Here is a 144,179-nt window from a genome sequence, read left to right as displayed (position 1 = left end):
CCAGAGGAGAAGAGAGAAGGAACAGAGTCCCTGAGAAGTTGGCACATGCCTGTCTCATGCAAATTTGTACCCCCAGAACTCCTAGCTTCAATGAGCTGGGTCCCTCAAGCCCTGAACTTAGTTGATGAAATCTGGACAGGAAATGCCTGCAAGGTGTCTGGCCTGATCAAACCACAAAGCCTCTTGACCCGAGGCCATTGGAAGCCACCAGAAATAATTTTCCTAAGGCGTCTACCAGCCTGGAGTTCATGAAACCACTGGAAGGCAAGACGTGATGAAAAATAACCTGCTGAGGGGCTTCTCTGGTGGCTCAGTGGTAAAGAATCTGCCTGCCAATGCAGGATGCACGGGTTTGATCCCTGGTCCAGGAAGATCCCACATGCCATGGAACAGCCCATATGCCACAGCTATTGAGCCTGAGCTTTAGAGTCCTTGAGCCCCAACTACTGGAGCCCGTGGGCCCTCGAGTCCATGCTCCACAACAAGAGAGGCCACAGCAGTGAGAAGTCTGAGAAGCATAACTAGAGAGTAGCCCCCGTTTGCTGCAACTAGAGAGGAGCCCTCGCAGCAGCAAAGACCCAGCATAGCCAAAAGCAAATAAGTAAAATAACTTTTGTTTTAATTTTAAAAGAGAAAGAAATGGCCAGACCTGAGTACCACCATGTGCTCAGTCATGGGCCAGTGGCCACCCCAAAAATCCTAAGTGCAGTTCAGATACTGAGAAGGACCCCAGAGGACCCAGCAGCAGGAGGCTATCAGCTAACCTCCCTCCTCACAGGTGGTCAGAGCCCCTTCCATGCCTGTCACAGACATTGTAAGAAGTGAGAACACCAGTCAGAGAAGGGACAAATATTTGCATTATATATATATATAACCAAGCACTTGTGTCCAGAATTGAAAGAAACTTCTGTAAATCAATAAGAAAAAAGGAGACAACCCAATTTAGAAAAATGGTTAAATGGAAGAAGCACCTCATCACAGAGGAAATCCCAAAGGCTATACTATCTTTTTTAGAGAAGTATATGTATGTGTGTGTTAAGTCACTTCAGTCGTGTCCGATTCTGTGTGACCCTATGGACTGTAGCCTGACAGGCTCCTCTGTTCATGGGGATTCTCCAGGCAAGAACACTGGAGTGGGTTGCCATGCCCGCCTCCAGAGGATCTTCCCAACTAAGGGATCGAACCCAGGTCTCTTATGTCCCCTGCCTTGACAAGCATGTTCTTTATCACTAGAGCCACCTGGGAAGCCCAGGAAGGTGTATATAGGCAGTTACACTATTAAAATGCAAGGGAGTGACTAATGTGGAAATCAAAATAGTGGATACCTCTGAAAGTCTGTGGAGGGTGTTGTGGTTGAGCCATATTTTAGTCCATTTGGGTTGTGATAACAAAAATATCATAGACTAGTGGCTTAAACAACAAACATTTATTTTTCACAGTTCTGGAGACTGAGAAGTCCAAGAGCAAGGCACCAGCAGATTTGATGTCGAGAGAGGGCCTGCTTCCTGGTTCATAGACAACCATTTTTACACTCTGTCCTCACAAGGTAGAAGAGACAAGGGAGCTCTTTGGGGTCTCTCTTATAAGGGCACTGATCTCATTCATGAGGGCTTCACCCTCATGACATAATCATGTCCAAAGGCCCAACTCCCAACACCATCACATTGGGAATGAGGCTTCAACGATATGAATTCTGGGGGGACACAAATATTCAGTGTATAGCAGGCCATTCTATCTCATGAGTGGAGTGGTGGGTACATGGTGTTCACCCTATAATAATATATATTTTATATAATTGCATATTTATATTTTTATGTGCTTTTCTGTATGTCAATTCTATCTCACAATAAGAAAGCCAAAAAATTTAAAACACAGCTAAGACCATAGAAGAAAATATCTTAAATGAGAAATAAGCAACATGAATAAAATCTTAGGCCTATCCAACACTTTTAACTCTGATATTTTTCCTCCATAATATTTATTACCTTCTGACACATCATGTATTTTATTAAATGACTTTGCTTGTTTGTTTCTCTTACCATTCTCTAGAATTTATGTTCCATGAAGACAGAGTTTTTTTTTCTAATTTTCTGATTAAGTCTGTTTCTTAAGTCATATTATGTAGGAGTGTGTAGCATGTGGTAGATGCTGAATATATATGTGTAGAATAAATGAATGAATCACATTCTAAGAATTTACCTTTAGCTGCAAAAGACTGTTCTGGTGGTTTGGGGATGGCCATTTTTGAATGCTGCTTTATGAATAATGTGGCGATTGGTCACTGGAGTGTTCAGTTTCCCAGAGTCTGGTCTGAAGGAGGGCTCAGTTGCCATTTTATCTCCTAGGAGTTACCTCCAGAGTCACTTTTTTCTTCTTCCAAATTCTCCTTAAAGGTTGAGGTAAAGTGAAGAAAGTTTAACAGAAATGATCAGAAGTCAGAAAGCAATTCTGGACATAATTCCTGCGTATTATAGTCATGCTATTATAAACTCATGACACTGGTTTCCTTCTACTATGGCCATTGTGATGTCAGTAGAGAATGCTATTGAGATTTTTAAGAAAGGTCTACACTGAACAATTTATGGTGCTTTCCTAGTGTGTGAAGAGGACCATACTTTTCCTAGTATGGAATAGGAGACTTCCCCTTTTTAAAATTTATTTCTAAAGATTTATTTTTATTTATTTTATTTGGCTGCACCAGGTCTTAATTGCAGCATGCAGGATCTTTGATCTTTGTTGCAGCATGTGGGATCTTTAGCTGTGGTATGTGGGATCAAGTTCCCTGACCAGGGGTTGAACCCAGGCTCCCTGCATGAGGAGTGTGAGGCCTTACCCACTGGACCACCAGGAAAGTCCCTTCCCTTTTACTGTATATACATTTACATTGTTTGACTTTTTAAAAGGTTTTGTAAGAATTGCAGCTAATAGATAACAAATAGAAAGCAAATCTCAATTTGCAAGAATCTTGAGGGAAAATAAAATACATTTCTAAAACAGCAGAGGAAAACTAAGGGGAACGAGGATGACATGGTTAAGCTTTTGGGCTCTCTGCCTGGGTTTGACATACAATAATTAGTTGTGTGCTGTTCGTCTAGTTGTTTGTTTGCATTGTTCCCTCATCTAGAAAATAATAACAGTCCTCACCTCTTAAGAGTTGTGAGGGTTAAACAAATTGCTTAGAACAAGGGTGTCACAGAGTAACTGCTCAATAAATATTAACTATTATCTTTTAGTAGATAGGGAAAATAGTCATGATAAGGTGTGTGTGTGTGTGTGTGTGTGTGTGTGCTCAGTCATATCCGACTCTTTTGTGAATCTATGGGTGACAGCCCGACAGGCTTCTCTGTCCATGGGATTTTCCAGGCAAGGATACTGGAGTGTGTTACCATTTCCAACTCCAGGGAATCTTCCCAAGCCAGGATCGCACCCAGGTCTCCTGCATTGCAGGCAGATTCTTTACTGTCTGAGCCACCAGGGAAGCCCTTGCATGTCCTTAAAAAGAAGGAGCCAGAATTTGGATTTAAGTCTGTTTTGTGTGTGCTTTGAGCGCTCAGTCGCTCAGTTGTGTCAGATTCTTGCAAGTCCATGGGCTGTAGCCCGCCAGGCTCTTCTGTCCATGGGATTTCCCAGGCAAGAATACTGGAGTGGGTTGTCATTTCCTCCTACAGGGGATCATCCCTACCTAAGGATCAAAGCCATGTCTTCTGCATCTCCTCCTGCATTGGCAGGCAGGTTCTTTACCACTCAGCCCCCTGGGAAGGCAAACTGCCCGAGAGGTTCAATATCAAGTGTTGATCCTCTGGTTTATAAAATGTTGCTCTTATAAGGTGATCAGTAGACAATAATAATAATAATATTGAGATGTTATTGTATATCCGCGTTAAGTGCTTTATATGCTTTGTCATACATTATCACGTTGAATTCTCATCAATATCCTTAAAATTAGTTAATACTATTTAACTCTGACTAGATAATTTATTGAGTGTTTTTCTGCTGGTTTTTTCCTTTTAATGCTTGACTGGGTGGGGTGCAAGGGGCAAAGATAAATGCTTCTAAAGACAGTGAGTTAGGAAATAAAGGGCCCAGAGCCCCAAGTCTCCACCAGAGGGAAGGCTCAGGTTCTTCTCTCTGCAAAAACCCCAGGTGGGAATTTCAGAGGCCTTGTGGGTGGGCAGGAGTGGGGAGGGGCAGATGGAGTGGTGCTCATGGAGGCTGATCCTAGGACTAGAATCTTCCCCAGAAGAGACAAGCTCTCTGAATCCCTAGAAGGGGCTCAGAGGTGTTGAGTGATTTGCCCAAAGTCTAAGAGCAAGACACAGGTTTGAGTATGTCAGACTCCAGAGCCAATGCTCTGAACCACACTTCTTAGCACGACTGAGTCTCTTCAGATCACAATTAACTGTTGTCCTTCCATATGCATTTCTGGGGCCCAAAGCTGGGTGACGTACACATTCAGAAGTGTTAGCAAGAAATGGTGGTGGGGGAGTAGAAGGTCATGTCCAATTGAGCCACATGCCCTGAAGTTATACTGGGTGAACTTTGATTCCATATTCTAGTCTTTGATGTAGGCTTGCTTCCTAGATATGTGGCTCATTTTCTTTTCTTTACAACTTTTTGTTTTGTATTGGAGTATAGCCAATTAACAATATTGTAACAGTTTGAGGTAGACAGCAAAAGGACTCAGACCTACATATACCTGTATTGTTTCTCCCCCAAATTCCCCTCCCATCCAGGCTGGAAATGTGGTTAATTTTCATTCAATAAAGTTTCCGTGATGAATATTTGCAGATATATGTATTTGTAAGCCTTTATTTTCTACTTCAGTAACCTCTGCCATTAATATTTATGATTAATCCGTAAAGTATACGAAATCATTCCTAAGTAGGTGACCCTAAATTAGCAAACTCCCATCCCATCAATCACAGAAGATTTATCCATTCTAGGATTAATTTATTTTTTCATCACTGATTCTCTGGGGAGATTTCAGAGCTTCTTTTCATCATCATTCCTTCTCAGATAACTGGCAAAATAGCCTGAGAAGCCTTTGAAAGTGCTGGATGTTTGATAAATGTCTAGCTAGAACTTTCATTTCAAGTTAAGGACAGAAGGTGATCCTTCCTCTGTGAATAATAATACCAGAAAAGAAAAGAATGTCTTGATATAGTTGTAATAAAAAGAGCCCTTGTTATCTTAGTGTAATAAACAGATTTCTTACCCACCTGTTCTAGGAATTGACAGGCATAGAAATAATAAACTAAAATGTCTCTGTAAATTTCATAAATGTACTAGATAAAAGAAAAGGCATCTTTTATAAAATCTTTTTAAAAATTGGAATTTAAAAGTCAGAGAAACAAGCTACTGTGTCTTAAAACTTTTATAAAGCCCCATTTTAAACACAGGGGAGTCGGGTTAGGGGCAGAAGGAAGGGGAAAGAGGCAAATGAAAAAACCTACAAGCAAACCAACCAACCTGGGAACTCAGTGTGGCCAGTAGATTTAAAAGATAAGTCATTACTGAAAAGTCCTGATTAGCTAACCCTGTGGATTCAGGACAATAAGATAGACGTGGAGCTGACTCAGATGCTCTTAGATCAACAGACTCCCCAGCCTACTCACAGCCCTGTGAGCACAATCACTGTTGATTGTATGCAACAGATTTTGTTTCATCAATTACATGCTAATAACTGGCCAATACAATAGCTGTGTCTGTTGGGCTATTTTTTTTACAATGGAAAGCTGACATAAGCAAATATACAGTGATCCCAGAAACCCTTTGGATCAAATATAAGAGAATGGAGACCCCCAAAATTTCAACCTTTCCTCTTTAGAAGCCCAAAGCCAGCTGAAAGTAATCCTGCAGGGCCTGGAGAGCTTGCTGGGGAATCAGTGCTTTAGAGGTATGATGGTGGATCCAGGAGAGAGTCCGTGGAAGGAAGACATTCAGTTACTCTCCCCTGTGATCTTGACTGCTGGAGACGCAACATCATGTTACCGCAGCCAGCACCAGGCTTTTAGGCTTGTCGCCTCTACTCTCAGATCTTCTCACTGTTTTGTCCGTTAGGTGAGTTTGTCCTTATAAACTGTTCATAAGTAGCTCTTCTGGTTTTAGCGGGTTTAACTGAAGTTCTCTTTGTTCAAGTTTTCTAGTCAAATCATCATATTCGGTACAAAAGGTCAAAGGGATAAACTTTGGTTTTTGCTACTTTTACTGCTTTTTGGCATCATTCCTTTAACAGTCCTTTCTCTAAACTGCCAAATTAAAATTTCTGTCTCCTATACTTAAGATATTGAATAAGTGTTTAATTTCCTTTTAATAGTTGAGCTTGGTGGGAAGTTTGGGCGAGTTTTAGTTCCCAGTGTTCACATAGCATGCAGTCTCCTGGGTATAAAGTAAGTGCATTTGTTTAAGCCACACTTTTTGATTCATCCAAGCTCACTTTCCAGTATGCTTACCTTGTGACTTAATCTCTGCTTATATGTTTTATACTTGTTAATAAGTTAAAAGAAGTTTTTGGAGTTTGTAGAGGGTGAAGGGCAGTGTGTGTGTGCTTTCAGGCCTGATTGAATTAAGTGCTCTGTTCTTAATTTACTACTGAATCCTCCTTTGGCTTTTTATTTCATAAAAGCTTTCTTAGAAAATATTTTATGTTCTTGAGGTAGAAAGTATAACACATTTCTTCCCATCCCATAGGTTACACCTTGACTAATGTTTTTATGCCTGATCATTACACTTACTATTATTTCTTTTAGGGTATGTAGTATATAGACTGTATTAACAAGGGTTGGTGAGGTTTATCAGGGTTTCTCAATGATATAATAGGCTCCTCTGGAAGGGTATGAAACACTGTCAAGTCCTTTGAGTTTTAGGCTATCACCAGTAGTACTCTGGTAAATAATTCTGTTGTTAGAATCATTTGGGTTTAGGGCTAAACAGAGTGGGATATCTAACCCCAGTTTGGGTCTTAGCTGTTGTGTAATCAGAAATGTTAAGGTCAGTTTTACAACTTATTTTTATTTTATTATTTTATTTATATTTTATATTTTATTTTATTAATTATTTTTATTTGGCTTATGGTAGCATAGCTAGGACTTTATTTTGAGGTACTCTTTGACACGCTTTATAGTGGATTTCTATTAATTTGGGTAAATTGTCTGACTGCGGTGGCCGGCCTAAATTTACCAACCCTGTTTAGTTCAGTTCAGTTCAGTCACTCAGTCAGGTCCGACTCTTTGCAACCCCATGAACTGCAGCATGCCAGGCCTCTCTGTCCATCACCAACTCCCGGAGTCCACCCAAACCCATGTCCATTGAGTCTGTGATGCCATCCAACCATCTCATCCTCTGTCGTCCTCTTCTCCTCTTTCCCTCAATCTTCCCAGCATCAAGGTCTTTTCAAATGAGTCAGCTCTTTGCATCAGGTGGCCAGAGTATTGGAGTTTCAGCTTCAACATCAGTCCTTCCAATGAACACCCAGGGCTGATCTCCTTTAGGATGGACTGGTTGGATCTCCTGGCAGTCCAAGGGACTCTCAAGAGTCTTCTCCAACACCACAGTTCAAAAGCATCAATTCTTCAGTGCTCAGCTTTCTTCACAGTCCAACTCTCACATCCATACATGACCACTGGAAAAACCATAGCCTTGACTAGACAGACCTTTGTTGGCAAAGTAATGTCTCTGCTTTTTAATATGCTGTCTAGGTTGGTCATAACTTTTCTTCCAAGGAATAAGCGTCTTTTAATTTCATGGCCGCAATCACCATCTGCAGTGATTTTGGAGCCCAGAAAAATAAAGTCAGCCACTGTTTCCCCATCTATTTGCCATGAAGTGATGGGACTGGATGCCATGATCTTAGTTTTCTGAATGTTGAGTTTTAAGCCAACTTTTTCACTCTCCTCTTTCACTTTCATCAAGAGGCTCTTTAGTTCTTCTTCACTTTCTGCCATAAGGGTGGTGTCATCTGCATACCTGAGGTTATTGCAGATGACAAGATTTCTCCTGGCAATCTTGATTCCAGCTTGTGCTTCTTCCAGCCCAGCCTTTCTCATGATATACTCTGCATATAAGTTAAATAAGCAGGGTGACAATATACAGCCTTGATGTACTCCTTTTCCTATTTGGAACCAGTCTGTTGTTCCATGTCCAGTTCTAACTGTTGCTTCCTGACCTGCATACAGGTTTCTCAAGAGGTGGTCTGGTATGCCCATCTCTTTTAGAATTTTCTGCAGTTTATTGTGATCCACACAGTCAAAGGCTTTGGCATAGTCAGTAAAGCAGAAATAGATGTTTTTCTGGAACTCTCTTGCTTTTTTGATGATCCAGAGGATGTTGGCAATTTGAACTCTGGTTCCTCTGCCTTTTCTAAAACCAGCTTGAACATCTGGAAGTTCATGATTCATGTATTGCTGAAGCCTGGCTTGGAGAATTTTAAGCATCACTTTAGTAGCCTGTGAGTTGAGTGCAATAGTGCTGTTTAGTTAACGTAGCTTAAACTTTGGGTTACAAGCTTACTTTTTAGCACTGCTGTTTCCTGTGGAGTATGGATAAGCAAGATGTTGTGAGCCACTTTTTAGTGTGCTTGATGCCTGCTCCTTTTGATCTTTTATTATTTAGAGGGCATTCTCACTGGGCTGCAGGTACTTGTATATGTAATTTTACCTGAAATTAATAGAAAGGCTGGAGCTAAACCTTATGTGTTTTCAGAGTTAGTAAACTCATCTAAGTATTTTTCAGTGCCTTGATTTTTTTTAATTTTAAAAAATTATTTATTGCCTTGTTGGTTGGTCTTCTTTGCTGCATGGACTTTTCTTTAGTTGTGGGAAATGGGGGCTACTCTCTAGCTGTGTGTGGGCTTCTCATCGCCGTGCTTTCTCTTGTTGCAGCGCACAGCCTCTAGACTCTCGGACTTCAGTAGTTCTGGCTCGCAGTCTGCACAGTGGGGCCTGCTTGAGGGCTTAGTTGCTCCGTGGCATGCAGAATCTTCCCAGACCAGGGATCAAGCCAAGTCCATGTCTCCTACATTGGCAGGCGGATTCTTATCCACTGGACCACCAGAGAAGTTCAGTGCCTTGCTTTAATTATTAAGCAACATTAACAAGTTGAGTTGGATTTTATATGTATAAGAATTATGTATTTAAGTGATAATATTGGTATTTGGTATTGTAGCTTGGCTTGTGTTAAAATTAGTATTGAAAGTTTTTTTCTTTTGGAGATTATTAAAATGTACTTTCATTTTGATTTTGTTGGCAGTAAATGGCAGATTGAGGGAGTTGTCTGTCTTTATGAACTTTACATACCTAAGTAATGCATAGATATAGTTAGGAGTCTAGTTTGGGGTAATTATTAACTTTAGTCTCATGAAATAAAGGTAATGTTTGTTAGGTATCTACTTAAGTGTTGTATATTTTATATAGTTTGCCTTGTTTTGAGGGTACAGCAGGGCAACAATAGGTATATAAAGTATGAAATTTTGCAGGGAATAGGGGGGTGTTTTACTAGGCAAACTACTTACTTGATACACTGTGTGTGTGACACTAGATGAAGAACAGCAGATCAAACAGTAGTTGCACTTAGATAATGTTGACTGAAATACAACCGCACAACATGGGCGCTGTGAGTTTGAGTTTTATTTGGGGACTTGCTGGGACTATAGCTCAGGAGACAGCCTCTCAGCTCTGGGGAACTATTCCAAAGAGGAGTATTTTGTGATTATGCTGGTTTTATAGAAGGGTTACATGCTATCATGGCACGTCTTGGTAGAAGGTGTCACGAGGAACAGACCTCTTAGTTAATGGTTTTAGTGCTTTTCTAAATATGGGAAGATGTAGGAAACTGGTGTCAAAAACACATATCTGAAGGCCTGTTCTGCCAGTTTTCCCAGCTCACAGAGTGCCTCATCCCAGATTTCTGCCCTGAATGCCTTTCAGGGGGTGCTGAAGGTCAGTGACTGCAGTAGTTGACAATCCTTGTAGAGCTAGATGGTGAGTGACATTCTTTAGTTGGCAGTCACAATGCACTGATTCTACATAAATGCAGGTAAATCCCTGAGATATTATAGTAGGAAATAGTAGGAAATCCTCCCAGAAGTTTTCAAGTCATTCATAGTTAAAACAATGAAACCGGGAATTCCCTGGTGGTCCAGTCATTAAGACTTTGTGCTTCCAATGCAGGGGGTTTGGGTTCAATCCCTGACCAGGGAATTAAGATCCCACATGCTGTTCAGTTTGGCCAAAAAGTACAAAATCCAAAAAAAAAAAAAAAAACATGTGTGGCAGTGTTTCAGTGTTTTTCCCCTGTTGGGTCACAGCTCCCTATATCCATGCCCCTGAGTGAGCCTCTTGTACAATGACTATGGGCTTGACTGCATGACTTGTATTGTCCAGTGAGGTGAAAGTAAATAAAGTGCAAGCATAAAAGCTTGAAAAGTGATAGCCCTTTGGGATTCACCTCTCGTTCTTCTTTGGAGCCCTGAGACCTCTGTGGAAAGAAGCCAGGCTTGCCCCCTGGAAGCTGAGATCACGTGGAACCAGTCACTAGGTCATCTCAGCTGAAGGCCCTTAGTCAGTTAAACTTCCAGCTGACTGCACTCACCAGCCTGAGTGCAGAGGCCCGCAGGAGGGGAACAACCCACATGAGCATAGCACCAATTGCCGAACCTCAAAACTGTGAGTAAATAAATGATTGTTGTTTTAAGCCATTACATTTTGGAAGTGGTTTATGTCACAGTAGAAACTAGTGGATACATCTTGTGGGTGACCTCGTGGATGGCCTCTGCAATTCTTACTCAAAAGGAAGTGTCTTGTTCCTAACAAGTTGGTAATGTGATACTGTGATTTATAATAATGTGTATATTTGGTCTTCAGCTCTGTTTCCGGCACAGAGCTCCTGAAACCTTGGAATTGCATGCGATGAAAGTAGTATTAATAATAAGGTGTCTTTTGTTATGTTAATAAGGTCATTTGGAAAGCATCTAAGCTTGGGGTGGGGCTGGTTGCAGGTAATAAGAGGGTGGGATTTTCAGTCCTACCCACTCCCCTGCAGATTGTTGGGGGAGAGGGCCACGGGTGGTTGAGTTCTATCACCAATGGCCAATGTAATGAAGCCTCCAGAAAAACCCAAAGGGATGGGGTTCAGAGCTTTTCCAGGCTGGTGAGCGATGAGAAGAGCGGCACGCCTAGAGAAGGCATGGCAGCTCTGCAGTCCTTTCCACATGCCCCGCGCCTATCTTCTCTCCCACTGTTCCCGAGTTGTGGCCTTCCCTCATATCCCCATACTCTAGTAAGTCACGTGTTTCTCTGAGTTTTGTGAGCTGTTCAAATGAGTTAATCAGACCTGAGGGGAGGGAGTCATGATTTGATCTATAGCTGGTGGGTCAGAAGCACAGATAACAACCCTGATTTGTGATTGGTGTCTGAAAGGGGCCCTTAACCTGTGGGATCTTATGCATCTCCAGGTAGATGGCATCAGAATTGAGTTGCCTTAAGAGGGTGGTGGTGAGGGGTAAAAAAAAAAAAAACACAGTTTAGAATTAAAAACACAGAATTGGGTGTAGGTTAGAGGTAGAAAGCTTACTAAAGGTATTATTGAGCCATTGATCTTGGAGTCAGCTTTGATAACCCCTTCTCTCTAAGCCTGTGCACACCCATCACAGAGTCTGTTGTTTGTACCTCCTATAAATCCACAGTCCATCTCCTTTTCTCCACTGACTCTGGCACCACCATAGTCAAGGCTCCCTCCTGGACTACTCAACAGGGATTTCTCCTCCTCATCTCCCTGCCCCTACACCAGTGTCTTCTCCAACATAACAAACAGAGCAGTCACTTTAGAAACAAATCTGACCGTGTCCCCCTGCCAGTTAAAACCTTCCATCACTGTCACTTATCTTAAGATAAAAGCCCATGTAGTTACTGTGGCTGACAGCCCTTCATAGTGTTACCAAATGCGAGTGTGTGTGCCCATGCCCAGCTGAAGCCAAACTCATCAAACCGACAAAGTTTAGAGCACAGAAGGGTTTATTGCAGGGCCAAACAAGGAGAAAGGGAGCCTTGGGCTAAAAAAAACCTGGTGGTTTGGGGGAAGAAATGTTTTTAGGCAGTATTTGGGGTCAGGGCTGCAGGTGGTGTGACTTTGTTCTGACTGCTGGGTGATGAGTTAACAGGGAGGTACTCCAAGACTCTTGTGCTCAGCCTGAAGTTCCCATCTTCCACCTGGGTCGGGGCCTTAATGTAGAAGAGCTCAAAAGTGTTAAGTATTTTCCTTGAGAAGGAACCAGGACACTGCCCCATCTCTGTACTATAGTTACTTTTTTTTTTTTCAGGCAAGGCTTTATTGGGATTCACAGAGGGAGAACAAGTAACAGGTGGCTTGCTCACTCCGTGAGGAGGACAGGGCTGGTGAGTTGGTTCCTTATTTGGGGTGGGTGAGGTTTGGAGGGGAGGGGATGGGGCATGAAATGATGACGCATAGGACATTTGGGGGGTGATGGAAGTTTTCTCTATAATACCGTAAGGTCATGCATTTGTCACTAGTGATTGCTCCTCTGTTTCTGTGGGGCTTCCCAGGTGGCGCTAGTGGTAGAGAACCCACCTGCCACTGCAGGAGACATAAGAGATGCGGGTTCGATCCCTGGGTCAGGAAGGACCCCCTGGAAGAGGGCATGGCCACCCACTCCAGTATTCTTGCCTAGAGAATCCCCATGGACAGAGGAGCCTGGCGGGCTACAGTCCATGGCGTCGCAGAGTCGGACACCACTGAGGCAAGTTAGCACGCACACTTTCTGCATCCCTTCCATTCCCTGACTAGTACTTGTTTGCCTCTGACCCTTGGAACTCAGAAGGTCTAGGGGGCTCAAGCCCTTTTCCTGCCAATAAGAAATGGGAGAAACAGAGAAGCTTTTGTACCCAGAAAGGTCCTACTCAGTTTCAACAGCATCAGTCATCCCCCATCCCCCACCTCCAGCCTCATTCTCATACCTTTCTGCCTCCACCTCCCTCCCCTCCCCTCCTTCCTTCAGTTCTGGGCTGGGGCTTTTGCCATGGATTCTTCTCTGGTTGCCCCGCTGGCTTCTCCCAGACCTCTCATCTCACCTCAGGCATCAGTTAGGGAATTTGTAGCTCCCTAGTGCAGGCTGTTCTTTTCCTTTGTTGTACTTTTATCTCATTTTGTGATTGAATATACTCATGTTTGTGTGATTTTTTTTTTCTGATTGTCTGTATTTCCAAGTTCACTGTAAACCACAGAAGGAAAAGCCTGCCGAATTTAGCTCACCCTTGGAGCTGTGCCTGGTATAGTACCTACCACATAACGGACACTCAGTACATAGGTGTGGACTAGAATGTATGAGTTTGCTATGCAGAGTTGTCATTGCACTTGGCCTAAAATATACTCAGTCTATATTTGCTGAACAAATAAATGAATGAATTAGTTTGGGATAGGGAGGGGAGAGCAAATAGGAAAACAATATCTTCCATGGCATTGTGTTTCTTGCACATAACAAGCTAAATACTATTTTTGGAATGAATGAATCATCCAATTAGAGCATTTTCAAGAGATAAAAATAGTGACCAAAAGAACAAGAATTCTTTTTTATACTTGAAACAGTTGATTAAGTGGTGTCCTTTGTGTAAATAGAGAACTAACTTGTAAATAAAAAAAATAAATGGAAATGGCTACTTCTCTGAATGTAGATCTACAGGCAGTGGTGAGGTTCTAGGGGATAACATGCCCATGACCATAACGTGGTCATGGTTACTTAATATTTCTATAAAGTTGGCAGGATAAATTCTCTTGGTTTGTAAAACACTAGACTAGTCTGTTTTTTAAAAAAAGTATACATTGAAGTCGACTTAAACATAAATGGAAATGAAAAGAGAACATACATACTTTCCTGTCCCCTGATTATCCTCCTCATCCTGGAGAATTCCATGGAGAGAGGAGCTTGGCAGGCTACAGTCCATGGGGTTGCAAAGAGTCAGACATGACTGAGCAACTAACAAAGCCTCATTGTCTCTCATATGTCAAAAGAAAAAAGTCACCAGGGTGGTAGAAAATCCAGCCACAAGTTTTGAGGAAAGTCACAGGTGAAATGATGAGCCCCTCTGCAGGAAATGACTGCACTGCTGGTCCCCCGTTTGTTGCCACCTCCCTTTAACCCAGCAGAAACTAGCTCCCAGTCTTGAGGCTCAAACAGTTTTCTAAACAGGAACCTAAGGTGTTACTGCACTACTGAAGAGCCTTTAAGATTCAGTACTGGCCCTGAAGAAGGAACCATCAATCGGGGGTCAGGGGCTGGATGAGGAGGCCTCTGAGAAGTCAGGATTCATTCAAGTTTGGTCAGATCTCTGTGTATATGTGTGTGTGAGTGGGTCAGGAAATGCTCAGTGTTGATGAAGTGACATCTGTTTCTGAAGAATCTAATATAGGGCAACTTTTTATCTTATTTTGAAAAGTCGAGGAGACTCTCAAATACAGAAACAAAGAGTGGGGATTTTTTGCCATCCAAGACACTGAGTTCTAAGTCTTGGGCAAGGTGAGATGTTGACAGTCATTTCTGTCCTTGTTGAATTTCTTTTCGCTGTATCCTCAGCATCTTAATGCAGCTCTCTTGTTAAGATGCAACCCCCTTCACATTGTTAAACAGTGATAAATAGGTCCAGATGCTTTGCTTTAAAAGGACATTTCAGTTAATGTTCCTTGAGGAGAAGGAGTAGTAACCAGTGTTGCCCATTGGTCTGGTTATGCCAGGCTCCAGATGGCCTCATCACTGCTTGTGGATACAGAAGTGTTTTATTGAGCTGGAAGATTCAACATTATGTGCTGAGCCACTTCTACCACTTTGGGAGGGGTTTTAAATGTAAACCTCTAGCATTTCTAGTAAAATATACACCAAGTGTGACAAAGTCATCAGAACTGCTGTCTTCTGCAACAGAATGTGTGAGCCATTATTGTTTGCCACAGCAGCAGTTTCTAAAACTTTCCCTCCTTGCCTACTAGTAGAAAAGCACTTAGGAATATTATGGACTAAATTTACAAAGGAAGTAGTTTCAGGATGCAGCATATATGTATACACACAATGTGAGTCTCCAAGATCATTAAGTAGCCCATCTAAAGTCTTTGAAAGTGGGATTACCCATTTTTTAAGGGTTAAAATGCCAGCAGGAAATTGGTTTGTAGTCACTGTTGGTTTATCAACTTAATGTATTTCTTGTAAAGTTTTCCTGATTAGCTGTGTGATCATTGTGCCAATGAGATATGATTATAAAAACATTATATTAACAGTTTAAAAATTAAAACTATGGAATTCCCTAGCAGTCCAGTGGTTAGGACTCCATGTTTTCACTGCTGAGGGCCTGGGTTCACTCCCTGGTCAGGGAACTAAGATCCCACAAGCCATGTGATGTGGCCAAAAAAAAAAATTAAAAGTTTTCATCAGTGGCTCATTACAAGCTATAGGAAATCAGTTTAAGCAAACTGTGGTGGATTGCAGACCTGGCCGTAATTGTTTTTCTCTCTTCACAAGGGGATAGTCTATCTGCCTCTTGAATCTGGGATGATCATGTGACTTGCTTTGGCCGGGGGAGCTGAAAAGGTCTGAGGCCATCAGGGGTTTGAAGAGTGCTTGCAGCTGGACGAGATCAACCCAGGCTGCCCAGCATCAGCCAGCTGACTCACAGTATCATAAGCTCAATTAATGTTGGTTCTAAGCCAGAGTTTTGCAGTAGTTTGTCAAGCAGTAAAAGCTAACTACTATATAGCTTCAGCCAAAGAAAGAGTCATTGGAAGCCCCCTGCATGTTTTGAGGCTGAACCAAGTGGAGCAAAGGGCAGGATAAACTTGAGCCTCAGAACAACCAGTACTGGGGACTTGAACATCAGCACAAAATTTATTGTTCTGTCACTCAGTCGTGTCCGACTCTTTTTGACCCTGTGGACTGCAGTACGCCAGCCTTCTCTTTCCTTCACCATCTCCCAGAGTTTGCTCAAACTCATGACTAGGGATTTGAACATCAGCACAAAATGACTCACCATCATGTAGGGTGAAGGTATTTTGAAAGCAGATAAACAATAGAAACTCCAATGTCGACCCCCAAAGAACTCCCTATCCACTCTGAAATATTCCCTGCATGACTAGAGCGAAAGAAACAATCTGTTTTGATGGGCCCCTCAAATTTTCCCTGCCCGTATTCACCGGTGCAAGTACTACTTGAGAATACTAAGCAAGCAGTTTCAGCCTTCAGCTGGGGTCCTGGTGCAGGTTTGGTTTTTCATGAAAGGCAAATATATACTAGCTACAGAAGCTGTTACCCAGCAGACTGTTTCCTTTGAATCTTCTCCATTAGTAAACATGAGTCACTGCAGGGCCCACACAGACTTTTTAAAAAATGTATTATGCTTTCAAGGACTGCCTTTGAATGCAAAAATAAAATTTACATGAATTATGTATACTAATGAGTATATGCAAATATTTCAAAAAGTGTAGACTTCTATAGTTTCTTAATGTTAAAAATTTATTATTGAAATGATTGACACAACCTGGGCTCAAAAAGTAAAGAATCTGCCTGCAATGCCAGAGACCTGGGTTCCATCCCTGGCTTGGGAAGATCACTTGGAGGGGAGGGTATGGCAGTCCACTCCAGTATTCTTGCCTGGAGAACCCCCATGGACAGAGGAGCCTGGCAGGCTATAGTCCATGGGGTTGCAAAGAGTCAGCACACATGTATAAGTTTAAGATTTATGTGTTTACATAATACATTTACATATAATGTGATATTAACACCATAGTGTTAGCTAACACCTCTATTATTATCACCTAGTTCTTTTTTTGTGGTGGGAACAGTTAAGCACTGAACTCTCAGCAACTTTGAGATTTATAATACAGTATTGTTGGCTGTATTACTATGCTGTGTGTTAGATCTCCAAAACTTATTTTTCTATGCTTTTTGCAAGTCTCTACCCTTAAACAACATCTCCCTAATTCCCCTGCTCCCCAGCCTCTGGTAACCACCATTCTACTATCCGATTTTACAAGTTTGGCTTTTTTTTTGGCCATGCTGTGCAGCTTGTGGGATCTTATTTCCTCAACCAGGGATTGATCCTGGGCCCTCAGCAGTGAAAGTCTGGAATCCAAACCACCGAAGTGCCAGGGAGTTCCCTTAGATTTTCAATATAAATGATATTATATACTATTTTTATTTGATTCTTCTGCACATGGTTATCCAGTTTACCCAACCCCATTGTTAAATAAATACACTATGCTTACCCATTGAGTGTATTTGGCTCCTTGGTCGAATACTACTTGACTGTAAATGCAAGAGTTTATTTCTGGGGGTTATTCTGTTCCAGTGCTCAAAATGGCTGTTTTTATACTAGTACCATACTGTTTAAGTTACTATAGCGTTATGGTATGGTTTGAAACCAAGAAGTGTGATGCTTCCATTGTTGACCTTTTGGTTATTCAGGGCGTTCTGTAGTTCTATACAAATTTTAGAATTTTTTCTATTTCTATGAAAAATCCCATTGGAATTTTAATAGGAAATGCATTGAATCTATAGATGGCTTTGAATAGTATGGACATTCTAATAATAATTCTTCTGATGTATGAACTGAGAATATTTTCCTTTGTTTGTCTTCAATGTCTTTGATCAAAGTCATAGTTTTCAATATACAGATCTTTTATCTCCTGGATTAAATCTATTCCTAAGCACTGTTTCTGATTGTATTATGAGTGGGATACTTTCATTTCTCTTTCAGATGTTTTACTGTTAGTGTATAAAAACTGATTTCTGTGTATTTTTTTATCCTGCAACTTTATTGAGTCAGTTTATTCCAGCCATTATTTTGGTTGAGTCTTGAGGATTTTCTGTTATATCATCTGCAAATCATGACAGTTGACTTCTTCCTTTCTGATTTAGATGCCTTTTACTTTTTTGTCTTGCCTAATTTCTCTGATTCCAGTACTACATTCAATAAGAGTGGTGAAAATGAGCTCCCTTGTTATGTTGCTGGTCTTACAGGAAAGTTTGTAGTTTTGCACCCTTGAATTACAATGTTAGCTGCAGTGTTGTTTCATATGATTTTTATTATATTGACATACATTCTTTATATGGAGAAGGAAATGGCAACCCACTCCAGTATTCTTGCCTGGAGAATCCCATGGACAGAGTTACCTGGCAGGCTACAGTTCATAGGGTCACAAAAGTTGGCCATGACTTAGTGACTAAATACCACCACCACGTTCTTTATATACCCAGTTTCTTTCTTTAATCATGAAAGGATGTTACATTTTATCAGATGCTTTTTCTGCATCTAAATGAAATGATCATATGATTTTTACCTTTCATTCTATTAAAGTGGTATATGATATTAATTGATTTGTATATGTTGAACTAGCCTTGCATCCCAGGGATAAACTCTACTTGTTTGGGTTATATAATCCTTATTTATGTGTTATAAATTTTGGTTTGCTGTTACAGAGGTTTTGCATCTGTATTTATCAGGATATTGATCTGCAGTTTTGTTGTAGTGCCTTTACCTGACTTTGCTATCAGGATAATGCTGGCCTGATGAAATAATTTTGGAAGTATTCCCTCTTCCTTGGCTTTTATGGAAGAGTTTGAGAAAGATTGATATTAATTTTTCTCTCAAATTTTGGTAGAACTCACCAGTAAAGCCATCTGATCCTGAGGTTTTCTGTGTTGGAAAGTTTTTGATTACTGATTCAATCTCCTTACTTGGTGTGTTCAATTTACCTATTTCTTCATGATCCAGTCTTGGTATAAGATTGTGTGTTTCTAGGAATTTATCCATTTCTTCTTCTAGGCTATGTAATCTCCCAGCATATAATTATTCAGAGGAGTCTCATAATTCTTTGTATTTCTATAGTATCAGTTGTAATGTCTCCTCTTTGATTTCTGATGTTATTCTTTAATACTATTTTATTGTAGTTGATTTACAGTGTTTGTTGATTTCTACTGTACAGCAAAGTGAATCAGTTACACATATATACTTTTTTTCACCTTCTTTCCCGTTATGGTTTATCACAGAATACTGAATATAGTGCCCTGTGCTGTACAGTAGGACCTTGTTGTTTCTCCATTCTAACTGTGATAGTTTGCATCCACTAACCCCAGACTCCCAGTCCACGCCTCCCCCTCCACACTGGCAGCCACAGCTCTGTTCTCTATGTCAGTCTGTTTCTGTTTGTAGATAAGTTCATTTGTGTCATAGTTTAGATTTCTGATGTTGTCTTACTTTCTTAGTCTACTTAAAGATTCATCAATTCCACTTATTTTTTCAAATAATCCATTCTTAGTTTTTTTTTTCTATTTTTCTGGTCTCTTTCCATTTGCAAATTTGTTACTTTCTTCCTTCTGCTCATTTTGGGCTGAGTTTTTCTTTTTCTAGTTCCTTGAGGTGTAAAGTTGTTCATTTGTAATCTGTTTTTGTAATATATGTATTTATCACTATAAGCGTCAAGACTGCTTTTTTTTTAGCATCCTATAGGTTTTGATATGCTATATTTCTGTTTTCATTTGAGAGATTTTTAAAAATTGCTTTTTGACCCAAGGTTGTTGAGCTGCTGCTGCTAAGTCACTTCAGTCGTGTCCGACTCTGTGCGACCCCATAGACGGCAGCCCACCAGGCTCCCCCGTCCCTGGGATTCTCCAGGCAAGAACACTGGAGTGGGTTGCCATTTCCTTCTCCAGTGCATGAAAGTGAAAAGTGAAAGTGAAGTTGCTCAGTCGCGTCCGACTCTCCACGACCCTATGGACTGCAGCCCACCAGGCTCCTCCATCCATGGGATTCTCCAGGCAAGAGTACTGGAGTGGGGTGCTGTTGCCTTCTCGCAGTTGTTGTTAAATTTCCACATATTCCTAGATTTTCCAGCTTTCTTCTTGTGACTTCTAGTTTCATATAGTTGTGGTTGGAAAGATACTTGGTGTGATTTCAGTCTTCTTAAATTTGCTATACTGTTTTGAGTACTCTCACTTGATCACTTCTGGAAACTGTTCCATGTGCATTTGAAAACAAATGGAAAAATGGATGGGATATTTTACGAACGTCTGTTAAGTCCATTTGGTCTAATGTATGGTTCAAGTCCAGTGTTTCCTTTTTGGGTTTCTTTCTGGATGCCCTATTCATTGCTGAAAGTTGGATACTGAAATCCCCTACTATTATATTATTTATTTATCCATTCAGATTTGTTAGTATTTTCTTAATATATTTATGTGATCTGTTATATACGTAGATATTTATGACTGTTATATTTTCTTGAATGGGCTTCCCTGGTGGCTCAGAGGTTAAAGTATCTGCCTGGAATGCAGGAGACCCGGGTTTGATCCCTGGGTCAGGAAGATCCCCTGGAGAAGGAAATGGCAACCCACTCCAGTACTGTTGCCTGGAGAAACCCATGGAGGGAGGAGCCTGGTAGGCTACAGTCCATGGGGTCGCAAAGAGTCAGACACCCCTTGAAAAGGACTTATGCCAGCATATCAATTTGGACTTCAAGTAGTCCAAATTGATAAAAGTGTAACTACCTCTGCTTTCTTCGTTTTCCACTTACGAAATATATTTTTTTCTATCCCTTCACTTTGAGCCTGTGTGTGTGTCCTTAAAGTTGAAGTGAGTTTCTTGTAGGCAGCATTTGGTTGGGTCTTGATTTTTTTTAAATGCATTCAGTCACTGTGCATTTTGTTTGCTGAATTCAGTCCACTTGCCTTTAGAGTCAGTGTTGACATCTAAGAACTTACTAATGCCGTCTTTCTGTTTTCTGTTTTGTGTTTCCATTGATTCTTTTCCCCTCTGTTTATATGTATCTTTGTAAGTAGGTGATTTTTCTGTGGCTCTATTTCTGATTATCTTTTGTGCATCTATTTTAGATTTTTACTTTGTAGTAACCATGAGGCTTATGTTAGACATCTCATTAAAAAAAACGGTCCATTTTAAGGTGACAGCAACTTAACTTCAATTGTCTACAAAAACTTCACCCTTTTACTCCCCCCTTTTCTATTTCTGATGCCATTATTTACCTCTTTTTATATTGTATATTCATTAACAAATTGCAGTAGCTATAGTTATTGTTTTCCTTTTATCTCTGTACTGTAGTTAAGTGGTTAACACACTGTTGCATTATATAATTAGAGTTTTTCATCTGACTGCTTATTGTTCTTCACCAGTGCGCTGTGTACTTTCATATGTTTTCATGTCACTGATTAGTGTCGTTTCATTTCCGCTTGAGGAACTACTTTCAACATTTCTTACAAGATAGAGCTAGTGGTGATGAACTCTCTCAGCCTTTGTTTGTCTTGGAAAGTCTTCATTTCTCTTTCAAAATTCAGGATGGAATATACTTGGCTGGTGATTTTTTTTCATTAAACTCTTCAGATGTGTCATTTCACTTAATCTGGACCTGTAGAGTATTTGCTGAGAAACCCATTGATAGCCTAATGGGGCTTCCTTTTGTAGATTATAATTTCTTTTCCATGGCTGCTTTTAGGATTCTCTTTATTTTTGAGTTTTGACAGTTTCATATTAATGTCTTGGAGAAGATCTTTTTGCATTGAGATAATAATCTATTAGCTTCATGAATTTGGATGTCTAACTCACATCCCAGGTTTGAGTACTTTGAGCTGTTTTTTTTTTTTTTTTTTTTTAGATAAGCTATCTGCCCCCTTCTCCCTTTCTTCTTTTTGTAAAACCCTGAATATTCTAATATTTACTTCTTTGCTGGACTCCTACAAATCACATACACTTTCTTCTCTTTTTCATTCTTTTTTCTTTGTTCTTTTCTGACTGGGTTATTTCAAAATTCCTATCATCTCATTTATTCTGTCTTTTGTTTGCTCTGCTTTATTCCAGGTGCTTTCTATTGCATTTTTCATGTCATTCATTGATTTTTTTTTTAGCTCCAGAAATTTTGCTTAGTTCTTTTAAATGACTTTTATCTCTTCAGTAAAGATCTCATTTTGAACATTTATTTTTTACTTGATCTAAAACATAATTTAATGTTTGTGTACACTACAAAGGGATCCCCACCATAACTCGAGTTACCGTCCATCACCATACAAATTGACCCTATTTACCTATTTGGCCTCAACTCTCTTCTCTGGTAACCACCAATCTGTTCTCAGTATCTGTGAGATGTTTTTTCCTTTTTCTATATTCCACACAAAGTGAAATCATACAGTATTTGTTTTTCTCTGACTTATTTCACTTAGTACAATACCGTCAAGGTCCAGCTATGCTGTCCCAACAGGCACAGTTTTCTTTTTATGAATGAATAGTATTCATACACACACACCTCTCATCTTTATCCATTTATACATTGATGAACAGTTAGGTTTTTCCATAACCTAGCTATTGTAAATAATGCTGCAATGAACATAGGGGTACATACATGGTTTTGAATAAGTTTACATATTCTTCGGATAATTATCCAGAAGTGAAATGGCTGGGCTATATGATAGTTCTATCTTTAATTTTCTGAGAAACTGCCATACTATTTTCCATAGTGGCTGTACCTATTTACATTCCCACCAACAGTGGACAGGGGTTCCCTTTTCTCCACATCCTTGCCAACACTTACTTCTTGTCTTTTGTAGAAAATAACTATTCTAACAGGTTGTGTGTGAGGTGATATCTCATTGTGGTTTTGATTTGCATTTACCTGATGATTAGTGATGTTGAACATCTTTCTGTAAATATCTGTAGGTCTTCTTTGGAAAAATACCTACAATTGACCCTTGAACAAGGCAGGGGTTTGGGATGCCAACCCTTTGACAGTTACATTTGCAAATAACTATTTAGTCAGCTCTCTGTATCCCTGGTTCTGCATCTGTGGGATTCAACAAATCGTGGATCGTGTAATAATATGATAGCACATACTTAGAGAAACTTGTATACTAGTGGACCTTACAGTTCAAATGCATGTTATTCAAGGGTCAACTGTGTTTGGATCTTCTGTCCATTTAAAAAAATCCGATTGTTTGCTTTTTTACTCATAAGTTCTTCATATATTTTGGATATTAGCCTCCTTCAGGATATATAACCTGCAAATGTTTTCTCCCATTCAATAGATTGCCTTTTTATTTTGTTGATGATTTCCTTTGCCATGATAATCATGATTGTGTGTGTGTGAGAGAGATTTCAATGAATTGTCTTTCTGTGATATTTTTTGTAGCTTGTTGAGTTTCTTCAAAACAGCTATTTTGAATTCTTTATCAGCTAGCTCACAGAATTTTGTACATTCCAGCTTAATTGTTGAAGAAGTATCTTTTGTTGATGACATGATTTCTTGATTTAGTCTTTCATATTGCTGGTAGTTTTGTACTACTTGCTTTCACATTTGAACTAGCAGATACATCTTTAAATCAATGCTAGAAGGCAAGGGCACCCCACTCCAGTACTCTTGCCTGGAGAATCCCATGGACGGAGAAGCCTGGTGGGCTGCAGTCCATAGGGTCGTGGAGAGTCGGACGTGACTGAGCAACTTCCTTTTCACTTTTCACTTTCATGCATTGGAGAAGGAAATGGCAACCCACTCCAGTGTTCTTGCCTGGAGAATCCCAGGGACGGGGGAGCCTGGTGGGCTGCCGTCTATGGGGTCGCACAGAGTCGGACATGACTGAAGCGACTCAGCAGCAGCAGTGTATGAGAGTCCTTAAAAGAGTCCTTATTCTTATATAAGGAAATGCGAAGATTCAGTCAGGGAGAGATTTGAAGATGCTGTGCTGCTTGAAGATAAATCCATGAACCAGAGAAGGCAGTGAATTCTGGCACACTCTAGAAGCTGAAAGAAGCAAAGAACAGATTCTCTCCTAGAACCTCCAGAAAGAAGCAGACCTGCTGACACCTTGACCTTAGCCCAGTGAGACCGATTTTGGACTTCTGGTCCCCAAAAATGTAAGAGAGTAAGTTTGTGTTGTCTTAAGTCTCTAAGTCTATGCTTGTTTATGACAATAGCAATAGGGTACTAATAGAATTTCTAATTTCAAACTACTATGGAAGGATTAAGGGTTCCCAGGTGGTACTAATGGTAAGGAATCCACCTGCTAGTGCAGGAGATATAAGAGACACAGATTTGATCCCTGGGTTGGGAAGATCCCCTGGTGAAGGGCATGGCAACCCACTCCAGTATTCTTGCCTGAGTGACTTCCCTGATGGCTCAGATGGCAAAGATGCAATGTGGGAGTCCTGGGTTTGATCCGTGGGTTGGGAAGAAGCCATTGGGCTTCCCTGGTGGCTCAGACAGTAAAGAATCTGCCTGTAATGTGGGAGACCTGGGTTTGATCCCTGGATTGGGAAGATCTCTTGGAGGAGGGCATGGCGACCCACTCCAGTATTCTTGCCTGGAGAATCCCCATGGACAGAGGAGCCTGGTGGGCTGCCGTCTATGGGGTCGCACAGAGTCGGACACGACTGAAGCGACTTAGCAGCAGCAGCAGCAGTTGCTTTCAAATAGAGTATTCCGGTTGTTAGTGCTTTTATCTGTGGTTTTCTCCGCGTTTGTATGGGTACACCTGCTCCACTCTCTTGCTCCCTCTTGTGGCCGAATCCTTGAACGTTTATGTCTTGTTCTTACAACTCATCAGGCTGGCTGCTGGACACCTCATTTCCAGAAGGTGGCACTATAGCTCACGTTTCTGACGTCTTCCTTGCCAATAGACCCTGGCCTGTTTTCTGAACTCACCGTCTAGAGCTAGCTGTCACTGCTGTGCTGGGCAGTGTGCACAGGCAACCAGCTGCAGCATGGCGGGTGGTGTGTCTCTAGCATTCAGGAAATTGAGGGTGCCCAGGGACCTGGTAGGTAGGTAGGTCCCCAGGTGTGCTACTCCCAGAGGCTTGTGGGTAGATTTCCTGCCGAGTGAATCCAGTAGGAACCATGTCCCTTTAATGCCCTTTGATACGGTATTCTTGTCTGCCTTTTTGCTTGTTGTCTTTGCTCCTGCCAGCCGTGGAGGTCCGATCTCTGTACTCTGGGTGCTGCTAGAGAAAAATGGGTTTCTCCAGCTGCATTGGGTACAACTGGAGAAGTCAGCACTCATTTCCCGCTCTAGTTCTTTGCTACTAGAGAGGTGGAGGCCCACTGCTTGTTCATTCCCTTGAGGGATGACGGACAGCACAGGTAAAGTTCTTACTGTCGCCCCTGTGTCCAAACCCCTTCACATATTACCTATAGTTACATGTTGCAAAAATGCATGCGGTATATTTTTACTCCAATGGCATGCTAGAATCTCCCGTTGGGAAGCCTCCTGCTGCTGCTGCTGCTGTTAAGTCGCTTCAGTCGTGTCCAGCTCTGTGCAACCCCATAGACGGCAGCCCACCAGGCTCCCCCGTCCCTGGGATTCTCCAGGCAAGAACACTGGAGTGGGTTGCCATCTTCTGCAATTTCTGTCTTGTCTGTGGGTACCTGCCCAGTTTCAGCACTTTGCAAGTTTTTTCTTGACTGTCATGAGATGATATGGGACGGGTTGCTGTTCTACCAGTTCAACAGCGTGTACTGGTCTTTCTGCCTGCTGTCTGATGCACAGGTTGGCAAGTCCCTTGGTGTGTCATGCTGGATCCCACAACTCCTGCAAAGGTGCTTTGGTTCATGGAATGAGTGAAGTCACTCAGTCATGTCCGACTCGTTGCAACCCCATGGACTGTAGCCTACCAGGCTCCTCCATCCATGGGATTTTCCAGGCAAGAGTACTGGAGTGGGTTGCCATTGCCTTCTCCAGATGATCTTCCCGACCCAGGGATCCAACCTGGGTCTCCCGCATTGTAGGCAGATGCTTTACCGTCTGAGCCACCAGGGAAGTTTATGGATAGATGCCCAATTCTTGGTTCATGGATAGATGTCCAATTCTTTATTGAAAGGGAGGGACAAAGAAGAGGAACATCTTGTGTCATGGCGATGCTCTTAGGATTTCTTAATAAAACATAAGTCTTATTGGGAAAAATGTACATGTATCTGTTTTCATGGTTTTGAGATATAGATGTTTAGCTTAGGTTGAGATTTCGAGAACCATTAAAAGCAGAAGCTCTGGAGTCTGACAGATAGGGTCAAGATCACCTGTGCTGCTATCTAGTCCTGTGACACTGGACATTATACTTAACTAAGCCACACTTCCTTTAACTCTACAGTGTTTAGCATAATGCCTAAAATGCTAAATACTTTGACACATTGAGTTACTGTTCTAATTAGGGCATCAGTAAAGAAAGCTTTAGTTTCTGAGATTGAGGGGAAAAAACTCATCATGTACAAGAGCATGTGGTAAGAGAATTTAGAAGAGAAGGTATCTACATCAGCATATGCTTTATTTCCTTTGAATTGAGATGGCACAAGCCTGAACCTAAGGAAGCAGTTCATTTTACCTAGTAAGGAGGCACTTGGATTAAACAGTATTGATTCAGTAGTAAAGCTTTTGTTTCTGAACAACAGAAACTAGCTTCAGCCAAAGGAAAAAAAAAAGGCATTTATTGGCTGGACCTTCAGGTTTATCTTGGACCCCAAAGATAGGAAGGTTTGTCAGCCTCAGGGTTATGTTATAACTAAGAGCTAGATCACCATCAGGTCCTTGCCACTTGGTCGTCTCTCTGCAGGCAAAGAGTATTCTTCTGTCACTGCTTCTAATTCACAGGGTACAAATTGATCTAAGTCACAGGGTACTAATTGAGATGCCCACAGCTGCCTGAGTTTTAGATGTTACAATGCTTGGGCTTTCCAGGTGGCTCAGTGGTAAAGAGTCTGCCTGCCAATGCAGGAGCCACAGGTTCAGTCCCTGGGTCGGGAAGATCCCCTGGAGGAGGAAATGGCAACCCACTCCAGTATTCTTGCCTGCAGAATCCCAGGGAGAGAGGAGCCTGGTGGGCTGCAGTCCATGGGGTCTCAAAGAGTCAGACACAGTTGCACATGGAGGCACCATTAAATGGCCAGTGGTAGACACCACAACTCTTCTCCTGCTGCTGCGGTGATTGTAGATCCAAGGGCCTACCTCAGTAAGATGACCATTTTGAGCAGAGGCTAAAAATAAGCTTTTGTTTTGTTTAGCCACTGAGATTGGAGGTTTGTTATCACAGCATAACCTAACCTATCTTGGCAAATGTGAATATTGTTGATTTTCACAGCCTTTTTTGTTCTTTCAAATATTTATTATTCACTTATTTGGCTGGGGTGGGCCTTAGTTGTGGCATGCGGGATCTTTACTTGCAGCATGTGGGATGTAGTTCCTTGACCAGGGATTGAACCCAGCCCCCCTGCACTGGGAGCACAGAATCTTAGCCACTAGACTACCAGGGAAGTCCCCACAGCCTTTGATGGTTTTCTCTTTATCCTTCCATGACAGAAATACATGGGCAATTTTGGAAAAGGGAACTTAAGCTAAAAAATAATTGGTGTCCTCTATACTAAAATTTGCTTTCTTAGTGATCTTAATGCTATGAATGGCAATTCACAAGTGGGGTTAGCTAGAAGCTGCTAACTGATCTCTTCTAGGAAATGAGCGTGCTTGTTAGTTACAGAATATTACTTTTAGGGCATATTCTTACCCAATAGTATGAACCATAGTATTTGAAAGCTGCACACACACACACACACTCAAGTCACTGTCAAAAGTTTGATTCATTTCACACAACGAAGATTTGAATAACATGTCAGGTATTGCTTTAAATAAATATTTATTACATAAAGTGAGTGTGTGTGTGTATATATATATATATGTATCAGTGTTTTCTGTTTATGTAATATTACTCCTACAGCAAAAACTGAATGGAAGAAAGTGACCATGTTTAGAAGCACTCTAGGTCTTGCATTTGACTTAAGCAATATTTTAGAAAAGGCAGAGGAACCAGAGATCAAATTGCCAACATCCGCTGGATCATTGAAAAAGCAAGAGAGTTCCAGAAAAACATCTATTTCTGCTTTATTGACTATGCCAAAGCCTTTGACTGTGTGGATCACAATAAACTGTGGAAAATTCTGAAAGAGATGGGAATACCAGACCACCTGACCTGCCTCTTGAGAAATCTGTATGCAGGTCAGGAGGCAGCAGTTAGAACTTAACATGGAACAACAGGCTGGTTCCAAATAGGAAAAGGAGTACGTCAAGGCTATATATTGTCACCCTGCTTATTTAACTTATATGCAGAGTATATCATGAGAAACGCTGGACTGGAAGAGAAACACAAGCTGGAATCAAGATTGCTGGGAGAAATCTCAATAACCTCAGATATGCAGATGACACCACCCTTATGGCAGAAAGTGAAGAGGAGCTAAAAAGCCTCTTGATGAAAGTGAAAGAGGAGAGCGAAAAAGTTGGCTTAAAGCTCAACATTCAGAAAACGAAGATCATGGCATCTGGTCCCATCACTTCATGGGAAATAGACGGGGAAACAGTGTCAGACTTTATTTTGGGGGGCTCCAAAATCACTGCAGATGGTGACTGCAGCCATGAAATTAAAAGACACTTACTCCTTGGAAGAAAAGTTATGAGCAACCTAGATAGTATATTCAAAAGCAGAGACATTACTTTGCTGACTAAGGTCCATCTAGTCAAGGCTATGGTTTTTCCTGTGGTCATGTATGGATGTGAGAGTTGGACTGTGAAGAAGACTGAGCACCGAAGAATTGATGCGTTTGAACTGTGGTGTTGGAGAAGACTCTTGAGAGTCCCTTGGACTGCAAGGAGATCCAACCAGTCCATTCTAAAGGAGATCAACCCTGGGATTTCTTTGGAAGGAATGATGCTAAAGCTGAAACTCCAGTACTTTGGCCACCTCATGCAAAGAGTTGACTCATTGGAAAAGACTCTGATGCTGGGAGGGATTGGGGGCAGGAGGAGAAAGGGACGACCTAGGATGAGATGGCTGGATGGCATCACGGACTCGATGGACGTGAGTCTGAGTGAACTCTGGGAGATGGTGATGGACAGGGAGGCCTGGTGTGCTGCAATTCATGGGGTCGCAAAGAGTCAGACACCACTGAGTGACTGAACTGAACTGAACTGAAAGCAATATTCCAGTATAGGTCTAGTTCAGCAACCTGCTTCTCTTTATCTCATTTCTCTTTCTTTGAGATAAAATAGAAGACAGGGAGATAAAGGGCAGGCAGAATGTGATTATAAGCAAGAATCATTAAGATATCCAAACTGAGTTAATGAACATGCTTTTTTCAATCAGAAATTTACCAAGAAGTTTTGTGTATTTCCTTCAGTAAATTATTCTTGAATTAAATATTGCATGCTGGAGAGATAAATATAATTACTAAAAAACATGGCATATTGAGTTTATTTAATGTGCTGAATAGGTTTTGCATAAAGTAGGATTTGATTACGTAATATTTATGTTGTGAGAAGTATCTGTGACAATTGAATATAGCTTAAAATTAGTGATTCTGATCTTACTCAATAGATTTGTCCTTTTTGAAACACGCAATTTGGTTTCAAAGGGCATTTTCATGATCATTTTTTGCATATGCTAAAAATAATTTATGTTACCAGTAAATTAAACTTTGGCCTTTTTTTGATTAGTTTGTTTATGTAAAACCCTGTTTCATATCAAGACTGTAGTGCTTCCAGACTTCACTTTTCTATTTTTGTGTGGCTTTTGTGTTTATAAATGACATAATTGCTTTACCACCTACATAAAATCATAATTATTATTTTTAAAATTAGTTCTATCTTTCTGATTAAATCAATATGTTTTCCTTCAAGTCATTGCCTGGTATAGTCCAAAAGTACAAATTATGTGCACTCACGTATTCAGGTATATTAAGCATTTAAATTTTTTTTTGCACATTTTTATTTATTTACGTTTGCTTTTGGCTCTGCTGGGTCTTTGCGCAGGCCTGTGCAGGCCTTTCTCTAGTCGCAGTGATGTGGTGAGCAGGGGGTATTTTCTAGTTGCAGTAAGGGGAGTGGGGTGGGGCGGGCAGGGTCTCATTGCAGTGACTTCTCTTGTTGCCGAGCAGTGGCTCCAGGGTGTGCAGGCTTCAGTAGTTGCAGCGCCCAGGCTCTAGAGCACAGGCTCAGTAGTTGTTGCATGTGGGTTTAGTTGCTCTGCAGCACGTGGGGTCCTCCTGGACCAGGGGTTGAACCTGTATCTCCTGCATTGGCAGGTGGACTCCCTACCACTGAGCCTCCAGGGAAGCTCTACATATTTTAATGATTTTTAAAAATATTTATTTATTTATTTGGCTGTGCTGGGTCTTAGTTGCAGCATGCAGGATTTTTTTTTTCCAGTTATGGCATGAGAGATTTTACTTGGAGCATGCAGGATCTAGTTCCCTGACCAGGGATCAAACCTGGGCCCCCTGCACAGGGGAGTGGGGAGTCTTAACCACTGGACCACCAGGGAAGTCTCTTGAAGATTTTATCACTGCATTCCTGTAAGTGTGAATACTTTTATTATTAAACAGAAAAGCACTCCTTTCCTTCCTATGAAGTTTTAGAACTTATGATGAAGATGGCTATTGGTTACGACACTCTTCTCTGGCCAGAATTTCATAGTACCCTTTTAAAGGACTTCATGAAGATGTTCATCCATTGCAACAGACACATAGACTGCCTTGTGGGGAAAGGGTGAAGTAGGAATTTACCATCTCATGTCAGCCCCCAGCGCGTGTGCACACACAGACACAATATGTTAAAGTAGAAATTTACCATCTCACGTAAGCCCCCAGCATGCGCGCATGCACACACGCGCATACACACACACACACACACACACACACAATGTTATCTCTGCTGCTCTCTCACTGCTGGTATCATTCTCTTCCATGGCAGAGAGATTTTTCCAGAGAGAGTACTTCACCTGGAAATCCTGGGCACCCATCTCAGTAGTTTTCTGACTACTGAAGAAGGAAAACTTTCTGTCTAGCTAATGATCCAGAAAAGTCTGGGGAAGAACTTTGGCCCAGCTGGGGCCATTTGCTTACTTCTCAGACTACATACTGTGGACAAGGGGACAGAGAGACTATGGTCGGCAGTTCCAGAAATTGGATGAAGTGAGGAAGGAGTATGTCCTTAAAGAAGGTCATTGTTCTGATGAGATAGATGATAAATGTACTCTAAATCAAGTCTATAATACAGCTGTGAACCAAGAGATCTAGACAGAGCACAGAATACAATTACACTGCAAAGAACCTCTGTGAAGACTCTCTTTTGGGGGCTGCGCTGGGTCTTCATGCTGCACACGAGCTTTCTGTAGTTGCAGTGAGTGGGGATTACTCTCCAGTTGCTGTGTGCAGGCTTCTCATTGTGGTGGCTTCTCTTGTGGAGCACAGGCTCTAGAATGTGAGGGATTCATTAGTTGTGCACTGGTTTAGTTGCCTCTTGGCATGTGGGAGCTTCCCAAGCCAGGGACTGAACCAGTGTCCCTTGAATTGCAAGGTGGATTCCTAACCAATGGACCATGAGGTAAGCCTCAAAGACGTTTTTTTTTTTTTTTCCTACCCTCCTTTAAAATTTTTTTCCAAAGACTTTTAAAAATGATTATTATGATAAAAGTTTCAATATGCCAGGAAGTCAAAAGAACTAAAAATATTATGCACTTAATACAGACTGCAAATATATAGTCAAAATTGATAGAAATACAAGGATAAGTAGACAAATCCACAATCATAGTGGAAAATATTAATGTACTCTTCTGATTTACTATATCATAAAGATAAAAACCATTAAGGCCACAGACAGTTTGAAGTACACAATCCCATTTGACCTGATAGAAACACTGCACCCAATAGTGGCAGAATTACATATTCTTTTCAAACACACAGTTTGGGAAAATTGGTCCATGAAACAGGTATCAACACAGGCCAAAGAATCAGTACCATACCGGTCATGTTCTCTGAGCTAAATGTGATTCACCTGGAATTCCACTTCCTGTGTGGCCAAGGAGGCTCCTAATAAACTGACTCAGCAAAGAGAACTAACAACTCAAACAAAATATGAAATAACTGCTTAAAGGGTCCAGAGAGTGAAACAAAGCAGGCACATTTGGGATGGGAGTAAACCTTGGGGGAAGGGATTAGCCTCGAGTGACTTCACCATTTTGATAGGGTTTCACTTGAAACTACCTTTTGAAAAGGAAGTGATGCAGAACAACTTTTGGCCATGTGTATGCGCTTAGTCACTCAGTGGCAACTGTGACCCCAGGGACTGCAGCCCGCCAGGCTCCTCTGCCCATGGGGATTCTCCAGGCAAGAATACTGGAGTGGGTTGCCGTTTCCTTCTCCAGGGGACCTTCCCGACCCAGGGATCGAACCTGTATCTCCTGCATTGCGGGCAGATTCTTGACCCTCTAAGCCACCAGGGAAGCCCCAGCTTTTGATGGTGCTCCTCATTTATTCACTGATTGCTTGATGGGTGAGATCAATTAACTTCAGATAGAGATTTGGTCACTACTCAACAGATGTCTTGGTGAAAGCATATGCCCAGCCTAAATAATCTATATGGTTGGCCAAAAACTTTTTTTTCCAACTCCTCTAAAATCAATTATTTGAACTTACCTCTTAGGCTATCTGAACTCCCTCAACCCATTCAACCATGATCGTGATTTTGAAACCGAGTAGTCCTAAAGCTTACTTGGTTACCTTTGAAAATTCATTCCAAAAAGATGCGTATTGACATAGACATGGAAAGATGACTTAATTCTTAACAATAGCGAAATTAGACATTATTTACTAGTCCTTCCTCCTTTCCTCCTCCCTTCCTCCCTTCCAGCATATTGGTAATAAATGTAATGCCTCTGAAATCGTCCTTGTTAGATTAGTAGCAGGTCACTAAGTCAATGATGGGTTTGTAATTAGGGTAAAGTTCTTTCTATTTGCCCATATTACTTTTTTAACCATGCATAAAGTCTCACTAATGAAGTGGAAATCTGATAAATTGAGACAGTTTAAACTGCATTCAGGAGGCTCATGTGTATTTGCAACAGTTATGAATGGGAAAGACCCCAAGGACATACCAATACACTTGCTAAAAGTTCAGTGAAATTGATCGGGGCTGCCAAGAGATGAATAAGGAACACAAAAAACCAGGAACTGACGAAAGATTAGACAATAGTAGCCTATGTGAAAAACAAAAAACTTTTCAAAGGTGGAGCTGCTTTTTCACTCTTGCATGGAGAAGATACTCTTGGCAGAAGGCGCCTGTGATGAGTCAAGTAAAGGAAATGATTTTGATTATGACGAATTCTTTTAAAGAAGGAAAATAGGGCATATTTATAACTTGTCAGTTATTGTAAGTTTTATGGCTGTGACTTCTTCTTAGCTGCCAAACAAGCAAGTGAATGTTTTTCTGTCTCCTGGCAATCTCTCAGCCACCATTCTTGATGCCTTATTAACAAAAATTATATGGTATGTCAGTAAGTTGGCTTTTATTTCGACACACAAATGTTTTTAATAAGTTTTAAAAGTGGAAATAATTAAACCCGTTTTCTCTTTTCAGAAGATGTTTCAACTTTGCTTGTAAGCTGTTAATAAGCTTGAAATCCAAATTTTAATAATCCATAGAAAACAAGGTTAAAGAGGAATCTGATAGGATGTTAAGAGTGGTTCTCTTATGAATGGGATTTTAGTTAATTTTACTTTCCTCTGTACTTTCCTCTATTTTTCTAAAGATACACTTCTAAATCAGGAGGAAAAAAGTCATTAAAGTGGAAAACATCTCTGACAAAGACCATATTACAACTAGTCCATTTCTCAAGGCAATCATTTCATTTATATAAATAGCAGATATTTACTGACGCCCTTTGTTTTTCTTTAGTTTTCCTTAGTTCCTAGCAAGGTCATATAACAATGGGTTTATGTGTAAGGCACAATATATGTAAGAAATTAAAAAGTATTCATCTTTACAGGGATCTTATGAATGGTGTCTGCTTTGTACACATTTGAGAAACAGTGTCAGTGAGGTAAGTGCTATGTCAAGTGTCACATAAGCAGGAAGTGACTGGGCTAATTGTTACAGTAATGCTCCCCCCACCCCAAGAAAAACCTCTTTATACACGTACTCTTTTATCCAGACTGACTCTAGGCCATGTAACTTGTTACATCCAATCAGACATAAACAAAGACACAAGCAGGTATGTTAAATATACTGCAATAAGAAAAAGACACAAACAGAGACTCGAAAAGTGCTGGCTCACTGGAACTTTTCTTCTGCTCTTTGGGACCCCAAGTCCACCATTGGAAGATGCTTGGGCTGGCCCATTGGAAGGTGAGACACCAGGTGGAGCAGAGATGGGCTTGGAGAGGAAAACAGATCATGATTGAATTGATCAAAATGTAGCATAGCAAACTAAGAATGGAGTTTTATTTTGTTGTAAATGTAGATTGCTAAGCAAAATTGTAGTAAGATGGCTCAAAAAGCATGCAATCAGAGCAAGGAAGAAGAGATGGGAGATAATTGCAGCCATTTAGAGGAAAAGCTTCCCAGGTGGCCCTAGTTGTAAAGAATCAGCCTGCCAATGCAGAAAATGCGGGTTTGAACTTCGTCAGGAAGATCCCCTGGAAGACGGCATGGCAACCCACTCCAGTATTCTTGCCTAGAGAAACCCATGGACAGAGGAGCCTGGCAGGCTACAGTCCATAGGGTCTCAAAGAGATGGACACGACTGAAGCGAGTTAGCACATACACAGGGAAGAAGCAAGGTGATAGCTTCGTTTTTGGAAAAGATTTGAAGCCTGAAGCAGAAGCTGAATTCTTGAGATTTAAAGCCTAATGTTTTGAGAAGTGTGTGGAAGGAGAAGTCATTTTTTTTTTATATCTGCTGTGTGCCAAGCACTTTATACTCAATGTCTCCTTTAATTTTCACACCAATCCTAAGTGAGGTGAATACAATTCTCTCCATTGCACAAAAAAGAAAACTGAAGCTTGAGACAATTTGAAAAGTGGGCCCAAATTCCAAGAGTGGTGAAGTCAGAATGAGAACCCCAGCCTGTGGAACATCTGGTTAGGTGGGGGATACTATAAACAGTGTGGAGAGAAGGGCTGAGTTGAACTTGAAACCTGTATCTGAGACACGGACAAGCATTTAGGTGTGGATATTCAGCCACCAGAGAAAGGGAAACTTCCAGGTGTCTTGGCCGATGCCAGGAAACAAACTGGAGTCAGCTGAATATGACTTGCCTCACACAATATACTTACATATGCGCTGATAAATTCAAGTTCTCGAAAAATGTCATTTAAGCCAACCAAATCAAATCTTCATCATCTTGAACAGAGTGAATAACTGCTCTCTGAAACAAAAATAACTCATCTGCTAACTGAAGCATTCTTTGAATGTTTTCAAAGTAGCAGTGGCACAAGTAATCAAAGTCTTATATTACTGATGTTGATGTCCAATCTGCTGAATTGGTAGGAAGCCAAAAACCAGAGAGTCAAATGTCAGTAAAACATTTGGAGGACATGATGAGATAAACAAGAGCCATCTATTATTTTATATAAACATTCTTCCTTTCCCCTTTAAAGGGATTGGCAAACATTTTCTGTAAAGGGCCAGATAGTAAATATTTTAGACTTTGCAATCTATGGTTTCCATCTCAACTATTCGATTCTGTTGCAACTGCTCAGCTATGCCACTGTATTAGGAAGGCAGTCATAGAATAAATGTATATGGCTATGTTCCAGTAAAACTTCATTTATATCCAAACAGTAGGCTGGATTTGGTCCACAGGCTACAGTTTGTTAACCCCTGCCTTAGATAGTATTGTAAGCTAGTAGCAATATTTTCTGATTTATATGTACCTTCTAAACCTTTTCTCAGAATGGATAATTGATTCACTTTATTGCTTTAAAATTATAATTGTTATCTACGAATGTAAAATATTAACATCATTCAGATTTTGAGGGAAGAAACTATTATCTTTTGATCTCCTCTACTTCACTCATTATTTGGAATATATTAAGTGCTCAATTGATGCCCATTTATACATTTCTGAATTAATTGCTTCTAGTCAACCCCCTTATCTCACAGCTGAAGATATGATACCTTTTTTAAAAATAAATAATAACTTATTTTTAAATAAGGGCTTCCCTGGTGGCTCAGAGGGTAAAGCATCTGCCAGCAATGTGGGAGACCCAGGTTCAATCCCTGGGTCAGGAAGATCCCCTGGAGAAGGAAATGGCAACCCACTCCAATACTCTTGCCTGGAAAATCCCATGGACTGTAGCCTACCAGGCTTCTCCATCCATGGGTCGGTCACAAAGAGTTGGACGCAACTGAGTGACTTCACTTTCACTATTTTCAAATTATTTTTATATTTGGCTGCACTGGATCCTTGTTGCTTTGCTCAGGCTTTCTCTAGTTGTGATGAGTGGGGCCTTCTCACTGTGGTGACTTCTTTTGTTGTGGCTTACTGGTTCTAGGCACGTAGGCTCAATAGCTGTGGTACATGGGCTTAGTTGCTCCGTGAAACATAGGATCTTCCTGGACCAGAGGTCGAATGTGTGTCCCCTGCCTTGGCATGCAAATTCTTAGCCACTGGACCGTGAGGGAAGTCCCAGTATGGTACCTTTGAAGAAGCACTGTGGCTACTAGGGGATGCTCAGAACTGCACAATGAGAAGGTATAAGTTCTAGTTTTGATTCTGGCCCTAACTAAATTGCTGCAAGTCACTTCTCTGGACTCCTCTTCATCATCATTAAAACCAGTGAGCTGACTTGTGGCAGACTGTCGACTGCCTGGTCGACAGCCATTCCCAGTCTTCTTCCTTGCCTGTCTCCATATAGAGGTTGAAAACACCCAGTCTTCACTATCTAGCCAACTTTGCAGTCAGAATTGGCCATGTGGCTCAATTGTGGCCAATGAGATAAAAGGGAAATTATCGGAAGCTTCTGGGAAAGATTCCCTTCCACCCATCCCCACCATGAAAGGAACAGGGCATGTAAGGAGAACTTCTTTCCCACATGTACACCCTGTCATGCATAAGCTGTGGCATTCATATCACAGCCATAAGGCCATAACTCTTTATGAAATCATAGGCACCTCTAGTTTGGTACCTTTATTTTCCAGCTATATTCATTTCAACCGGTATGATGAACTTTACAGTACCTTTTTGATCTGTGACTAAAGTTACATATGCAGTTAATCAAGGAACTAAGCCTTGAACTCAGTTACCTAAAACATATGCTTTTACTAGTATATGAATCTGTTTTAGTGTTCCATTTTCTATTTCATTCATCCATTAACTACATTTAACCATATAAAGGTTAAAATAGGCAAAACTAGTCTATGATGATACATTAAAATAATGGTTACCCTTTGGGGACAATCAACGTGGAGAGGACACCAAAAAAACCTTCTAGGTGCTGAAAATATTCCATACTATGATGTGGTTGGTGGTTACATGAGACTCTACATACCCAGACTGTGCTCTTAAAATTTATGTACTTTCACATACTATTAATAACTTAAGGAAACAGTCCCTTATCCTCTCTCATTAAAATAATTCTTTTCTTGACATCTGTGACATTATGATTTATAATGAGAAATGTATATTTAGTCTTTATCCCATTGCTGGTGCAGAGCTAAAATGCTTGGAATTTCCTTAGTAATGAGGGTGATAAAGATGCCTTTGTTATGTTAAGGATAGTTCTTGGAAAACTTCTGTCTCCAAAAATGGGGGTTGGTTGCCAGGGGAATCCACAGGGTGATGAGGTGATGAGAGGGTTGAACCTTTTAGTCCCATCCTCAGGTCTCCTGGAGAGGAGAGGGGCTGGGAATTTAGTTCAGTTACCAGTGGCCAATGATTTAATCAATCATGCTTCCATAAAGACTCAAAAGGACAGAGTTTGTAGAGCTTCCAGGTTGGTGAACATTGGAAGATTTGAGGGGAGAGGCTCACCTAGAGAGAGCATGAAAGCTCCGCCCCCCTTTCCCTATGCCTTGCCCTACTCATCTCTTCCATCTTGCTGTTCCTGAATTTTGTCCTTCTATCATATTGTTGTTCAGTCACTCAGTCGTGTCCGACTCTTTGCGACCCCATGGACTGCAGCACACCAGGCTCCCCTGTCCTTCACTATCTCCCAGAGTTTCCTTAAACATGTCCATTGAATCGGTGATGCCATCCAACCATCTCATCCATGATCCATTAGTAGACATTTCTCTGAGTTCTGTGAGCTACTCTAGGAAATTAATAGAGCCTGAGGAGGGAGTTGTTGGAACCTCTGACCTATGACAGGTGGGTCAGAGCAAGTGACAACCTGGATTTGAGACTGGCATCTAAAGTGTGTGTGTATATGTTGGGGAGGAGCAGTCTTGTAGGCCTGAGCCCTTAACTGATGTAATCTCATGCTATCTTCAGGTTGATAGTATCAAGACTGAGTTGAATTGTGGGACATTGCTCATTGTCCACTGAAAACTGGGGTGGTGTTACAAAGAAACAGACACCGGCCTTTCTCTTTTCCACTTGATCTCATGTTCCCCTTGGTCTCTTGCGTCCATGTTTATTTACACATGTATTTTTTCCCCCAAATTTCTCTTGTACATTCCTCTCTAGCTTTGCATTATAGAATATTAGTAAAATCCCTGGTCTGGTACTGTGGTCGGGATTCTGGAGTAAACTGGAATAATGTGGAGAATTAAAATTTTTCATTAAATAACAGAAACTGTTGCTGGCCAAAATCTTGGCCTTCTCTGTCCACTGAAGCTGAATGAAATACACGGAGAGAGAGTCTGGGGGAAATAGAAAGCGGGCTTTTGTTCTCAGCCAGTGGAGAGAGGAACAGAGTAGGCTCATGCCTCAAGCACTGCGCCGCCTCTCCATGCGGAGTCTAGGGGCTTATATAGGCAAGGGCTCGGAGTCAGGAGTTGGTAACGAGGAAGAAAGGTAATAGGATCTTGATTTCTTCCTCTTGCATCGTTTCAAAGACACCCATAAACTGAAATCAATAACCCAGTTATTGAGTCTAGCAGTTCAGTGGCCCTGCGGCCTACTTTCTGATATGTAACTACAAGGGGAAGCGTTGTTTTAAGGGTAAAACACCAGATAGGGGGTGCATTTAACATAGAACCAATAGGAGAAAATGAATTATACCTCTTGCAGAGTTAGGGGGCAAAAAAGCAGACTTAGTCACAGACATGCAGACTTAGGAGCAATTAAAGTGAAAAACTAGGAATGTTCAGGCCTGCTCAGTGTTCTCTTTATCTTCTTTGTTCTCAGAAAAGGGAAAAAGAAAAGCTCATTCGTCTTTTTTCATTTTCATAACAACAAAACCCGCATATATACCACAAACAGAAGCCATGTACTTATATGCTAAAAACCAGAACTTGGGGGGTTCTAGAACTAAGAGGAAGATGAGGAAAAGGAATCCTGTGGCACAGTTAGGAGGCTGTATTGACCAAGTGTTTCTGAGGATCCCAAGCCTCTTTATATGTGTCCACAGTTCTGGTAAAGAAGGCCGTCCTGGCTAGAGGAGCTGGTGTCTCAGCAACAAACCGTGCCTCTGGAGCTACAGCCCTCAGCTGTGCCGTCTTGTTCATTCCTAATGATGTAAAACTTTCACCACCAGTTATGTTCCTAAAAAGGAAGGGCATAGGACCCTCTGGTGTTTTTCTTAGAAAGAGGAGGGTCCCAGAGAAGGGTCCTGGGGAATGTTTATAGTTAGTTTATAGTTAGTTCAGCTCATGCCTGCAGGCTTTGTTCTCAGGGCAAGGCACCCCTTCTTGGAAGTTTAGGCCAGTGTGGCTCTGGCACCACCACACAAGTGTTGTTGTCACCGTAGGGTCAAAATCATCACTTCCTTTCAACCCTCAGCTGAGACTGGCTTGCTGTACCAAGCTTCTGTTTACCCTATGACAAAATCTCTCTCAGTGGTCCCATTGTTTGCTGCTATTGGTGTAGTTAATTTATTTTTGGCTGTGCTGGGTCTTCGTTGCTGCATGTTGGCTTTTTCTAGTTGTGGGGAGTGGGGGCTACTCTCTAGTTGTGGTGTGCAGGCTTCTCATTATGGTGGCTTCTCTTGTTGTGAAGCACAGGCTGTAAGGCTTCAGTAGTTTGGGGCACAGGATTTGTTGTCCTGCAGCATGTGGGATCTTCCTGGACCAGGGACTGAACCTATGTCCCCTGCATTGGCAGGTGGATTTTTAACCACTAGACCACCAGGGAAGTCGGCCATTGTTCATTCATAAAATATGACTATATTCAGTTGCCCATCCTGTCTCCCAGCAGCCCCCTCTGCTCATTGACTCAAGTATCCCATACATTCATTCAACCAAGTCTTTATTAAGCATTTATTATTAATGTTTATGAGGGAATTTGGACACTTCATATGTATATACAAAACATCAGTAGGGATGTAGGTTGACTTGCTTTTGCCCTGAGTTGTCCTTTAGCAGCACATCTGTCAGAGGATGGACTTAGGTGGTAAGAAGGTGTTGCTCAAATCTACTTACTGGAAGAAGAATCAAGTCCTAGCCCAAAGTCAGCCAAAATGCTCAGTTATATTTTCTTATAACTGAGACAGAGAATTTAGACTATTCCACATGGGAAGCCTGTCCACTACTCAAAGTAAATGTGTTAAAAATAAAAAAGTAATTCAATGTGAGAGTTGCAAGTTAAGTTTTATTTGAGGGAAAACAAGGACTGAAGCCCCAGCGGCAGCATTTCAGATAGCTCTGAGAAACTTCCCAGGAGGTAAGGGGAGAAGCCAGGTTATATAGAAGTTTTGCAACAAAGGGCAGGTATTCAGGAACATCAAAAGATTGTTGTTATTCAGTTGCTTAGCCATGTCCAACTCTTTGCAACCCCATGGACTGCAGCATGCCAGGCTTCCCTGTCCTTCACCATCTCCCGGAGCTTGCTCAAACTTATGTCCATTGAGGCGGTGAAGCCATCCAACCATCTCTTCCTCTGTCACCCCCTTCTCCTGCCTTCAGTCTTTCCCAGCATCAGGGTCTTTTCCAGTGACTTGGTTCCTCACATCAGGTGGCCAAAGTATTGGAACTTCAGCTTCAGCATCACTCCTCCTAATGAATATTCAGGATTGATTTCCTTTAGGATGGACTGGTTTGATCTCCTTGCAGTCCAAGGGATTCTCACGAGTATTCTCCAACACCACAGCTCAAAACCATCAATTCTTCGGGATTCAGCCTTCTTTATGGTCCAACTCTCACATCCATACGTGACTACTGGAAAAAACATAGCTTTGACTAGAGGGAACTTTTGTTGGCTAAGTAATGTCTCTGCTTTTTAGTACACTGTCTAGGTTGGTCATAGCTTTTCTTCCAAGGAGCAAGCCTCTTTTAATTTTGTGGCAGTGACTTTGGAGCCCAAGAAAATAAGGTCTGTCACTGTTTCCATTGTTTCCCCATCTATTTGCCATGAAGTAATAGGACCAGATGCCATGATCTTATTTTTTTGAATGTTGAGTTTTAAGCCAACTTTTTCACTCTCCTCTTTCACTTTCGTCAAGAGGCTCTTTAGTTCTTCTTCACTTTCTGCCGTAAGGGTGGTGTCATCTGCATATCTGAAGTTATTGATATTTCTCCCAGCAATCTTGATTCCAGCTTGTGCTTCATCCAGCCCAGCATTTTGCATGATATACTCTGCATATAAGTTAAATAAGAAGGGTGACAATATACAGCCTTGACGTACTCCTTTCCCAATTTAGAACTGGTCTGTTGTTTCATGTCTGGTTTTAGCTGTTGCTTCTTGACCTGCATACAGATTTCTTAGGACGCAAGTAAGGTGGTCTGGTATTCCCATCTCTTTAAGGATTTTCCACACTTTATTGTGATCCACATAGTGAAAAGCTTTAGAGTAGTGAATGCAGAAGAAGTAGACGTTTTTCTGGAATTCTCTTGCTTTTTCTATGATCCAAGAGATGTTGGCAATTTGATCTCTGGTTCCTCCACAATCCAGCTTGCATAGCAGCAAAAGGTTATCATTAGTTAAAATCAGATATCTCAAGGAATATAGCACTTTTCTATGTGTGGGAAGATTCAAGAGTCTGGGCTCACAGAATCCATTCCTTTGATATGCACCTCAACTATCTGGGGTCAGGATCCTGTGTTATCACATCCTGAGTTCCCTCAGGGCTCATCATGGGGAGTGGCTGCAGTCTGATAGCTGGTAGATGGTTCTTTTCCTTCCTAAGTGTCCTCAGGGCTTGCCTGCTCACATTTGAGGACTGCAGTCTTTAATGACTGTGAAATCCTTTGTTTACTGATATGGCCAGAAATATTCCATCTCTCATGTTTATAGTATTCCGATAACTAGTTATCAGAAAACAACTGAGAAAAGTAAGCCTGTGGGGGTGGAGTGGGTGGGTGGGGGGTTGTGTATGCATGTATGTAAATGTTTAAATGAGAGAGAGTTCTTTCAATTTGACTTTTGCCAAAAACAGCAGCACAAAATTTGTCAGTTTAAAAAGAGTTAATGATGTAAGCGTGTGTGTGCGTGTGTGTGCGCGCACGCTCAGTTGTGTCTGACTCTTTGCAAACCCATGGACTGTAGCCCTCCAGGCTCCTCTGTCCATGGGATTTCCCAGTCAAGAATACTGGAGCAGCTTGCCATTTCCTTCTCCAGGGGATCTTCCCGGGCCAGGTTTTAAACCCACGTATCTTGCGTCTCCTGCATTGGCAGGCAATTCTTTACCACTGTGCCCCAATGTAAGGGTACTTCAAGCCAAATATACTTTGATGAGCATGTGATTGAACCAAATCTATGACTCACTTCCAATGAGGATGCGCTCAGAAGTCTCACAGGGAAAGAGCCCCACTCCCACAAGATTGGCAAAGTTAAATTGTTGACACACTTGCTTCATGCACACAGTATCTCAGGTATTTTACTGAAGTATGTGGTATGTCAGGAGGACAAAATCCTAGTGCTTGGACATTTTAAAGAGGCTGGTCTAGTCCAGTGGTTCTAATCCTTGGCTAGAGATTGCCATTGCCCAGGGAACTTTGTTAAAATACTGATTCTGTTCTGATTCAGGTGGACTAGGGCGAGGTCTGACTGAGATCTAACCCTGTAGAGCAGCACTGTGTCTTAGAAGGTTGGGAAATAAATTTTTGTCAACCACATTGGTCTAAAAAGATAATAAAGGGACTAAAATGACAAGCCATCCATCAACTGAAATTCCATAACTCCAGCAATCTTAGGGGAACCAATCATCAGGTATCATCCTCCAAGCAAATGTCCTTAAAGACCGAACCAAGGACAAAGGTCATCTGCTCAAAGCTGGGGGTATAAAACTTAATCTCATTGAGTTTCTAAGATAGAGATGGGCTAGTTCCATCTTGTTGGAGATGAGACATAGGGTTCTCTCAGAGGAGACCTAGAGATCAGAAATGAGATCAGCAGGTGCTTTTGTTTAAAAAAAAAAAAAAAAAGCAAAACTCATTTGTGAGGTACATCACACTAAGGAACATAAAAAAGCAGTCCTTTGAAGAGTCCTAACTTCTTTACATCTTGTGAAGTCATCTGCTGCCAAAGTTTGCCTAATCCTCCTTCTGTGAAAAACTCATGATATTTAGCTTGGTTTTGAAACTGTGAGCTTTAGTTACAATTTTGTAAATCTTTTTATTTTTTATTTTTTTGGTGTGTGAAACAATTCAAAAGCATTAAAAAGTAGACACATTTTAAGTGATAGCATTTTGAGACACATATACACTTTTACACCTACAATACACGTGGCTTCATTTATTTCATTTCAGCTCCCTGGGGGAAAGAATATGTGGAATTAATTTCCAGTAGGGAAGTAAGGCATATGTGTAAGAAGTTGTCTTTAGGACACAAATAGTAATTCTGGGGGAAAGTAGAAATGTAAGCAGATAGGGTACATCTTTTTGGTGTCCTGTGTTTCTCTATGAATGGAACAAAGTTGCACATTCCCAAGAGCACCTGCATGTGTGCTAAGCTGTTTCAGTCCTGTCTGACTCTGTGAAAGCCTATGGACTATAGCCCGCCAGGCTCCTTTGTCCATGGGAATCTGCAGGCAAGAATAATTTAATGGATTGCCATGCCCTCCTTCAGGGGATCTTCCTGACCCAGGGATCCAACTCGAGTCTCTTATATCTCCTGCCTTGGCAGGAGAGTTCTTTACCACTAGTGCCACCTGGGAAGCCCTGAGAGCACAAGGTCATGTAATTTTTAAAACTGAAACAAAATTGGCATACAATATTACATTAATTTCAGGGGTACAACACAGCAATTTGATGTTTGTGTATGTTGCAGAAGGATCTCTATGATAAGTCTAGGTAACATTCATCACCATACAGAGTTAGAGGAATTTTTTCCTTGTGATTAGCACTTTTAAGATTGACCTGCTTAGCAACATCCAAATACACAATACAGTACTATTAACTATAGTCACCATATATTACATCCCTATGATTTATGTTATAATGGGAAGTTTGTACCTTTTGACTTCCTTCATCCATTTGGCCCACCCCTATTGCCTCTAGCCCTGTCGCTGGCAACCACCAATATGTTCTCTGTAACTATGAACTTGGTTTGCTTTTGTTTTAATTCTGCAGATGTGTAAGATCATACAATATCATCTTTCTCTGACTTCATTTAGCATAATACCCTCGAGGTCCATCCCTGTTGTTGTAAGTGACAGAATTTCCTTGTTTGTGGTTTAGTATTGTTTATGCCACATCTTTACTCATTTCACCCAACAAAGGACACATAGGTGTTTTCATATCTTGCTGTTGTAAATATTACTACAATGAACATAGGGGTGCATATAGTTTTTCAAAGTAGCATTTTATATTCTTCAGATAAATACCCAGAATTGGAATATCTGGGTCAGAAGGTAGTTCTGATTTTAATTTTTTAATTCTATAATGTTTTCCATAGTGGCTATACAAATTTATATTCCCACTACCATTGCACAAGGGTTCCCTTTTCTCCACATTTTCACCACACTTGTTATCTAAAGTCTTTTTGATAATAGCCATTCTAACGGGTATGAGGTGGCGTCTCATTGTGGTTTTAATTTGCACTTCCCTGATGATTAATGATATTGAGCATCTTTTCATGTACCAGTTGGCCATCTGTAGGTTGTTACTGGAAAAATGTCTAGTGAGATCTGCCAATTTTTAAATTGGATTGTTCTTTGGGGTGGGCGTTGGGGGTGTTGCTAGTTATATTTATGAGTTCTTTATATATTTTGGATATTACCCCCTTATCAGGTATATGATTTTCAAATATTTTCTCCCATTCAGTAGGTTGCCTGTTCATTTTTTAAAATAATTTTATTTATTTGTGGCTGTGCTGAGTCTTCATCGCTGCGTGGCCTTTTCTGTGGTTGTGGTGAGCAGGGCCTGCAACTCAGTTGTGGTGTTCCGGCTTCTCACTGTGGTGGCTTCTCTTGTTGTGGAGCATGGGCTCTAGGTCATGTGGGCTCAGTGGTTGCAGCATGTGGGCTCTAGAGCACAGGCTCGATGATGGTGGCACATGGACTTAGATGGTCTGCAGCGTGTGGGATCTTCTTGGATCAGGGTTCGAACCTGTGTCTCCTACATTGCAAGGTGAATTCTTAACTACTGGACTCCAGGGAAGCCCCTGCCTTATAATGTTATTGATGGTTCCTTTGCTGTGCAGAAGCTTTTTGTTTGTTTGATGTAGTCTGATTTATTTTTGCCTTGGCTTTTGGTGTCAAATCCCCCAAAATTATCACCAAGATCAATGTCCAGAAGCTTGCCAATTTTGCCTTCTTTTAGGAATCAAATGGTTTCAGGTCTTAATATTCAAGTGTTTAATCCATTTTGAGAAAATCCTGTGTACAGAGTAGGACAGTGTTCCCATTTCATTTGCATATGGCTGTCCAGTTTTCTCTATACCAGTATAGAGATTGTCAGTGAGTATAAGAGATTGTTCTTTCCCCATTGTATATTCTTGGCTCCTTTGTCATAAGTTAATTGATCATGTATGCATGGGTTACTTTCTGCTCTTTGTCTTCTGTTGCAGTGATCTGTGTTTTGTTTTTCTGTCAGTACCATACTGTTTTGATTAACATAGAATTTTTCTTTTATTTATTTATTTTTGAAGTACCACTGGCTTGAATGCAAGGGTTACTTAGAAACAAGAGTGACCTTTTTCGGTAATTTTATTTACTTGGCCATGTCGGATCTTAGTTGCAGCATGCAGGCCCTTAGTTGCAGCACGTGGGATCTAGTTCCCTGACCAGGGATCCATCCCAGGCCCCCTGCATTGGGAGTGCAGAGTCTTAGCCACTGGATCACCAGGAAAATCTATACTATAGATTTTTAAAATAGTTTGAAGTCAGGATGTGACAAAGACATATCCCCAACAGAAAAACTACATGCAAATTTTAATGCTGTAGATTTTAAAAATGAATTAAGCAGTGTTTCTCTTATTTTTTGAAAAATATTTTATTTACTTTTATTAAAATATATTTTATATGTGATGTGCCCATTTAAGGGATACAGCATGTAAGTTTGATAAATTTATGGATATATATAGTAATATGATTGCCATTTTAGCACTAACTAGCACCCCTATCATGTTATATAATTATCCCTTCCTTTTGTGGTTGGAATAATGCCACTGTTTTTGTTTTTGCATTTGTTAAGTTATCAGGTAAGCTTTAGGAATTTTTTTCAGGTGAGTTTTTAATATTCAAGTGTAGTTGTTTTAGAATGTTGGGTTAGTTTCAGGTGTACAGCATAGTGATTCAGTTATGCAACACACATTGTTTTTCAGATTCTTTTCCCTTACAGGTTATTACAAAATACTAAGTATATTCCCTGTGCTGTGCAGTAGGTCCTTGTTGGTTATCTATTTTACATATATAGTAATGTGTATCTGTTAATTATCCCTTCTCCCACTCTCCTTTCCCTTTGGTAAGCATAAATTTGTTTTCTACATCTGTGACTGTCTATTTCATAAATAAGTTCATTTGTATCATTTTTTTATCTTCCACAAATAAGTGATATCATATAACATTTTGTCTTACTCTGCTTTGCTTACTTTGCTTAGTATAATCATCTCTGGGTCTGTTCATGTTGCTGCACATGGTATTATTTCATTCTTTTTTATTGAGTAATATTCCACTGGATGTAAACCACACGTTCTTTATCCATTCATCTCTTGATGGATGTTTAGGCTGTTTCCTTGTCTTGGCTATTAAAATAGTGCTGCAATGAATGATAGGGTGTATCATTATGGTTATGGTTATGCTTATCTCTGGATATATGCCCAGGAATGGGATTGCTGGGTCATATATTAGCTCTACTTTTAGTTTACAGAACCTCCATACTGTTCTCCATAGTGACTGTGAGAATTACATTCCCACCAATAGTGTAAGAGAGTTCCTTTTTCTCCACACCCTCTCCAGCATTTATTATTTGTAGACTTTTTGATGATGGCTGTTCTGATTGGCCTGAAAAAACCTTATTGTAGTTTTGATTTGCATTTCTTTAATATTTAGTGATGTTCAACATCTTTTCATGGGACTTTGGGCCATCTGTATGTCTTACTTTTGTTCTGAGCTTTTTCTCTTTTGTTACAGTTATTTTTTCTTTTTCGAAAAAAGTTTAAATTGGAGTTCAGTTGATTTACCATGTTGTGTTAATTTCAGGGGTGCAGTAAAGTAGTTCAGTTATATGTATACATGTATCTATTCTTTTTCAGATTATCTTCCCATTTAGGTTATTATAGAATATTGAGTAGTGTTCCCTGTGTGATAAAGTAGGTCCTTGTTGATTACCAATTTTACATATAGTAGTGTGTATATATTAATTCCAAATGCCTAGTTTATCCCTCCTCTTATGTTTTCCTCTTGGTATCATACGTTGGTTTTCTATTTCTGCTTTGTAAATCAGGTCACTTGTATCATTTTTTACATTCCACATAAAAGTGATATCATATGATACTTGTCTTTCTCTGTCTGACTTACTTCACATAGGATGATAATCTCTAGGTCTATCCATGGTGCTGCAAATGGTATTATTTCATTCTTTTATGGCTGTGTAATATTACACACACACACACACACACACACAGATACATACACACATCATTTTTATGTATTGATCCACTTGTGAGCATTTAGGTTGCTTCCATGTCTTGGCTGTTGTTAATAGAGCTACTGTGAACATTGGGCTGCATGTATCTTTTTGAAGTTTTTGTTTACTCTAGATCGTACGGTAACTTTAGTTTTTTAAGGGACCTCCATATTGTTTTCAATAGCCCCTGAACCAATTTACATTCCTATCAACAGTGTAGGAGAGTTCCTTTCCTCCACAGCCTCACAACACAGTGTTGAAGGGTTCCCCTTTCTCCACACCCTTTCCAGCATTTCTTATTTGTAGGCTTTTTTTTTTTTTTTGATGATGGCCATTCTGACCAGTGTAAGGTGATACCTCACTGTAGTTTTGAGTTGCATTTCTGTAATAGTAATGTTGGACATATTTGTATGTGTGTTATGGCCATCCCTATGTCTTTTTTTTTTAAGTATTTTTCTCTTTTGTTGGTTTCTTTTTCTTGTATTAAATATTTTTTTTTCAAAATTTCATTGTAGTTGACTGACTATGTGTTAGTTTCCCTTGTACAGCAAAGTGATTCAGTTATACATATACACATATGCACTCATTTTTATTTTCATTTCCCACTTAGGTCATTACAGAGTATTGAGTAGACTTTCTTGCACTATACAGTAGGTACTTATTAGTTATCTATTTTATTTATAGTAGTGCATATATGCAGAGAAGGCAATGGCAACCCACTCCAGTACTCTTGCCTGGTAAATCCCAAGGATGGAGGAGCCTGGTGGGCTGCAGTCCATGGGGTCACAAAGAGTCGGACATGACTGAGCGACTTCCCTTTCACTTTTTACTTTCATGCACTGGAGAAGGAAATGGCAACCCACTCCAGTGTTCTTGCCTGGAGAATCCCAGGGACAGAGGAGCCTGGTGGGCTGCCATCTATGGGGTCACACAGAGTCGGACACGACTGAAGTGACTTAGCAGCAGTGCATAATATGTCAATCCCAATCTCCCAATGTATCCCTTTAGTAGTCATAAGTTTGTTTTCTACACCTCCAACTGTAGTTCTGTTTTGAAGAGCAGTTCATTTGTAGGAATTTTTAAGATTTCACATATAAGTGATACCATATGATAGTTGTCTTTGTCTGATGTACTTCACTCGGTATGACAATCTCTAGGACCATCCATGTTGCTACAAATGGCATTATTTCATTTTTTATGGCTGAATAATATATCACATCTTCATTCATCTGTTGATGGACATTTAGATTGTGTCCACCTCTTGCTATTGAAAATAGGGCTGCAAAAAATACTGGGGTGTCAAATTATGTTGTCAATTTATGGTTTTCTCTGGACATATGCCCAGGAGTGGCATTGCTGGATCATATGGTAGTTCTGTTTAGTTTTTCAAGGAAAGTTCATAGTGACTGTACCCAAATTTACATTTCCAGCAACAGTGTGTTCCCTTTTCTCCACATCCTCTCCAGCTTGTATTGTTGGTTCACTTTTTGATGATGGCTGTTCTCATTACTGTGAGGTGATACCTCATTGTAGTTTTGATGTGCATTTTTATAGTAAATAGCAAAGTTGAGCATGTTTTCATGTGCCTTTTGGCCATCTATGTGTCTCTCTTTTTTCTGAGTTTTTTTCCCCTTTCTCAGTATTTTTTCCCTTTAAGAAACTTTTTCAGATTCTTTTCCCATACAGGCTATCACAGAATATTGAGCAGAGTTCCCTGTGTTATATAGCAGGTCCTTGTTGATTTGCATACAGTATATGTGTATATGTTAATCCCACTCCTCTCCCCTTTAGTATCATAAATTTCTTTTCTAAATCCATGTTTCTGTTTTGTAAATCAGTTCATTTATATCATTTTTCAGACTCCACATATAAATGATGTCATGATATTTGTCTTTGACTTACTTAGGATAATCTCTCAGTCCATCCATATTACTGTAAATGACATTGTATCATGCTTTTTTATGGCTGAGTAATATTCTACTGTATGCGTATGTGCTACCACATACCACACCTTTATATATTCCTCTGTTGATGAACATTTAGGTTGCTTCCATGTCTTGTCTATTGTAATTAGGCTGCAGTGAACATTGGGGTTCATGTATGTTTTTGAATTATGGTTATCTCAGGATATATGCCCTGTAGTGGCTTGGAGGATCATATGATACGTCTACATTTAGGTTTTTAAGGAACCTCCATAGTGGCTTTATGAATTTACATTCCCATTAATAGTGTAGGAGGGTTCTACACATCTGCTCTAGTATTTATTATTTGTAGACTTTTTGATGATAGCCATTCTGACTGGTGTGAGGTGATAGTTTATTGTAGTGTGGATAGATTGGCATTTCTCTAATAATTAGTGATATTGAGCATATTTCATGTGCATTTTGGACATCTGTATGTCCTCATTGTATTTTTTGAGTTTTTTCCTTTGTCAGTTGTTTCTTTTTTTAAGAAATTTTTTATTCTATATTGGAGTACATTGATTCAGCATGTGTTAGTTTCAGGTATATAGCAAAGTGATTCACTTATATATATACATGTATCTATTCTTTTTCAGATTATTTTCCCATTTAGATTATTGCAGAATATTGAGTAGAGTTCCCTGTGCTATACACTAGGTCCTTGGTTTATTATCTATTTTACATATAGTAGTCTGTATGTGTTCATGAACCCAGATGCCTAGTTTATCCTTCCCCTCACCTTTCCCATTTGGTATCATAAGTTTGTGAATCTGTGAATCTGTTTTGTAAATCCATTCATTTGTATCATTTTTTAGATTCCACATATAAGTAATATCATGTGATATTTTTCTTTCTCTTTCTGACTTTACTTTCCTTAGGATGGTCATCTCTAGGTCCATCTATGTTGCTGCAAAAGGCATTTTTTCATTCTTTATATGACTGAGTCATATTCCATTGTGTGTGTGTGTGTGTATACACCACATCTTTATCCATTCATCTGTTGATAATTAGGTTGCTTACATGTCTTGGCTATTGTAAATACATTTGCTGTGAACATTGGAGTACATGTGTCTCTTTGAATTACTACTTTTGTGTTTTCTGGATGTATGCCCAGGAGTGGGATTGTGGATCACATGATAAGTCTAGTTTTAGTTTTTAAAGTGGCCTCCATATTATTTTCCATAGCAGCTACATCAATTTACACTCCCACCAACAGTGTAGGAGGGTTCTTTTTTCTCCATATCCCTTCCCACATGTAATGTTTGCAGGCTTTCTGATGATGGGTATTCTGACTGATGTGAGATAGTTTTGATTTGCACTTGCTAATAATTAGCAATGTTGAGCGTCTTTTCATGTGCGTTTTAACCATCTGTATCTCTTCTTTGAAAAAGTGTCCATTTAGATATCCTGCCCAATTTGTGGTTGCTTTGTTTGTGGTTTTTTTTTATATTGAGCTATATGTGCTATTTGTTTGTTTTGGGGGGATTTATCCCTTGTCGATTGCATTGTATTACACATATTTTCTCCCATTCTCTAGGTTTTACTTTCATTTTATTTCTGGTTTTCTCTGCTATGCAAACACTTAAGTTTAACTGGGTCTCATTTGTTTATTTTTGTTCTTACTTTGATTACTCTAGGAGGTGAGTCCAAAAAGATATTGCAGTGAGGCAGGTCAAAGAGTATTGTTCCTATGTTCCTCAAGGAATTTTATAGTATCTGGTCTTACATTTAGGTCCTTAATCTACTTTGAGTTGACTTTTGTACATGGTGCTAGAGAATGTTCTAATTTTATTATTTTACATGTGACTCTCCAGTTTTCCCAACACCACTTACTGAAGAGATCGTCTTTTCTCCATTGTATATTGTTGCTTCCTTCATCATAGATTAGTTAACCATAGATGTGTGGGTCCATTTCTGAACTTTGAATCCTGTTCCATTGATCTATATTTCTGGTTTGCACCAATACATACTGTTTTCATTACTGTAGCTTAGTAGTGTAGTCTGAAGTCAGGTAGCCTGATTGTTCTGGTTATTTTTCTCAACATTTTTTGGCTATTTGGGGTCTTTTGTGTCTCTATACAAATTTAAATTTTTTTGTTCTAGTTCTGTGAAAAATGTCGTTGGTATTTTGATAGGGCTTGCATTGAATGCCTTTAGTATAGAATTTAGACAATATTGAGTCTTCCAATCCAAGAACATGGGCTATCTTTCCATCTGTTTCATCTTCAGTTTCTTTCATTAGTGTTTTACAAGTTTCAGAGTACAGGTCTTTTGCTTCTTTAGGTAGATTAATTTCTAGGTATTTTCTCCTTTTTGATGCAGTGATAAATGAGACTGTTTCCTTAATTTCTCCTTTTGATCTTTTGTTGTTAGTGTGTAGAAATGCAATAGATTTCTGTGTATTCTGTATCTTGCAACTTCACCAAATTGATAAATGAGCTCTAGTAGTTATCTGGTAATGTCTTTAGGATTCTCTACATAGAGTATTGATGCTTTTGAACTATGGTGTTGGAGAAGCCTCTTGAGAGTCCCTCAGACAGCAAGCAGATTCAACCAGTCCATCCTAAAGGAAATCAGTCCTGAATATTCATTGGAAGAACTGATACTGAAGCTGAAACTAATACTTTGGCCACCTGATGCGAAGAACTGACTCATTTGAAGACCCTGATGCTGGGAAATATTGAAGGCAGGAGGAGAAGGGGATGACAGAGGCTGAGATGGCTGGATGGCATTACCAACTCAAAGGACATGAGTTTGAGTAAGCTCTGGGAGTTGGTGATGGACAGGGAAGCCTGGCGTGCTGCAGTCCATGGGGTTGCAAAGAGCCAGACACAACTCTGAGACTGAACTGACTGACTGATGTACAGTATCATGTCATCTGCAGTGACATTTTTACATTTTTTTCCAATTTGGGTTCCTTTATTATGTTTTCTCTTCTTTGATTGCTATGGCTAGGACTTCCAAAACTGTGTTGAATAAAAATACTTAGAGTGGACCTTGTCTTATTCCTCCTTTCAGCTTTGCACTGTTGAGTATGACGTTAGCTATGGGCTTGTCATATTTGGCTTTTATTATGTTGAGGTGGGTTCCTCCTATGCCCATTTTCTGGAGAGTTTTTATCATAAATGGATGCTGAATTTTATCAAAACTTTTTTTGCATCTATTTTGTTGAACATATGCTTTTTATTCTTAAAGTTGTTAATGTGGTATATCACACTGACTTGAGAATATGGAAAAATATGGAAAAATCCTTGCATCCATGGGATAAATCCCAGTTGTTCATGGTATATGATCCTTTTTATGATTTGTTGGATTTTGTTTGCTGGTATTTTATTAAGGATTTTTGCATATATATGTTCATCAGTGATAGTGGCATGTAATTTTCTTCTTTTTTTGGTAACTTTGTCTAGTTTTAGTATCAGGATGATTGTGGTCTCATGGAATGTGTTTGGAAGTGTTCCTTCCTCTGCAGTTTTTTTGAAATAGTTTCAGAAGAATAGGTGTTAACCCTTTGATAGATGTTTGATAGAATTCACCCATGATGCCATGTGACCCTGGACTTTTGTTTGTTGAAAGTTTTTAAATTACAGTTTCAGTTCTTGTAATTGATCTGTTCATATTTTCTATTTCTTTCTGGTTCATTCTTGGGAGATTTTTTTCTAAGAATCTGTTTCTTCTAGGTTTTCCATCTTATTGGCATATAGTTGTTGGTAGTAGTGTCTATGAATGATCCTTTGTTTTTTTATAGTGTATGTTGTACCTAATCCTTTCTGATTTCTAAGTTTATTGATATGAGTCCTTGCCCCTTGTTTCTTGATGAGTCTGGCTAAAGATTTATCAATTTTCATTATCTCCCAGCTTTTAGATTCACTGATCTTTTTATTCTTGTTTTTAAGTCTCTTTCATGTATTGATACTCTGATCGTTATGATTTCTTTCCTTCTACTAACTTTGGGTTTTGTTTTTCTTTCTCAAGTTGCTTTAGGTGTAAGTCTAGGTTGTTTATTTGAGACTGTTCTTGTTTCCTGAGGTAAGCTTGTATTGCTACAAATTTGTTTCTTAAACCTGTGTTTGCCTTGTGCCATAGGTTTTGGATCATTGTGGTTTTGTTTTCATTTGTCTCCAGGTTTTTTTATTTTTATTTTCTCTTTGAATTCTTCAGTGATCCATTGGTTGGTTAGTAGTATATTGTTTAACCTTCACATATTTGTGTTTTTGCAGTTGTTTTTCTTGTGCTGTGTTTAGTCACTCAGTTATGTCCAACTCTTTGTGACCCCATGGACTATAGCTTGCCAGGCTCCTCTGTCCATGGAAATTCTCCAGGCAAGAATACAGGTTGCCATTCCCTCCTCCAGGGGATTTTCCCAACCCAGGGATTGAACCCAGGTCTCCCATCTTGCAGGCAGATTCTGTACCATTTGAGCCACCAGGGAAGCCCTGTTTTTCTTGTAGTTTATTTCTAGTCTCCTACTCACGCCAGTGTTTTTGCCTGGAGAATCCCAGGGATGGGGGAGCCTGGTGGGCTGCCGTCTATGGGATTGCACAGAGTCGGACACAATTGAAGTGACTTAGCAGCAGCAGCAGCAGCGTTGGATATACCAAAGAAAGGCAATGCCAAAGAATGCTCAAACTACCACACAATTGCACTCATGTCACACACTAATAAAGTAATGCTCAAAATTCTCCAAGCCAGGCTTCAACAATATGTGAACCGTGAACTTCCAGATGTTCAATCTGGTTTTACAAAAGGCAGAGGAACCAGAGATCAAATTGCCAACATCTGCTGAATCACTGAAAAAGCAAGAGTTCCAGAAAAAACATTTCTGCTTTATTGACTATGCCAAAGCCTTTGACTGTGTGGATCACAAGAAACTGGAAAATTCTGAAAGAGATGGGAATACCAGACCAGCTCACCTGCCTCTTGAGAACACTATATGCAGGTCAGGAAGCAACAGTGAGAACTGGACATGGAACAACAGACTGGTTCCAAATAGGAAAAGGAGTACGTCTAGGCTGTATATTGTCACCCTGCTTATTTAACTTCTATGCAGAATACATCATGAGAAACGCTGGGCTGGAGGAAGCACAAGCTGAAATCAAGATTGCCAGGAGAAATATCAATAACCTCAGATATGCAGATGACACCACCCTTAAGGCAGAAAGTGAAGAACTAAAGAGCCTCTTGAAAATGAAAGAGGAGAGTGAAAAAGTTGGCTTAAAGCTCAACATTCAGAAACCTAAGATCATGGCATCCAGTCCCGTCACTTCATGGCAAATAGACGGGGAAACAGTGGAAACAGTTGACTTTATTTTTCTGGGCTCCAAAATCATTGCAGATGGTGATTGCAGCCATGAAATTAAAAGATGCTTACTCAGGAAAGTTATGACCAATTTAGACAGCATATTAAAAGCAAATAGATGGGGAAACAGTGGAAACAGTGACAGACTGTTTTCTTGGGCTCCAAAATCACTGCAGATGGTGACTGCAGCCATGAAATTAAGACACTTGGTCCTTGGAAGAAAAGCTATGACCAACCTAGATAGCATATTAAAAAGCAGAGACATTACTTTGCCAACAAAGGTCCATCTAGTCAAGGCTATGGTTTTTCCAGTGGTCATGTGTGGATGTGAGAGTTGGACTATAAAGAAAACTGAGCACCAAAGAATTGATGCTTTTGAACTATGGTGTTGGAGAAGACTCTTGAGAGTCCCTTGGACTGCAAGGAGATCCAACCAGTCCATCCTAAAGGAGATCAGTCCTGAATGTTCATTGGAAGGACTGATGCTGAAGCTGAAACTCCAATACTTTGGCCACCTGATGCGAAGAGCTGACTCATTGGAAATGACCCTGATACTGGGAAAGATTGAAGGCAGGAGGAGAAGGGGATGACAGAGGATGAGATGGCTGGATGGCATCACTGACTCAATGGACATGAGTTTGAGTAAACTCCAGGAGTTGGTGATGGACAGGGAGGCCTGGCATGGTGCAGTTCATGGGGTCACAAAGAGTTGGACACAACTGAGTGACTCAACTGAGCATTGGATAGGACTATGTCTAGGGGCATCTGTGGGCTCAAGGGGTCTTCCAGCAGCCTGTCTGTTAGTGGGTAGGGCTTTGTGGTCACCTGGCTAGTTGACTGTACTGAGGTTTCTCAATACTGGTGCCTACAGGCTAATAGGCGAGGGTAGGGCAGAGTCCTGAGGCTCATAAGGTAAATGAGGGGATTCCAAAATAGCACTTGCCAGCACCAGTGTCCACATGATAGAACAAGCTCCCCTAAATGGCTGCCACCAGTGTTTATGACCCCAGGTTGAGTGCCACTGGCCTCCTGCCTCTCTGGGAGACTCGCCAAAATCAGCAGGTAAGTCTGACCCAGTCTTCTTTAAAATTACTGTTTCTGCCTTGGGTCTCAGAGTGTATGCATTTTTTGGTCTTTTAAGAATGGAGTCTCTATTTCTTACAGCCCTTTGGGACTCCCATAGGTAAGCCTTTCTGGCATTCAAAGCCAAGTGTTCTAGAGTTTGATATTACTGGTGCAGCACCCTCAGGCCGGGGAGCCTGATGTGGGGCTTTGACCCCTCAGTCCTTGGAGAAAACGTCTGCAATTGTAATTATCCTCTGATTTGTGGGTCAGCCACCTGGAGTTAGGGTCTTGACTATACTATGGCTCCACTTCTCCTACCCATCTTGTGGTTTCTTCTTTCCATCTTTAGTTGTAGAAGGTCTTTGCTAGTAGGTTCTACTCTTTCTTGTTGTTAGGTGTTCTTAGATATAATTTTGGTGTGCCTGTGTGAAGAAATGAATTCAAGGTCTTCCTACTCTGCCATCTTGGCCAATTTCCTTTCCTTAGACCTTCTGATACTTGTGATTACAAAATTATTACATGCCCAGGTTTCCCTGGTGGCTCAGCTGGTAAAGAATCCGCCTGCAATGTGGGAGACATGGATTCGATCCCTGGGTTGGGAAGATCCCCTGGAGAAGGGAACATCTACCCACTCCAGTATTCTGACCTGGAGAATTCCATGGATTGCATACTCCATGGGGTTGCAAAGAGTTGGACATGACTGAGGGACTTTCACTGTCACTTTGCATCATAAAATAAGAACAGTTCAATGTTTGTTTTTTTTTTTAACTTGCCAGAACTGGACCCACATTCAGTTTTTAATTATTTGTTTTGGGTTGCAGTGGGTCTTTCTTGCTACATGTGAGCTTTCTCTAGTTGCGTTGAGCAGGGGCTACTCTTTGTTGTGGTGTGTGGGCTTCTCATTCTGGTGGCTTCTCTTGCTGGGGAGCGCAGTTTCTAGGCTCTCAGGGTTAGTAGTTGTGGCTTGAGGGCTCTAGACTGCAGGTTAGTAGTTGTGGTGCACAGGCTTAGCTGATCCTTGGCATGTGGGATCTTTCCAGATCAAGAATCAAACCTGTGTCTCCTGCCCTGGCCGGCAGATTGTTTACACTGAGCCACCAGGGAAGTTGATGGACCCAAATTTAGACTTAATTTAAATGTTGCCAAACTGATGTCTAGAAGTGTGGGAAGGCCCCCAAGTTCTGGGTATTACATTTTTCATGTATCTACTGTAGTATTTGTTCAAATAGATTACTGTTGAATTCAAGCTATATTAGATTGATTCTTTTGACCTGGACCTCTAAACAGAGAAAATTACAATTAAAGAAATCACCACCAGTAGAAAATAACACTAACTTTAGTACAGGTGTTGCTTAAAACTAGGAAATAAATAAACCACAGGTAATGCTGGGCAGAAATAATACTGTCACTGGTGGTTTGGTCAGCAGTATAGGAACTGAATTTGTGGAACTGATTACTTAATGAAGAAAGATCAAGCAGTGAAATAAATCAGTGCAAGATCAAAGAATAAAGGGGAAGGGTAATAATTAACACTGGACAGTCCTACATTTTGAAAATATCCATTAAGCAAGAAAAGGGCCCTTTGAAACTATAATAACCAAATGCTATGTTTCAATACATGAAAAATTTTAAATGTACAGCTTAGACACTCTAAAATAAATTTGCCTTCTAGTAGCTCAAATATGATAATTAATTTCTCAGTCTTTATAGAAGATAATGCATCTGATTCAGAAAACAAGGGATTTCCAATTATGCATTGTTTAGATTTTACTATGCATTTAAAAAAATGTGTAACAAGTACACCAAGGGATTCTCAAAAAATTTCAAAACTCAGTATATTTTCCTTATCTTCATCAAATTGATCTATTAAAAATGAAACAAGTTGAATTTTGAAATTGTCTTTGGCAACATAAAAACACCAGATAGTTATTTAAAATTAATTTTGAAAATGTCTCAAACCAAAACCAGTGTCTTTGAATTTTCTCTGTAATACTGAGTTCTGTACAAGCATATCCATTATACTTCAACAAAACAATGTTAAAGCTTATATACTGTCTTGCTTTTTTATGAGAAACTTTTATACTCTAGTTGAATATGTTAAAAATAGCCCAAATATCTTAGAAGTGTGAAATTTCATTTTTTCTCCATTGGTTACATATTGGTCTATTGAGCTTACAAACAACAACACTCTTGGGCTGATATTGTTAAGAATTTTGCTTACATTTTGAGGAGAGAAAAAAATTTCCTAGGTCAAAAATGAATCATGAATAGATTATATGTTGATACCACTAAGATAGATTCTACTTAAACAAATGAAAGGCAATAGTGAATGCAAAATAAAAATGGAATGAAGGCAGCTTGAAAATTAACAAATTAAAAAGCAAAATAGCACTCTATTCAGATGTATTGCCATAGTCATTCATTCCTTAAAAAGCTGTGTGTATAACTAGACTTCAAAAGCAAAACATCGAAACAAGCATTGCACACTGAAGATGCAGAAAGTATTACCAGAGATACTTTTGTTTCTTAACACCTATCAGAGACACACAAGCAACTTACTTTTGTTCACAAAGTCAGTTAACTGTGGCCACCACCCTCTCCAAATTAACTCTTATTCTAGCTAACCAAATAAGTATCTGATGAAAGAGACTGATTATCATCTGGTTAAGTCATTTTAGAAAGCCTCCCAGCTATAGTTTTTTTTTTTTTTTTTTCAAAAAGCCTCCCAGCTATAGTTTCCAATACTGGGTGTTTCCATAGGGAATCTAGCACTGGAATATAGAGTTCTGCCTTGACTGGACTTGGATTTTATGATTCTTTCCATTTTAATAGCTTTGTGTTTCTACATAACAAATGGCCTTAATCATGAGATCGAAAGATTTTTTGTGCTGAAGTGTTCCCACAGACAACTGCCTATTAGGGTTTTCCCCTGTGCACTTGGAGAGTGTTGGATAGGAGAGCTAGAGAGCACAGGTCTCCTTGAGGCCTGGAAGGCTTTCCCTCAGTAAGCCTGTGACTGTGAGAGGTCAGTGTTCTGGGCTAGGTCAATCTTTGTCCACTCCTATCTTAGACTTAGGCTTCTCTCCACTATCTGTCCACATGTGAATCTTGAAATTGCAGAAGCTATAACTTGTCAATCACATAAATCACACTTAAAGGGTTTTTTCTTCACCACAATGAATGATGAGTAATCTGGCATTTTTGAGCAAAGCCTCTATCAAATAATTCTTTCATATTGTTTTTCACCAGTATGAGTTTTCGGCTGGTTACACTGGGTGAATCTCTTCCCACACATGTAGCAGAGGTAGAGTTTGAGCCCTTTGTGTATACTCATGTGCCTTCTCAAGCTGCTGGCTTCTAAAACCACTTCTCCATACATGTTGCACATCAGCTTGCCCTTGGAAAACCTCCAATCCAGTTCTTTTCTGGAGCTTTCCAGCTCCTAAGGATTCTTAACACTGGCTGTATTAGGTGCAGTGTGTATTTTCTCCTGGAGTATAGTTGAACTGACTTTGCACATTTTGGTTTCACAAAGACATCTAATCCTGGAAATGTATTTCATCAACTCAAGTTCTGAATTATTTCTTTGTGCAGCTTGTTCTGTTACAAGTGTGGATGATGTATTTGCATCTAGAAATATTTCAGTAGATGCATTTTCTAAAACGTCACGGAGATACCACACTTTTTAATCTGCCATTTTCTGGGAGTTCAAAGCTTGCTTTCAACATAATATCTTTGCCAAAGCCTCTTGTTGAGGATTTGCTTGCACTAAATCTTTGTTTTCAATTCTAGTTTTTGGATGAAGAGCTTTAGCTTTTTTTTTTTTCTTTTATGTTGTTGTTGTTTAGTTAGTCATGTCCAACTCTTTGAGACCCCATGGACTGTAGCCCACCAGGCTCCTCTCTCCATGGGATTTCCCAGGCAAGCGTACTGGAGTAGGCTGCCATGCCCTCTCCTCCAGGGGATCTTTCTGACCCAGAGGTCGAACCTGGGTCTCCCGCATTGCAGGCAGATTTTTTTTTTTTACCATCTGAGCCACAGAATTGACTCAAATTAATGTCCATTGAGTGGCTTGATTTGATTAAGTAAACTTTAAAGCTTTAATGTCTTACAATCAGAAAAATGTGGCCTGTATAATTATTGTAAAAATTGAGGTTTTCTTGATAAATCTTTTTGTAAATGGTGAATTGAAAAAACATTTAGTTCACATGAGATAGAAAATTTGATAATATGGAGATGTAATTATACTGATTATAATATGTACTAGTCTGTTCTGCATGTCAAAATTAGATATGTTCAAGTTTTACAAATTTAGAATTCTGATGTCACCTTTGTTTATTGTTTATCTTGATAGGTAATATTTTAAAACCCTCTCATCCCCATGTTTCTTCTGTATTTCTTGACTCTCCTCTGTTGTGTTCGTTCCTTCTGGCATGCCTTATTGTATTTCCTGCATCTAGAAATCACATTTTTTTGTGTGTTAGCTCTGAATTCTAGAATAGTTTCTTTCTTGACTCAGTTCTGTGAAGTCTCACTACCTACATTTTTGGTTTAGAACTTCAGGAAAAATTTTATTCAAAAACAACCATTCCTGTTTTTGAGAGATATGACATAGCAGTAAATTTTGTTTTGAATTGAAATCAGAAATCAAAGTTTGCTCTTCTGCTCTGATTCTGGTTAGAATGAAGTCCCTTTTCCAGGAGACTAAATGTTTTCATCTGTTGACTGATTTTTAAGGAATGTTTAAAAAGATAATGTGGTCATACTGCTTAAATCTTCTAATCCTAAATGACAAAGAGAACATTAAGTTTTCTACTTTTTTCTGTAGCTTCCTCTCAGAAATTACTTGGTTACAGAGTATAGGAAAGACGCGTGCATGCTAAGTCGCCTCACTCATGTCCTACTCTTGGTGACCCCATAGACTGTAGCCCACCAAGCCCCTCTGTCCATGGGATTTCCCAGGCAGGAATACAGGAGTGGGTTGCCATTTCCTCCTCCAGGGATCTTCCCCATCCAGGGATCGAACTTGAGTCTCTAATGTCTTCTGCATTGTCAGGCAGGTTCTTTACCACTAGCACCACCTGACGTACAATGTTGTGCTAAGCATTTGCTTCTAGCTAGTCAATAAGCAAATGCCAATGGGTGCTGATTTTAGGTGTTTACTGCAGGGTTGAAGCTTGCTCCTTGCAACGTTGAGCTAGGCTAAGATTTTCCTCCATATTCATATGGCAGCTTGAAGTGACTGAGTGCCTCAGGCTCCTTAAGAACGGGACCAAACAAGTTGCACTAAGTAAACCTTTCTTAGTCAGTCAGCTGTGGTGCAAGTGAGACAGAAGGCAGTTGCCACCATCTCCCCACTTTCTGCTCAGCACAGATCCATGTGCTACTCAGAATCTAGGGCTCTTTATAGCCTCCATTTGGGAGCCCCAAAGACTTGATTTATAGGTTAACCTTCAGTGGCAGCTGGCACTGTGTGCTGCTTGACACTGGTTGCTAGCACCCTCAGTACACCCCCCATCTGCTTCCTTTGGCCACCTGATGCAAAGAGTTGACTCATTGGAGAAGACCCTGATGCTGGGAAAGATTGAGGGCAGGAGGAAGGGAGCGACAGAGGATGCGATGGTTGGATGGCATCATTGACTCAATGGGCGTGAGTTTGAGCAAACTCTAGGAGATGGTGGACAGGGAGGCCTAGCGTGCTGCAGGTCATCGGGTCGCAGAGTTGGACATGACTGAGTAACTGAACATCTGCATCTTGTCATTTCCTACCCTAAGTGCAGCCTGCCCTGTTCTCCAACCCTTAAAAATGTTATCATTAGTTATTTCAGTAGAATTTGGGAAGAGAAACTCAAATGAGACTCTCAAAATTGGAGTACCCCTGCTAGCTGTGACCATTTGATTCATTGTGACAGTGTACAGAGAATTTATTTCATTATGCTAATCCAATTTTCTCCTCCCCAAACCTCAAGTGCCTTTCAAATAAAGACCTTTTTTTGAGTCATATACACCCAGAGCAGACTATTTTTACTGACTTAAAAGAAATCATAACTGGGGGATAGGATTTAGAAACAGCTGTTAGTGGTGCGACCCCATGGACTGTAGCCTACCAGGCTCCTCTGTCCATGGGATTTTCCAGGCAATAGTACTAGAGTGGATTGTCATTTCCTTCTCCAGGGGACCTTCCTAAACCAGGGCTGAACCCGGGTCTCCCACACTGTAGACAGAAGCTTTACTGTCTGAGCCACCAGGGAAGCCCTAAGGGAACAGGAGGTTCCCTCAAATCAGGTTCAGTCTCCAAGTGAAAAGTTAGTATTTTAATTGTTCCCAAACCACTGTATGAAACCAAGTAACCTAGGCTGCATCACCTGATGTTCCCACATTCTCTTTCTTACCACTAGAATGTCAGGAGAGGCTGGCTAAATGTATACCCATTGCTTTTCTGAAGGCAGGACAAGTGAGATGGTTTGAACACTCTGAGTCTGAAACTGGCGAACCCAAATCCCACCCATACATTATATATCATATTAAAACCTTTGGAAGCTCCTTTTACATACCACTTGGACAGTGTCTTAGGAAAAGGCCTCTTGGTCCAAGTGAAGTCAGGAAGTCTTTGGAAGAATCGGAGTGGGAGACACATGCCACACCCAGCAGTCTCCCCACACTTGTGTGGGAAATGGAACTGGTGAGTACCTGAAGGGAAATCACTATATGGGTAGTGGGATTACAGATAGATGGTGGAGGTCTCACAGATGCCTAAGTAGCAGAGTGAGCAACATAAGGAAATCACTATTATGGTATTGAGATTTGAAGTAAGTTTCTATTTCAAAACAGATTGTTTAAAAGGGACAACACAGGATGTGGGAAATGATGAGAAGAGGGGAAAAAAAAACCAAACCTCACATACTATGTTTAAAGTTATCTTTGATGTTCTATGTGTTACTTTACACTAAGATGTGGTAGAGGGTAACCAAATACTTGATGAGGTAGTTTCCTTATAACTTCTGAGAGGGAGCGAAGGTATACATGCAGGTTAAAGATGTACGGTACAGAATAATCAATTTCAAGTATTCTCAATATTGAGACCCCAGTTTAGACATGCTTATAAAAAATGGTGAAACCATTAGGGAAATTTCACACTGGGTATTATCTTGTAAGATGTGATAACATGCTTATGTTCAAGTTTATTTACAGAGGAGTTGCTACAATGTCTAGGGTTTGTTTTAAAATAATGGGGATGGTGGTGGATGAGAATGTAGATAAAATGATTGCCTATATATGGATAATTTTGGAAGTGGGGAAATGAGTAAGTGGGGATAATAGAATCCTTCTGTACTTGCGTTATCTTTTTGCCTTTTCATACTGTTCATGGGGTTCTCAAGGCAAGAATACTGAAGTGATTTGCCATTCCCTTCTCCAGTGGACCATGGTTTGTCAGCACTCTCCACCATGACCCATTTGTCTTGAGCCCTACACTGCATGGCTCATAGCTTGAGTTAAACAAGGCTGTGGTCCATGTGATCAGATTGGTTAGTTTTGTGATTGTGGTTTTATGCCAAAGCCTTTGACTGTGTGGATCACAATAAACTGTGGAAACTTCAAGAGATGGGAATAACCAGACCACCTGATCTGCCTCTTGAGAAATCTGTATCCAGGTCAGGAAGCAACAGTTAGAATTGAACATGGAACAATAGACTGGTTCCAAATAGGAAAAGGAGTACATCAAGGCTGTATATTGTCACCCTGCTTATTTACCTTACATGCAGAGTACATCATGAGAAACGCTGGGCTGGAGGAAGCACAAGCTGGAATCAAGAGTGCTGGGAGAAATCTCAATAACCTCAGATATGCAGATGACACCACCCTTATGGCAGAAAGTGAAGAAGAAGTAAAGAGCCTCTTGATGAAAGTGAAAGAGAAGAGTGAAAGTTGGCTTAAGACTCAACATTCAGAAAATGAAGATCATGGCATCCAGTCCCGTCACTTCATGGCAAATAGATGGGGAAACAATGGAAATGGTGACAGACTGTTTTCTAGACTCCAAAATCTCTGCAGATGGTGACTGCAGCCATAAAATTAAAGAGTCTTGCCTCTTGGAAGAAAAGCTATGACCAGCCTAGATAGCATATTAAAAAGCAGAGACATTACTTTGCCAATTAAGGTCCGTCTAGTCAAGGCTATGGTTTTTCTAGTAGTCATGTGTGGATGTGAGAGTTGGACTATAAAGAAAGCTGAGTGCCGAAGAATTGATGCTTTTGAACTGGGATGTTGGAGAAGACTCTTGAGAGTCCCTTGGACTGCAAGGAGATCCAACCAGTCCATCCTAAAGGAAATCAGTTCTGAATATTCACTGGAAGGACTGATGCTGAAGGTGAAACTCCAATACTTTGGCCACCTGATGTGAAGAGCTGACTCATTGGAAATGACCCTGATGCTGGCAAAGATTGAAGGTGGGAGAAGGGAATGACAGAGGATGAGATGGTGGGATGGGGAGGGATGGTGGGATGGACATGAGTTAAACTCCACGAGTTGGTGATGGACAGGGAGGCCTGGCGTGCTGCAGTCCATGGGTTGCAGAGTTGGACACGACTGAGCGACTGAACTGAACTTGTGTATGTATGTTTGCCAATTTTCATATATGTAAAAAATGTAGTGGAAGTGATTCTGACTTTAAATAAAGCCTAATCATTGAAAAAGGAAGCTTCAAAAATTCATGTGCAATATTCTCTGTGCACAAGTTTGGGAAGAGTGACTAGAGATTAGGAGGGTGATTATTTCCCTTTGCAAAACTAACTACAAATGACAAAGAAAAATAACCAGTCATTCTTTTGTAAGTAACATGTATTAATGTGGAGTGAAAAATGTTAATTCTTAACATATGCCATCTGTTATATAAAATTTGCTTATTTATACTTTTAACCAATTTCTAAGTTACAGTAATGTACAAATACTTAATACCCCCAAAATAACATGAGTACATATTCTAACAGAAGAACACAGATGTGATGAAAGATGAGGTTTCTGAGACAGCATATTTCAGTCCAGAAATATGAATGTAGGAACTAGACTGGTTTGATATTATAAATCATTTCTAGCTACACAGAAAGGATACAGAATGTAGTGTTTGCTTTTACTTTATTAATTTATTTTGCAGGAATCTTTGACTTTCCGAATATGTACTGTTTGGAGGTTTGATGCATGCATAGCCTTTTCAAATGCCTTTGTCTTAATACAATTTCACCTCAAAATAATTTGATTCACAGCATACACAGAAATCTAAAAGAGACACGGTATTTACAAGATTTAATAAGTTCTTGCTGTTGTAGGCAAGAAAACTGATCAGTTCTTTTACAGTAGGGAAACATGGACATTGGGTGTCATTATAAATAAGAATTCAGAATTGTTCAGTCTCAAAGCAACATTTCATGGCTTTAGAAATTAAAATTGAGTTGTCATTCTGTTAATCTCTGAATGCTCAAGCCGTTCAAAACCTACTTGTATTAAATATTTGGGGATGCAAATAATACAGGGAAAAAAAATACACGTCTGGTGAATGTGGAATCATCAGAATTACCTTTTAAAAAAAGAAAATACTGTTAATTCTTTCAAAAAGATACAGTAGTGGTGCAACAGACAGTGCCAAATTTATTCTGATTTTAAAGTTACATTTCAGTTGTCATTTTTCTCTACAGATATACAGATACACACTGTAACAACTCATTCAAAGTCTGAAGAATGATTACAATATTCAAATAAATCAATTTAAACTATAAGGGGACATCTTCACATTCCAGGGTCCATCGTTGATATTTTCGAAGGACAATTTTTCTAGGCCTTATATTCTTTTTGTTTATACTGTCAAAAACATTAGTTACCTTTTAAAATACTATATAAAGTTCAGTTGCCACAGAAAGTTGGAATATGAACCTTAGATAACCGGGACAAAGCAATGTCAAAATTTAAGGAAACATTGATTTCTTATAATAATTATAAGTACTAAAGTTGAGACCAGCTCCTTAAAAATTATTAAACTGCTCATCACACTCCCATTTTTTCAGGGAAATAAACAAATTAGCAACACTTTCCCCACCATCATTAATCTGCTCTAAAACTACCTTTATTACAATGCATTTCTTTTGTTTAAAACACCACGCCTCTAACTCTCTCAAACAAGGTCATTATTTGAAACATTTTACAAGGCTTAGAAAGTTTCTGGCTCCTCTCTTGCCACTTTAAACTTTTAAGACCTACCTCAAAACGTAAGGGGCAATGTACTTGGACAAAATGACAAATGTGCTGTCAAAAAACTCAGGTACAAAACAGTGAAATAATGGAAAATGTATAGTCAGGTCTATGTTACCAGATACATCAAACTGGTTGTAATTTAAGAAAACACCTTTTTACTAGGAACAAGAAGTACACCAACTGATCCAAAAAGCATAGGCACCTCAGCAGCCAGATCCTTCTTAAAAGGCATCTTTAAAGATGACAGAATGCTTGTTCAAACTGGTCACAAGCCAGAAGTAGTCTATATATGGGACATAGTTAAATATATCAAATGTATCGGTGTCAAGTAATTTTGCTAATTAAAAAAACTGACTACAGCCTATGTTGGTGTATGAAACATGTGCAGAACCAGAAATGAACGTATACAAAACTCCCGTAAACATCAATCTCTGATGTCTCAAACCCCACCCTCTACACCTATCAAATAAGACTGGTATCTCGTTTTTCCTGGCAGGTGAAAACAATAATTTACTAGATAGATCACCAGAGGACTGGAACCATGCATCTACTGTGTGATAACAGTTCAATAACCTGGATGTATGTTCATGCAATAGTTTTAAAGTCATCTACATGGTTTTAATAAAGCATCAAACTGTTTTCATACATGCTACCTTCACCCTCAACTGACAACTGCCAAGTTAACTGCTGCCACTTCAGCATATCACTAAGAATACTGGGTAAACCTTTAGCTAGAACATCAAGCAATATATGTATTTTTACCCTATATTGTTACTTAATACCAAGTGGGGTTTACCATCTCTAAAGAGATATGAAACCATACAAAGGCAAAGGCATTGGCATTATTACAGAACAGGAGGACTGATAGACTTACTGGAGATTTACAGACACCAGTGCTACAAAAGCTTTTAGAGAATGAGTGCTATTTTCAGATCAATGCTTTTAAGCCCATCTTTCTCACCTTTATTTTCACAGTTTTGCCACAGTTGTTATATGAGAGATGTTTTATCAGTGTAATTACATAGCCACGCTAACTCTGTGAGACAAGTAGATACTTTCAGGACATTTTCCACATATGAAAAAAATGTTTTCAGAGCAGCAGGTACAGTGTGAAATTGTGATTTTGATGGAAAGCTATGATAAGTTATTATGCCTTTGGTTTCATTATGCTATTAAGTGCAGCTTGTTTTTCCAGATCTGCCAGAGATTACTGCTAAATTAGCATATAATGACAGCTTGAAGCGAGCGTGCGTGCCTGTGTGTGAGTGAAAGAGAAGGGGGACAGCTGGTATGGGAGAGCAGATACTCCTCAGGTGATAACCTGAGGTAAAATCCTTTAGGATTAGGAAACTTACCAATTTTATTGCTGTTTATATGTACCCAAATAAGGGGAGATTCCAAAATCCAATTTTGAGCTTGGAAGAAACGTCAACCGCCCTAATTCAGTGTCCTATTAATAATTTTCTGGTGGTGCACTTTAGTGAATCAAATGATTTTATATCTCCTCAGTTATTTATACCCTAAGTTTCTAGTTTCCTAAATAAGGAATGCTTTAGTATCATCTGAACTATCTGAACAAACCTAGTACCATCTCTGAATACAGTATGGTAAAAATTAAATTCTAAATTTCAAAGTCCTTTGTATTTACCTTTCTCTTAATCTTATTTCTTGACTAGCCTTTTCTTCCTCCCCAAATAGTGCAGTGTGCAACTTTATGATATTGGCTGACTATAATTTTCCTCACACTGATTTGTTAACATATGTGCAAATACATCTTTATTGAATGAGTAATAGTAATTTTTTTCAGCTAGATTAGCATTATGGCACAAGTATTCTCTGTGCTGTAAACATCATGAACTCATCACAAAATTGGAAGGCGGGGCAGCTCTATGGACTGCAAACGTTTCTTATAGAACCACAGCTGAGCTCAAGATTCCAAGTGGATTTTGGAATGGATTTACATTTGGCATACATTCACTATGCTATTGGCAAAGCGCAGTTTTACGAGAAGGTCATTCATAAAATCAGAATTTATAAGGACTTGTTGGTTATTTTAAAAACCAGTGGCCTAATAAAAGCATGCAGTAACTTAAAAAATCTATCTATTCTGCGGCATAATTAGGTCTTAGTTACCAGTGTTGATATAGCTTGATGAATCATTGTACAAGCAAAAGGAATCTTATCACCTCTGATTGTACTTTCAAACAAAGGGCATGATATGCCGAATTCCTGACTGCTACAAGTCACATTTTAAAACATCTTATTTCTGTGTTTGAAATTACCCCTGAAAAAAGCAGCAATTACAAATACCCTTATTGTTTTGCCCCCCACCAAAAACATCCTCTGAGTGCTTTTCCCGTCCTTTTCCTCAGTAGGAAGCAACAGGAAGAAGCCTGGGGAGCCTGGGTTTTCCAGAGATCTGTGACCAGGTAAGTCTGCTCTGGCAATTCACAGTTTGTCTGCATAAACTGTAACATGTTACACCATGATTCAAAGTTCTAGTTTATAAAATAAGGGTCACTCAGCAGTAACTTGAATGATTGGGGTTTCACAGAAGAGCTCTTGACTTCTCTGTGTACATTCTTTCAGGAGTGAATCCTTTCCCCATTTCAAGTATCCCTTTCTATCTCTAACTGCACTGAGTTAAAACAGTGGGGGGAAAATCCTTCCCCATTTTTCCTTTATTGAGCACAAGTGGCTACAGTGTCCTTCTCCCCACCCCCCACCCCATGTCATCTGAAATGAAAAGGCCGGGTAGATGAACAGATTCCCCAGGTTTCCTTTTCTTCTAACGGGTGCTCAAAGTTACACTCTCAACCTAGTGCAGACTCTTGGGAATTCAAGTGTACCGTGGCATCTCACACTGCTCACAGCGATTTAGTGCGGGGTGGTTCAGAAAGGTGCAGCTATCACAATTCCATGGAGCCCCTTCATAGTCTTCATCTCGGGGTTGTGTCCGAGGACTCTGTTTGGAGCCACCTGGGTGCTCTAAGAGAAGTTAGGAATGAAAGAGAGAAAACAAAAAATAGACTGATTTTTTTTTCAAAGTATAATGCAAATGGAAATTGAAAATTACCCCCCACCAAAAGCAAGGGAAAAGGTTTTGTGAAACGAGAAAGCCAAGTTGTATGCACAGCTGCTAGAAATGCAGAACCAAACAGTAAGTTTAGGATATACAAAATTTGTTCTCAACAATTTATTTTATTCCTCCAAATAGCCAGAAGTCCAGCACAGACTACCTTCCAAGTTTACTGTCTCTAGATAGTGGACAGTTATGCTCTATTCCAGTCAAATGGGAAAATGTTATACAGCATGTTAAATTCTACCTTCTCACCACCTCAGCCTGCCAGTGACTCCCACCACCCACAGTATTAGCCATACTATATCAAACATCTCATAAAATGTGTGCCTTCTTCCTTGAGACTTTCAGCTCCAAAATATTCATGTTTTTAACAATAATGGTTTGTCAATGGTGTGACAGTTCATAAAAGTTTCTCCCAGAAAGGTTAAAACAAATATAAAAGACTGTGGTTTTTCATGAAGCTAAATTCATTCAATATGACTTTTATCCTCAATTCTTCCCTGCCTTTTGTCAATAAATTTAAAGATCTTTCAGATATGAGTTATTAAACATGTCTATACCTGGCAATATAAATGCTGGCAGCCTTATGGTGGTCCTCAGGATTTTAAAAAAACTTAAAATTTATATTCCTCCTAGGTCCTCATTCTCTCTGGCCTTGTACTCAAAAAGGTTCTTTGCTTTTAGAGTTGCCTTCCATGAATAGTACCTAATGAAAGTGGAGTTAGGGACTAGCAGGCTCCCAAGTTCCAGCTGGAAAACCACCCTGGGATATGAACAAGATCAGCAGGCTGGGGAAATCTACCCATACACCTAGAAATCCTCACTAAAAACTGCAAATGGAATTAAGATCTAAGGTAAGCAGCCTTCCTAAGCAGGTGACAAAACTGAGATCTGGGGAAGCTTTAATCACTTACCATCTGGGGTTAAGCACACTGTCCTTTGGAAATGTGCTTTATCAGTTGGTCTTTAATGACAAATCTCTGTGTGACTATTCCCCAAGAGGCAACGAGAACTGAGTTTAGACCCTGAATGTGCTTTATCAGTTGGTCTTTAATGACAAATCTCTGTGTGATTATTCCCCAAGAGGTAACGAGAACTGAGTTTAGACCCTGAACCTTTTTGCAGGTATAGTAAGGCTCAGGCTCAATCAGGAAGGTATTCTCAACCTTCCAGTAGAACAGGAAAACACGGGCTTTTCCAGCCTATTCGTGACTATAAAAAGAGATGGGTTTGTTGACTCTGGTTTCAACTATTGCTTTTAACTGCCCATTAGCATCCACCTTGTATCTTTTGGCTTGATGAATTACTAGTTGTATTTTATGGCATGCCCAGAAGAATTTAAACAGAAAATTTTCTGCCTGTTTGGGCTTCCTCCTTTCCCCTTAGTGTGTACTGTGCATTTGTATCAACCCAATCTCCTTAGGAGATACCATTCCTTCTTAATCTTGTAAAGGGTCACGATGACCCACTCCTCACTTTGTACATGCAGTTCTGGATTGTATAAACTGTTGACACATCATCTGAAGTGTAATCCTTTGTCTAAAACAACTTGCAGAACTGTACTTGGACTTCTAACAGTCCTCACAGCTGTCTCCCAGGTTATAATCCTCAGGTGGGTTCAAATAAAAATTTTCCATTTCTTTCTCAGATCACCTACTAATTTTTTCATTGATATATGCATAGTGAAGCTGGCAGGGTATCAGATACACCCATGAGGACAGCTGGAGTCTACCCCGAATCAGCACTCAATACCAGCATGGGCCCATTAAGCCCCACCAGCTTCTTGGTACTTCTTAGGTGTTCAGTGAGTTCTTCTGATATCTGGACCTTATTGCCTTGATAATCCTAAAAATTCTATTTGAGCTGTTTTTATTTAAGACTTGGACTCTTTAAGAGTTCCACATGCATTTCCTACACAAGGATGGAGGGGATCTTGGGCAGGAGACACAGGGAAACACAGGTGGTTGTTTCTGGTAAACTGGCCTAAAGAAAAAAAGTTGCTATATGGCTGGAAAAAAACTTCTGGTAGTAAAACAGAGACTTCATTATTTAGCTCCTAAAAACACAGGACATTTTGCTCCTTTCAGCCACATGGTGTTCTCGGGTGATTGACAACCTAGCGTTAGTGTCTAAAGATCAATCCTTGTGACTGGCAGTGGTGGTCCAGCAGGGGAACTCCACTACAACCATAAATTAAACACTGGTCTTCTAAGGATGCATACGGTAAGGGTAAATCATCCAGTGCTCTGATGACCCACAGGCACAGTAGACTGTCAGAGGGAGAAACTGAGCCAAGGGCAACTCTTTGGGGAACTACAGTCAGAAGCAGCATCTATCTGATCCACCACAATGTCCTCAGAAAGTTCAGATCATATGCATATTGAAATTCAACCACTAAATCAATACCGGGAAATTGTGCCTCAGGCCCAAAAGCTTCCAGGTGGACAGCAACCTATTGGGATACCAGCTGGGTTTCTGTATGCTTACAAGTACTTACATAATTAGGAATTAAAGGAAATCCCACCCTGGAATGGCCAAGATAGGATTCTCGGGCACTCCAAAACTGTACTGAAGAGAAAGCCTAGCAGAATAGGCTTGTCATGTCACTATCTCCTGGATCCCTCTACTGGAAATAAAAGTGATGAGAGTCGTTCTCTTTTCCAAACTGAGGTTAGCAGGAGAAAATATAGGGCTAGCTCCTTGGATCCTTTAAATTGGTAAGTCTTCTAAATTGTTAACATTTTAGAGAGCTCTCATCCTGAAATGCTGTATTAATAGCTATTTTAATTGGTATGCAAAGCCCCCAAAGGCTTCAAAACTCCCAAAATAACCTCAATGAAAGGTACCTAAACAAAAACTTTAAAAGCTGACATAATTATGCTCTCCTCTGTCCTTTGAGTCCTTGTAGTCTAGTAATTCTCTGAGTTACCTTTCTACTCTGAAGAGAGTATTAAATGGTTATTAGAAATGAGATGACCTAAGACTGTATGCAAGCGTGTTCAGATCAAAGGCTGAACTGAGTGCTCTAGGTAAAGAATTTCTTAAACCCAGGGTGGACCCTCAAAAGTTTTTGTAAACAGATAATCAAGATGGGAGGCCACTTCTGACTAAACTGACATGTATCTGATATTCAGAGCCTGACTGGATTTTTTTTTGGCTTCTCCCCAAACTAAATGGGGCTTTCTCAGGTGGCTGAGTAGCAAAGAATCCGTCTGCCAATGCAGGAGACACAAGAGATCCGGGTTTGATCCCTGGGTCGGGAAGATCTCCTGGAGAAAGAAATGGCAACCAACTCCAGTATTCTTGTCTGAAAAATCCCATGGACAGAAGAGCTGAGTGGGCTACAGTCCACGGAGCTGCAAAGAGTCAGACATGATTGAATGAATGGGCATGCACGCACACACTAAGTTAAATGAGGACATGAGAAACATTCTACCAAAGGTGGATGGGCATATCAGTCCTCTGATGTCATTAAAGGGGCCATGCACTTCTTTGAGAAATTAAAAAGAGCTGTGCTTGTTTTACAAAACAAGCATTTACAGAACCAGAGGTGTGGCTCCAGGAACAGTCCAAAGCCCACAATCCTTTAACATGCCCCAAATCTCTTCTATTTATCTTAAGACGCTTGTGTTAATAAAAAAAAAAAAAAGAAAGAAAGAAACTGGGTTATCGTAAATGTCCACAGTTTGTCATACCAGCATTTCCTGATTGGCAAATAGTTCATAATTACTTGTTTCTTAAGTTTTTGCTAGAAACTAAGGTTTCTAATAAGGAAAACATCTTTGTATGCAAGGAAGAAAAAGGAATAAGAAATGAAAATGTTTTGTTAATGGAATGGTAAGTAATTTTGTCATAAAGCTGGTTATTTCTAAATGGGAAAGAAAATAAGGAACAAATTAATATGAATATAGAAAGTTGAAAGTTTATGAGAAAAGAATCTTTAGAATGGAATTCTATGGGTGGTCAGGACTAAGTAAATTTGAGTATATGAATTTTAATATTAAAGGGAAAAATGGTACAAAACCTGAATTTGGTTTTCAAAATTTTCTTCTAATATTAATCTGCTTCTGATAACATATTATAAAGTTCCTTTACATTTTAAGCAATCTGTTATACCTTTCTGTATTTGGTTTAGAAAACTTTTATTGCCATTTTGACTAAGGGAAAATAAGTATTGCTTCACAGTAATCGTGAAGCACGATCACGAACTACTAATGATCCTGTTTGTGACCAAGTGCTTTGAAACCTTAATATTTTGACAAAATTCCTTAAGATCACATTCTAAGTGAAATTCTTTTGACTTCTTAGATAACTCTGAGGTTTTTCCAAAGGGCCCCTGGAACACCTCAAGAGAAATGTTTCCTCTACTTATCAAAGAAGAGATAATTAATTAGGCTTATCTGGTATGTTAAATTACATGGGAAGCATGGTCAAATGGTGACAAATCTTCTTAGGTTATATTATATGGGTAGATGTAGAAATTATGTTGAGCTCCTAAAAACCTTGTACATGGTACACACTAGCAAAATGTTATCAATCGTAATTGTCATAAATCATGGTATGCCACAGAAATAGGAAAATTTTTGTTCATTTGCATTGTAGTCAGATCTTTTAAAGATGCCTTTATAAGTCCTGTAGAGACCTTTAACTGCTTTATTCTGATGATTTCTGCAAAAAAAAAGCTTCATCTTCAAGAAGATATATAGAAAGGACTTTCTGATTGCTATAGATAGGTTTCTAATAACTTTCAGATCATACCACTGAACTGGGTAAGAAATTAAAAGAATGACAAGCCTGATGGCTTCTTAAATCTGATTAACAGAATAACAAGAACAAAGATTAGTCAGATAGGACTCAGTGAATTGATGAATATAAGTGTTTTTCCCTCTGAAATATTTTGGGTTTGAACTTGTATTTTCCATATATAAGGAAACCCTTCCCTTCAAGCTAATTATGACTTAACAGCAACTTTCAAGTACAGTCAACTTTAAAGAGTCTGTATGATAAATTACATTTATGTAAATAATCAGGCCAAGTTTACTGAAGCCGGACTTATTTTGCAAGTCTTAATTTGGCGATATTCTATACAAATGAGGGTAATTTTAGAGGGAAAAATTTAAGGACATTATGTTCTCATGTTGTCTTTAAGGTTTTTGTATTTATTGCCCGAGACTAATTACTGTAAAGGTTGTTTCAGTAATCTATCTTTGGATGAAGATCAAATGCCCCATGACCTGCAACGAGGAGAGTATGCATACTGGAAAATACATTAGATAAAGGATTCTTTACAGCCACACTGGAAGGAGCTGTATCAGGCTCTGCAACACCTATTTCTGACATCCCAAACTGATGAAGACCAGTGCTACCAGATCACCAGGATGAGAAGACACGCAGGAAGTAGACAGCTGATCTAAGATGCTGGGCCAGGCCAGTATGCCAATTAATTTAATAATTGTTCACATGCTTGCTTATGAACCCAATGGTGTTCCTCCTTATAACTGTGTTTTGACTTCAAATGGATGGAACGGTCCTCAGTACTTTCTCAAAGACTCTCTCCCAGATTATAATTCTCAGGTTAGCTCAAATAAAATTTTTCATTTCTTCTGCAGATCAACTATTTTTTTTTTGCATCTACAGGTTCACGACTCCTAAAGATGTAATAGTTGTATCTTTTGTCTTATATGGAGGAATAAAAGACACTTCTGTTGAAGCTTCTGTTTGAGGAAAAATGTGCTGTATGCCATTTCCATAAAAGGTCCTCTCTTGAATAGTAGTCTTTATGCTTTTCTAGGGCAGGCAACTTGTTATTTTGTGAAGAATTTATCATAGTCAGAAAAGTTCAGATGTTAAACCCATGAACTGTTATATTCCATCTTTCTGTGCTAACTCCAAACACAGCTTTCAGTTTTAGATTGTGGCAATGCAAATGTTTAATATGTAAAGGTTTTTCAAACTCCTTTTTTTGTAACCTAAAGAAATAACTGGAAAATTTTTTAAACTAACTAATCTAGGGTACCTGGGGCTCTCTTCACTGTTTTGACTGTAGGGGAGAAAAATTCTTTTTCCTCTACCTTTCTGAGTTCTTGGCTGAGACACCCCTGCAATAAAAGATTAAAGTTTATTAACATGTATACTCCTGTATACATGAGTGATAGCCAGGAAAACGGAGTAACTTGCTGGGATGGCTGAAATCTTAGCATCTTTAGCTAAGACAGAAGAGATTGGAGTGTGTATAGGAGTTTACCAGGAAAAGCAGAGTAAATAAGCACAAGGTTTGTTATGCAGATTTAAGTCAGTGCCTTCTCCATTGATGATCTTGTCATTTAGAGTCACAAGAGAGACACAGGAGACTGCCTTTATAAATGTAAATGTCCCTTACAAAAGGGTGTAACTAATATTTCCGAGCTTTCTAGTATCTGCAGTTGCTCAGAATAATCCTAATGCCAAAGAGGCATATTTTGGGATGGCATGTTCTGTTACTCTTCAATACCATAACAATGTAATTTGGAACAGCAAGTCATGGTGAAGTAACTAATCAAAAAAATATGTAAAAGGCATCTAAGAATTACTGTTGGTCCTAAAAAAAAGACACTGTTCATTTCATCATAGGGTGCATGCTTGTGTGCTAAGTCACTCAAGTTGTGTCCAACTCTCTGTGACCCTAGGGACTGTAACCCGCTAGGCTCCTCTGTCCATGGCATTCTCCAGGCAAGAATCCTGGAGTGGATTCCTGGAGTGCCATGCCTTAAATCTCCTTCAAGGGATCTTCCTGACCCAGGAATCAAACCAGTGTCTCTTGGGTCTCCTGCACTGCAGGTGGGTTCTTTACCACTAGCACCCATTCCCTGGTGGCTCTGATGGTAAAGAATCCATTTGCAATGCAGGAGACCCAGGTTTGATCCCTGGGTTGGGAAGATACCCTGGGGAAGGGAATGGGTTCCCGCTCCAGTATTCTTGACTGGAGGGCTATAGTCTGTCCACGGGGTCACAAAGAGTCGGACACTGCTGAGCAACTAACAGTCATTGTAGGGAAACTGCTTAAATAAAAGCATGTAAAATCCCAAAGACATTTTAGATATTTGCTTTCATTTGATTTAAGGTGTGAAATGTTTTATGGAATATTAAAAAGCAAAGATGTCTCATGCCTTGTGGAAAACAAAACATCTAAAGAATATGTATATTTATATACAAATAAGAACTGAATGTTTCCTTTAAGACTATTTTTAAATGGATTAAACTTAATTGGGCAATTTTTCGTAAAAATGACTGTCCTTACAAATGTCAAAAGTTAGCAACTTACAGGTTAATCCATATTGTTTATATTATATAATAATGGAAACATAGGAGAAACTGATCAAAAGGATACAACTCAAACTGTAAAAAATTCTCAGCATTTTCTATAGTTTTACAGATAACCTCATAGAAAAGTTATTTTTCAAATAACTGGAAATATGCCAGCTAGGCAACGAAAGGATTTGTTCTGTAATTATATGAAGTACAATGTAGTTTCATGGTTGGTTTATTCCTATGGTGGAGACCTTTTCACCTAGTTATATACTATTTCTACATTAAGGGGAATTTAAGAAGTATCATGTGTGGCCTTGTTTTCTGTGTTGAGTGTGTTAGTCAGTCATGTCCAACTCTTTGCAACCCCATGGATTGGGACCTGCCAGGCTTCTCTGTCTATGGAGTTCTCCAGGCTAGAATACTGGAGTGGATTGCCATTTCCTTCTCCGGGGATCTTGCTGACTCAGGGATCAAACCTGGGTCTCACGAATTGCAGGCAGACTCTATTGTCTGAGCCACCTGGGAAGACTAAACACTAAGAATCTGTCCAATATGGTGGGCTACTAGCCACTTGATATGCAGTCACTCTGAATTGAGATGTGCTGTAAACAGAAAATATATACCAAATTTTGAAAAGTTAGTATGAAATGAAGGTACAAAAAAATACTTCACTCTTATAAAACTTTGGCTAAGAGAAAATTTTAAATCATGTATGTGGCTCTAATTGTGTTGCTATTGGACTGCACAGCCTTAGAAACTCAGTAAAGAGTAATGTCTTAAAGGAAAAGGTTGACCTTTACTTATGATAACTCTACATGGGTTAACACATGTGTTTGGACACTGCACAAAGTCTAGACATACAAGTACAAACCATCTGCAGCTGCTGCCTGGGTGTCATGGACGTCCTCCTGTACTCTGGAGGTCACACTAATTCTTCGGGCTTTCCTCTCAATTGTGCAGGGGTCTGATGAGTCTGCATGAGAAGAAGCAAAGCCAGGAAGAAGGGATCAAGCCGTTCATTAGAAGAGAGTGGACAGGCTCTCAAGAATCTTTCACAGGACACATGCAGTATTTATTCTTTGTGTTACTTGATGCTACCATTAGTTCTCCCAGGAAGGCAAGGGCCGTATTTAATACTGCTTTTACAACCTATCCAGAATGGCTCTTAAAAGTTTTTTCATCCTCTCTCATTACTTGGAATGCATGCCTGATTTCACCAATTTCCCAGGTTCGAGTGAGTTAGGGTGCAAACTTAGTGCTAATAATTAAATGTTGGTATGCACACAAAATCTGGGACATTATACTTTAGCGATTCCCTGATTAACCAATAGTTACTAGAAAATTATGGGTTTAAAGTCCACTATCCATATTAAAGGTAACAGTAGACTACAGCATTTTATAAATAAAGAACCAAAATAGTACTTGAAAAATCAAAACCAACTGAAAGTAATATTATGTACTGGTAACACATACTCCTCAGTTGTTCATAAATTCCAGTTACCTATGTGTGCAAAAGTCCAGCAGCCCTCACAACATGGACTGCAGGCATACCCATTTCTGGCTAGAATACTATTTCTATTAATTTTTAGGTAATCAGTAAGCAGGTGTTTTGTATTAAGTAAAAACAGTAGAGTCTGGCTGCAATGTGGGAGACCCGGATTCAATCCCTGGGTTGGAAAGATCTCCTGGAGAAGGAAATGGCAACCCACTCCAGTTGCCTGGGAAATCCTGTGGTCAGAAGAGTCTGGTGGGCTACAGTCCATGGGATCACAAATAGTTGGACACAACTGAGCAACTAACACATACACAAAAGTAAAAAAAGGCAGACTTCATATTATTTAACCTTAAACAAACATTTTAAATTTTATAATCTGCTCTGAGCCTATAAGCAGTCCTCTAGTTCAACCAACCTTTGGAGACCAGTGTTTCACAATGGTAAGTGTTGTGAAGCAGAGTAAACATCTCCTTTAGGCGCCAAAGAATAAGTTCTATTTCTTAGATTTGTAACCCCATCACATACCTCCTTCTCACTGACTCTTATAACAACCCTGTAAAGAAGCTAAATATTTGGACTGATCACCTCTATTGGTGTACAAACTGGATATAAACAAGGTCAGGTGGCCAAGACAATCAGAATCAGTGCTAAAGTTGTATGACAGCAAGGTCAGTGCCCTCTCCACTGTAAGTCAAGGTGGGGGGGATACTTTCTGAATCAGCTGAAGAGTTTACACACACACATATGTTGCTTAACTGCAAAGTCTAGTCCAAAAAGGTTTCTCTGTCTTTCCTTCTTTCCCTTAAATTATCACACTTATTATTCAGATAAACATCTATATTCCACTTGGATATTCTAAGTCTTGTGCATTTCCATATGAATTTCAGAATCAGATTAATGCATACCAAAAAAAGAAAAGTTACAGTTAAAATTGGTTAAAATTCTTTTCAATATGAAAAGAATAGGTATCTTAACAATATTGATTTTAAAAAGACATGGTTTATGACTAGGTATTATTTCTTTTGGTAGTGTTTTATCATATTCAATGTATATATCTCTGGTTAAATTTATTAATAAGTGTCACTTATTAATTCTAATTGTCATTTCTGGGTATCTCTAGATTTTCTTCACAAATAATCATGTCATCTGGAATGGCTGCTGAATTCTATCAGATGTTTTTTCCTGTATAATGAAATGATTATATGCTTTTTTCCTTTACTTTCTGAACAGTGCATTCTTGAGCTAAACCCAAGTTGGTCATGATGTATTATCTTTTTTTATATTGTGAATATTCTTTTTTTTGGCTTTTATGTTCATGAGGATTTGATCTGTAAGTTTGTTTTCTTTTTGGGAGGTAGGTAATGTGCATCAGGTTTTGGAATCAGAGTCCTACTGGCTTCATAAGAAAATTAGATGCTTTCCTTCCTTCTCTGTTTCCTCAGAATTTGTATGATTGGTATTATCTCTTCAGTAAATACTTGATTTCTATGAGGATCATCAGTGTAACCATCCAGTTCTGAAGTTTTCATTGTGGGGAAACTTTTGATAATGGATTCAACTTATGTAATTACATACACAACTATTAAGTTACTTTATCCTATCTTTTCATTTCTGATTTTGGTAATCTGGTTTTTTCCTGTCTTTTTATTCTTCGAAGATCAAATGTTTGGTTTTGATAACTTTCTCTGTTATTTTTGTGTCATCAATGGTTCTTGTATTTTCTTTCTTCCACTTACTTTGGTTCTTTTCTCGATTCTTAGGTAGAATTTTATGTCACTGATATTAGATCTCCTTGTCTTTACATGAGCATTTAAGCTATAAATTTCCTTCTATGTACTACTATAAAGAATCAGGCCTTGCTCAAAGAGGTCTAGCTTTGTCCCTAGCTCCTGGAAGATTACCTCTAAAATCCTGAAATGTCCCAAGAGATAGAAGTATTTTTATTAAATATGGTGGGCCCTTCAAACCATAGAATTTATGCTAATAAGGTGGTTTACACTGGATATATCCCTTAAATAGGGTGATTCTTCCATGACAGCCCTTGAATCAATTCACTAGACACAAATCTGGTACTTGGTAGTCATCCATTAAGATTCTTCTTCACACTGTTTTTAGACAGCAGGAGGCTATTTTAAATTCAGGTCAGTTGAAATATCCATAGTATTATTAAACAAAGGAAAGAACATGTACTCCATTGCAACCTATAAATGAAATACTTAAAACACTTTGTACTGAGTGTTGCACACAAAGCTGTTCAACCAAAATTTAAGTACTGTAGCTCAGGTAACATTATTTGTGTAGAATTTTCAATTCTGCTTTAAGTTTTGAGATTATAAAATGTTACATCCTTAGGTAATGCATTTTCCAATATCAATATTATGTCTTAATGATCAGTCTATCTTGAGTTGCTTAAAGCAAAAAGAGATTAAGCAAAAAAAATTGATATGAAATGTATAGTTCATGACATTCTTGAGAATTATTAGAATGGAGAAGAAAATGATTAATTGGAAGTTCAGTATATCACACAGAAATGATTTAAAAATGATGTAAAAGTGACTCCTCCAAATCTTGGTTATGTAGCATTTATTCTGTCCTTGATGAAGAGACACCTAGTGTCAATCTAACTGCTATGCCCTCCTGTTAAATACACAAGGATTCTTTTGTGGCCTCTCAAATAATCCTAGAAATTGAAGAAAGTAGAGAAAACCACTAGACCATTCAGGTATGATCTAAATCAAATCACTTATGACTTATACAGTGGAAGTGAGAAATAGATTTAAGGGACTAGATCTGATAGAGTGCCTGATGAACTATGAATGGAGGTTCGTGACACTGTACATGAGACAGGAATCAAGACCAACCCCAAGAAAAAGAAATGCAAAAAAGCAAAATGGCTGTCTGAGGAGGCTCTACAAACAGCTGTGAAAAGCAAAGATATACCCATTTGAATGTGGAGTTCCAAAGAATAGCAAGGAGAGATAAGAAAGCCTTCCTCAGTGATCAGTGCAAAGAAATAGAGGAAAACAATAGAATAGGAAAGTCTAGAGATCTCAAGAAAATTAGAGACACCAAGGGAACATTTCATGCAAAGATGGGCTCAATAAAGGACAGAAATAAATGGTATGGACCTAACAGAAACAGAAGAACTGTACAAAAAAGAGCTTTACAACCCAGATAATTACGATGGTGTGATCACTCACCTAGAGCCAGACATCCTGGAATGTGAAGTCAAGTGGGCCTTAGAAAGCATCACTATGAACAAAGCTAGTGGAGGTGATGGAATTCGAGTTGAGCTATTTCAAATCGTAAAAGATGATACTGTGAAAGTGCTGTACTCAATATGCCAACACATTTGGAAAACTCAGCAGTGGCCACAGGACTGGAAAAGGTCAGTTTTCATTCCAATCCCAAAGAAAGGCAATGCCAAAGAATGCTCAAAGTACCACACAATTGCACTCATCTCACACGCTAGTAAAGTGATGCTCAAAATTCTCCAAGCCAGGCTTCAGCAATACGTGAACCGTGAACTTCCAGATGTTTAAGCTGGTTTTAGAAAAGGCAGAGGAACCAGAGATCAAATTGCCAACATCTGCTGGATTGTGGAAAAAGCAAGAGAGTTCCAGAAAAAGATCTGTTTCTGCTTTATTGACTATGCCAAAGCCTTTGACTGTGTGGATCACAATAAACTGTGGAAAATTCTGAAAGAAATAGGCATACCAGACCAGCTGACCTGCCTCTTGAGAAACCTGTATGCAGGTCAGGAAGCAAGAGTTAGAACTGGACATGGAACAACAGACTGGTTCCAAATAGGAAAAGGAGGACATCAAGACTGTATATTGTCACCCTGCTTATTTAACTTCTATGCAGAGGACATCATGAGAAACGCTGGGCTGGAAGAAGCACAAGCTGGAATCAAGATTGCTGGGAGAAATATCAATAACCTCAGATATGCAGATGCTGCTAAGTCGCGTCAGAATCTGTGGGACCCCACAGACGTCAGCCCATCAGGCTCTGTTGTCCATGGGATTCTCCAGGCAAGAACACTGGAGTGGGTTGCCATTTCCTTCTCCAAAGCAAGAAAGTGAAAAGTGAAAGTGAAGTTGCTCAGTCGTGTCTAACTCCTTCTGACCCCATGGACTGCAGCCTACCAGGCTCCTCCATCTATGGGATTTTCCAGGCAAGCGAACTGGAGTGGGGTGCCATTGCCTTCTCTGAGATATGCAGATGACACCACCGTTACGGCAGAAAGTGAAGAAAAACTAAAGAGCCTCTTGATGAAAGTGAAGGAGGAGAGTGAAAAAGCTGGCTTAAAGCTTAACATTCGGAAAACTACGATCATGGCATCCGGTCCCATCACTTCATGGCAAACAGATGGGAAACAATGGCTCACTTTATTTTTCTGGGCTCCAAAATCACTGGAGATGGTGACTGCAGCCATGAAATTAAAAGACATTTGCTCCTTGGAAGAAAAGCTATGACCATCCTAGACAACACATTAAAAAGCAGAGACATTACTTTGCCAACAAAGGTCCATCGAAACAAAAAAAGAAAGCTGAGCACTGAAGAATTGACGCTTTTGAACTGTGGTGTTGGAGAAGACTCTTGAGAGTTCCTTGGACTGCAAGGAGTTCCAACCAGTCCATCCTTAAGGAGATCCTTCCTGAGTATTCATTGGAAGGACTGATGGTGAAGCTGAAACTCCAATACTCTGGCCACCTGATGTGAAGAGCTGACTCACTGGAAAAAACCCTGATGCTGGGAAAGACTGAGGGCAGGAGAAGGGGACGAGAGAGGATGAGACAGTTGGATGGCATCACCAACTCAATGGACATGGGTTTGGGTGGACTCTGAGAGTTGTTGATGGACAGGGAGGCCTGGCGTGCTGCGGTTCATGGGGTCGCAAAGAGACACGACTGAGTGACTGAACTGAACTGAACTGAAAGCTATTTAAAAAAAATAAATTATATATTCCATTTTAGTTACGCTTGACAATAACTCTCAGTTTTTGTAGTTTTTTGGAAAGTAAAGTTTATCAATAGCATAACATTTAAAATGCTATCTCTAATGAAATTTCTGTAGCTTTTTAGATGAACTCCGAAATGGTTTTCACATGCATTTCTCTGACGTCTGTGACATTTTGCTACTCACCTTTTTTAGGCGGCTTGGGTGGTACAATTGGACCAGGTTCTATGTTGTCATAAAAGTTATTCATAGCTTTTGGATCAAAGTTTCCTATAAAGAAAATAAAATCAGCAGGCATTTAGGGGTCTTTCTCCTGTTACATCCGTGTTTTTGTTAGGGAAAATATAGGAGGAAAAAAAACCATGTAAAAAGTAGAGTTGTTTTTCCAGGAGTTTATAATTCATTATACTGTCCTACTGTTCTCTCACTGAAAGCGTTTAAGCATTGTGAGAAAGGACTCAAGTGTCCTTTTACAATCCATCACAGAAAGGAACATTTTTTAACTATAAAGCTTCTCTCTTCACAAGATTAAGTATGTGGCACAGCTAGGTAAATGAAGAAGAGAAATGAAAGGATGACTGAACTGATTTCCCTGTTTGTTTTGATGTTAATAAACAAAACCATGACACAGCTTACGTTTGTGTCTGTTGTATTTATCTTAAATTTTTATTCATTATAAATTCAGGTAAAGAAGAATCTATACATATACATTGACAAAGATTATTGAAATTGTTATGATATCAGCAGCTTAGGGATTCTAACCTTTAAGAAAAGGAGAATCTTAAATGTTGCCTATGCTGCTGCTGCTGCTGCTAAGTTGCTTCAGTCGTGTCTGACTCTGTGCGACCCCATAGATGGCAGCCCACCAGGCTCCTCTGTCCCTGGGATTCTCCAGGCAAGAATACTGGAGTGGGTTGCCATTTCCTTCTCCGAACGTTGCCCATAGACTTATCAATAAAAAAAAAATGATATGCTGTCAATTTCAGAATAACAGAATAATCTCATCTCTCTCATTTAAACTGTTTACTCCTTGATACAGTTTCTATTTCAGTTCCTTCTCCTGACATGATTCCTCTAAGGTCGGTTTTGATCCAGTGCCAGCTTTGGGTCCCTATGTTCACATCTGTGAACCTGTCATTGCAACCTGCCAGTAGTTCTGCACAATTCCAGTTAAGCTTTTAAACTGTATCCATGCTTATTCACAGAGGATGTTGTATGGTACTGATAGCTTAAATATATTGAATCTCCTTAATTTTAAACCCAGTTTTTTTCCCCAAGAAAGTTTTGCTCACCAAAAGTAAAAATAAAGCTGCCTTTTATCAAGTCATGTACTGATAACTATCAAATCCAAATGCTGCACGTCAGAAAATGTCTAGAATCTCTACATGAAAAGCTGAGGTTGGAAACTCAGTACAAAATTTTCCAGAGGATGTAAGAATGGAACTTAGTATAAAATAGATATATCTGGACCCCTTATGAAGGGAGATTAGAATATGCTGCAATGCAACAGACCCAGATTCGACCCCTGGGTCTCAAAGACCCCCCTGGAGAAGGAAATGGCAAGTCACTCCAGTATTCTTGCCTGGAGAGTTCCATGGACAGAGGAGCCTGGCAGGCTACAGTCCATGAGGTCACAGTCGGACACCACTGAGCGACTAACACAGCACCAAAAAGAGCTCTTTGTGGCCCACTGGAGACCAAAAACACAGGTAGGTCTTTGGTTATAAAACCTTGAGAATAGTATTCCTTGCAGGTCCTACTATAGAAGTACTTTTATTACATTTAGGTATGCTGTGTTTAATAATTTTCTGAAAACAAATCCCATGATGGCTCATGAAAGCCATAATGGTATTTAATTTATTTATTAGATCTTTTTATGGTTTACGATGCTGTATATGTTATTTCTTCAATTTCTTGAGTTAATGCTGCTGATTTAACTTCTAGATCCTATAAGGCCTTTACTAAAAATATCCTAATGCAATGTTTCAGGGATTCTTGTTTATCTTCAAAGAACACAGAAACACAATAACGGATAGAACCTTCTAATATAGTAACAGTAGTTTGTATAATCTCTCATACAGTGTCTTTCACTGCTTATAGCTACTAGGCTGTAGAGTTCCTAGGCTTCTGAAAATAAGGGTAACTCAACCAGAGTGCTCAGGTTTCACACAGAAATGTGCTTCTGTCTATTGTACAAAGTTCCATATCTTTTTATTCTCCTGCCTCTACTGTGTAATCTTGCTTTAAAATGGTAATGGGGTACTTGAGAAGAGAGTAGAAGCTCTCTCAGCTGCCATAATTAGAACAGTAAGTAATGTTGGGTTGGCTGACTTGCATACAGAATTGTTAACAGTTAATTACACAGCAACCTTAAGGATAGAAAAATAGGATCAAAGCAATATTTCAATGTTAGACCAAGACCTTTTCTTTGTGTGTGTTGACCAGACTTCTATATTGTCTTTCAAAAATAAATGCTACCTGTAATGATGACTTAAAGTAGGGGTGAGCAAACTTTTACTGTAAAGGGCCAGACAATAAACATTTTAAGCTCTGTAGACCTGAAATACAGCTGTAAGCCCTCAACTGTGGTGTTCAAACACAAAAGCAGGCCCAGACAATATGTAGAGAAATGGGTGTGGCTATGTTCCACTGAAACTATTTACAAAAACAGACAGCAGGCTAGTTTGCTCCACCGCGATCTATAATTTCCTGTTTTCATTTTAGAATGGAGAAAAAAAAGATATTTTAAGAACAGTTAATTTGAGACTAGAATTCTATTAGATGTTTATGATTTTCCTTCATAGCCTTTTTCAGTTGTTTTCACTATATCTAATTCACAGTCTCTATGTTTTTGTAGTCTTTATAGCCCTTGAGTCTTTATAAAGCATCTGCCTATCATTTTAATAGAAAGAGCAGCATTTCTTACATCCATATCCATTTTAAAAACATTATGCCAGTTATCATCCTTTTGTAATCTAAGCAGGTTTGAGAACAGGCACAACTGTCTGTTGGTAAGCAGACAATTCAGCTGATGGGAGCAATAGTATGTGGACTTGCCAGAATGCAGCCTCATGGCTGGATAGTTTACAGAGGAAAATGAAGCATATCTCTAACCTGGTGAGCTGAGTAAATCAAAGTGAACTCAGGGAGCTTTTACTGTAGTAGACTTCAATCAGAAAGCCACAAAAATGAAATATCTAAGATATAGTTGAATGTTTTCATGTAACAGATAACAAAATGGCATACAGATTTTCCTTTTAAACTGAGTAATCTGATGTTCTAAGTTGGGATCCCTGTTTGCAACCCACTCCAGTATTCTTGCCTGGAGAATCCCATGGACAGAGGAGCTTGGTGGGCTACCGTCCACGGGTTGCAAAGAGTTGGACACGACTGAGCGACTTCACTTTCTTTCACTTTCTTAGATGACTATCATATAAATCTACTGTGTTTTAGAAATAAAACCCAACAGTTTATGAAATAGTCTATGACTAAAAGAAGATAAATATAGAGTGCCACCATAAAACAGTCCAAACGGTAAGAACTTAATGATGAAGTTGTGTAAGTAAAATTATTTTTAATCACCTAAATCTAATCTGACTGTGGGGTGAGGGATGTCTATACCAGGACTGTGATCTTGTAAAAGGTAGTTTTTACCCATTATATCTGTAAAACCAAAATGATTGCTATTGAAGCAGCATAACACACCACAGTATTACTTATGGTTTACCAAATAATCAAGTCTATACCTCTAGATTGAAGGAGGTCAACTTCTTTCAGTGTACAGTCAACATTTATCTGGAGTTGTCTGTTCATGCTTCTCAATCTTGTCATTTCCTCAGGCTATAGTAAGAAAGGACCCAAAATAGCAATTGTGGGAAAGTCATTATCAAGCCCAACATTTAAGAACTGGTATTCATGTTAACTGTTCTGATAGGTTATTACCAAGAAAATGGCCTTAATCCCTTAAAGGGCATGTTTAAGAAGTCTTTATACTATGTTTTCCAAGGAATAGGTGAAATGGTGACATCAATATGGACACATAAAATCCTCACATAATGTGGCGGGGCTATCATACTACACTATGTTCTCTCATACAAATACTACCATATATTAATCACAGAGCATTGAGAATATTTTCTTTCTACATTTGCATGGTACGGGAAACTAAGCATCAACCTTGTAAACAAGCAGTTTCCATGATTTTAGTCTTGTCAAGACTGGTAAAAATTACAGTGGTACTTTTTTTAATGAATAGTTACTGTCAGGCACTATTTTCACCAGAAGTCTCTCACTCTTGCCTCAAAATAATCTTCCCAGGTAAGTACTGATATCACCCCCAGGGTATATATGATGAAGCTGAGGCACAAACAGGTCATATAATTTCCCCAAGGTTCTTAAAAACTCGTAATGGGCAGATCCAGGATTTATATAGAAGTCTTCTTTAGAAACTTCTCTAGAAATCCTTGCATCTTCTGTTTTTCCTACATAAAAGGAAACTAGTAACCTACTGCATGGAAACTGCAGGAACAAATAGATTTCATTCTTCCCCCAAGTCTGTTTCTTTCTGCCTTGACATGAACATGAGACGTTGAAATGTGAAGAGAGCCCTGTTTTTCGATTAGGTAAAGCTTTTTGGAAGCCTCTACTTCCCCCAACGTTCTGAATGTCTTTACTATTTACATATATGTACAGTAAAAAATGAAGTTAAGAGTTTAGACTCTAGAGGTAATGAAGCTTTCAGCACAGTACAGCTAACTTACTAAGGTGACTGTAACTACATGAAGTAAAAGATAAATATGTGCTATCACAGGAAGACAGAAGAAAATCTTCTGCTAAACATGGTGTTTTACTAAAAGGGTAAATATAAAAGTGAAGGAAAATCTGGGAAATGGGTTAATTCCAAATGATGCAAGATACTATCCTGTTAGGACATCTCAGAATATCTGGGGAATGTCCATTAAATTAGGTGGTTTCAAAAGTTAACAGGCAGTCTATAATAAGTGCAACAATCCCTTGGAATGACAGGGGAACAAAAAAGTCATTGAGAAATACTTATCATGGATTGCTCTTCTCATTCCTATGTTAACATGTAAAATAAATGCTTATACCTTGTCTATATTAACTATTAAAAGTGTAAAACACATCTGAGCATTGTAGTAAAGCACTTGTTCAAGGGTTTCAAAAAGTGATGCTGTCTTCCCAGGAATATATGAAAAAATCTAGTCTTTGCTTTGTAGAATTTTGCAGAAAATCAAGTACCTACAGGAGCAAGTCCTTCTAACATATTTGCGGGCAGAGGGGGCTATTTCAGGCAGAGTGGTCTTGAATAGTGAAGCTGTCTTATCAGGTATGGAAATAACTATAATAAACGTTATAGTCAAGAGGCCACTGCACATTTGCTGGTAACAACCAAAAGGCTCTTGTCAACACGCTCATTTCCAAAGACAACAGAACCCTTGGTACTCACTAAACTATGATTTTTTTCTGTCAGATTCCTATGTCTCCAAACAGCTTTGGAGTGAGGGGACAATAGCTGTTTCTGGACCATCACTACTATTTGTAGGAAACTATAGTGTATTTTCATGAAGGTGGGGTTTCAAGATGGGTTTGGTGTAATTTAACCTTGCTTGTTTGTAAAATTCCAGAATACTTAACATCTGACATTTCTAAGGAAAAAAATAGCTTGTACAAAACGTGGCAGAAATACCTTAATTCACCTGTTCTATCAGTTGGAGAATATTTGTCAGAGAGAAGAAGGTCAAAGACCAGTGATGTTCTTTCATGGTTTGGCCTTGATTATGCATCCGGGACTGTGGGTTGGTTGATGCCACCACCCAATTAATCAGATGACCAATGAAGAAGAAAAAACTTGTGGGATGGAGTAAGTGGAAGCGCTGATGAGTTAAAATCTTGTTATCCTTCAAGGTATAACTTAAATTTCCCCCTTCTCCATGCAATTGTCACATCTTTCAGAGTTCTATCTCAGAACTCTCAAAGTAGTTAATATCATTACCATGTAGTTGGCTAGCACTATTGATTCACTGTGTTACATTAGCTTTTCCTCCCCCATGTACAGGTTCATGGATCTATGTATGTCTTTTTGCATACAGATGTGGTTAAGTGATGACATCTCTCACAGCATTTAATAAAAGGCTTTGCAAACAGCAGCCTGAGAGAAATGATGGCTATTAGGCATTTTTCACTTCAGTCCTCCTCAGAAAGACTATTTGGCTGATCCTCTAAGTTTCTGCAACTGTACCTAAAGTTGGTCACAAATATGCATTTCAGTTTGACGAGGCACATGGGTTTCTAACCAGGTTTTCATGCACTACTAGTTAAAGAAGCGATATAAGCATTAGCAATGAGCCTCTAGGAACAAAAAGGGAATTCTGACTAAATGCTTTGATATTTATATGTTATACAGGTTCCTAAAGTGAAAAGAAAAATATTTTCAAAATATTTCAGATTTAAGCACATTTTCCCACTGTCTTATAAACCAAAATTATGGAGTCAGAAGACTATTTGTTAGGCATTATATAAACTGTGTAATGTATATTATCTTAGGTTCTTCTGGAAATGTAAAAAAATTCTATGAGATGGGTAGTCATAGATATTGTAGAAGAGAAACCAAATATAAAGAAAGTAGCTTATCCAAGGAGGTATAAGTGAAATAGGAGAAGAGGGATTCAAAGTCACATGTGTACTGGGAAGGTTTTTCCATCACAAAATTGATTTTGAACTGAAGTATGATGAATCATGTTTGTAATCAAGTATCTCCTGTCTCCATAGAGGGAGTCTATAGAAGGATAATATATCAGGTTTATAATCAATGAGACTGTCATCTTCTTTCCTTGTCTCCATAGAGGGAGTCTATAGAAGGATAATGTATCAAGTTTATAATCAATAAAAGGGTGTCATTTCCTGTTTTCCTGTCTCCATAGAGGGATTCTATATAAGGATAATGAATTAGGTGTGTAATAAATGTCATCTCCTGTCTCCTTTGTCTGTTGTTGACAGTCTCCTATGACTCCTGTCTCCTGAATCGCCTGTCTACTGTTGCCTGTACCTCCTGTCTCTATACACAGATTCTAGAGAAGGATACTAAATCAGGTTTGTAATCAATATGGCTCCTGCTACCTGTCTACAAAGAGGGATTCTATAGAAGGATAATGAATCAGGTTTCTAATAAATAAGTCTATCTCCACAGAGGTATTCTATAGATGCATAATGAATCAGGTTTGTAATCAATAAAAGTGTCTCCTGTATCCTATCTCCATAGAGGGATTGTAAGGAAGGAAAATGAATCAGATTTGTAATCAATAAGTCTCCTCTCTTCTGTATCCACTGAGCATTTCTATAGCAGGATAATGAATGAGGTTTGTACACAATAAGCTTCCTGTCTCCATAGAAGGTTTCTACAGAAGCATAATGAAAGAGGTTTGCAATCCCTAAGTTTCCTGTCTCCAGAGATGGATGCAAGAGAAGGATACTGGATCAGTTGTGTAATCCTTAAATCTCCTGTCTCCTGGGATGCTAGAGAAGGATACTGCAACAGGTTCACAGTCCCCAAGTCTCCTGTGATGATGCTAGAGAAGGATACTGTATCAGACTTGCCATCCCTAAGTCTTCTGAGATGATGCAGGAGAAGGATACTGCATGAGGTTTGCCATCCTTAAGTTGTCTCAGTCTCCTGTCTCCTGAAATGATGCTAGAGAAGGATACTGTATAACGTTTGTAATGCCTAAGTCTCCTGTCTCCTGAGACAACGCTAGAGGATACAACATCAGGTTGGCAGTCCCTAAGTCTCCAGAGATGATAGGAGAGGATAGTGCATGAGGTTTGCCATCCCTTAGGCATCTCCTGTCTCCTGAGATGATGCTAGAGAAGGGATACTGCATGAGGTTTGTAATCCCTAAGTATCCTGTGATGCTAGAAAAGAATATGGCATTAGGTTGGCAGTCCCCAAATCTCCTGAGACGATGCTAAAGAAGGATACTGCATGAGGTTTGCAATCCCTAAGTCTCCAGGGATGCTAGAGAAGGATATGGCATCACCTTGGCAGTCCCCAAGTCTCCTGTCGTCTCCCATTAGAGCTAGTATCTTACTTCCCTAACCAGGAGTCCTAACCACTCTACCAGCTAGCAGCTCCCAAACCCTTAGCTTCTCTTTCCTTTCTTTGTCTCTGAACTTAACCTTGGTCAAAAGAGGTTAAGAATGCCTTCAGGTAAAAGAACAGAGCAAGTTGATTCTTTAAGAACACACAAGAGTTCTACACAGAGAGCTTCAGAGGACGACTAGTGAGAGAGCAAAGTACATGGAGGATGCAGATCGACTAGTTGAAGTGACTTCTCACATGACCTCACAGATCACTTACCATATAAGTTATTTCTTGAGGGATGGCTCGATTCTTCCCTCTAGCAGGTATACACTAAACTCCTCGCTTTGGACCACACTTATAAACTGTAAAAACTGCTTGCTAAATCAATGTTGAAGAGTCACATGATATTTGGGATCTGAGGTTTTTAAGAACTGTTGAACTTACATAGCTACCAATTTGTTAACAGTATGTGGCCCAAATCTATGCATGACAGTACTCCTATAACCCCTGTTACAACTCCTGTTCATACTGTTATCTTACTTTCTACAATTATCTACACTTCAAAATTAACTCCACTTGATAATGATCTAGAGTCAACACTTTCCCAAGATGCATATTGATCTTGCTCTAACTCATGTACATGAATGTACTGAGAAAAATAACTGTCTTAAATATATATGTACATAATACACAAAAGCATAAATGAATACCTGGGAACACTTATAAAGCGTTTGGTCAAGTTTTACTTCTCATTTCTATTCTAACAGAAAGCAATCTACAGTGACTGAGCTGCCATACATTAATTGTCTTTGAAAATACTCATGAAAGTACAGAATTCCCCCAAGAGAACAAAACTCTACTGGGAAGAGAACTTAACTTCAGAAGAAAAAGCCCAGACAGGCAACATGCCCCCCCCGCCCCCACCCAATACATCCTAGTAGATCCTACTTACCGTTGGGATCGCCGTGGTGCAGCTGACCCTTCTGAGCCGCCTCTGCATCAGGTCATGCTCCATACCATTAACTTCTGCCTTCAAGCGCTCTAGCTCCTCTTTCTCAAGTTTCAATTGCTTTGCTAACCTCTCCATCCTTGCTCGCTGATGTAACAGCAAAGCTATAGCATTACAGACAAAGTCATTGCAGAAAATAACACTGAACAAGTGACAGGGACATCTGTACATGCATGGCTAATGTATGAAATACCCATAAAGAGCCCGGTCATTCAACTTCAGTTGACATTTATTCTAAAGTTTGGCTAATGTGATTTGGCCTTCCTGTGTGCTTTAATTTGGATTCGGTTCCTTCTGCCAACATAATATCATCTATACATTCCTCCTCTTCTATTGTCCTTAGTTTCCCTAAGATTCTCTTCAACGATCCCTGGGTGTCATTTCACATATACTGAAAGAATAGTCAATTCTCCCCTATCTTTTAACAAACTTTTAAGATACTTTCTTCTCTTTATACTGAGTTAGGTCCACTGTGAACTACTCAAATAATGTTCTTCATTACCAACCCTACTTCCCATAAATACACAATACTTAAAACTTCCTCACCCCCTTCAGTCCATCCGCTTAAAAAAGTATTCAAATTTTTCCCTGTGATAAGCTTTAGGCCACCCTCTATGAGTTGCTTTTTCCTACTCTGTAGTTGGCGTTTTGGACCATGTTGATTTCACTGGCCTACGATTTTTTCCCAATGAATGCACTTCTTAACATACAGTCTTTGAAGGCATTCTTATCATGACTGCATTTTTCTATTGTAAAGGAAAATCTGTAGATGATTTTGAAGCACTAACCCTATTCTTAATAGTAATGCTACTGCCAAATATTTAATACATAGTACATTAATTAAAAACCTAATATAAGGACTGAAATTACCTTGTGTATAGGCATAGTCATCAGATCCAGAACTGGAACTTCTCTGATATTTATGGCTTCCCTTTTCTCCCCCAGAGCCTGGTATCACTGAAATGGGCTGAATAGGTTCTGGGGCTGCAGAACGTTCTTCTTGGTCCACTAAATTTAACAGATTTTCAGTTGTGGCTCGGCCTACAGTGATTTTAAAAACGGTCGTTGGGTTTGGTATCATCCGAGGAGATGGTGATGGAGCACAAGAAGGTCCAGTGGGCTGTGTATATGTAATATACACAGGATTGACAGTAAACGGAGGTTTCGGTTGACTAGAGATCCCTCTGGAAGGAGAACTTGACGGTGGCGTGGTGGCTGTGTACAATGAGTGCTGATTCCGTGGAGATGGCTGGTTACTGATAGGGGAAGGACTCCTATTCATGGCTGTTCCAGATCTCTGAGAGGGTTCGACTGTAATTTCTATCTTCTTCATGGATCCTTTGGGTAAGCTAGATGTTGTATATGGGAGATAGGCTACCGAATGGCTTCCCTGTTTCTGATAGCCAGGAGGTCCTTGTTGATATGGATGGGGTGGCGTCGTTGAAGGACTAGGTGGCATAAAGACATGAGAACTGGGGTGGCCCAACGGAGACGGTTGTACTTGATGCTGAGGAGAGCTGAAGGGTGAAGGACATTGAGAAGGAGGTGGTGAATGGTAAGCAGGTTGAGGGATCTGCTGTTGTTTGGGAGAATACTGAGAAGGTGGATAGTTTTGTTGATGTGGATACACAGGTAAAGGACGCTGGCTATAATGAGGCACTGGGCCCTGTGGTGAGGACTGCCACGGCGTATTTTGAGGAGTCTGTCTTCCTGATGAACTCTGAGATGTCTGTCTAATATAAATAGAACCAGGAGACCCATACAGATTGCTCGGAATTTGTGGAAGAATTTGTAAAGCTCTTGGTACAGTCTGTCCAGAAGGGAGGTTTTGGGATACTGTAACAGTAATTGGATTGGTACTATACCGAGGTATGTGCATGTAGGAAGGAGGTGGCGGCGGCGGTGGTGAAGGCCCTTGCATAGCAGATGGAGTCATTCCTGTTTGCATGGAAGATGGCTGTTGAGGTGGCTGTGAAGGAGGAGTAGCTGCACTTCTGTTCTGTTCATTCATAAAAAAAGGATTGTAGTTGGGAGTAGCAGCGACAACAGCTGGAGCTGAGTGTGGTTCCTGAACTAAACATATCAGCTGTTTACCTGCTGCATGCTGTGGATCAATATGTCCATCACTTGAGCTATGTACCAGTGTTCGACCGCCATTAAGCTGCACGCCATCTCCTGGGTGGTAGCTACCAGGAGAATGAATACCCAGGTTAATATGCAAAAGGCGGTTTCTATTCATCCTGTTGTCATCTGGACTATGGTATTCCATATATAAGTATTTGCTACTCTCCTGGGAAAGGGCTCGGCAACAGGCTTCCAGGTTGTTGTTATTCTAGAGGAAAAAAAATGGTACACAGAACATTGGGAACATTAACAGATCCTAATAGTGGAACTGAAGCTTTGCCACAGATTTATGAAAACACAATTGTCAGAAAATAAGTAGACAATAGTATTTTTACACACAAAAAGCTTCACGGTCATTGATCCTGAAAGGCAGATCCCAAACCATTCATATTATTTTACAGACATTTAGCTCACATAACAAGTACTACCGCTACTGCTACTGCTACAGAAATGTACAGTACCTACTAATGAACCTTGTGACTCAACCCCAACTTTTCTGACTCCAAATCCAGGACTCATCTTACACTTGTTGCATCTCAACAAATTACAATGTTGGGCTAATCTTGGATTCACCACACTTGCTGTAATCTACAAGTATAAGTCATATCCATTATTAATATTTACACTGATACACAGGAAAATAACCACACGTTAGTTTTCAAAAGGCAAACAAACCCCAAAGTGAAAAAAATAACAATAAAACTCCTAAAGATTCAAAACAGTAAAAATTCTCAAGCAGCCTATACTTTTTATTTCACCACAGTTATCCCTATATCACTTCAACTGTTTTATTATGAAAGATTAACAGAATAAATCATTAAAAAAAACACAAATTCACTCTTTCTAAGAGTCTGCCAAACTTACAGTAATTTAACACAAAACCCACCCAGTCTTGACTGCCTTAATGAAATTCATTCACATTCCCACAGTCTCAAAAGTTTTTACTTACTCAAAAGTAGCTTGGTAAACTTTCAAAGTTTCAATTTTTAGAATTACATACACACAGAAAGATGGTAAATAACAAACTGCCATTTTAGATGTTCAATCAACAGCAATAAAGCAGTATTCCATTAAACAACAGAATTCAGAACTATTGTATTAGTCTAAAACACATTTATTCATGGCCTTTGAAGTAATCTGTTAAAGTTTCTCAATTATCATGACCATCTCTGTATTTCATAAATATATATACAAATATGCACATATACACGTATTACTGTACTTTAGGGAGAAGTACATTTTATCAAAAGCAATAAAAGCAAACACTTCACTTCTGCTGAGAACCGAATACAGCTAAATAAAAAGCATGACATAAAATGCTTTAATTTTAGAGGGAGAACTCTTAGGGTTTACTGACTCCAACTCAACTCATTCCCAGATGAAAAAAGACATGCCTGGGAAGTTCCAAGACTTGATAAGAGGTACTTAACTAGTTAGCTGGAGAGCCAGTTCTAGATTCTTCAATTCCGGACACCCAGTGCTCTTTCCATTGTCATACAGTAATTTCAGGGGCTACTGTACGATGCCAAAAGTACATTGCTATACTGAAACTTTAGGGAGTGAAAGAAAATTCAGTCAAGCAAACCTATGTAAGATGAATTCTCAGAAATACAACAAATTGGCTTTATCGAAACGCCACAATAACTTTTCTCCTTTGCCTTCTATAAACCTTTTGATACTAAAATTCAAATACTTTTTATATTACCCAAGCCAAGGAAAAAACGAATTGTTGACATTGAAAAAGAAAAGATTTATGTTTGGGCTTTTTCTTATCCTGCTTTAAATCATGCTGATCAAGGGCAGAGAGGACACAGATATTAAGATAGAAGGTAGATATTGTTAGATATTCAGTGAATTTGGAGCCAAAAGATTCAAACTGGTTGCTGACTAGACAATGCCACTGACAGATACATGAAGGGAAGAAAAAAAGGGACAAAATAAAATAGCTCCTTCAAGGTTTGTACAAATCTATGGATTAAAAGGAGAACAAAATCTAGAATTTTATTTGAAATCTAAAGCAGTTACAGCCACTTTACTATTTGATATTTTTTATCAATTACCCTAAAATTTCATGTTTTCTACACTGAATTAGTTTCCACAAAAAAGAACCAAATTCCAATGATACAAAGTTGGAAGTAGTCAGCCTATTCATACACATGTCTATAAGTGACAGGCTGAGTATATTTTCTTAGGAAGAAAAATTTAAAACCATAAATAAAAGATGGTTAAGTGTTTTCTTTATAGAAATATTTTAATAACACCACAACAGATTCAAACATTGTATCAGACCTGCTAAATGTTTTAAAAAGAAAAAAAGAATAAAAAATTTATCAAACAGTAAATATGAATAAAAAATGATAATGTGTTTAGCCAGACAAAGAGGTCAGAACTTTTAAGAAAACATATATGAACACTCTTGAAAGGACTGAGGCAATAAGGCATCATATCCCACAAAACTGATCCTCCGTTGGGGGATGACAGCCTAGAGGGATGCTTTAAAGTTTGTATATTAAATTCAAACTACTGGAGAAAGAGGGAGGAAGGGAAGAAGGAATATGTTTAGAGTTTGGGATAAAACAGATAAACAAGGACCTAAAAGAATCTGAAAAACAAGGGATATATATATATCAATTCAGCCGCTCAGTTGTGTCCAACTCTTTACAACCCCATGGACTGCAGCACAGCAGGCATCCCTGTCCATCACCAACTCCTGAAGCTTGCTCAAACTCATGTCCATTGAGTCAGTGATGCCATCCAACCATCTCATCCTCTGTCATCCCCTTCTCCTCCCGCCTTCAATCTTTCCCAGAATCAGGGTCTTTTCCAATGAGTCAGTTCTTCATGTCAGGTGGCCAAAGTATTGGAGCTTCAGCTTCAGCATCAGTCCTTGCAATGAATATTCAGGATGGATTTCCTTTAGGATGGACTGGTTGGATCTCCTTGCAGTCCAAGGGACTCTCAAGAGTCTTATCCAACACCACAGTTCAAAAGCATCAATTCTTTAGTGCTCAGCTTTCTTTATAGTCCAACTCTCACATCCATACATGACTACTGGAAAAACCGTAACTTTGACTAGACGGACCTTTGTCAGCAAAGTGATGTCTCTGCTTTTTAATACACTGTCTACAACGGTCATAGCTTTTCTTCCAAGAGGCAAGCGTCTTTTAATTTCCTGGCTGCAGTCACCACCTGCAGTGATTTTGGAGTCCAGAAAAATAAAGTCTGTCACTGTTTCCCCATCTATTTCCCATGAAGTGATGGGACTGGATGCCATGATCTTAGTTTTCTGAATGTTGAGCTTTAAGCCAACTTTCTCTCTCCTCTTTCACTCTCCTCAAGAGGCTCTTTAATTACTCTTCACTTTCTGCCATAAGGGTGGTGTCATCTGCATATCTGAGGTCACTGATATTTCTCCTGGCAATCTTGATTCCAGCTTCTACTTCATCCAGCCCGGCATTTCGCATAATGTATTCTGCATATAAGTTAAATAAGCAGGGTGACAATATACAGCCTTGACGTACTCCCTTTCCTATTTGGAACCAGTCTGTTGTTCCATGTCCAGTTCTAACTGTTGCTTCTTGACCTGCGTACAGATTTCTCAGGAGGCAGGTCAGGTGGTCTGGTATTCCCATATCTTGAAGAATTTTCCAGTTTGTGGTGATCCACACAGTCAAAGGCTTTGGCATAGTCAATAAAGCAGAAGTAGATGTTTTTAGGGGAACTCTTGTGCTTTTTTGATGATCCAATGGATACTGGCAATTTGATCTCTGGTTCCTCTGCCTTTTCTAAATCTAGCTTGAACATTTGGAAGTTCATGGTTCACGTACTGCTGAAGCTTGGCTTGGAGAATTGTGAGCATTACTTTCCTGGCATGTGAGATGAGTGCAACTGTGTGGTAGTTTGAACATTCTTCGGCATTGCCTTTCTTTGGGATTGGAATGAAAGCTGACCTTTTCTAGCCCTGTGGCCACTGCTGAGTTTTCCAAATTTGCTGGCATATTGAGTGCAGCACTTTCACAGCATCATCTTTTAGGATTTGAAATAGCTCAACTGGAATTCCATCGCCTCCACTAGCTTTGTTAATAGCGATGCTTCCTAAGGTCCACTTGACTTTGGATTCCTGGATGTCTGGCTCTAGGTGAGTCATCACACCATCGTAGTTATCTGGGTCGTGAAGATCTTTTTTGAACAGTTCTTTGGTGTATTCCTGTCATCTCTTCTTAATATCTTCTGCTTCTCTTAGGTCCATACCATTTCTGACTTTAATTGTGCCCATCTTTGCATGAAATGTTCCCTTGGTATCACTAATTTTCTTGATGTGATCTCTAGTCTTTCCTGTTCTATTGTTTTCCTCTATTTTTTGCACTGATCACTGAGGAAGGCTTTATATATGTGTGTGTGTGTATATATAAAAGCTGTATCATTTTTCTGTACACCCGAAACTAACACAACATTGTAAATCAACTGTACTACAATTAAAGGGAAAAAAAGGTAAACTACTGTGTCTTATATATGTTACCCACAAACAGAAATTTTCCAGAGAGAGTAGGTGATAAGTCTCCATACTGATAAACAACAGTAATCCCAGATGAAGAAAAGACTAAAACACTGATGACAATGTAAGTTATCAATACATCTTTACTGAGCTGAGTTAAAGTTCCATTCTTTCAACTTAGTAAGATGAAAACAAGCCATGAGTAGACTACAGATAATAAAGGGCTAAATTAAATTATATTAAAAAAACAAGGTCAGACCTAGGTGGGGCCCTAGGTAAGTTAGGAAACTGACTGCTAGGAAGTGGCTTACATTACAAGGATTTCACTCCAGAAACCAAAATGGGGCTAAAGAGTGGAAATTCACACTGGAATTCTATGTGTGAGAAAATAAAGACAAGCTCTAACACAAAATCAAGACCTACTAGAAGGGCTTGCAAACAAAGGAAACACCTCTGTTACCACCACTGATCTGGGAGTCTCTAGCCTCAAATAACCTCAGCTACATCTAGGTTTATATTATATCCTGGGCAACTCATACTGTAAGGGAGAGCTTGCAGATTATATACAGTAAGGTGGAATTTGAACTGGTTGAGTAAGGAAATTTAGTGGGGAGGGTAGAACTGCTGCTCTCAAAGCTCAACCAACTAGGGAAATGCTACAACCCCAAACACATTGAGATTCTGTGAAGGATGATACAAAACTCAATAGGTGGAGCATTAGGCCTGTTTCTCTGCTGTCCCTTGAGTGGGAAGACACGTTCTATCAGAGATGAAAGATTTATTTCAATAGAAGACAATAAGACAAAACTAACACAATTAAAGAAAGAAGTCTTATAGTTAAAATTAGATATTAGTGAGCATTTATCAACTAGAAAAACAGGAAAAAAAACGGCGAGGGGCAAGAATGCTCTAAAAACTTCAAAAAATAGGCTTAAAAAGGTATATGGTCTATGAAGTTGTAATGATAATCTTACAATTCAAAATTCAGTTTTAATGACTTTGGGACTGATGACACAAAGCTCAAAATGTAAGAAGTGAAATGCATAAAAACTCTTTTCTTCTTTTTGCTACATGCCTTTGTTCTTTTCTCTACATCACTGGTTGTCAATGGGAAAGATTTTGCCTCCTGTGGAACATGGAGATTTTGTCTGCCATGTAAACATTTTTGGTTGTCACAAGTGCAGGGATACTAATGGCATTTAGCCGGTCCTAAACATCCAGTATGCACCAGGCAGATCCCTACAACAGACACTATATCTAGCCCACAATCTCGACTGTGCCATGGTTGAGAAATCCTCCTCTAGATGTCTCCCCAACATAAACAAGAAAACTGAGTTCTTTTCACTACAATACAAAGCCAGCTCTAATAAGGAAAATTGTCATGTAATATCACTATCGTTGGCGGGTAATCTACCTGTAACATGCACTGAGATACCACACCCTCTGGAATCTCAGGGAAACGTTGTCGGAGGTCATGGAGAACCTGCATATCAAGCTGTGGACTGCTTTGCGCCATGCCAGAGCAAACGGAGGTCAAGTTTCTCTTAGGAAATGGATGCTAACCGGCCTTCCAATAGTAATGGTCTTCCAATACTGCAGTCATTTTCTATTAAAAAAAATTAAAATATGGTTAAATTTATTCACATATTTCACTTTATTCCAAAAGAAACCATCAATACCATAAAATAGAGAGATCTACATATTCTAAGTATACCAAATTCTACAGTTGAGACATTGACAAATTCTACTTAGCCGAAGATTTTTCTGATGTAATATATAGCTAATTACTGGTTTCAAAACAATAACCACAAAAAAGTCCCCAAACTTCAGTTCCATTTTAATAGTTAAAAACTGAAAAAAGCAGCAGCTACATTAAAAAATATAGAGTATTACTGTTTGGGGACCATATTTTTCCAAGTCTTGATAAGTCCTACTTACATATTATCACTCATGGTTTCCTAAGGCCTATCACATGTCACTCCTCTAAAGGGGGTTAATCATTTTGAGTGTCTGAAGTAATACAATCAGGCAACAGGAATTGATAATAACACCACAAATCAAACACGTCCTGTTTGCCTTACATTCTTCCTGTACTTTGAAGTCAAAAGGTTTGAATTTGCAGTTTGAGTAAAGGAAAGTCAATGTCTAAATGAAACTACTGAACAAACAAACACGGACATGTAGAATCCTTTGTTTTCAAAGACAATGCTGGTGGCCCGTCAGTAGCCTGACGTGCCCAGCTATGCTCTCACCTAGTTATGGTGCAACTGGCACAGGTGCTAAGATGCCAGGATTTGAGGGCACACTTTGAGTAGAGGCAAGTGACCCCCAATCTCACTGGTACAAGTCAAGTTAGGCACCCATGTAATAAAGGCAACTCATGAACTTAATAATGAAATCATAAATCAAGTGGCACCATCAAATATCATTAACTGATCCCATTTTTAGTCTCTGTTTTCCATTTTTATAAGGGGAAAACTGTTCAGTGTATACCACACAATCTCACAGTATTTCTGCTACGATCACTCATGATAGGGTTAAATATTTCTAGCACTAAGAAGCATCTTCCTAAGATGCATGGAAATCTGTCTCATGCACACAGGTTCCCCCTGAACTTTAAATAATACCATTGTCTGGGGCACTATAGAAACTACAGAGAATATTTTACAACTTTAAAATGCTAAAGGAAAATACTGAATTACTTTTGCTGATTTATAATAAGTATATAATTAAAAATAAATATCATGAATTATCCTTCGACTAAAAATAAATAAATTTAAGAAAAAAGGAGAAAAAATACCATGTAAACTCTAATTTGACCTTAATTATAAGCAGGGACCTTCATTTTGCATGCAATCTGTTGACTTTTACTGGACATCAAGCTCTCTATTTTCCTTCTAAGCCAAGGCTGTCAAGAGTAATCTACACCCTTTGTATCTATGAGGTGGCAACAAAACCCTATGTGTAAGACTCTGCCTAACCATAGGTAAAAATAGCTATTAGGACCACTTTAATGATGTCCAACATCAACATGGAGGCCAGTGAACCTAAAAAAATACAAATATAGGAAAAGAATACAGATATAGATAACACATACATGCACAGATTTAGGCTTTCTGGCCTCCCTATGCAATTCTGCTCCCTGCAGAAAGTCTGCTCTAATCTGGCTCAAATCACTGTTCACTGAAATTGTCTCTGCATCATTTTTCCACTGCTAAATCCAGATATATCTTCTGGATTCTGTAGCCCCTAACCTTTGCAGCATCTGACACTACTGATCAAACCTTTTTTTTTTCTTGGTCTCTGTAACATTACAATAGCCTGTTTTCCACTCATCTTTCTTGTCACATTAATGCTTGCCTGGATTTTGCCCTCTTCTCATTCTACATCTTTGTGCCCAGTGATGGCACCCACTACTAATGTTTCAAAACATTTAAAGGTGATGGTTACCAAATTGCTATCTTAAGTACCATGTGAGCTTCCTCTAGGACTCCAGACACAGAGTTTACTGCTTACACACAGCACCACCTGGATATTTGCAAAGATATTAGCCAGTATGTACAAAAAGGAACTCCTGACCACAATCCTTGCCCAAACAGTGTTCTATAAATACTATTACTATTCAGTTAATATAACTAGAAACCAGAGTGTGCTCCTTGACTTCCCATTCTTGCACAACCAACTAAATAGAAATAGTAAATCAAATGGGTGATGGTATATACTCTGGTTCTGCCATTTAGTAGTAGTATCTAGGAAAGAGACTCCTGCTTTACGCCTTTAAAGCTTCATATTTAAATTGGAAATAGTTGGAGGGTTGTAGCAAAATTTAAATACCAAACAGTAATAAGTCAGGAAGCATTATTTACTATTATTTAGAGCATGTCTGAATACTGTTCTCATCAACATCACACCAGCAACTTCCTGCTGCTCTTCCTGTCTCAGGTCTTGCCTTCCCCCACATCATAGCCGGAATATGTTTTCTACTCTCAACCAAACAGAAAAGCTTGGCTGTCCCACACTGCCTCCTCTCAGGGCATTAGCCCATGATATTCCATCTGCCTGAGTTGCTTTTCTATCTTCCTCCCTCTTCAATGCTTCTCCAAGGCATACTGATGCTGCAAAAGTCAGTATTGGTGGCTCTTCCTCCTCCAAAGAGGCTTCCATTGACAACCACCCTCCCCCAACTTAGTCCTGCTGCTATAACTCTCCTCCTCCTACACTCCCACAGCAGGCTGTGCTAATTCTCATAGGAGAGCCAAACACAGTATACTGAAACCACATGAATATGAAGTTCTTGCATATGGAAGTGTAACTCCACCTAGAATGTGTTATTCCAGAGAGAGGGGAAGTACTCAAATGATGATTGGAGCTGGTTATAAGGACCTGAGAGTCAGCTTAAAAAGGTTCCCACTGGCCAACTCTGTGACAATTTGAGCACCAATAATGGAAAATAATGAATTATAGACCTGTATGAAAGAAGAGCCCATGAGTCCTAATACATAAGAGTTACATAGCCCAATAGTAAACAGTTAAATACACACATGCACAAATAAAAGGAGAAAGGAGGGCTTTTGCTTACAGTGGAATCCAACTGGTAAATATGTGCAGGAAGCGCTGGAGCTGGAGAAATTATCATTTTGCAGCCATCACAGTACAGACTACTTCAAGAAATCACCAATGGATGCTGCACCTAAGGGGAAATTTGGATTAAGTTAGGCTATACTAATGGTCTTAAAATGTCTCCCCAGAGAACTGCTTATTAGCTAGCTGCAAGGGGGACATTTACCTATACAATGGAGAAACTGAACAACATCTCAGGTAATCAAAATTAACATCACCAATGAGGGACAGATGGACAGCGTACACCACCAGATATGATACCCCGAGAAGAATATATCACTTTCTAATATTCCAGCTAGGAATACATCATCTAAAACTATTCATGAAAAATAGACAAATCCAAAATGAGAAACATGTTATTAAAAATAAAACCCAGGGAGTGAGAAGGTGAGAATGTCATGTTAAAAAAGTGCCAATGTCCTAAGAGACAAAGGCTAGAAAAAAAATCAAAGATTAAAGAAAATACTAGAACCATGACAACTAAATGTACTATCTGATCCCAGACTGTATCCTATAGTAAATGGAGAAAATGTTATAAAAGAAACAAATGGATCAATGGATAAAACTGAAATGTGGACAATACATCAGGAAAAGTATTCTACCAATGTCAAGGCTGTATATTGTCACCCTGCTTATTTAACTTATATGCAGAGCACATCATGAGAAACGTTGGGCTGGATGAAGCACAAGCTGGAATCAAGACTGCGGGAGAAATATCAATAACCTCAGACATGCAGATGACACCACCCTTATGGCAGAAAGTGAAGAACTAAAGAGTCTCTTGATGAAGGTGAAAGAGGAGAGTGAAAAAGTTGGCTTAAAGCTCAACATTCATAAAACGAAGATCATGGCATCCAGTCCCATCACTGCATGGCAAATAGATGAAGAAACAGTGGAAACAGTGGCAGATTTATTTTGGGGGGCTCCAAAATCCCTGCAGATGGTGACTGCAGCCATGAAATAAAAGGATACTTACTCCTTGGAAGAAAAGTTATGACCAACGTAGATAGCATATTAAAAAGCAGAGACATTACTTTGCCAACAAAGGTCCATCTAGTGAAGGCTATGGTTTTTCCAGCAGTCATGTATGGATGTGAGAGTTGGACTATAAAGAAAGCTGAGTGCCAAAGAATTGACGCTTTTGAACTGTGGTGTTGGAGAAGACTCTTGAGAGTCCCTTGGACTGCAAGGAGATCCAACCAGTCCATCCTAAAGGAAATCCATCCTGAATGTTCATTGGAAGGATGTTGAAGCTGAAACTCCAATACTCTGGCCACCTGATGTGAAGAGCTGACTCATTGGAAAAGACCCTGATGCTGGGAAAGATTGAAGGCGAGAGGAGAAGGGGACGACAGAGGATGAGATGGTTGGATGGCATCACTGACTCAACAAACATGAGTTCAAGTAAACTCTGGGAGTTGGTGATGGACAGGGACGCCTGGCTTGCTGCAGTCCATGGGCTCGCAAACAGTCGGACACAACTGAGCGACTGAACTGAATAAATTTACTGACTTGATAATTGTGCTGTGGTTATATACAAGAGTATCCCTATTTTTAGGAACTAGGCAATTAGGAGTAAAGCACATGACATAAACATCTTACTTTCAAATGCTCTGTGGAAAAAAAAATCCAACATATGTCTATATCTGCATATACACATCATGCATGCACACACATGTACACAGAGAGAGGGAGCAAGTTACGAAGCACACAGGGAAAGGACATAAAACAATATGGCAGAGGAGGAAGACCCTGAGCTCACCTCCTCTCATGGGCACACTGAAATCACAACTATTTACAGAGCAACTATTGATGAGACAGTCAGCAATCTACCAGAAAAGATCTACAACTAAAGATATAAAGAAGGAATCACACAGATGAGTAGAAGAGATAGTCGCAGTACACTCAAGACCCAAAACCCTGGGTGGGCAATCCACAAACAGGAGGATCATTACAATTGCAGAGGTTCTCCCCAAGTAGCAAGGGATATGAGCCCCATATGAGGCTCCCCAGCTCTGGTGTGCTGCAGCAGGAAGACAAGCCCACAGAATATTTGGCTTTGACGGTTCTCACCTTCAGAAGAACCAAGGGCAGTGGAAAAGAGAGACTCCACTCCCTAAAGTCACACATAAAATCTCACAAGCTCCCATAAACCATGACAGAAAAAGAAACTGGGAAGGAGCCTGGGTCAGTCACACCCACTGACCTTAGAGACTCTCCCAGAGGAAACTGGCGGCCACCATTTTGGGAAGTTTCTTCTATTATATACACACTTGGGGCTGGCATGTGCCATTTTGGAATCCTCTATGTAGCTTATAAGCCTCAGGATCCCACTCTGTCCCTTCCACCAGTCTATAGGCACCAGTACATGTCTCAGGCCAAGTAACTAGGTGGGACCAGCCCCACCTACCAGCAGAGGAGCAGTACCCACAAGACCCACCAAGTCCCATCCCCACCCACCACCAGGCCCATACCAGCTCTGAGACACCCTGAGTCCATCAGACAGCCACCCTGGGTCCACCCCACTCACCAGTGGGCCAGCATCAGCTTTGAACACCATGGAACCCACAGCCAGTCGAGTGCAGAAATGACTCTAATAACCAGCAGACCAACACAAGAGCAGGGAACCCGAGCCCCATAACTAAACACCCTTGAACATGGGTCTGTCTGCACCAGTGAGCCAGCACTAGCCCGAGGACACCTGGCATTCCACAGCCAGTTGCCTCCTGACCCAGCCCACCCAGCCAATGTCTGCACAAAGCAGGGCCTGGTGCCCAACTAGACCAGGGCCCAGACACACCTACAAAACGACATAGTCAGCCTGCCACAAGAGAAGGACCCATACAACCCACATAGGGGGCTCTCCCCAGAGAATATAGTTGATGACCAGAGGGGAGCGTGCTGCTAAAACATGTAGAATGTCTCCTACAAAAGGCCACTTTTCTAAGGCTAGAAAATATAACTGATCTATCAGATACACAGAAATAAAAATGGCAAATTAGAAACACTGAGTCAACAGAGTAACATGCTCCAATCAAAGGAACAAGATAAAACCTAGAAAGAAGAACTAAATGAAGTGGAAATAAACCTAATAAAGAATTCAAGGCAATAAACTACAGTTGATCAAAGAATTGAGAGAATGAACACAGTGCGAAGTTTAACAGTTAGAATATATAACAAAGAACCAAACAGAAATGAAGACTATAGTAAGTGAAATGAAAATTACGCTAGAAGGAACCAACAGTAGACTAAATGACACAGAGGAATGAATCAGCAAGCTGAAGAGCAGATAGCGGAAATCACTGAGCTGACCAAATGTGTAAAAAAAAAAAAAAGACATGACAACAGTTGAAAAGGACCTCTAAGATACTGTCAAGTATAGTAACATTCAACTTATAAACGTCCCAGAAGTATAAAGAAAGTGAAAGTGAAGTCACTCAGTCATGTCCGACTCTTTGTGACCCCATGGACTGTAGCCCACCAGGCTCCTTCCATCCATGGGATTTTCCAGGCAAGAGTGCTGGAGTGGATTGCCATTTCCTTCTCCACGGGATCTGCCCGACCCAGGAATTGAACCTGGGTCTCCCACATTGCAGGTAGACGCTTTACTGTCTGAGCCACTAGGGAAGCCCCCCAGAAGGATAAGGCAGAGGCAAAGGGGCACAGAATATATTTGAAGACATAATAGCTGCAAACTTCCTTAACCCCGGAAAGGAAATAGACATCCAGGTCTAGGAAGCAAAGACTCTCCAACTGATAAACCTAAAGAGGTCACACCCAGATATAATGTAATTAAACTCACAAAAATTAAAGACAAGGACAGAATATTAAGAGCAGCAAGGAAAAAGGAAAAGCAGCAAGGAAAAAGCAAGAAGTTATGTATATGGAAACTTCAATAAAGCTATCAGCTGGGATTTTTTGGAGCTCTGCAGGCCAAAACCAAGTGGCATGATCTTTTTTAAAGTGAGGAAAAGGAAAAACCAACAACCAAGAATACTCTGACCAGCAAGCCTCTCATCCACGTTTGATGGAGAAATCAAAACTTTTATAGAGAGTTCAAAACTAGAAAGACTTCAATATTACTGAACCAGCTTTACAAGAAATGTTAAAGGGTCTTTTCTGACAAAAAGAAAAGGCCACATCTAGAAACATGAAAAATATGAAAGACAAAGCAGGATCAAAATGGCAGAGGAGTAGGACATGGATCTCACCTTCTTCAACAAACACATCAAAAATACACCTACATGAGGAATTATTATCACAGAACATCTACTCAATGCAGACAGGGCAAGAAATTTTCCATGTAACTAGACAGGGCAAAAGAAAAAAAAAGAGAGAGAAATTCGGAGATCTCTTGAGCCTGTAGGAGGGAGCTGTGAAAAAGAAAAAGTTTCCACACACTAGGAAGTTCTCTCAGAGGTAAGAAGATCATCTGGGACAGAGGGAGCTTCGGAGCCTCCGAGTACAGTGCAAAAACCAGTCTGTAGAGGGTAAAACAGACTAAGACCTGTAAAGATGGTTGGTCTGGACATCCAGCACTTTTCAGCCTGAGACACGTGTCCCCTGGGGCAGTCAGAGTCTGGGTGCTGAGGCTTGGGCTTTGGAGGTCAGAACTGGGCAGAGGACTGCACTTGGCTGTGTGGAGATAGCCTGACGGAGCTAGGGGGTGGTGCACCACACCGAGGGAGTACTGGAAGAAGACTGGGCCCACCACAGAGGAAAGTGCCCACCACAGAGGGGGTGCACAAGGAAAGAGAAAGGATCGCCATAGTAGTTTCTTTCTCTGCATGTGCTCTCAGGCAACAGGTCACCACCTACACAAGCTCTGGTGTGGGCATGAGCTGTCACTGCCATCTCCCAAGGCAATAGAAATAAAAACAAAAAATAAACTGGGACCTTCCCTAGTGGTTCAGTGGCTGACTCCACATTCCCAAGGCAGGGGCCCCAGGTTCAATCTCTGGTCAAGGAACTAGATTCCACATGCAGCAATTAAGTGGTTGTATGCCACAACTAAAGAGCCTTCATGCTGCAATGAAGACTGAAGATCACTGCAACTAAGACCCAGCACAGCCAAATAGGTATTTTTAAAATAATAAATAAAAATAAACAAATAGGACTTAATCAAATTTACAGAAACAATACAAAATTGAAAAGACAACCTATGGAATGGGAAAAAATACTTGCAAATGATGCAATGGACAAGGGCTTCATCTCCAAAACATACAACCAGTTCATATAACTCAACAACACAAGAACCAACCCAATCAGAAAAAGCAGAAGACCTTAACTGACATTTCTCCAAAGAAGACATATAGATGGCCAGTACACCCATGAAAAGATGCTCCACATCATTTATTATTAGAGAAGCACAAATGAAAACTACAATGAGGTACCACACCACACCAGTGAGCATGGCCATTATTAAAAAGTCTACAAAGAACAAATACTAGAAAGGGTGTGGAGAAAGGGGACTCTCCAACACTACTGGTAGGAATATAAGTTGGTGCAGCCACCGTGAAAAACAGTATGGTGATTCTTTACCAAATGAAAAATAAAATTAGCATATGATCCAGAAACCCCACTCCTAGGCATATACCTAGACAAAACTGTAATTCAAAAAGATACACACAGCCTTATGTTCACAGCAGCACTACTCCCAATAGCCAAGACATGGAAACAACCTAGGTGTCCATTAACAGACAAATGGATAAAGAAGACATGTTACATACACAAAATGGACTACTACTCAGCCATAAAAAAGAAACGATACCATTTGCAGTGACATGAATCCAACTATAGATTATCATACTAACTGAAATAAGTCAGAAAGAGAAAGACAGATACCATATGATATCACTTAGAGATGGAATCTAAAATACGGCACAAATGAACCTATCCACAAAATAAGAAGAGACTCAAACACAGAATACAGGCCCATGGCTGCCAAGGGGGAATGGGGGAGGGAGAGGGATGAGCTGAGAGTTAGGGCTAAGTAGATGCAAACCATTACACTGAAAGTGAAAGTCATTCAGTTGTGTCCAACTCTTTGTGATCCCATAGACTATACAGTCCATGAAATTCTCCAGGCCAGAATACTAGAGTGGGTAGCCATTCCCGTCTCCAGGGGATCCTTCCAACCTGGGAACCAAACCCCCAGGTCTTCTGCATTGCAGGCGGATTCTTTACCAGCTGAGCCACAAGGGAAGCCCAAGAATACTGGAATAGGTAGCCTATTCTTTCTCCAGTGGATCTTCCTGGCCCAGGAATCGAACCAGGGTCTCCTGAATTGCTGCCAGATTCTTTAACAACTGAGCTATCAGGGAAGCCCAACTATTACATTGAGAATGGATAAACAACTCTATCATACTATACAGCAGAGGGAACTATATCCAATCTCTAGGGATAAACCATAATGAAAAATATAAAAAAGAATGTATATATGCTTATAACTGAGTCATTGTGCTGTACAGCAGAAATTAGCACAACATTGTAGTTCAACTATTCTTCAATAAAAAATTATGAAAATAAAAAGTTCATTAGTAAAGGCAAATGCATAGTTAAGATAGCAAATCAATCAAGTACAAAACTAGTAGGAAGTTCGTAAGACAAAAGCAGTAAAATCATCTATATCCTCATTAAGGGATACAAAAACAAAAAGATATAAAATACTATGCCCCAAACAGTAATTGTAGGGGGACTGGAGTAAAAATAAAGGTTGATATAATGCATTTGAAATAAGAGATCAGCAACTTGAAACAATCATGTATATATATAGATGACTATATATAAACCTCATGATAATCACAAACCAAAAAATTTGCAATAGAAAAGAAAAAAGAGAAAGGAATCTAAACATAACACTAAATTTAGTCATCAAAGTGGAAGAGAAAAAAAGAAAGAACAAAAACAGAAAAACAGCCCCCAAACAACTTTAAAAATGGCAATAATTACATATCAATAACTATCAATAATTACTTTAGGATTTCCCTGGGAGTCCGTCCAATAATTAAGAATATGCCTGCCAGTGTAGGGGACACAGGTTCCATCCCTGGTCTGGGAAAATTCCACATGCCATGGAGCAAACAAACCCATGCACCACAATGACAGAGCCTGTGCTCTAGAGCCCACGCACTGCAACTCTTGAAGCCCACGGGCCCTAGAGTCCACACTCCTCAACAAGAGAAGCCAACACAATGGGAAGCCAAGACACTAAAACTGGAGAGTAGCCCCTGCTCACGGCAGCTAGAGAAAGCCCAAGTGCAGCAAGGAAGACTCAGCAAAGCCAAAAATAATAAAGGTAACTAAAAATAAATACATAAAGCCAACCTTATTATTTTAAATAATACTTTAATGTAAGTAGATTAAATGCTCCAATCAAAAGACATAGAATGGCTGAACAGATACAAAAGCCATATTTATACTGCCTATAAGAGACTCACTTCAGATTTAAAGACACACACAGGGGGACTTCCTTGGTAGTCCAGTGGTTAAGAATTCGCCTTGAAATACAAGGGACACTTTTTTTTTTTTTTTAGTTCTTCCAGTTTATTGCTACCAACCCATCTCCCTCCATCCTCTCCATGCATGCATGCTCAGTCATGCAACCCCATGGACTGCAGCCCTCCAGACTCCTCTGTCCATGGACTTTTCTAGGCAAGAACACTGGAATGGGTTGCCATTTCCTTCTCCAAAGGATGTGGTTTTGATCCCTGGTCAGGAAACCAAGATCCAACATGCCACGGAGTAACTAGGCCTGCGTGCCACAACTATGACTCAGTGCAGCCAAAACTAACAAATAAATAAATATTTAAAAACAAACAAACAAACAAAAAACACAGACTGAAAGAGAGAGAATGGAAAATAGTATTCCAAACAAATGAAAACAAGAGAGCCAGGGCAGCAACAGACACACCTATCAACAGAACAGAGAGCCCACAAATAAACTACATATGGTCAATTAATCTATGACAAAGGAGAACATACAGTTTCTTCAATAAGTGTACTGGGAAAACTGGTATCTACAAATAAAGGAATGAAATTTGAACATTTTCTTACGCCATACATAAAAACAAACACAAAATTGATTAAAGACCAAAATATAAGACTGAAAACCATAAAACTCCTAGAGTAAATCGTAAGTAGAACACTCCTTGACCTAAATCATAGCAACATTTTTTTGGAATTTGTCTCCTAAGACAAAAGAAACAAAACCAAAAATAAACAAATGGGACATAATTAAAGCTTTTGCACAGCAAAAAAACCCACTGCTAAGAAAAAAAGACCCACTGAATGGGAGAAAATATTTGCAAATGCTATGACCAGTAAGGAGTTCTTAATAATATCCAAAATATACAAACCACTCATACAACTAGATTAAAAAATGAGCAGACATCCTGAATAGACAATTTTCCAAAGAAGACATATAGACATGTCAATCCAAAGATAAACGGGCACATGAAAAGATGCTCAACACTGCTAATCATCAAAGAAATGTAAATAAAAACCACAATGAGCTATCACCTCACACCTGTCAGAATGGCTATCATCAAAAAGACCACAAATAACCAATGTGGGCAAGACTGAAGAAAAGGGAACACTTGTACACTGCTAGCAGGAATGTGTATTGGCATAGCCACTGGGGAAAACAGTATGGAGGTTCCTCAGAAAAATGAAAATAGAGTTACGTATGATCCAGCAATTGCATTCCTGGATATATATCCAAAGAAAACAAAAACACCACTTTGAAAAGGTATGTGCAGCCCAATGTTCACCGCAGCATTACCAACAAAAGCCAAGATACGGAAGCATCCCAAGTGCTAGTCGAGAGATGAATGGATCAAAATGTTCTATATGTGTGTGTATAAAGCAATACTATTCAACCATAAAAAAAGAAAATTTGCCATTTGCAACAACATAGATGGTGAACCTATAGGGTATGATACTTAGTGAAATAAGTCAGAAAGAGACATATGTATGTTATTTATATGTGGAGTCTAAAAAATAAAACAAACTAATTACTATAACAAGACAGACTCACAGATATAGAGAGCAAAGCAGTGGCTACCAATAGGGAGAGGAAAGGGAGGAGGGGCAAAATAGGGGCAGGGGATAAGAAGTGTAACAAACTACTAGGTATACATAAGTTACAAGGATGTATTTTACAGGACAGGGAATACAGCCAATATTTTATAATAACTATACGTGGAGTATGATATATAAAAATTTGAATAACTATATGATACATCTGAAACTGATATAATATTGTAAATCAACTATAAGTCAGTTTTTTAAAAAGCAAACAGTGACAAATGTTAACAATACATAGATCTGTGTAAAGAGCATACAGCATTCTTTGTACCATATTTATTCTTGCAACTTCTCTAGGTTTAGAATTATTTCCCAAACACAAAGCCAAAACAGGACAAAACCGAAAGGAAAGGCTATAGTTCTATTCAGGGATTATCCCTCGTTCACCACTGCATTCCAGAGTGTGACCTAGTACCTGCTCAAATGTTTGCTACATAATGAAGAATGAATTTCACAATACTAAAGCAAACTAGCTAGTAAGATAAGAAAAATATACAGATGAATCTTGCCCCCTACCTTCTGTATACCCCACCTCCCAATAAAAAACTGGGGGATCAGGGATCACCTATATAATGAGTTGTGAATGCTAAGGGAAAATGAAAAATAAGTTTAGGCTACTAAATCATTGGGTATAGTTTCTAGTTTGCCCCTTTTAAAGCATCCCAGATCTGAAATGCTAAGAGATTCTATCAGTTTAAGCTTTAACTTAAAATGTAAGTATTCACACAATGGAATATTATTCAGCCATTAAGAAGAATACATTTGAATTAGTTCTAATGAGGTTGATGAAACTGGAGCCTACTATACAGAGTTAAGTAAGCCAGAAAGAAAAACACCAATACAGTATACTAATGCATATATATGGAATTTAGAAAGATGGTAACGATAACCCTATATGCGAGACAGCAAAAGAGACACAGATGTATAGAACAGTCTTTTGGACTCTGTGGGAGAGGGCGAGGGTGGGATGATTTGGGAGAATGGCATTGAAACAGGTATATTATCATATGTGAAATGGATCTCTAGTCCAGGTTTGATGCATGGGACAGGGTGCTCAGGGCTGGTGCACTGGGAGGACCCAGAGGGATGGGATGGGGAGGGAGTTGGGGGGTGGTTCAGGACGGGGAACACATGTACACCCGTGGGGGATTCATGTCAATGTATGGCAAAACCACTACAATACTGTAATTAGCCTCCAATTAAAATAAATTTAAAATAAAATAAAATGTAAGTATTTAAAGTCTTTAGTGTTTATTTAACTTTTTTTTCAGAAACAAGGTTTGAATTTTCCACCTTTTTGATCAAAACAAACACTACCTGCCATTTTCACAGATGATCTATACCTTGCACTAGCCACAGGAGTCCTAACTGGATGAGTAACCTTGCCAAGTCACTGAAGAACTAAGGCTGCTGCTAAGTCACTTCAGTCGTGTCCGACTCTGTGTGACCCCATAGACGGCAGCCCACCAGGCTCCTCTGTCCCTGGGATTCTCCAGGCAAGAACACTGGAGTGGGTTGCCATTTCCTTCTCCAGTGCATGAAGGTGAAAAGTGAAAGTGAAGTCGCTCAGTCGTGTCCGGCTCTTAGCGACCCCGTGGACTGCAGCCTACCAGGCTCCTCCATCTATGGGATTTTCCAGGCAAGAGTTCTGGAGTGGGGTTAAACCATAATGTGATTCATTTTAATTATCCTAGGAGTTACATTAAGTAAAAAGAAACAGGTGAAATCATTAATAATTCTAATATATTTAATCCAAGACAGCAAAAACACTACTGTTTTTAACATAAATTCAATATAAACATCACTGATATTTTACAATTTTTTTTTCAAATTAAGTTCTGGGAGTGTAGTATACTTTATATTTATAACACATTTCAAGTGCTCAGTGTCCACTGAAGTTACTACCCTCTTCCAACAACAAAAGAGAAGACTCTACACATGGACATCACCAGATGGTCAATACCGAAATCAGACTGATTATATTCTTTGCAGCCAAGGATGGAGAAGCTCTATACAGTCAGCTAAAACAAGACCAGGAGCTGACTGTGGCTTAGATCATGAACTCCTTATTGCCAAATTCAGACTTAAATTGAAGAAAGTAGGAAAAACCACTAGACCATTCAGGTATGTCCTACCTCAAATCCCTTAAATTATACAGTGGAAGTGATAAATAGATTCAAAGGATTAGATCTGATAGAGTGCCTGAAGAACTATGGACAGAGGTTCGTGACATTGTACAGGAGACAGGGATCAAGAACATCACCAAGAAAAAGAAAAGCAAAAAGGCAAAATGGTTGTCTCAGCAGGGCTTACAAATAGCTGTGAAAAGAAGAGAAGCAAAAGGCAAAGAAGAAAAGATATACTCATCTGAATGCAGAGTTCCAAAGAATAGCAAGGAGAGATAAGAAAGTCTTCCTCAGTGATCAATGCAAAGAAATAGAGAAAAAACAACAGAATGAGAAAGACTAGAGATCTCATCAAGAAAATTTGAGATAGCAAGGGAACATTACATGCAAAGATGGGCACAATTAAAGGACAGAAAAGGTATGGACCTCAGAGAAGCAGAAGATATTAAGAAGAGGTGGCAACAACAGACAGAAGAACTGTACAAAAAGATCTTCATGACCCAGATAATCACGATGGTGTGATCACTCACCAAGAGCCAGACATCCAGGAATGCCAACTCAAGAGGGGCTTACGAAGCATTACAATGAACAAAGCTAGAGGAGGTGATGGAATTCCAGTTGAGCTATTTCAAATCCTAAAAGATGATGTGGTGAAAGTGTTGCACTCAACATGCCAGTAAACTTGGAAAACTCAGCAGTGGCCACAGGACTAGAAAAGGTCAGTTTTCATTCCAATCCCAAAGAAAGGCAATGCCAAAGAAAGTTCAAATTACCACACAACTGCACTCATCTCACACGCTAGAATGTAATACTCAAAATTCTCCAAGCCAGGCTTCAACAGTACGTAAACTGTGAACTTCCAGATGTTTAAGCTGGATTTAGAAAAGACTGAGGAACCAAAGATCAAATTGCCAACATCCGCTGGATCATCAAAAAAGCAAGAGTTCCAGAAAAACATCTACTTCTGTTTTATTGACTATGCCAAAGTCTTTGACCGTGTGGATCACAACAAACTGCGGAAAATTCTTCAAGAGATGGGAATACCAGACCACCCAATCTGCCTCCTGAGAAATCTGTATGCAGGTCAAGAAGCAACAGTTAGAACTGGACATGGAACAACAGATTGGTTCCAAACCAGGAAAGGAGTACATCAAGGCTGTATACTGTCACCCTGCTTATTTAACTTATATGCAGACTACATCATGAGAAACGCTGGGCTGGATGAAGCACAAGCTGGAATCAAGATTGCCGGGAGAAATATCAATAACCTCAGATATGCAGATACCACCACCCTTATGGCAGAAAGCGACAAAGAACTAAAGAGTCTCTTGATTAAAGTGAAAGAAGAGAGTGAGAAAGATGGCTTAAAACTCAACATTCAAAAAACAAAGATCATGGCATCCAGTCCCATCACTTCATGGGAAATAGATGGGGAAACAATGGAAACTGTGACAGATTTTATTTTGGGGGGCTCCAAAATCACTGCAGATGGTGACTGCAGTCATGAAATTAAAAGACACTTGCTCTTTGGAAGGAAAGCTATGACCAACATACACAGCATATTCAGGTCCATCTAGTGAAGGCTATGGTTTTTCCAGTAGTCATGTATGGATGTGAGCTGGACTAGAAAGAAAGCTGAGCGCCAAAGAATTGATGCTTTTGAACTGTGGTGTTGGAAAAGACTCTTGAGAGTTCCTTGTACTGCAAGGAGATCCAGCCAGTCCATCCTAAAGGAAATCTGTCCTGAATATTCATTGGAAGGACTGATGCTGAAGCTGAAACTCCAATACTCTGGCCACCTGATGCAAAGAACTAACTCGTTGGAAAAGACCCTGATGCTGGGAAAGATTGAAGGCAGGACGAGAAGGGGACGACAGAGGATGAGATGGTTGAATGGCATCATGGACTCCATGGACACGAGTTTGAGCAAGCTCCAGGAGATGGTGATGAATAGGGATGCCTAGTGTGCTGCAGTCCGTGGGGTCACAAAGAGTCAGACACGACTGAGCAACTTCACTTCCTTCCTTCCTTCCTTCATAACTTTAGGTAATCAAATCTGTTGATATTTATAGAAATGATAATGGCTTTCCTACCAAAAAGGGGTTTAACCACATCCAGACAACCTGATAGCTATTTAATTATTGTCAATAAAGAGCTTGAGAAGCATCCAAAGGCTTCACTCAAGCTTTCCAAGGGGCTTCAAAGAACAGATTTTATTAATTTCTCAACCCTACTTTCAAGTCCTTAAAATATAAGGGCAATACAACAGCCTTTTTATAAGAAAGAAAAACAAAGGTCACTAAAAACAAGGATTTTTCAGATGTCAAGAGCCTGGGACCACAGACTATTTCAGACCTCTTTGGGGTTTCTACCTCCTGGCTAGCTTTATTACCATTCAGAACCTCAGGTGCACTGAGACCAAAGTTACTATTGCCTTTATCACCATTATTTATCAGCTACCATTTACTGAACAAGTATGGCATACCCTGAAAAGTAGTTATAATTACCTCCACTTTACAAATACAAATCAAACTCAGAATGGGCACATGGCAGATTCATGACTCAAACCCAAGTCTGCCTTCTTCAATGTCTTTTCTTTCCACAATGTCACTGGTAGCTAACAAGGATGTTCCCGACTGAGTGACGACAAGCACTCTTCTTTCACTAGCTGGTAGAGGGGAAAAGATAGCAAACTCTCACCAATTTATCATCCCAATAGCGGGGTACAGGTGTGTAGGATGTGGAAGGCAGAGAGGGCAGGAAAGAATCCTTCTGCAAATCAGCTGTTTTCAGACATACAAGAAACAGCTGAAGGGAAAAAGCTGCCATTTTCTTTTTTAAGGATTACAAATACTTTGCCTTCGAAAAAAACATTAAAAAGCATCTTTACAATCAAGGCCAACAGCTTGCTAACCCACAAAGATAGCTACCATCTGAAAAGATGATTAATAGTAGACCTACTTTTCATAAGGAGTAGGAATCTAAACTGATAAAAGCTCATTCTCTTCAAGGGATCGTGTCAATAATCTCAAATGTGATAAGTAGTCTGCTCTGTACACTCACTCACTCACTCAAGCAGTAACTAACATGAATAATCATTATATATTTCAAAATATATAACATTCTCAAATAAACTTGACTTTTGGGGATGATAAAATACTGAAATACTTTTTAAAAAGCTATTTCCTTTCTGCTCAGAGGGAGGTTAAGCCAACAGATAGTTTACAAACAGAAAATAATCCAACCAATAAGATCAACCGATTTCTTAAAAAAACAAAGTTTTCTAGTAAAGTACTACACTGGATTTGTGTATTTAATCTCATAGAATACGAATAAAATTATACACTGTCATATAGGATCTCATATTATAGATATGAACGATTCAGATTCAAACATACAATCAATTCCTGCTCATATATATTACAGTATTCAACAAGTATGCAAAACACATACAGACTTTCTTACTTAACAACATTATAATGGGCTGCCACTTTTCATATCATATTAAAATGAGTCATGATGTGACACCTCAAAACCAGCCAGAAGATGCAAGTAGTATTTGAATTGTACTAGTACTAGGACATGACCAGGAGAAGGCAATGGCACCCCACTCCAGTACTCTTGTCTGGCAAATCCCATGAACGGAGGAGCCTGGAAGGCTGCAGTCCATGGGGTTGCTAAGAGTTGGGCACGACTGAGCGACTTCACTTTCACTTTTCACTTTCATGCACTGGAGAAGGAAATGGCAACCCACTCCAGTGTTCTTGCCTGGAGAATCCCAGGGATGGCTGAGCCCAGTGGGCTACTGTCAATGGGGTTACACAGAGTCTGACACGACTGAAGCGACTTAGCAGTAGTGGCAGGACATGACCAAACTCCTGGGACACCCCCTGAAACACCCCAACTACACCACAGATGGCCACAGCTGGGGACTGTGGAGCTGTGTAGGCAGTAACCCTAGATCAAGAACGAACAAATATCGAAGGCATAAACCCTACGACTGTCACACAGCTCCAAAGCCATATAAACCAGGAGATTCTGTAGCACTGAGCCTTTGTTGCCTGCAAGCTTTGCAGCATTCCGTATTTTTTAAGGCACTACAGCAACTGAAGGGCTGGGATAGTATGCTTACCTAAGGCTTCCTCCAGAGGTGCAGAATTTCTCTCAACAGAATTTCCCCTTCCAACCAGAGAGGAAGTTCTCTCAGAGTTCTACTCCCATGCCACAATTCTCTACACTACAGAAGATGACCTTAACACCTAGCAGTTTGTCTCCACAGCCTTTTCTGAGCTCAGCAAATAATGAGGGCTATGATGACCCTGACTGTTTACCTCTGCCAAAATTTTAGCTCACTTTCTAAGATAATTACATCACAGGTTATAACCCAATGGTCTGTGGGCCAAAACCAGCCCACCAGTCTGTTGGGTTTGGCCTTGGCGTGATAAAAAGAAAAAAGCCACTTTAGGACAATTTTACGTTAAACCTTGGGTATCTAGCTTTTGTCCGAAAAGTCAGATCTACCAGTAGTAGTCAATAACCAGCTGAACCTAAGGACATACTCTCTAGCATGCCTAATCCCTACACTCCCCTCGCATGTTCCAGACAGAGGCCATGCCTTGCTCCATTCACTGACATACTTGTTGGGTCTCTTGACAGCTGAAATGTGTTCAACAGAGAAGCTGAAAGGTAGTACTACACGTATTAGTCTGCCTAGTGCGTCTCAACAGAATGCTATTGATGTGGTAACGTGGGGCACAATGATTCATCATGCAAGTCCGTTGCACGTGACACAAGGTGTTTGGCATCCTGGTCTCCCCCTGTAAAATCCCAATAGCACCTCCAAATGGCCCCAGGAAAGGTAACAATATCTGTGGCTGACAATCACTGCTAGCATGTTAAGTTTAGTGAGGTGAGCATTTCCCAGGTTTGAAAAAAAGCCTTATCGTGAGAGAAGTTTTAAGATAATCTTTCAGTGGATGGCTAAGAAGATTTTTCATACATATACCTGTAAGGATGCTACCAAAATACAAGTGAGAAATAGGAATAGGATAGTTATTATTTCCCCTAAATAAGCCTTCCAAATAATTTCTAAAACTATCATCCTATGGAATTTTCATTCATATTAGAAACTTTTTTGACATAGTCACATATTCACTGCACTGCATCTATCTCAAATTGTTATATTTTCAAGAGACTACAGACCAAAGTAATATTCATACTCAAAGATTCATCAAAGCTATTTTCAAGTTAAATATAAGTCCCCAGAAAGAAACAGAAGTATATTCAGATTAAATTGAAGCTTAACGCCCCTTCCTATGAGTATCTATTTGCCAGCTGCCACCTGTACAGGACATACCATACATGCCACTTGCCTGCCTTCCCCCACCAATCTCCCCAACAGAAATAAAAATAAAGGTACTTGGTATTTCCTCCCAATTTCGAGGCTGGTAACAAAGAGGTAGGATATTAAAAGATAAACAAAGCTTAATGACCTTATATAGTGGTAATGGACAAAGGAAGTGGGAAAGCCTTGATTCTTACTCATTAGAAATATTTTGTTCAATTAAGAATGAGTTGGTGGTAGGGGAGAAAATGGTATCTTGGTTAGAGAAATCAAAGATTTCCTTTATAAAGTGAGTTCAAAAATATTTCAAGAATATTCTAGAAAAGGCAAAACAACAGAAGACAGTAAAAAGACCAACAGTTGCCAGAGGTTTCTGGGGAGGATAGGAGGGCTCATAGGTGAAACATAGAAAAACCCATAGAACTTTTTAACACAAAGAACCAACCTTAAAGTTAACACAAAGAACCAACCTTAAAGTATAGAAATTTTTAAAAATCTTTTAGAAAGTCAGGGAGTTCCACGAAGGAATGGAGACCATATGATAAAATCTAACTGTATTACTAGTATACGAAACAGTTATCACTGCAGGGGATGCGGGAAAGCTGCCAATCTAAATAACTTTGGAGTAGTCTGTAAAGCTAAAGACAAAAGGAACTGTACATGAGTATTGTATTCCAGTGATCAAGCTGCCACAGGGGTACAGGTTAACAAAACTGATACACAACTATGCATGCACAATGGGATTAAACAACTAAGTAAATGGCTGGTGACTGGTGGGAGCCATGTTTCTCACTATTGGAGTGGGAGGTTGCAGAAAAGTAAGGGGAGGAGGCTAGAATGACCTATGTGGTAATGGATTAGACTTGGAGACATCAATATGAACTCATGTTTACCTACACAGAGAGAGAGAGAGAAAGAAATGAATACATAGAAATACTTATAGATATGCATAAATATACAGGTAACATATACATAGGATTTCAGCTAAAAGGGCCTAGAAACAGGAAAACCCTAGTAGCCACATGCACACCTAGCACCTAGATGTTCATTTCCAATAGCATTCTCTAATAAAAGAAACCTGGTCTTTTAGTACCAGAAAGTAAGGACATGTTCCCAAAACAAAAAACACAAAGAAAAACCAAGAAACACACGAAGATGAGGGCATGCCAGAGTGAAACGAGCCAACCAAGAGAGTTCCTAATGGCCAAAATATAAAAAATTTGAGCAACAAAATAAATAAGGTGGTACTGCATTATCACCCACCATAGAAAAGAAATATCCATAAGCCCGAACTGATAAACAAATGACTGAATAAATAAATAAGTAAATAAATCTCCCATGTAGAATTCCCAGTAACTTATGTAGAACACCCTCAAGACAGAGCAAACTTCCTACTCCTTAGGACTAAGACAGGACTACACTTAGTGACTTATTTCCAAACAACACAGCATGGAACAGTTTTTTTTTTTTTAAAGTTAACTTTAGAGCAGAGAAACTTGACAAACATATTCTTAGCCAGGTTACAGAGTAAACATTAACAGTGATAAATCATGATGATAGCATTGTACCCTTTATATAATGTAATGAGAATGGTACTTTACCTCTATGGTCTTCCTCCCCAAACCCATAATAACCCCAGTCTAACCATGAGAAAAACATCAGATAAATCCTAACTGAGGGACATTCTACAAAATACCTGATCAATTATCTTCAAAACTGACAAGGTCATCAAAACAAGGAAAGTCTGAGAAACTGTCACAGCCAAGAGGAGCCTAAAAAGACATGACGATAACTAAAATAGGGTACCCTGGTGGGATCCTGAAAGAGAAAAAATACATTAGGTTAAAAACTAAGGAAATCTGCATAAAATATAAATTTTAGTTAATAACAATTGTAATATTGGTTAATTAATTAATTGTAACAAGTATACCATGCTACTGTAAGTTATTAGTAACAAAGGAAATCGAGTGCAGGGTATAAAGGAACTATTAACTTTTCAATTTTTCTGAAAAATTAAAACTGTTCTAAAAAATAAACATTGGGTTTTAAATTACCTCAAAATGGTTTATGAGTCGTGGCACAGGACTCTTATTCACATCTCCAGCTCTCAAAGCACATTCTTTTCAGTAGACTGGAAATCTGACAAAATGAGGAGATAAGTTGTCCTTTTATTAACTTCCTAATTCAATACACTGACTTAAGCAGACAGGGTACTAGACCACACTTTTGGGGCAAGTGGTTCTTTCCCAAGTATCATCATAATCAGACTCTTCTTTTCCTTTAGGTCACAAATATTTTCTACAGTAAATTCTACATTATCCCACAGAATAGAGCAGTTCAGAAAGACAAAAAGTCCACTGCCTGTTTTCTCATAAGGCTTTTGTAACACACCTGGTTGTGATTTACCACCTTGAGCTCCCCATTCCATCAAGAGTAGAAATGATGAAGCCCAGGCCTATCAAGCATGTACAAAATTTTCAATTGCACAGGCAAAATAGTATATAACTTTTAAAACAATGCTACTGTATAACCCATTTCTGCTCCATGAAGAACAATTTTTAATATACAACAGTGATCTTACTGGCTTATTTTGACAGATGAGCATTCTCTCTCTCCGTCATTTAGAAACTATATTCATTCTTAGTAAATCTAATAATTCAACATTAACCTTATCATTTTAGGGCAAATACTGGCTTTTATTACATATCAGAGCCATCATGCATATAAGTTTCCAATTAATCTACTGACTCAAACTCCTTATAACCACAGCAGAGCTAAAATAACATTTTCTGTTTATAATGTATTTTTTTCAGTGTTTTACTATATTTAAAAAAAATTTTTAACTTCTCAGTTACTTTATCTTAAATAGTACCTGAAAACTTAACTTAAAGTATGAGCAAGAAGTGCTTGTACCTACATGAAGGCTGTTTTCTACCACATGAAATAGCTTTTTCAGATCTCTGACATGACAAAAATTCACCCTACATTCATGTTAACCTTATCCCCGTTGACTTTAATCAGAATAGTTTTCTCTCCTTAAATGACTATAAAAGCTATTATGTGTTACCATATTGAGCACTTGAAATAATGTTTATCAACTTTTTATTTTCCTCTGGGTTTTATAACTGTAAACCTTGAGAAAGAGAACCAAACATGTTCTTTGCCCTACAGTGCCTTGTGCACACTAAATAAATAAATGTATAAAGTTCCAAATAAGTGCAAATCTAATTTGCTTTGGTTGAGGTGTTCCAACGTTTTCATTAGGTCAATTATTAAAAGACATCATCTAAAAAGACACAGGACAACCTACTAGTAACGTATACAAGAGGCAAATCATCTTGACATTTTATTACTTCAAGAGTTTACTTTGAACAGTGTTTTACCAATGGGTGGCTGTGACAACTGTATAATTAATTTAATATATTTATTAAGTATACTATAAAGTATCAGAAATATTTAAATTAGAAGATATAATAGAAAATATAAGAGTGCTTCAAACTTGGGGCTTCCCAGGTTTGATCCCTGTGTCAGGAAGATCCCCTGGAGAAGGAAATGGCAACCCAATCCAGTGTTCTCACCTGGAGAATCCCATGGACAGAGGAGTCTGGCAGGCTACAGTCCATGGGGTCGCAAAGAGTTGGACATGGCTTCTCACTTAGTTCAGTAAATACTGACTTAAAAAACTAGTATGTGTGTACTAGATCAAGATTAAAATGTATTTCTTACTATGGGCTGCTTTGAGAAATATTGACTTCGACTATGAATGATGATGAGATATTCTAGGTTCTGTAGGAAAATTATTTACTACCTTTCTTTTTCTCTATTATCTGAATAGATGGCACCTTTCTAATTAACAAAGTGGAGTCATCTGAAACACATTTGGATATGACAGTTGGAACAATTCTATTTTGAATTTTCATAAGAGTTTATTTTTCACAAAAGCAACTTCAATTTGTTTTGTGTAGCTCCCACAAATGGATTCCTGCCTTTCTTAAAGAAACATGAGTTGTCAATCTCACTAACCAAGAAATTAAAGATCAGAAACTGTGGTAATTTCTGACTGGAAAGATTTGAAAGAATAACCAAAAAAATGCCATTTTAATCATTTATTTCACAATGTCTAACCTTCAATACTCCTGAATCCACTGTTCATTCATTTAATAAAATCAGAGTACTCAGCTTGGAGATAAAGAAGGCCCATGCCCTCAAAGTGAAAGAAATGCACTGAGAGAGACAATAGAGTGAGGTTAAGTCCTATAGGTGAAGTCACTCAGTCGTGTCCAACTCTTTGCAACCCTGTGGACTGTAGCCTACCAGGCTCCTCCGTCCATCCAGGCAAGAATACTGGAGTGGGTTGCCATTTCCTTCTCCATAAGTCTTATAATTTGCCAGTAAAAGAATTAAGAATGAACCAAAAAAAGGGGGGGAGGGGTGTGTGTGGGCAAAGCTTCATGGATATGACGACATTTAAACTGGGTTGCAAAGAGCAAGATTTTTAAAAATAAAAACCATAGAATTATAAAACTGGAAAGAAATCTACACATCATCTAACATAGTGTTTCTCAACTGGGGATGAGTTTTGCCTCTCAAGGCACATTTGGCAATGTTTGGAGACATTTCTGTTTGCCATACTGGGGAAGGTTGCTGTTGGGATGTGGTGGGCACAGACCAGGGATATTGCTCATCATTCTACAGTAAACAGGACAAACCCTGTCAACAAAGGATCATCTAGCCCAGTATGTCAAGAGTTCCGAGTCTGAGAAATCCTAAACCCAACCTCCATACAATGCTCTTGTTTTACACAAGAAGTCAACTGAAGGCTAGAGGGATTTAAAACTTTGCTAGAAAGCTAAGACTACAAAACAGGTCTCATAACCTCTCCAGTGTTTAATTCACAATACACACCCACATATGTTATTATATATTAGAAAACAGATGTTAAAAAGAATAGGAACATTATTATAAGGAAGAAAAATAAACTATCCATAGACATCAAAGCTAACACTATTATACTGTTGTTGTTTAGTCACTCAGTCGTGTCCAACTCTGCAACCCCATGGACTGCAGCACATCAGGCTTCCCTTCATCATCTTCCTGAGCTTGCTGAAATTCATGTGCGTTGAGTCAGTGATGCCATCCAACCATCTCATCCGCGGTCGTCCCCTTATCCTGCCTTCAAGCTTTCCCAGTATCAGGGTCTTTTCTAATGAGTCAGCTCTTTGCATCAGGTGGGCAAAGTATTGGAGCTTCAGCTTCAGCTTCAGTGCTTCCAATGAATATTCAGAGTTGATGTCCTTTAGGACTCACTGGTTTGACCTCCTTGCAGTCCAAGGGACTCTCAAGAGTCTTCTCCAACACCACAGTTCGAAAGTATCAATTCTTCAGTGCTCAGCCTTTTTTATGGTCCAACTTTCACATCCATACATGACTACTGGAAAAACCATTGCTTTGACTATACAGATCTTTATTGGCAAACTGATGTCTCTATTTTTTAATACACTGTCTATGTTTGTCATAGCTTTTGTTCCAAGGAGCAAACAATTTTTTATCTGTCACTACTTCCACTTTTTCCTCTTTTATTGCCATGAAGTGATGGGACTGGATGCCATTATCTTTGTTTTTTGAGTGTTGAGTTTTAAGCCAGTTTTTTCACTCTCCTCTTTCACCTTCATCAAGATGCCCTTAAGTTCCTCTTCGCTTTCTGCCATATTGTTATATAGTCTTTCTCGATACAGACATACTAATGGAATTAGGCTATAATACCATTTTAAAATTATACCCTTATTTTTTCCAAAATATAATACTAGACTTTTCATCTATACAACTCATTTATTGAACATGTATCTGAGACTAGAAATATTACAATAAAACCCAGCAAGTTGGAAGATAAGCATAGGTGCACACACCCAGTTATTCCTTGGGGCAAAATGTCTTTTAAATCTCACCAGCTCAAACCATTGGGGTTCTGAGACCTAGGTAGGATTCAGTTCAGTTCAGTCACTCAGCTGTGTCCAACTCTTTGCGACCCCATGGACTGCAGCATGCCAGGCCTCCCCGTCCATCACCAGCTCCTGGAGTTTACTCAAACTCATGTCCATTGAGTCAGTGATGCCATACAACCTTCTCATCCTCTGTCGACCCCTTTTCCTCCTGCCCTCAATCTTCCCCAGCATCCCCAGAGGGTCTTTTCTAATGAGTCAGTTCTTCACATCAGGTGGCCAAAGTGTTGGAGTTTCATCCTCAGCATCAGTCCTTCCAATGCATATTCAGGACTGATTTCCTTCAGGATGGACGGACTGGATCTCCAGTCCAAGGAACTCTCAAGAGTCCTCTCCAACACCACAGTTCAAAAGATCAATTCTTCTGCGCTCAGCTTTCTTTATAGTCCAACTCTCACATCCATACATGACTACTGGAAAAACCAGAACTTTGACTAGATGGACCTTTGTAGGCAAAGTAATGTCTCTCTGCCTTTTAATATGCTGTCTAGGTTGGTCATAGCTTTTCTTCCAAGGAGCAAGTGTCTTTTAACTTCATGGGTAAGATTAGTCATCTTTATTCAAAATCAGTGGCTAAGTTACTCTTTCATTTGTTGATGAAGTTTCTAATAGCAAATAAAATGGACAAAGAACTTGCTTTGAGTCCTGATTTGGGGCCTAATTTTTAACATATGAACCTATCTGGACATCTATTTTTATTTTTTCATCCTTGTTATTAAATGTACAAAAGGGATGGGGGCAAGGAGATGGAGTAAACAAACATGCTGACAGCAATACAGATTAGTTTTCAAAACTTTTCTGCTCTAATGTGATTATAAAAATACACAAACACAGATAATACATTCCTTATCTTCAATGTTTGAACTGGTGAAACTTCACCTTGTCCAGTTTGACATGCAACAACAATTCAGGATAAAAAAAAATAAAGAAAATGCTGAAGACACTGTCTTAAACATATGAAAGACTGAAGAGGTATGATTCAAACTATGAAAGACTTAAGGAAGGCTACATAAGCAAGTGATACAGTATACAAATAAAAGATCAAGAAAAAGGAAAGCAGACATTTGTACATATTTACTACCTGAAACTTCAATGAATGATGCTTATATTCAATCAGTAACAAAATGTTCATCTGACTGCCTGAGCCACTCTGATCCCCTTCCCAGTCAGTCACCTCTAGTGCCTAAGGCACAGCTCACAACAGCTGAAGGAATGGCCAAAGGTTTTCTGAGGTTTCTGCTTCATCACTGGCAGACCAGCAGAGGTCCTTGCAGCACTGCATGATATACTAATTATTAAATTTTGATGTGTTTGATTACAAAACTGTGTTAAGACAGTTTAAAGGCCAGAGATCTTTAAATGACTCTATATGAGTCTATACAGACTCTACATTGAGTGTAATTTATTCTCTGGGAAAGTAGAAGAATGTTTAAAAATTTCCATACCTCAAGTGAGTACCACATCCTCAGTGCAAGATCCAACAGTGAAGAGGGTATGTTTGGGGGGTTTTTTCCCCTTTGTCTCCCCATCCCCCACACCCCACTATACCTTAAGAGAATTGTGACTGCTCACTTAGGACTGGGAGGCCCTCCCAATAATCCAATCCACAAAATCATTAATCTTCCATTCAAGAATAACTTTTAACTTCCTCAGGGCAGGAAGGAAGAAAAGCACTTTATGATAAGCCTTAGTGAAATAATATAAAGTCTTATTAGCTAAAAAAGAAAGCAGTCTTCTTTCCCCACATAGGATATTAACAACTCAAGAACTACCGAGATATTTCAGGTTAACCAACTAGTTTAAGTGAATGAGTAAAAAGTTCTTTGAGATAAAAGTTTTAGCTAATAATGGCAGAAGTGACCAATTTACAACACTATTTTGCAATTTTTAATTTAATAACTAATCCATACAATTGTAGGGCTTCCTTCTGTGGTGGCTCAGCAGTGAAGAATCTACCTGCCAAGCAGGAGACTAGAGTTTGATCCCTGGATCAGGCAGATCCCCTGGAGAAGGAAATGGCAACACATTCCAGTATTCTCACCAGGAAAATCCCATGGACAGAGGAATCCAGTGAGCTACTTACTGTCCATGGGGTCGCAAAGAGTCGGCCATGAGTTAGCAACTAAACAGCAACCACCACCACCATGCAATTGCAGATAATGAATCGTAAAAGCATTAGGTGAAAATTGGGGATTCGTGAAGGGATCAGGCTGTCAACATCTGAACCTTCTCAACAAACTGACTACAAAAAGAAATTTTTTTTAGATAACTAGGAACACTTGAACATGGATTAGTAGTGTTGATAACGCAGTAGTAGTGTTAGTCGCTCACTTGCGTCCGACTCTCTGCAAGCCCACAGACTGCAGCCCGCCAGGCTTCTCTGTCCATGGGATTTTCCAGGCAAGAATACTGGAGTGGGTTGCCATTCCCCTCTCCAGAGGATCTTCCTGACCCAGGAGTCGAACCGCAGCCTCCTACACTGCAGGAGAACTCTTAATCCTTTGAGCTACAGGGAAGACCTGAACATGGATTAAGAAGTATTATATACGTAATTAAAGAATCACTATCAAGTGTGTTATATATGACAAAACATTGCAGTCATGTACGAAAATGTGTTGTTTTACATACATGTTACCTAAGGATGAAATAATGTCTTGGGTATGCCATAAATTCTCAGCAAAAAAGAGTGGTAAGGGGACTATGACACAACTATGGTGAAATGTTGATGAATGCAGCATAGATGTTCACTGAACTTTTTTTCCTGGAGATTAAAATAATATCTATTGGGAAAAAAAAAAAAATGTTCCAAATAAAAATTTAAAAAGAAAATGATCAACTGAAGGTCACTACAAAGTCCTTTAAGGAAGGAAAAAAACAATGTATTCAAAATAATACTTAAAAGCTGATGATTTTCATTCTTTTGTATAGAGATCACAAAAAAAGAAGCTAAAAATATAAAACTACTAAAAGGATTCTTAAGGCAGTCCAGAGATGATAAATCCTTAAAGAGACAAAACCATTATATTTAAAGTCAGTTAATATTAATTAATATTATGGTTAATAATTATATTAATCAGAAATTATAAGCATAGTTTATAGTTATGTTAAATTTAAACTTTTAAATATTTATTGGATCTTATTATATGCAAGGCCCTGCAATAAATAAGTGATAAGGCAAAATGGTGAAGCCCATGCCCTTTTTTTTAAGCTGCCCATGCCATGTCTTAAAGCTTACTCAGGAGCTGGTGAAAAATAACATACACACTCTGTACCCTGATAACAAAAAGAGTTCAGAGAAAGGAGAGGTGCATTCAAGTAAATCAAGTATACTGAAGAAAAACAAAGTAGACAACAGAAAAGATACAGGATTAAAAGAGAAGGAAGAGGGGAAAGTGCAAAGGTCTGAAATAAGAGGACATTCAAAAGATACTGGTACCTTCTATCAACATTTTAAAGCATGACAGTTTTGTGAATGAGATGGGGAAGAAACCCAATGAATGAACTTCCAAGAAAACCTTGGATAGGTAGAGGGAGGGCTTCCCTGGTGGCACAGACTCTAAAGAATCTGCCTGCAATATGGGAGACATGGGTTTTATCCCTGGGTTGGGAAGATCCCTGCAGAAGGAAATGGCAACTTGCTCGTGTTTTGCCTGGAGAATCCCATGGACAGAGGAGCCTGGCAGGCTACAGCCCCTGGTGTTGCAAAGAGTTGCCAAGAGTTGAAGTGACTTAGCAGAAGCACCAGAACCACTGATTCGTGTTGATGCTTGGGAGAAACCAACACAGTAAAGTAACTGTCCCTCAATTGAAAATAAATAAATTTAATTAAACATTAAAAAAAAGAATCCTTGGATAGGGACAAAAAATTACAGTGACAACAGTTCTCAAGAGAAACTGGAGTAGTACTAAATTTGAGGAGGATGCATCCTCATACCTGTTAACAAGTAATAACTGAACACTATGTAAATGAAAAAGCTTCAAGTAAACAAGGGCATTTGACGTTCACAGTTGGATGGCATCAGTGATTCAATGGACATGAACTTGGGCAAACTCCGGGAGATGTTGACAGATGGGGAGGCCTGGTGTGCTACAGTCCATGGGGTCGCAAAGAGTCAGACACAACTTGGCGACTGAGCAAGAACAACAAAAATGTAAGATAACTGTTCAAGGCTTTCATTATAAGGATGCTAAAAATAAGATGTGAGCACCATTCAGAAGCAGAAGCACCACCAGACATATAGAAACACTGACACTACTGCTAGGAAAAGCTTCTGAGGCATAAAAGCTTTTTGCTTTCCGTAAGATTCAGAGGATCAAAACAAGTAAGGTTTAGGCTAGGATCACATAAACAGTGATTAGAAAAGAAAGGAAAGCTTACAGAAAATACCCAGTAAGGTTAGAGACTTTGAGGTTAACCATGAGTGACAAGAAAGATAACAAGTACATTGGAAACAAAAGAGGCATCTTTCTTTAGAATTAGAAAATTGAGGCATGAGTAAATAGGGAATGGGATTAACTATACATGTAGGGTGATAAAGCAAACTTTACAACAGGGCAGAGGGGTTGGCAAACTCTAGTGCATGACCATATTCTAGAAACACGCTAAGGTGAGAGGCAGTGAGGATGGGATATGAAGGAATAATGTTCCAATTATCTCAGTCTTTAGATACAAGTCATGAGATCATTATATTACATGGTGCACAGAAAAAAGAAAGCATAATGTGACAGAACTGGGAAATCAGTGACATCTATAGGCAAGAGTTAACTGGCCACAATAGCTGAAATGAAATACTGCAATAGTCACAGACGACATAAACCACTCACCAGTTGTGGGGCCACAGACAAGTTCCTTAAGCTCTGTTAGCTCCTGTTTCCAAATCCTTTGCTTAATACCATACCTCACAAGATGTTGTAGAAATTAGTTTTACACAGGAAGAAAATGTCTGTAATTTGTAAAGCACCATATTCATTCAAGAGGATGCTTGCTGCTGCTGCTGCTAAGTCACTTCAGTCATGTCCAACTCTGTATGACTCCATAGACGGCAGCCCACCAGGCTCCCATTCCTGGGATTCTCCAGGCAAGAATATGGAGTGCGTTGCCATTTCCTTCTCCAGTGCATGAAAGTGAAAGTCAAAGTGAAGTCGCTCAGTCGTGTCCAACTCTTCGTGACCCCATGGACTGCAGCCTACCAGGCTCCTCCGTCCATGGGATTTCCCAGGCAAGAGTACTGGAGTGGGGTGCCATTGCCTTCTCCGAGAGGATGCTTGAGAGCTTTAATAATGCAGCAAACAAGAATCTCAACAGAATTGCCTCCTTTTTTTCTATTTCACCATGACAAACACATATTATATTTACAAATGGGCACACTAAAACAGAAGTCATAATGGTAATAGTAGAACCAGAAAACCATTCTTATCAACAAGCAGGGAAAAACACTTAATTGATATGTATACCCCAATTTCAATATCAATTAAAAAGAACTTCACGTTCTGTCATTCCAGAGACTTATTTTTAGCTGAAACTTTAATTTGTCCATTGTCAAGGACTAGGAACTGCCTAGGTGGAAGGGACTAAAATTCTGCTGACTATTCAAGTAACAACTTATTTATAATCACACACACACAAATGGATTGTAACCTTTTAATTAAAATGAACAAAGTTAACCAAGTGACTACAGCTACATAAAACAAAATTTAATGAAAACAAGGGTCTGAGTCTGGCCTAGAAAATAAGACAAAATCATGTTCTGTCGTAAGAGCCAATGGGAAGGCTCCTTCTCTTGGTTATGGGATATTAGCTAATTTGAACCAAGCTTCCCCCTAAAGACAAATAATAAAGCAGGACAAAATATAAAAAATGACTTTCTTAAAGGATCAAAGAACAAATGGGATAGTGCTTTCCGATCCATTAAAGGACTGGAATTCAGAGAGGTGAAACCAGCAATTCAGAAGAAACTAAAAGTTAAATTGTACCTTACAGCTAGGTAGGCCCAGAGGGACAACAGGAAAATCCCTTTCACTAACTTCAGATTAGAAACCTGAAGGGAGCTTAAAAATATAGGTGAGCCAGAAATTAAACAGTCCATAAATTGAAAGCAATTTGGCCCTGAGTCATCTGGTTAGGCCAAAAATATCTTGAGAGCAGAGATTTGTCTAAGTAATCCTAGATTCCCTCAAGCAGATGCCACTACCCCCAATCCCCCCCTGCCCCAAAAAACCCTTCCTGGAAGATATCATTTGTGGCTCATGATTTCTCAAGTAATTTTTCCAATTTCAATGCCCAGTAAACAATTAATGACAACCAGGCACTTAGGGAACAAGACACATAAGATCAAAAGCAACAGAAACATAAAATAACAAAAAGAGGCTCACAGAGACTCCAAAATAATAGAATTAACAAAGACTTTATATTATACTTAACATGTTCAAGGAGATGAAAACTTTAAAATCTCAACAATGAACGTGAAACCATAAAACCTGATATACCAGATTTTCATTAGAAGCAAATAATTATTTTGTTGAAAAACACAAAAAATGAAATTAACCACTCAATGAACAGGTTTAACAGCCAATGGACACAGCTGAGAGTGTGAGTCAGAGAAGGGCTGGTAGGAAAAAAGCTCAGAATAAAGACAGAAAGAAACATGGGGAAATGGTGTGAAGATCTAACATACAGTACAGTGAATTGGAATTCCAGAAGGAAAGGAGAGAGTATGGGGTAGAGGCAAGATTTGAATGGCTGAAAATTTCCAAAATTGATGAAAGATGTCAAGCCACAAATTTAAGAATATCAATGAGCTCTTAGCTGAAAATGAACAAAGAAAAAGCCACTAAGGCATCCTAAAGTGGAAAGATGATTACTTTGAAAGAAGCAACAATGCTTAATTCTCAACAATAAAGATGGATGCTAAAAACATGTGTAATGGAATCTCTAAGCAGCAAAAAGAAAAACTGCCAATGTAGTATTCATTCCCATGTAGAGAAAATACGAATCAAGACTGAAAAGCAAGGGAAGGGAGACACAATTGTAGAGGAGAAGATAAAGAGTTGACCTCTTCTTATAGAAAGATCAAAATCGCAACTAACTGCTGAATGACCACTGACAAAAACAAACACACACTGGAACCTTCCAAACTGATATTCTACATCCAAAGACAAAGAAGTCACAAGATGGTAGGAGGAATGCAATCGTGATAAAATCAAATCCCATAAGGGCCAGGTGGACAACCCACAAATTAGAGAAAAATTATACCACAGAAGCTCTCCAACAGACATGAAAGGTCTGAGCCTCAAGTCAGCCTCCCCAGCCTGAGAGTAGGGCAGCAGGAGAAGAACAGCCAGAGAATCTAGCTCTGAAGGCCAGAGGGCTTTGACTGTAGGAATTCCACCAGACTGGGAGAAACAGAAACTCCCAGAGGAGGGTTAATACAAGATCTTGTGCCTTCCCTGGTGGCTCAGAGGTTAAAGTGTCTGCCTGGAATGCGGGAGACCCGGGTTTGATCCCTGGGTTGGAAAGATCCCCTGGAGAAGGAAATGGCAACCCACTCCAGTACTCTTGCCTGGAGAATCCCATGGAGGGAGGAGCCTGGTAGGCTACAGTCCATGGGGTCGCAAAGAGTCAGACAGGACTGAGCGACTTTACTTACTTACTTACTTACTTACTTACTTACTTACTTACTGTGCACACCAGGACCCAGGGCACAAAATCAGTGACTCATAAGAGCCTGAGCTAGACTTACCTGCTGGTATTTTAGGGCCTTCTGCGGAGGCAGGGGGTGGCTGTGGCTCACTGCAGAGACAAAGAAACTGCGGGCAGTAGTTCTGGAGAGTACTCATTGATATGGGCCCTCTTGGAGGTAGCCATCTTCTCACCAAGACCTGGCCCCACCCAACAACCTATAGGCTCCAGTGCTGGGATGCCTCAGGCCAAACAAGAGGGCGGGAACACAGCCCCACCCATCTGCAGACAGGCTGTTTATAAAGCTTTCTGGAGCCCACAGCTGCCTGATAAGCACAGCACCTGACAGGACTCTGCCCACCAGAGGGACAAGACCCAGCTGCACCCACCAATGGGCAGGAACAAATCCCTCCCACCAGGAAGCCTGCAGAAGCATCTAAGACAGCCTCATTCACCAAAGGAGACAGCAGAAACAAGAACCACAACTCTGCAGCCTGCAGAATAGAAACTACTACCACAGAAAGATAAGACAAAATGAGACAGTAGATGAGTGTGTCCCAAATGGAGGAATAAGATAAAACCCCAGGCTTCGGGTTCAAGACGGTGGAGTAGAAAGAAGTGCACTCTTCTTCTCCCATGAGAGCACCAAAATCACAACTAGCTGTTGAACAACCATTGACAAGATGCTGGAACCCACCAAAAAAAAATACTCTCACATCCAAAGTCTAAGAAGAAACCCCAGCAAGACGATAGGAGGGGCATAATCATAATTAAAAATTAAATCCCATTCCCACCAGGTGGGCAGCGCACAAACTGGAGAAAAACAATACCAAATAACTTCTCCCACTGTCGTGAAGATTCTGAACCCTATGTCAGGCTTCTCAGCCTGGGAGTCTGACAAAGGGACTGGGAATCCCCAGGGAATCTGACCTTGAAGGCCAGCTGGATTTGATTATAATACTTCCACAGGATTGGGGGAAACAGACTCCAGTCTTGGAGGGAAAATATAAAACTTTGCATGCATCAAGACTCAGAAGAAAGGAGCAGTGACCCCATAGGAGACTGAGCCAAAACTACCTGTTAGTGTTGGAGGGTCTCCTGTGGAGGCATGGGTCAACAGGGGCTCACCACATGTATAGGGGAACTGGCAGCTGCAGTCCTGGAAGACTCCCCTTGGTGTTAACACTCTTAGGGGTCGCCATAACCCAAAAATGGAGCCCACAGACCATAGAGCCCATAGAGCTCGGTTGTCTCAGGCCAAAAAAACTACCAGAGAGGGAGCGCAACCCCATCCACCAGCAGATAATTGGATTAAAGCTTTATTGAGCAAGGCCCTGTCCACCAGAGCAGGATCCAGTTATTCCCACCACCAGTCCCTCCCATTAGGAAGCTTATACAAGCCTCTGAGCCTCCTCCTCTGCCAGAGGGCAGACAGAAGAAGCAAGAACCATAGCCCCAGAGAGACTAAAAGAAAAGCCACATTACAGAAAATTAATCAGCATGAAAAAGCAGAAAGTTATGCCTCAGATGAAGGGACAAGATAAAACCCCTGAAAAATAATTAAATGAAGTGGAGATAGGCAACCTTCCAGAAAAAGAATTCAGAAAAATGATAAGTGAAGATGATTCAGGATCTCAGAAAAAGAATGGAGGCAAAGACTGAGAAGATGCAAGATATGTTTACTAAAGACCTACAAGAACTAAAGAACAGACAGACAGATGAATAATGCACTAGAAGGAATCCATAGCAGAATAACTGAGGCAGAAGAATGGATAAATGACCTGGAGGACAGAATGGTGGAAATCACTGCCACAGAACAGAATATAGAAAAAAGAATGAGAAGAAATTAAGACAGCCTAAGAGACCTCTGGGAGAACATTAAACACACCAACCTTTGCATTATAAGGGTCGCAGAAAGAGGAGAGAGAGAAAGGACCTAAGAAAATATTTGAAGAGATAATAGCTGAAATTTCCCTAATGTGGGAAAGGAAATAGCCTACCAACTCTAGGAAGCACAGAGAGTCCCAGGCAGGATAAACACAAGGAGGAACACACTGTGACACACAGTAATCAAACTGACAAAAATTAAAGACACTGAGAAAATACTAAAAGCAACAAGGGGAAAACGACAACATACAAGGGAACTCCCATCAGGCTATCAGTTGATTTCTCAACAGAAACTACAAGCCAGAAGGGAATGGCATGATATATTTAAAGTGATGAAAGGGAAGAACCTACAGCCAAGAATACTCTACCCAGCAAGACTCTCCTTCAGATGTGATGGCGAAATCAAAAGCTTTCTAGATAAGCAAAAGTTAAAGAGAATTCAGCACTACCAAACCAGCTTTACAACAAATGCTAAAGGAACTTCTCTAGGCAGGAAACAAGAGAAGGAAAAGACTTACCTATAGAAAATAAACACAAAACAATTTTAAAAAATGGTAACAGGCTCATGAAAGTGAAAGTGAAGTCACTCAGTCGTGTCCAACTCTTTGCGACCCCATGGACTGTAGCCTACCAGGCTCCTCTGTCCATGGGATTTTCCAGGCAATAGTACTGGAGTGGATTGCCATTTTCTTCTCCAGGGGATCTTCCCAAACCAGGGCTTGAACTCGGGGCTCCTGCTTTGTACACAGACACTGTACCATCTGAGCCACCAGGGAAGTCTCATACATATCGATAATTACCTTAAATGTAAATGGATTAAACGCACCAACCAAAAGACACAGACTGGCTGAGAAGAAGAAAATGTGTATGTATGAAGTTCCACTTAGCATATCGCTCTGCTTGACCCCTGAAATTGTATGTAATTATTTTACATTGTTAGGTTAATCATGTTCCTATTATGGCTTGCAGTTGTAATTATCTTTTATTTTTTGTCTGGCTATTGATTGTGAAAAATAATAAACATAAAGTGTCTGCCTCCGATGCGGGAGACCTGGGTTTGATCCCTGGGTTGGGAAGATCCCCTGGAGAAGGAAATGGTAACCCACTCCAGTATTCTTGCCTAGAGAATCCCATGGACAGAGAAGCCTGGTAGGCTACAGTCCACGGGGTCGCAAAGAGTCGGACACGACTGAGCGACTTTACTTTACTATTGTGATTATGTTACTATTACTCACTTAATACCATTGTATCATGACTGGTCAACAGAAAAATAATAGAATTCTGTATCACCAAACTACCATTCAATAGAAAAATCTGTAATCACTTTTTAAAACAAGATGCATACCAGAATTATCTTGGAATTTTTTGAAAAATATAAATGCCCAGGTATTGCTTTTTTTCACCAGAGCTCCAGATATGTTTCTAGTGAGCAGTCATGGGAACGCATGTACACCCGTGGTGGATTCATGTCAATGTATGGCAAAACCAATACAGAATTGTAAAGTAAAATAAAAAAATAAAAACAACTAGATTATATAAGGATCTTTTAGTTTTATCTAGTTTGTTTCACTTTATCTATTTCATATTCAGTGTTCCCATTTCACTTAGTTTATGTTTTCCAATTTCTCCATCTCTTTTGTTTTGATGTTCTTTCTCAAGCATTTTAGGGCTTCTCTGATAGCTCAGTTGGTAAAGAATCCACCTGCAATGCAGGAGACTCAATTCCTGGGTCAGAAGATCCCCTGGAGAAGGGATAGGCTACCCACTCCAGCTTCCCTGGTGGCTCAGCTGGTAAAGAATCCAGCTGCAATGTGGGAGACCTGGGTTCAATCCTGGGTTGGCAAGATCACCTGGAGAAGGGAATGGCTATCCACTCTGGTATTCTGGCCCGGAGAATTCCATAGAGAGAGGAGCCTGGTGGGCTACAGTGCATGGGGTCACAAAGAATCGGACATGACTGAGAGACTTTCACTTTTTCTTTCTCAAGTCTTTATCAAGCATACTAGAAAAGCTTTTGTATACATGTATGAATAATATGTATTACATATATATTTTGGAAAAATTATTAATTTTTGCCTAGCTAAGCAATTTATGACATTTTGATTCCACCTGTTTCAATTATTACCAGAATGCTAGATTTCTAATTTAAAAATTAGATAAACACTAAACAGCAAAGATTTACTGTATAGCACAGGGAACTATAGTCTATATCTTGTAATAACCTACAATGGAAAATAATTTCAAAAAGAATATATGTGTATATGTATAACTAAATTACAAAGAAAAAGAATTCTACTTTTTGAAATTTAGGAGTGTTTATTTTTTTGCCAGTTTTTCAAAATGTCCTCTGGAAATCTAGTAACAAGGTATGAGATACAATATTTTAAGTATATTTGTGTAGGATAGAAGATTAATATAAATTGATGTAAATACAAATCTATTATATTTAAATTATTGACATCATTCAAGATGCTCCGATTCTTATTTTTTCTGCACTTGATAAAATATTCTCAGAGGAATGTTAATATGTCTCAGTATGAATATATATATATATATTTTCTTTTCCCTTATATTTCTTCTGATTTTTGCTTTTTGTACCTTTCTTAGTTATAAGGTGTCTAATGGTTTATGAGATCTATCTTCTTTGTGAATTGTACCTTTTATCATTAAAAATGTTCATCTTTGTTTCATTTAAAAAGAAAAAGAAAAACGATAAAAACCCTAGAAGAACAACTAAGTGGAGACAGGCAAACTACCCAAAAAAGAATCTGGAGTCATGATAGTAAAGATGATCCAAGGTCTTGGAGTAAGAATGGATGCACAGATTGAGAAGATACAAGAAATGCTTGACAAAGACCTAAAAGAACTAAAGAACATACACACAAAATGAATAATACAAATACTTGAAATTAAAAAAAATATATTAGAAGCAACCAACAGCAAAATAAGTGAAGGATATGTGATCTAGAAGACAGAATGGTGGAAATCACTGCTACATGATAAAGAAAAAAGAATGGAAAAAAACAAAGACCATCTAAGAGACCTCTGTGTTGTTGTTCAATTGCTAAAAGTCATGTATGACTCTTTGTGACCCCATGGACTGCAGCACACCAGGCTTCCCTGTTCTTCACCATCTCCCGAAGCTTGCTCAAACTTATGACCATCGAGTCGGTGATGCCATCCAACCATCTCATCCTCTGTCACCTGCTCTCCTCCTGCCCTCAATCTTTCCCAGCATCAGGATCTTTTCCAATGAGTTGGCTCTTTGCCTCAGGAGGCCAAAGTATTGGTGCCTCAGCTTTAGTCCTTTCAATGAATATTTAGGGTTGATTTCCTTTAGGACTGACAGGTTTGATCAAACCAGCCAACCAGCCAAGAGACCTCTCGGAGAACATTAAATGTACCAACAACTGCATTATAGGAGTCACAGAAGGAGGAGAGAGAGGGAAAGGACCTGAGCAAATATTTGAAGAGATAACAGCTGAAAACTTCCCTATCACAGGAAGGAAACAATTACCCAAGTTCAGGAAGTACAGAGCGTTAAAGGCGGGATAAGCCTAAGGTGAAGCATGCAGAGGTACGCAGTAATCAGATTTACAAAAAATAAAGACAAAAGAAGAAAATGAAAAGCAACAAACAGCTATAAGAGAATTACCACAAGATTATCAGTTGATTTATTAGCAGAAACTCTGCAGACCAGAAGGAGAAGGCAATGGCACCAGACTCCAGTACTCTTGCCTGGAATATCCCATGGACGGAGCAGCCTGGTAGGCTGCAGTCCATGGGGTCACTAAGAGTCGGACACGACTGATCGATTTCACTTTCATTTTTCACTTTAATGCACTGGAGAAGGAAATGGCAACCCACTCCAGTGTTCTTGCCTGGAGAATCCCAGGGACGGGGGAGCCTGGTGGGCTGCCGCCTGTGGGGTCACATAGAGTCGGACACAACTGAAGTGACTTAGCAGCAGCAGCTGCAGACCAGAATGGAGTGGCAGGATACATTTAAAGGCTGAAAGGGAAGAACCTGCAAGCAATACTGTACCCAGCAAGGCTCTCACTGAGATTTGACGGAGAAATCAAAAGCTTTACAGACAAGCAAAAACTAAAAGAATTCAGCACCACTAGAACAGTTTTGCAAAATACTAAAGGAACTTCTCTAGGTGGGGAAAAAAGGGGTGGGGGGACAACTGCAAACAAGAATACTACAAACTCACTGGTAAAGGAAAGCATACAGTAAAGATAGGACAGCATCCATGCATAAATGTGGTATCAAAACGGCAATCATAAGGAGAGTACAAACTCAGATAATAGGAAACTTAAAATGATCTTGTTTATATATACAGACCACTATATCAGAATCCATGGGAAACGCAAACCAAAAATCTACAGCAGATCCACACACACACACACACTTTGATCCCTGATCACACACACACACACACACATAGAGACACACACAGACACACACACTTTGATCCCTGGTCAAGGAACTAACATCCTTCAATGAGGGGGAAGAAGAGGGAGAGAAAGCAATACAACAGAGTCATGAAATCACAAAAGAACAAAAGAGGAAGGGGAGAAAAAAGACCTACAAAGATGAATCCAAAGCAATTAACAAAATAGACATCAATAATTAACCTTAAATGTAAATGGTTACTCATTCTGTGAGGCCACCATCACCCTGACACCAAAACTAGACAAAGATACTACAAAAAAAAAAAAAAAGAAAAGAAAATTACATGCCAGTATCACTGATGAACAAAGGCATAAAAATCCTCAACAAAATACCTTCAAATTGAATCCAACAGCACATTAAAAGGATCATACACCATGATCAAGAAGAATTTATCCAAGGGATGTAAGGATTTTTCAATATTCACAAATCAGTGTGATATAATGCATCAACAAATTGAAGAATAAAAATTGAATGATCACCTCAATAGATGCTGGAAAAGCATTTGACAAAATCCAACACCCATTTATGATTAAAAGAAAAACAAACTCTGGAAAGGTGGCATAGAGGGAACATACTTCAACATCATAAAGGCCATATATGATAAACCTACCACAAATATCATACTCATTTCCTCTAATATCATGAACAAAACAAGGATGTCCACTCTTGCCACTTTTATTCAACACACTTTTAGAAGTCCTAACCATGGCAATCACAGAAAAAATAAAAGGCATCCAAATTGGAAAAAAAAAAGTAAAACTGTCACTCTTTACAGATAACATAACTCTTTACAGGTAACTGTACATGTACATGCATGCATGTTCAGTCATGTCTGACTTTCTGCGATCCCATGGACTATAGTCCACCAGGCTCCTCTGTCCATGGAATTTTCCAGGCAAGAATACCGGAGTGGATTGCCTTTTCCTACTCCAAGGGATCTTCCCGACCCAGGGATTGAACTCACATCTCTTCAGTCTCCTGCATTGGCAGGAGGATTCTTTACCACTGAGCCACTCGGAAAGCCCTGAAAATCGTAAAGATGCTACCTGAAAACTACTAGAGCTTATCAATGAATTCAATAAAGTTGCAAGATACAGAATTTATATACAGAGCTCTCTTGCATATCTACAGACTAGCAACAAAAGACCAGAAAGACAAATTAAGGAAACAATCCCATTTACCATCACATCAAAAAGAAGAAAGCACCTAGGGATATACCTACCTAAGGAGGCAAAACACTGACACTCTGAAAACTGTAAGACAAAGATGAATGAAATCTAACATGACATAGAAAGATAGATAGATAGATCGTGTTCTTGGATACGAAGAATTAATAGTCAAGTGAGTATACCACCCAAAGCAATATACAGATTCAATGCAATCCCTATCAAATTACCAACAGTATTTTTCAAAGAACTAGAACAAAAATCTTAAAATCTGTACAAAGATACAAAAGAACCAAAGCAATCTTGAAAAAGAAAATGGATCTGGAAGAATCAGGCTCCCTGACTTCAGGCTATACTATAAAGCTGCTACTGCTACTGCTACTGTAGCTGCTACTGCTACTACTGTCACTTCAGTCGTGTCCGACTCTGTGAGACCCCATAGACGGCAGCCCACCAGGCTCCCCCGTCCCTGGGATTCTCCAGGCAAGAACACTGGAGTGGGTTGCCATTTCCTTCTCCAATGCATGAAAGTGAAAAGTGAAAGTGAAGTCACTCAGTCGTGCCCGACTCATAGCGACCCCATAGACTACGGCCTGCCAGGCTCCTCCGTCCATGGGATTTTCCAGGCAAAAGTACTGGAGTGGGTTGCCATTGCCTTCTACAGTCATCAAATCAGTATTATGGTACTGGCACAAAAAGAGAAATACGGATCAATGGAACAAGACAGAAAACCCAGAAATAAACCCACCCACCTATGGTCAATTAATCTACAACAAAGGAGGCAAGAATATACAATGGAGGTCTCTTCAATAAGTGGTGCTGAGAAAACATGACAGCTAGATGTAAAAGAATTAAATGAGAAGATTCTTGCGACTTCCCTGGTGGGCCAATGGTTACAAATCTGCCTGCCAATGCAGGCAACATGGGTTTGATCTCTGGTCCAGGAAGATCCAACATGCCTCAAGGCAACTAGGCCCATGCATCACAACTACTAAGCCTGCACTCTAGATCCCATGAGCTGCACATAATGAAGCCTGCACACCTAGAGTATGTGCTCCACAACAAGAGAAGCTACTGCAATGAGAAGCCCACACACAGCAATGAAGAGTAGCCCTTGCTCACACCAACTAGAGAAACTCCATATGTGACAAAGACCCAATACAGCCATAAACTGTCAATCAATAAATGAATAAAAATAATAAACTGGAACATTCTTTAATACCATTTACAATAATAAACTCAAAATGAATCAAAGACCTAAATATAAGACCTGATACTATAAAACTCTTAGAGGAAAACATACGAAGAACACTCTTTAACATAAATCACAGCAGTATCTTTCTCGATCTACTAGAGTAATGGAAATAAACACAAAGATAAACAAATGGGACTTAATTATACTCAAAAGCCTTTGCAAAGGCAACCATAAACAAAATGAAAAGACAACTCACAGAATGGCAGAAAATATTTGCAAACTACGTGACCAACAAGGGATAAATCTCCAAATCTACAAACAGCTCATGTAGCTCAATACCAAAAAAACAACTCAACTGCAACATGAGTGGAAGACCTAAATAGACATTTCTCCAAAGAAGACATACAGATGACCAAGAGAAACATGAAAAGATGCTCAACATCGCTAATTACTCAGTTCAGTTCAGTCGCTCAGTCGTGTCTGACTCTTTGCAACCCCATGAATTGCACCAGGCCTCCCTGTCCATCACCATCTTCCGGAGTTGACTCAAACTCACGTCCATCGAGTCGGTGATGCCATCCAGCCATCTCATCCTCTGTCATCCCCTTCTCCTCCTGCCCCAATCCCTCCCAGCATCAGAGTCTTTTCCAGTGAGTCAACTCTTCGCATGAGGTGGCCAAAGTACTGGAGTTTCAGCTTTAACACCATTCCTTCCAAAGAACACCCAGGGCTGATCTCCTTCAGAATGGACTGGTTTGATCTCCTTGCAGTCCAAGGGACTCTCAAGAGTCTTCTCCAACACCACAGTTCAAAAGCATCAATTCTTCGGCGCTCAGCTTTCTTCACAGTCCAACTCTCACATCCATACATGACCACTGGAAAAACCATAGCCTTGACTAGACAGACCTTTGTTGGCAAAGTAATGTCTCTGCTTTTGAATATGCTGTCTAGGTTGGTCATAACTTTCCTTCCAAGGAATAAGAGTCTTTTAATTTCACAGCTGCAATCACCATCTGCAGTGATTTTAGAGCCCCCCCCAAAATAAAATCTGACACTGTTTCCACTGTTTCCCCATCTATTTCCCATGAAGTGATGGGACCAGATGCCATGATCTCAGTTTTATGAATGTTGAGCTTTAAGCCAACTTTTTCACTCTCCTCTTTCACTTTCATCAAGAGGCTTTTTAGTTCCTCTTCACTTTCTGCCATAAGAGTGGTGTCAAATGCAAATCACAACTACAATGAGGTATCACCTCACACCACTCAGAACAGCCATCATCAAAAAGTCTACAAATAAATGCTGGAGAGGGTGTGGAGAAAAAGGAACTCTCCAACACTGTTAGTGGGAATATAAATTGGTACAGCTACTATGGAGAACAGTATGGACATTCCTTAAACTAAAAATAAAGCCATATGACCCTGCAATCCCACTCTTAGGCATATATCTGGAGAAAAACATGGTTTTAGAGGATACATACATCCCAATGTTTACAGCAGCACTGTTATTATCAATAACTATGACATGGAAGCAATCTAAATGTCCATCAACA

General features: G+C 39.6%; 1 protein-coding gene across 3 annotated transcripts; it reads right to left on the bottom strand.

The window, feature by feature from the left end:
• Nucleotides 1–65,391: 65,391 nt before the first annotated feature.
• On the bottom strand, nt 65,392–123,587 carry TAB3 (TGF-beta activated kinase 1 (MAP3K7) binding protein 3). 3 transcript variants are annotated; one of them, XM_040266348.1, is made up of 10 exons: nt 122,302–123,587; nt 121,944–122,065; nt 103,650–103,760; nt 100,485–100,676; nt 93,322–94,783; nt 92,395–92,555; nt 87,091–87,184; nt 83,531–83,614; nt 77,749–77,860; nt 65,392–69,506 (listed from the first exon to the last, which is right to left on the bottom strand). In XM_040266348.1, exons 4-10 carry the CDS (start codon nt 100,584–100,586, stop codon nt 69,458–69,460), a joined length of 2,064 nt encoding a protein of 687 aa, XP_040122282.1. In that variant the 5' UTR covers nt 100,587–100,676; nt 103,650–103,760; nt 121,944–122,065; nt 122,302–123,587; the 3' UTR covers nt 65,392–69,457. The 3 variants fall into 3 exon arrangements, with proteins under 3 accessions (XP_040122282.1, XP_040122281.1, XP_040122283.1); XM_040266347.1 differs by having other exon boundaries at nt 77,759–77,860; nt 122,302–123,584; XM_040266349.1 differs by lacking the exon at nt 77,749–77,860.
• Between the last annotated feature and the right edge of the window lie 20,592 nt (nt 123,588–144,179).

This window comes from Oryx dammah, unplaced genomic scaffold, assembly GCF_014754425.2.
Source record: "Oryx dammah isolate SB20612 unplaced genomic scaffold, SCBI_Odam_1.1 HiC_scaffold_23, whole genome shotgun sequence".
NCBI lineage: Eukaryota > Metazoa > Chordata > Mammalia > Artiodactyla > Bovidae > Oryx > Oryx dammah.
This window is presented reverse-complemented; position numbering and strand designations above follow the sequence as displayed.

Bases quoted from the DNA above. Each gene is read 5' to 3' on its own strand.
- TAB3 (XM_040266347.1), bottom strand. From the start codon at position 100,586: ATGGCGCAAAGCAGTCCACAGCTTGATATGCAGGTTCTCCATGACCTC. The intron at 83,615-87,090 runs GTATAGACTTGA...TTTTCTTTATAG, and splicing joins TGACCTCCTTCAATCTAGAG to GAAACTTTGATCCAAAAGCT. The intron at 69,507-77,758 runs GTTTGTACTTGT...AACTTCTCTTAG, and splicing joins CCAGGCAGCAGCTGCAGATG to AGCACCCAGGTGGCTCCAAA.